This window comes from Stegostoma tigrinum, chromosome 16, assembly GCF_030684315.1.
Source record: "Stegostoma tigrinum isolate sSteTig4 chromosome 16, sSteTig4.hap1, whole genome shotgun sequence".
Classification (NCBI taxonomy): domain Eukaryota; kingdom Metazoa; phylum Chordata; class Chondrichthyes; order Orectolobiformes; family Stegostomatidae; genus Stegostoma; species Stegostoma tigrinum.
This window is the reverse complement of record NC_081369.1, coordinates 29,658,754-29,760,033: the sequence shown is the minus strand read 5'-3', so window position 1 is coordinate 29,760,033 and position 101,280 is coordinate 29,658,754. Positions and strand designations below refer to the sequence as shown.

Genomic DNA, 101,280 nt, shown 5'->3' with positions numbered 1-101,280 from the left:
TGCCAAGACATGTCAGATCATTGACTTCGATACTACCATCACACGTGGGTACGCCACCCACCATATTCATGGCAGATACTTATGTGGCTCAGCCAATGTTGGCGATCTCATATGTGCGGCAAAGGATGCCACGATGCATGGTATATTGGTGAGACCATGCAGCTGCTGCTACAACAGATGAATGGACATCGTGCAGCAATCGCCAGATAGGAATGTTCATTTCCATTAGGGGAACACTTCAATGTTCAAAGCATTCAACCTCTGATCTTCGGATAAGCATCTTCCAAGACAGCCTCCAGGATACAGAGCAAGGCAAAATTGCCAAGCAGAGACTGACAGCTAAGTTTCGTAACCATGAAAGATAGCCTCAACCGTGATATTGGGTTCATCTTGTGGTGCAGGTGGCCACTGCACTGTTATGTATGTGTAAAATCTTCCTTACTTTCCTGTTTTGACAGCATAACCTTGATAAATTGTTGTGATCTCTACACACACACACACACACACACACACACACACATACACACACACACACACACACACACACACACACACACACACACACACACACACACACACACACACACACACACACAATCAATCATTTCATCCAAAGTTTTTGATTGTTTGCAAATATACTCTATTTGGTTCTAAAAGGACACAATTTGTAGTCACAGTCAATCATTATGGCGTCTTATAAATACCAACCTGATTCCAGGCTAAAGCTCTGAGACAGATTCTGAACGAAAGGGCATAACTACAATTCAGCGTCTGACCTGAGATGTCACCTTTTGTATATTCCTATGGCTCTGCCTGATTGTCATGACAGCATGACATTGACTTTATAAACACCTTTGCACACCACCTAGCACACTTGGTGACCTGCAGTGACTTATTATCTGACACTCCACTCACACCAGTTGTACAATATTTTGATGTCTTTGACCTTGATCTCATTGCCTATAATTGCTGTGTCTGTGCAATGTTCTCTCTAATACCCCCCGGTGAAGAGGCTGTGCTCCTCGTGCTTATGTGATTCCAAATAAACCTGCTGGGTTATAACCTGGTGTCGTGTGATTTCTGACTTAACCCTCAGTAGAGTGCACTATTTGCAAGTACAAAGAAAAAGAACAAAGCAAATTACAGCACAGGAACAGGCCCTTCGGCCCTCCAAGCCTGCGCCGATCGAGAACCTCTGTCTACTATGTCATCTATTTTCTAAGGGTCTGTGTCCATTTGCTCCCCGCCTATCCATGTACCTGTCCACATATAGCTTAAAAGACGCTAACGTGTCTGCATCTACCACCTCCGCTGGCAATGCTTTCCATGCACCCACCACCCTCTGCGTAAAAAACTTTCCACGCATGTCAGCCTTTAACTTTCGTTCTCTCACTTTGAACTCATTACCCCTAGTAACTGAGTCCCCCACTCTGGGAAAAAGCTTCTTGCTATCCATCCTGTCTATACCCCTCATGATTTTGTAGATGTCAATCAGGTCCCCCCTCAATCTCCATCTTTCTAATAGGAATAATCCTAATCTGCTCAACCTCTCTTCATAGCTAGCAGCCTCCATACCAGGCAACATCCTGGTGAATTCCCTCTGCACCCTCTCCAAAGCGTTCACATCCTTTTGGTAATGTGGTGACCAGAACTGTGCACAGTACTCTAAATGTGGCCAAACCAAAGTCCTATACAACTGTAACATGACCTGCCAACTCTTGTACTGGATATCCCGTCCGATGAAGGAAAGCATGCCATATGCCTTATTGACCACCCTATTGACATGCGCTGCCGCCTTCAGGGAACAATGGACCTGAACACCCAGATCTCTCTGTTCATCAATTTTCCCTCGGACTTTTCCATTTACTGTATAGTTCGCTCTTGAATTAGATCTTCCAAAATGCATCACCTCGCATTTGCCCGGATTGAACCCCATCTGCCATTTATCTGCCCAACTCTCCAGTCTATCTATATTCTGCTGTAATCTCTGACAGTCCCCTTCACTATCTGCTACTCCACCAATCTTAGTGTCATCTGCAAACTTGCTGATCAGACCACCTACACCTTCCTCCAGATCATTTACATATAATCACAAACAACAGTGGTCCCAGCACAGATCCCTGTGGAACACCACTGGTCACAGGTCTCCAATTTGAGAAACTCCCTTCCATTACTACTCTCTGTCTCCTGTTGCTTAGCCAGTTTTTTCTCCATCTACCTAGCACACCCTGGACCCCATGTGACTTCACTTTCTCCATCCGCCTGCCATGGGGAACCTTGTGAGTTTTGAGAAGATTTGTAGCTCAGGTTGAGGTTCTGGATGTGAGTTTGCTCACTGAGCTGGAAGGTTCGTTTTCAGACGTTTTGTCACCATTCTAGGTAACATCATCAGTGAGCCTCTGGTGAAGCGCTGATGTTATGTCCCACTTTCTATTTATCTGTTTAGGTTTCCTTGGGTTGGTGGTGTCATTTCCTGCGTTGGTGATGTCATTTCCTGTTCTTTTTTCAGATGGTGGTAGATGGGCTCCAAATCAATGTGTTTGTTGATGGTGTTCCGGTTGGAATGCCATGCTTCTGGGAATTCTCGTGCGTGCCTCTGTTTGGCTTTTCCTAGGATGCATGTGTTGTCCAAATCAAAGTGGTGTCCTTCCTCATCTGTGTGTAAGGATACTAGTGATAATGGGTCATGTCTTTTTGTGGCTAGTTGATGTTCATGTATCCTGGTGGCTAGCTTTCTGCCTGTTTGTCCAATGTAGTGTTTGTCACAGTTCTTGCAAGGTATTTTGTAAATGACATTCGAGAAAGAACAGGAAGTGACATCACCAATGCAGGAAATGACATCACCAACCCAAGGAAACCTAAACAGATAAATAGAAAGTGGAACATAACAGCGCTTCACTGGAGGCTTATTGATGATGTTACCTAGAATGCTGATGAAACGTCTGAAAATGATCCTTCCCGCTCAGTGAGCAAACTCACATCCATGGGGAACCTTATCAAACGCCTTACTGAAGTCCATGTATATGACATCTTCAGCCTTTCCCTCAACAATCAACTTTGTCACGCCCTCAAAGAATTCTATTAAGTTGGTAAGACATGACCTTCCCTGCACAAAATCATGTTGCCTATCACTGATAAGCCTATTTTCTTCCCATGGGAATAGATCCTTTCCCTCAGTATCTTCTCCAGTAACTTCTCAACCACTGCTGTCAGGCTCAAGTAGGTTTCTGTACTCAGACTGAGCTCATTATCAAGAATTATTTTTACCTTCAGAAAATGCTAACATGATATTTTGTCTTAGGATAGTAGTATAAGGATATCCGTTGCCATTATCCTAAGCTGATACCTGCCCAGGCAACAGAAAGGAGCTTTAGCCAACAAAACCCCAAAGGACTGCAGATGTTAGAAATCAGAAATGAAACCAGAAGTCGCTGGAAAATGTCAGCAGGTCTAGTAGCATCTCTGGAGATAAAGCACTGTTAACTTTTTAGGTCCAATGACTCTTCTTCAAAACTTCTGCCAAGCTGCCCATTATGTAACAGACCTCTGCTCCATTTTCTACCCTGCCTGCTGAACTAAAAATTAAGTGATAATAAAGGGAAGCTCCAAACTTAAGCCAATAGAAGTGACCTTGTTTATGAAATAATATAAAATAACTTTTTATCTAAAGGAACAAAACAGTTTCTTTTAAATTTAATTCTGCCAAAATGGTAAGTTCATTCTGATGTATTATCAAAGTAATTCTCTGGCAGCAAAGACATCACATTGGAAAATTATGGATCCTTGACCATATTCTGTCCAAAACATTATGTCCTCAATGCCAAGAATTTTCTGGTACCTTTTGGTGACAGGTGAGGTTCCCTTTTGTTAGCCCCTACTGGAAAATGACCTCGATCAAAGTCAAGTAAATGATTTACTTTGAAAAATGTACAAAGTTGAATGAAGCTCTTGCACAACTTCAAAAACAAACACATCAAGATTGATGTTTATAGTTCATCCAAATCATTCTGCTGAAGGGATAAGGTACATATGTCTCACTGGACAACTCAACAGGTTGATCAGTTACAGAATTTATTTCCAATTAGGCCAGGGGTTATAACTGTGCTATGAAAGTATGGTTTGTGGAGATTAGTCACAAAATTACCATTGGATAGTGCAAAATTATAAATTTACAGACCTCAGCCAAAGGTAAAACTGCTTTGTCATTCCCTGTTTTATTCATTGGTGAAGATATGACAAAGATGAATTAATTTTGAAGTTTTGCATATTGTAATCAAACTTTGCAATTGGATGTTCAATTTGAAATCTGGATATTACAGAATGGAATACCTAGCCATGAGCTCCACTTTAGTGAGAATGTCCCTTCATGAAGATTTGCTAAGGTCATGGTGTTGCATGTGTCAGCCCATTGGCTATCAGAACTAGCTCTATACTAATATCTAAATTATACAAAATAAGTTTCGGACAGAACTTCGGATTCATATACAAAGTTCTGCCGATGGCAGCTCTTGCATATAAACTGATAAGTACATAAATTTTTTTGTAGAAGTTGGGGTCTGAAAGTTGGAAGACTCTTTCAGGATTCCTCAGTAGTGTGCTGGAATCCATATACTTCTGCTAGTTTTGGCTAAATCAAAAATGAGTATTGAAAATCAAGGTGTCCTGGCCTACTGCTCCATGGTGCGGCTGAATGATTCACCTCCTGCTCCAGAAATCATTCCTTACTTTCTCCATCCTCTCAATCACTCTAGCTGCCCTCTTTTGTAAACTTTCACTCATTGCAACATCATTTTGTACAGCAGTATTGTCTGAATGGACATCAAAGTCATTGTGAGTAATCAGCATAGACTTCCTACCATAATGCAAGAGGTACAACATTTCAGTGAAGAGATTTATGATTATTAGGACCATTTCTAGGGAAGGAGAGATAGCGAGGAAGAGATGTAAGTTGAGGGTTTTCAAATTACAAAATATTTTATCAGAGAAAGTAAGGAATATATATTTTCATCCAATTCTGGGAACAGTAATAAGAGTTCATTTATTTAAGTGGTCACCAGAAAAGCAAGGACACAGTTTAGAGAATGTATCTTTAGCCAAAATACTGTGGAGCTTGCAATGGTAGTTGAGGCTGAGACCATTGAACTTTCTGTAGACAATTAGATGAACATTTTAAGCAGAAGATGTTATTAGGTTATGGAGGGAGCATGGGGAGATGTCTGAAAACAAATAGCTGACATATGTGTACTAGGATGAACAGCATACATTTTAGATTGCAAGCGTCAATATAGTTTTCTTTAAATAAATATGCATTGTCAGTTAAAGCTGCTAGTCAGAATGAATGGAAAGCATCATCAGAATTTGATATCAAATGCTTTGTCTCCTTTTTACTTTAAATAGCAAAATAAGGACAGAAAGTCTGTACTGAATGTGAATAAACTTAGGGTAAGAAGTCATGGAGATGCTTGGCACTGCTTTAATTAAATTTTGAAGACCGGCATGGCAAAATATTCCAGTTCACTGGTTCTCTGAACAGCACAGTGAAGCATGTCTGAAATAAGCTCAGGACGGCAGGCAGCATTTTCTCTTTTTAATTCAGACTTCCAACATCTACTTTGTGTTCATGTGTATTAGCGAAACAAGTCTGCCCCTTGTGGTTCAAACTGTTCATTGTCAAATGGAGCAAGTAACGCAATCTACCTGTGGTTGTGCATTATCAAATGTAACACTTGAGGTGACTAGCATAGGTATATTTAAGGAAATACTGGATAAACACAAGATTGAACTTAATTCAAGAGTATTGAAATAACTTCTCAGAGGTGGACATCTCATCATCAAGTCACCCTTTATTTACACGTGGACTATGACCAGCTAGCTCAGAGCCAGTCCCTAGAGTGGTGTGGCACTGTGAGCTTCCTGTTTATATCTGTCAGCCAGGGTTCCCTGATTGGCCCAGTGTAACAACCTCAATCAGGGATCTCATACTCAATGAGGTTCACCTGGCCTCCATTCCAATCACTACAGGTATGCCAGACAACCGACAGCTTTTCATGGCCACAAATAGCTCCACAGATTGAAGTTGAGATATGGCTCAAAGTTCTCATTCATTTCTGTCACAATTCCCGCCATAGCCCATGTTGCTCATATCCTGAAAGATTCTGCCCTGAAAGACTTAATGTTCAACATGACATGAAGCTTCAGAATATAAAATACAATTTAAAATATCTTAGCAAATTATTTTTATGCTTGCTAATTAAAACATTTACATCATACTTTTTGTCTAATCAATGAATATTATAATATCAGAAATATTCTTGATTAAAACAAAGGCTTGCTTGTTCTTCTAAGAAACATGCCAATGGATAGATGAAAAAATTTAACAATCCCTCTAATTCTTCTACTTGTCAGTCTGTGCAGCCACTGGACACAACAACTACGATGACTGACCAAAGCAAATTAATTGGTATAATTTAGTGGGCAACAGAACTCAGCGCAATGTGGTGAAGACCCCATCAGTAGACGGCTTTTTGGAACTATAGGTCTGAAATCTTACTGTTTGTCAAATTTCTCATTTTCACCTTTAAAATCAGAACTCAGCTCCTGAGATATGAAAATTACTTCAAAAACTCACCAAAGTCTACAGTTCTCTGGAAGTCAAATAAAAGTGAATTCAAGATTTTTCTCAACACTGAGACAAAATAAGAGCTAGACCATTTCAAATTTCATTAATACATAATACAAGGGATTATGCAGATGAGATTTTGGATATTAATAGAAAAGAGAATACCCAAAATTAAATAAAGATCAGACACATATGAGAGAGGCTGAACTGACTAAAGATTATAGCTTTAGGGAGCATAAAAATATGTGTTTAAAGTTTGTTGGATTACAACATTTTCAGAAAGTGCAGAATTTCACATGCGATTACTCTGCTTTAGTGGTTATTTTTGACAATATGTCAGAAAAGCCCACCCTTGAATCATTCCCAATTCCAGTATGAATAAGCTGCTGATGTTAAATGTCTAATAGTTCTACTAACAAGCTCTCATAATAAGGTATTGGTACAGCAAAGTATCCAAAATGGAACTGGCTTTTTTTCACAATCCTTATAGTACAGAGCAAGTAAATGTAATTCTAAAGCAGATGCTGAATAAGATCGTTTTTACTCCACCATCTAGAAAGAAACAAAAACAAGAAAAAAAGCAGACTCCAGTTCCTCCAAGAGTAGTTAATCTGAATGCACCTGAAACACTGAGAAAACCACAAGGGTCATGATTCATAATAGCTTTAATGTATTCAGAAATCAAAGGTTATGAAGTAAACCAGTTGTCAGTGTTTGCATTTCTGAAGCAACCTGTGTTGGTAAGTTTCTGTTACTTTGCTCATTGTAACTAAGACTGATTGAGGCTGCAGCAAGTAAAAATCTGTTTCAAAGCTATGTTGAAATGTTAATATTTATAATTTAGAAATCAAGGAAGCCAGAGAAATTTATTTTTGTCCCATGGTTTTCATTCATTGATTATTTAAATAAAATCATTTGTTAATTCAGAGTCTCTGCCTAAGTATGCCATGAGTTCATATTCAGGGCACTTTTTAAGACAGAACTGCTTGGTAGCATGTGATACATTCCAATAGCCATTGTAAAAATTAGTTTACATATCATGATCCTTGGAACTTACTAGGTTGGAGGGGGTAAATTGCTTATTTCTGCTCCTAGTTCTTATGTTCTTGTGCTTACCTAAATATTGAGTGCAATGTCTTGATTGTGGGAGCTCACAAGATAAAAAGTTAATACTGAGGTTGAGAAGGTTGTTTTTTGTTTGTCACAAGGCATGTTGCTCGAGGTTCTATTCTTCACAATGGAAAGTTCTTTGTCTTTGCTGTTGGTTGGTGATCTGCAAAAGTTTTCCCTTACCTATGAGGGGCTGCTGTCTGATACTAGTAGATTCCGCAAACTGTTTTTTTTACACAATTGACCTATTACTGTTCTCTATAAATACATCATTCATAGTCTCTTGACAAACACTGTTTGTGTCATTACTGCTTAGTCAAAGAGATAGGTTTTAAGGATGTAAGAGAAATTAAGGATGGAGAGATGGAACAATGATATTGCAGAGTTTGGGATTTAGGCAGAGGAATGCATGGTTATCAATGGTGGAATAATGAAATGTGGCTTTTAAAAGAGCCTACAACTGGAGGAATGTGTGAGAGGGTCATAGGAGGAGGGAGAGTTCTAATGGAGGGATTTGAAAAGCAGAATGGATGGAATTTTCCCATGCCTTAAGCTGTGATGGGAATGGCAGGAAAGTTTGGAAATAGTCAGAATTTTCCAAATTTTACATTAAAATTCAAATTCTGAATCTTGCTAACAAACAACAATGGCTTTATTTCATGTATTTCGATTTGTTTTATTTGATATGGTTAGAGTTATTATTGTCACATGTACCGAGATACTGTGAAAATGTTTGTTTTGCATGCTAACCAGAGAAGCCACACCATACCTTATGTAAATGTGTTAGGATAGTAAAACAGAATGTGGAATATAGTGTTACAGCTACAGAGAAGGTGCAGAGAAGGATCAACTGTAATATATGAGACATCCATTCAAAAGTTTGATAACAGCAGGGACGAGGTTGTTCTTAAATCTGTCTGTATGTATTTTCAAACTTTTCTATCTTCTGCCCGATAGAAGAGGGTGGAAAAAGTATTACTAGATGGGAGGGTTTTTTTGATTATATTGGCTGTTTTTCTGAGGGAAGTGTAGATAGAGCCAATGGAAGGAAGGCAGGTTTTCATCCTAGACTTTCTCGGGCATAGTCTTGGGGAGAATAGTTGCCATTCCAAACTGTTTTGCATCTGAGTATTATCTAATCTCCACTTATTTTTATGCAGCTCCCTATTTCCCCTCCTTTCCCAAGAAACTAGACAGAACCGTTTCACAACATGAAAGTCAGACTGTTACAGCTTACCACTTGCTTCTTGAACCTTCGTACAGCGCCACCGTCACTACCATTTCCCATCAAGCTCCAGGGACAACATCCTGTTCCAATTTTCCTCATACAAGTGTGCAACAACAAACCACAAACCTCAACACATCATCATTGCTGCTTTCAAGCCGATTTAAACACTAGTTCAGCTCTTCAGGATCTCACTTTGGAGCTCACAAACACTCATGCTTTGCATATTTCTGACACGTACACATATGCCACAGACACATTGGTGGATGTGCAGGTGAACCTCTGCTTAATGTGGAATGTCATCTTGGGGCCTGGGATAGGGGTGAGGGAGGAGGTGTGGAGGCAAGTGTAGCATTTCCTGCGATTGCAGGGGAAGGTGCCGGGTGCGGTGGGGTTGGAGGGCAGTGTGAAGCGAACAAGGGAGTCACGGAGAGAGTGGTCTCTCCGGAAAGCAGACAGGGGTGGGGATGGAAAAATGTCTTGGGTGGTGGGGTCGGATTGTAGATGGCGGAAGTGTTGGAGGATGATGCGTTGTATCCGGAGGTTGGTGGGGTGGTGTGTGAGAACGAGGGGGATCCTCTTTGGGTGGTTGTGGCGGGGGTGGGGTGTGAGGGATGTGATGCGGGAAATACGGGAGACGCGGTCAAGGGCGTTCTCGATCACTGTGGGGGGAAAGTTGCGGTCCTTGAAGAACTTGGACATCTGGGATGTGCGGGAGTGGAATGTCTTATCGTGGGAGCAGATGCGGCGGAGGCGGAGGAATTGGGAATAGGGGATGGACTTTTTGCAGGAGGGTGGGTGAGAGGAGGTGTATTCTAGGTAGCTGTGGGAGTCGGTGGGCTTGAAATGGACATCGGTTACAAGCTGGTTGCCTGAGATGGAGACTGAGAGGTCCAGGAAGGTGAGGGATGTGCTGGAGATGGCCCAGGTGAACTGAAGGTTGGGGTGGAAGGTGTTGGTGAAGTGGATGAACTGTTCGAGCTCCTCTGGGGAGCAAGAGGCGGCGCCGATACAGTCATCAATGTACCGGAGGAAGAGGTGGGGTTTGGGGCCTGTGTAGGTGCGGAAGAGGGACTGTTCCACGTAACCTACAAAGAAGCAGGCATAGCTGGGGCCCATGCGGGTGCCCATGGCCACCCCCTTAGTCTGTAGGAAGTGGGAGGAGTCAAAAGAGAAGTTGTTGAGGGTGAGGACGAGTTCGGCTAGGCGGATGAGGGTGTCGGTGGAGGGGGACTGGTCGGGCCTGCGGGACAGGAAGAAGCAGAGGGCCTTGAGGCCATCTGCATGTGGAATGCAGGTGTATAGGGACTGGACGTCTATGGTGAATATGCGGTGTTGGGGGCCAGAGAATTGGAAGTCCTGGAGGAGGTGGAGGGCGTGGGTGGTGTCACGGACGTAGGTGGGGAGTTCCTGGACCAAAGGGGTGAAAATGGAGTCCAGATAGGTGGAGATGAGTTCGGTGGGGCAGGAGCAGGCTGAGACGATGGGTCGACCAGGGCAGGCAGGTTTGTGGATTTTGGGAAGGAGATAGAAACGGGCCGTGCGGGGTTGGGGAACAATGAAGTTGGAGGCTGTGGGTGGGAGGTCCCCTGAGGTGATGAGGTCATGAATGGTGTTGGAGATGATGGTTTGGTGCTCGGGTGTGGGGTCATGATCGAGGGGGTGGTAGGAGGTGGTGTCGGAGAGTTGGCGTCTGGCCTCAAGACAGTTCTTGATCTTGCCTTCTCCTCAACCAATCTGTCTTGAACCCAAACTCTCAGGTATGGTCCTAAAATCACACAGCCAGATAATCTATTTTCTAAGAGATAGCAAGAACTGCAGGTGCTGGAAGTCAGAGTCGATACAGTGTGGAGTTGGAGGAACACATAGGACTCCCGATGAAGGGTCCCAACCCAAAATGTCAACTTTCCTGATCCTCTGATGCTGCCTGTTCTGCTGTTTTCCTCCAGCTCCACACTTATGCAGACATACAAAACAGGAACAGGATTAAGTTCAAAGAAGAAAAATGCAGAAAATAGATTAGCAGGAAAGCCAATGTTTTGAGATGGGACCCTTTATCAGGAGTCCTCATGAAGGTTAAGTGCTTCATCTCCGAAGTGGGACAATTTCCCACAGCATATTGACAGTCACTGTGCCTACTTCATTTTAACATAATTCTCTTCTTACCCTTGCCTTGTCTTTCATAACCACAAAGGGCTTCCCTTCTCACTTCCCATCCCACCAGTTTTTATAATCAATATAGCCATTCATGGTCACTTCCATCTCTTGCAGTGAGTTGCCCTAGCTAAAAATAACATCCTCACTCCCCTTTCAGCATCTTAAAGGGATTCCTCTGCAACACCCTGGGTTCATTCCTCTAACATCCAACACCTTCCCATACAATCGCAGGAGATGCAAAATCCACACTTTTATGTCTCACCTTTTCAATGTTTAAAGGCCAAAATATTCTTTCCTTCTGCTCAAATGCTGAGAACAAATTAATTATGTCCTTTTTCTGGAATTAAATAGTTCTATATATTTCCTGTTTGGCCTCAGAATCATTTATTAAATTCATGCAAAACAAAGAAGACCAGTTTGCATTGGTTGTATTCAAAATGCCAATATGAAATACTTCTACCTTTCTGATATTGTTACTCTACAAGGGAAAACTCATTCACTCTTCTGCATTTTGGTTCTTTTTGTGGCAAAATATTGCCTTGGACATGTCTGCAGCTCATGAAATTAGTGATATTCAAAAACATCTAGTTTAATCTGATTTAATCAGCTATGAGAATTGTGAGATATTGAAATCTAAAATGCTATCTCAGTTTCAAACACAACAAGGGAGAATTTTGTGTTAATGTTGTCATCTTTACCAGGAACTGGATTATTCTGTTCCATTGCTGCACTTCACATGTAAAATTAGGTTTTGAAACAAATGGTGTGTTCTGTTGAAATTCTTAAAAATTGCTCTGTTGAATAAAGGTTCCAAGATGCTTGGTAAATCAACCTCTGAATAAAAAGAATAACCAAATGGATAGTGCAACACATTTTCTACAGATTTAAATAATGAGCAAAAACCTTGAAGGTAGCTGCAAAGCATGGACCAACTTAAACAGATTCAGATTATGGAGTAAGCAGCAGGTCTGACAAGCAATTAGGAAAACAAATTACTACAACTCACTTAAGAGTATAGGAGTAAAGAGGTTTGTAACAATACTTGTAGAGGCCAATAAGCTAGAGACGAGATATGAATTTCTCAAAAACTGGTGGGAAGTATCGCATGGTGATATTTCATTATTTAAGACTTTTTCTGCATCAAACAAGCCAGAATCAACATAGACTACACATTGTTTAACAAACAACTACTGCACAAAATTAAGGAAAAAGTACTTCTTCATTATCTAACTTAACTGAAATACTTTTCGATCCTTTTGTGTGTAATGTCACATTCCTGGCAAAAATGTGGCCAAAAAAGTCCCATATTTTCCTTGGCTTTTCAGCAGATCTTCTTCTCCCTGCCACAGTAGATTATGTCTTGCAAAGTCAATTGAAGATGGTTCTACTCAGTTTTCTGAGTATTTCTGAACTAGCTTGTGTTTAGTTACTGAAATATGTTCTCATAAGACTGCAGACATATCTTGATAACAACATCCTTGAAAGTTGCCACCCAGGTTGACAGGGTTGTTAAGAAGGCATACAGTGTTTTAGCTTTTATCAATAGAGGGATTGAGTTCCGGAACCAGGAGGTTAAGCTGCAGCTGTACAAAACTCTGGCGCGGCCGCACTTGGAGTATTGCTTACAGCTCTGGTCACCGCATTATAAGAAGGATGTGGAAGCTTTGGAAAGGGTGCAGAGGAGATTTACAAGGATGTCGCCTGGTATGGAGGGAAGGTCTTGCGAGAAAAGGCTGAGGGACTTGAGGCTGTTTTCATTAGAGAGAAGAAGGTTGAGAGGTGACTTAATTGAGACATATAAAATAATCAGAGGGTGAGATAGGGTGGATAGGGAGAGCCTTTTTCCTAGGATGGTGACGGCGAGCACAAGGGGGCATAGCTTTAAACTGAGGGGTGAAGGATATAGGACAGATGTCAGAGGTAGTTTCTTTACTCAGAGTGTAGTAAGGGAATGGAACGCTTTGCCTGCAACGGTAGTAGATTCGCCAACTTTAGGTACATTTAAGTCGTCATTGGACAAGCATATAGATGTACATGGAATAGTGTAGGTAAGATGGGCTTCAGATTGGTATGACAGGTCGGCACAACATCAAAGGCCGAAGGGCCTGTACTGTGCTGTAATGTTCTATGTTCTATGTTCTAGCTTGCAAAAGCAAGGCACTCTCCAACAACTCATTGGTTCTTACAACTTCCATCTCTTCATACAGAGAGCTAGCTCTCATCAACATTCTGCTTGGCCGTGAACAAATAACAGTGTAACAAAACACCTCAGTTGTTCACAGCAGTGTCAGTTGCTGACTCCTTTTCCAGGTCTCTGAGTCTGTGTGTATAGAAAATCAATCTGCCATTTTCTGTATAGAGATAATGGGAACTGCAGATGCTGGAGAATCCAAGATAATAAAATATGAGGCTGGATGAACACAGCAGGCCATGGAGCATCTCAGGAGCACAAAAGCTGACGTTTCGGGCCTAGACCCTTCATCAGAGAGGGGGATGGGGTGAGGGTTCTGGAATAAATAGGGAGAGAGGGGGAGGCGGACCGAAGATGGAGAGAAAAGAAGATAGGTGGAGAGAGGATAATAAAATGTGAGGCTGGATGAACACAGCAGGCCAAGTAGCATCTCAGGAGCACAAAAGCTGACGTTTCGGGCCTAGACCCTTCATCAGAGAGGGGGATGGGGAGAGGGAACTGGAATAAATAGGGAGAGAGGGGGAGGCGGACCGAAGATGGAGAGTAAAGAAGATAGGTGGAGAGAGTATAGGTGGGGAGGTAGGGAGGGGATCTGCTTTCCGGAGAGACCACTCTCTCCGTGACTCCCTTGTTCGCTCCACACTGCCCTCCAAACCCACCACACCCGGCACCTTCCCCTGCAACCGCAGGAAATGCTACACTTGTCCCCACACCTCCTCCCTCACCCCTATCCCAGGCCCCAAGATGACATTCCACATTAAGCAGAGGTTCACCTGCACATCTGCCAATGTGGTATACTGCATCCACTGTACCCGGTGCGGCTTCCTCTACATTGGGGAAACCAAGCGAAGGCTTGGGGACCGCTTTGCAGAACACCTCCGCTCAGTTCGCAACAAACAACTGCACCTCCCAGTCGCAAACCATTTCCACTCCCCCTCCCATTCTCTAGATGACATGTCCATCATGTGCCTCCTACACTGCCACAATGATGCCACCCGAAGGTTGCAGGAACAGCAACTCATATTCCGCCTGGGAACCCTGCAGCCATATGGTATCAATGTGGACTTCACCAGTTTCAAAATCTCCCCTTCCCCTACTGCATCCCTAAACCAGCCCAGTTCGTCCCCTCCCCCCACTGCACCACACAACCAGCCCAGCTCTTCCCCTCCACCCACTGCATCCCAAAACCAGTCCAGCCTGTCTCTGCCTCCCTAACCTGTTCTTCCTCTCACCCATCCCTTCCTCCCACCCCAAGCCGCACCCCCATCTACCTACTAACCTCATCCCACCTCCTTGACCTGTCCGTCTTCCCTGGACTGACCTATCCCCTCCCTACCTCCCTACCTATACTCTCTCCACCTATCTTCTTTTCTCTCCATCTTCGGTCCGCCTCCCCCTCTCTCCCTATTTATTCCAGAACCCTCACCCCATCCCCCTCTCTGATGAAGGGTCTAGGCCCGAAACGTCAGCTTTTGTGCTCCTGAGATGCTGCTTGGCCTGCTGTGTTCATCCAGCCTCACATTTTATTATCAAGAACTGTCTTCTTGCTTAGATTCCTGTAAAATTTTATTTATTGCATGATAACACTGTATACAATTATAAATAGTCTGGGAAATACTAGATTCTTGTTGCATTGTTTGGAGACTAATTCCCTGTTCACTCTAATTTAACTCTGTCCCACACTGTTGCTGGTGTCCAGTGGCAAGCAGCTACATAACATGATTGTAAGGTTGCTGAAACTATATTTTTTCCTTTATTCATTCATGGGATGAGAGCATTGCTGATCAGGCAGCAGTTGTTGCCCATCCCTAAAGGCGGTAAGGGGTTTAAGAGTTTAGAATTAACCACATTTGTGTGGGTCTGGAGTCACATGTAGGCCAGACCAGGTAAGGATGGCAGTTTCCTTCTCTAAAGCACATTACTGAACCAGATCAGTTTTTCTGACAATTGACATGGTCTTCGTTAGATTTTTAATTGCAGATATTTTTATTGAACTCAAATTCCACCATCTGCTGTAGTAGGATTGGAACCTGGGTCCCCAGAACGTTGTCTGGGTCTCTGGATTAACAGTCCAACGATAACACCACGAGGCCATTGCCTCCGCTGTGCTGGAACTTCCTAAAGCCCTTAAACGCCACTAGCTGTACACAAATTAGCTCAGTACAACCATGACTGTACCTAAATACTTCACTGGCTGCAAGTGGTTTGGGTTATTCAGAAGTGGGGTTATTTAGATGCAAATTGGCCAGAACGGTACGTGCCATTTGTCAACCCAATATTTCATTCACATTATACTACACTTGAAGTCCATGGAACATAGTAAAATTTTGCGTTGACTGTCACGAATTGGGCAATGATGAGGCCGACCTGCGGGGCGCATGCGCACTGTGCCGTTGGCCCGGACTTGTGACAGCTGCGGGGAGCCGTAGTTGCCTGTTTGACGGTGAATTTGTTTGGAGACCGGGCAGTAGGATTCACCCGGAGCAGACATGGGTTCCAGTGCCATACAGATCCCCAGCCGGCTCCCACTACTCCTGACTAACGAAGGGGTTTTACTGCCCGGCGCCTCGATGCGTATCAGTGTCGAAACTTCTCGAAACATTCAGTTGGTGAAGAGCCGCCTCCTGAGGGGCACTTCGGTAAAAAGCACCATCATCGGGGTCATTCCCAACACCAGGGACCCCGACAGTGAGACCGAGGAGCTGCCACACTTACACAGGTAGGCCCCCCCTTCCTCCTCCTACCATTACAATCCGAGGCAGCACTCAAAGAGGGAGATAGTAAGAACTGCCGATGCTGGAGTCAGAGTTAACAGCTGGATGAACACAGCAGGCCAGGCAGCATCACAGAAGCAGGAAAGTTGATGTTTCGGGACGGGACCCTTCTTCAGAAATGAGAGAGTAGCCCTGACAACATCAGCCCATGACTCGGTGAGGGACAGCCTGGGCACTCTCAGATTTTGGGAGGGGTTTCAGAATGGACACTGGGTGAGGAACATTTGACCATAAAACTGGACACTAGGTGAATGGTTTCATACCAACAGACTGGGCGCTGTGTGAGGGGCTGTGCCCGCCAGGCTGGGCGCTGTGTGAGGGGCTGTGCCCGCCAGGCTGGGCGCTGTGTGAGGGGCTGTGCATGCCAGGCTTGGCGCTGTGTGAGGGGCTGTGCCCACCAGGCTGGGCGCTGTGTGAGGGGCTGTGCCTGCCAGGCTGGGTGTTTCGTGAGGTGCTGTGCCTGCCAGGCTGGGTGTTTCGTGAGGGGCTGTGCCTGCCAGGCTGGGCTCTGTATAAGAGGATGTGCCTGCCAGGCTAGGTGCTGCATGAGGGTTGGCAGACTAGACAATAAATGAGGTGTTGTGACCATTAGAGTGGAAATTGAATGATAGGCTGTTACTGTGACACTGTATGAAGGACTTATGATCACAAAAGATTAAATACTCTTAGAGTTTAGAGCTGGACACCAATGGAGGAATGGCAGATGAAATTTAATTTAGATAAGTGTGAGGTGTTGCATTTTGGTAAGGCAAACCAGATCAGGACTTATACAGTAAATGGTAGGCCCCTGGGGGATGTTGCCAACAAAGAGACCTAAGGGTGCACATTTATAGTTCCTTGAAAGTGGAGTTACAGGTAGAAAGAATGGTGAAGAAGGCTTTTGGTACACTTGCCTTTTCTGGTCAGAGCATTGTGCATAGGAGTTGGGACATCATGGTGCGCTGTACAGGACATTGGTTATGTCCCTTTTGGAATACTGCGTTCAATTCTGGTCTCCCAATATAGGAAAGATGCCGTTAAGCTTGAGAGCATGCAGCACAGATTCATAAAGATATTGCTGGGTTGGAGGATTTAAGCAATAGGGAGAGGCTGAATAGGCTGGGGCCATTTTCCCTCCAGGTTGAAGGGTGACCTAATAGAGGTTTACAAAATCATGAAGGGCATGGATAGGATGAATAGCCAAGGTCATTTTCCTATGATAGGGGAGTTGAAAACTAGAGGGCAGAGATTTAGGTGAGAGGGGAAAGATATAAAAGGGATCTGAGGGGCAGCTTTTTCATGCAGAGGATGGTGCATGTGTGGAATGAGCTGTCAGAGGAAGCAGTGGAGGCTGGTACAATTACAACATTAAAAAGTCATCCTGATGGATACATGAATAGGAGGAGTTTAAAGGGAAATAGGCCAAATGCTGATAAATGGGAGTAAATGAATTCAGGATATATGGCCATCCATGCCGACTCTGTGGCTATAACTCATGATTATGAACTTTAGCTTCAAAGCTTCCAATGATGGAATTTGAATTGACAATTTCTAAGATAATTGTAGTCTGATACTACGCTACCATACCCATAATAAAACCAGCTATTATCTGTAAAATTTGTAATTTATGCACCTGTTATTTTGACAGTCTGAGGATTACAAAGCTGAGCATATTGCTTATAAATTTGGTCAGTCATGGAGATCTTATTTGTCATATGTTCATCTTCGAGTTGGATCTCATGTTTTTATATTAATGTATTAAAGTACATTGGCCAGTACGTACTTACAGTAGAATATAGTATGAGAAGAAAAAAAGCCATTAGAAAGAATTTAACTTTTTTCTTTGGCTGTTGTTGTTCAAGCAGTAGTTTGAAACTTGAAAGTCAGGCTCAGGTGGAGGGTTTTAGGATGAAAGATATTAAAAGTATTTAAAAGCAAGAGTTGGGAAATTACGTACAGTTGCAAGTGTGCAAGTGAGACATGTTGCTTGATGCTTATAGCTGTCTCTCTCTTTTTCCTCTAAGTAGCCTACTCCTTCCTCCAACCTTCATTCGCCTACTGTAAGTAGGTGAGGAGGGGAATGGCTTTTTTTTAATCCGCTACTGGTCGGCCATAACAATTTTTTTTAAAAAACATAGCTATCATAGTTCAATTAGACTTAGTTAACCAGATCAAAAATGGAGGAGAGCCATTTCGTAGACTTTTTTGAGCGAAAGGTAGTGAAGTTTTATTACCAACAGCACATCATTCCCCACCAAAAAAATTACAAAAAACATGCACACAACACATAATGAGCTTACAAAGAGGCTGAGTGTGTAAGTAGTAGAGTCAGGATGATAAAGGCACTTCAATTTTATAGCTTACTAGTGTATTTGAGTTGCAAGAGTGAAACCTGAGTCCCAGTTGCTTGGCTTTTGTCATGTTTCCTTAGAAGAGGTGAGGTTTGCAGGTACCCACAATCAGCCAATAGTGGTTTTTTTCATTTTTTTTGTTGTTGCAGTTTATTAAGATCGAGGGTGAAGAGTTAACAGTGCCTTTGCTCCCCCGTTTAATGAAAGAGGAAGTGAGAGTTGACATTGAAGACGAATAGAACAGGAATTGCTTTGCGGCATTGCAGTCGAGAGAAATGTCTTGCAGAACATTGAGTGAATGCAAGTGCCAGGAATTCTTTTCCTTCCACTTGAGCGTACATTAAAGGCTTATGTTTAACGTCTATTGGAAAGCTAGCACCTGAGACAGTGAAGCTCTCAAAGTGGCACTGATGTCTGTATTTAGGTTTGACCTCATGAATATCTGATGCACGGGAGAGTGCTACAAACTGAGCCAAACCTACATGTAAAGTCCTAGAAATAAGGAAGGCGCCGATGAGAAATGCCAAAGCAGAAGGTGAACAGTTTGAAGCAGCCCAAATAACTGTATAATGGGACATAACAGCCTGCGGGAAAGAAGTAATTGTGATTTTGATTTGATTTATTATTGTCACATTTACCAAGATACAGTGAAAAGTATTGTTTTCTGTGCTTTCCAGGCAGATCATACCTTACATAAGTACATCAGAGCAATAGAACAGAATGCAGAATATTGTGTTACAGCAATGGCGAAGGCGCAGAGAAAGATCAACTTGAATATATGAAATGCCCATTCAAAAACCTGATAACAGGGAAGAAGCTGTTTTTGAAACTGTTAGATATGTTTTGGAACTTCTGAATGTTCTGCGTGATGAAAGAGGGTGGAAGAGAGTATAACTGAGGTGGGAGGGTCATTGATTAATTAGATACTTTCCCGAGGCAGCAGGAAGTATAAACGGAGGAAGGCTGATTATGCAGAATGCACTGGAGTTGGAGCAGCATTCAGAGCTCTCTGTAATTTCACTCTCTCGAGAAGGCCTATCTGACATCTGTAGTGGTGACCGTGGGTAAAGGTGCATCCAAGACAGTTGGGTAGGTGGCATCATTTCACTGACCTTCCGTTCCAAACGTGCATAGAATGCATTGAGCTCATCAGGGAGGGATGCATTTTGCCAGTGATTCTACTCAATTTGGCTTTGTAGTCTGTTGTATTATGTAAGCCTTGCCACAATCAATGTGTGTTCATGTGGTTGGCCTGGGACTTGTGTTTAGTCTGTTGTCTCTTGAGGTCCCTGATGGCTTTTTGAAGGCCATGCCTAGATTTCCTGTATAGGTTTGGGTCACCCGACTTGAATGCATCAGACTTGGACTTCAGTAGGGAGTGGGATCTTGAATTATTTCTGTGACTTCTGGTTGGGGAACACTAAGATTAACTTCTTTGGTGTGCAGTCCTCTACACACTTACTGATGAAGTATTTTACAGTAGTGGCATACTCATTTAGATTGGCTACTGAGCTCATGAATATAGACCAGTCCACTGACTCCAAGCAGTCTTGTAGGAGCATATCCATCACCTCAGCCCAGCATTGTATAACTGTTTAAACCAGATCCTCACGCTTCAGTTTCTGCTTGTAAGCAAGGAAAAGTTACACAGACTGTGGTCTGATTTTCCAAAATGAGGGCAGGGGACAAAGTGGTAAGCATCTTTGTATAGCAATGGTCCAAGTTGTTTGGACCTCTGGTGGGATATGAGATGTGTTGATAGTATCTTGGTAGCACGCTGTTGAGGTTGGAATGGCTGAAGTCACCGGCTACAATGAACAAGGCCTCGGGGTATTCTGTTTTATGGCCCTGTGTGTTTCATCAAGTGCACTCTTCACTTCCACATGGTTTGGGATGTAACTTGCTGTCAGGAAGTGAACTCCCACAGCAGGTAGTAGGGATGGCACTTCACCATTACATTGTCTAGGTCTGGAGAGTCAGGGTTGTCAGATCTGAGCTCCAAGAGGTATTGATCAGGATGTAGACCCCTCTGCCCCTTCTGTTGTCTGAAGACACCATGGAGTCCATCAGGTGAATCAAGGAAGCCCTCAGATTGTAAGACACAGTCAGGTGAAGCAGGAGTAGGCCATGTCTCTGTAAAATAGAACAGACAGTAGCCTCTCAATTCCCTTTGAAGGTGAGTCTAGCTTTAAGTTCGTCCAGCTTGTTTTCAACAGCGTGGACATTTGCCAGGAGTATGCTGGGGAGAAGGGACTTGAAGCAGGGTTGTTTAATTCTCACCTGCAGGCCAACAAGTCTCCCATATTTCCTGGGAAAATGGCTGCTTCTAATCGGACTGGGATGTGTGTGTAGCCTGCCATTCCAGAGGCATGAGGGTGCATCTGGCAGGGTCCAGGAAACAGGTTGTGACTCCAGAGGGCCTTGACCTCAATCAGGTTGGGCCATGATGTCGGGTCTCAACGAGGTTGCGTAGGACCAAAGAATCGGATATCCATTTGGTGTTAAAGTCAGACTTCCAAAACACTGGTAGGTGGCTGGTCTCTCTGTCATGGTCACAGTTTCAGTGTCAGCAATAGTGGCCCCATGTTTCACACAGCTGGGAGGCCCTGGTCTCTGTTGGGTCAGCTCCAGTCAGGTCAGGGATTGGTTGTTCCCAAAGGTTGAAAGATCACCAGACCTGAAAGCAGATTTGAAAGAACATCATTAGTAACTCTGACAGACTTACAGTTGAGATTTAAAAGAGTAAAATGATTATAATGGATGTAAAGAGGTGATCTGCTGGGGACAGCTCTAAAAGAGTTCACACTCGTTTTGTGCCATTTTGGGAAGAAATTGTAATTTCTTTAAAAAATTAGGAATGGGCGATCTGCCAAGTGGCGTAAAACCTAATATTTCAAAATAAACATAACTGTGATTTCAGTCCAGTTGTACAGAGAACAGGTTTCCATGCGCTTCGCCCTGGACAAATGAACTTTGGAAGGAGTTCTTTAAAGCTCTGTCTCCTTAATGCATCATGTGAATACTCCAACTGATACTTTAAGAATATTTTTGATGCACTTTATTGAAAATTGATGCTAAAACTGCCTTTCACGAGTATGCGTTTTCCTTAACTCTTAGACTTATCAGATATTCAATAAGCCAAGAAGATTGATGTGTGAATTTTTTACAGAACATTGGTGTTTTTTTTCCATATTTAGATTTTAACTTTGCTACAGATTCATGTACACATTTTTAGAGTTGTAGAGTTACACTGTACAGAAACACACCCTTTGGTGCAACTCATCCACACCAACCAGATATCACAATCTGACACAATGAGACTTAGTCTCATTAGCCAGCATTTGGATCATATCCCTGTAAACCCTTCCTATTTATATACCCATCAAGATGCCTTTTAAATGTTATTATTGTACCCCTCCTACCGCTCATTGTCTGAATGACAGCTCATTCCATACATGATCCAACCTCTGCCTGAAAATGTTATTCCTCAGGTCCTTTTTAAATCTTTCCTGTCTCATCTTTAACATATGGTCTGTAGTTTTGGACTCCCCACCCTGGGAAAAAGACCTTGGCAATTCACCCTATTCAATAGACAATAGGTGCAGGAGTAGGCCATTCGGCCCTTCGAGTCAGCACCACCATTCATTATGATCATGACTGATCACCCACAATCAGTATCCTGTCCCTGTCTTATCCCAATAACCCTTGATTCCATTATCTTTAAGAGTTCTGTCCATCTCTTTCTTGAAAATATCCAGAGAGTTGGCCTCCACTCCCTTCTGGGGCAGAGCTTTCCATATATCCACCACTCTCTGGGTGAAGAAGTTTTTCCTCAACTCTGTTCTAAATGGCCTACCCCTTATTTTTAAACTGTGTCCTCTGGTTCTCGACCCACCCATCAGCGGAAACATGCTTCCTACCTTCAGAGTGTCCAATCCCTTAATAATCTTACACGTCTCAATCAGATCCCCTCTCATCCTTCTAAACTCAAGAGTATACAAGCCCAGTCGCTCCAATCTTTCAACATATGATAGTCCCACCATTCTGGGAATTGATCTCGTGAACCTACGCTGCACTCCCTGGATAGCAAGAATGTCCTTCCTCAAATTTGGAGATCAAAACTGCACACAATACTCCAGTGCAGTTTCACCAGGGCCCTGTACAGCTGCAGAAGAACCTCTTTGCTCCTATACTCAATCCCTCAATGAAGGCCAGCATGCTATTAGCTTTCTTTACTGCCTGCTGTAACCTGCATGCTTGCTTTCATTGATTGATGTATACCTTGATCTCGTTGTACTTCTCCTTTACCTAACTTGACTCCATTTAGATAGTAATCTGTCTTCCTGTTCTTGCCACCAAAGTGGATAACCACACATTTGTCCACATTAAACTGCATCTGCCATGCATCCGTCCACTCACGTAGCCTATTCAAGTCACCCTGTATTCTCATAACATCCTCCTCACGTTTCACCCTGCCACCCAGCTTTGTGTCATTCGTGCCCCTCATGATTTTATAAACCTCTATAAGGTTCCCCCACTCACTATAATTCACGCCCTCACACTCATTCCTTTGGAAAACTTAATGTTTGTTGATTTTTTTTGAAGAGTAAACTACCTGAATTTATCCTTTTACACTACTATATATCTTCACTTCCCCAAGTATTGTTTTGATTTTTGTTTCTCTTACAATGTTCAACCTATAAACAGGGACCATATTGTTGCACTTAATAATATTGCATCATTGGAATTATATTGTTTCTTAGGATTAAAAAGAAGTTAAATTCATATTTTTTAATTTAGTGAATGCTTTTCTTCTGCTCTTGTAGGATTGGCACAGCTGGTATTGCTGTACAAGTCGTGGGTAGTAATTGGCCGAGGCCACACTATACTCTGTTGATTACAGGCCTCTGTAGGTTTCACATAGTTGAGCTGCTGAAGGAGAAGCCATATGCAGTGGCTGAAGTGGAGCAACTTGATCGGCTGGAGCAATACACAGATGGTGTTGGGGAGCTGAGTGAACTTTCACAGCAGTTCTACAAATATGCGATACAGGTTTGAGCTGTTTCATAAATACAGTCTCCATATCATTTTCCTGAGTCAGTTTCAGTTTGATTAGAGAAGATTGTGTACTTAGCAGAATGTGGAGTAATTCTACATTTTGCTGAGTACATAATCTTCTCTAATAAACTTTGCCCTGACTACATTGATAGTAGAGATTTATTGTGTCGAAAGCTTGTCCAGTGACACAGCCGTCAGGAGTTTCTAGTCAATGTTTCAGAATTTAATCCAATCATCATAAGAGGACAAATCACTCTAATTTTAAAAATTAAGATGATCTCTTCCCTCATATCTAAACTCTTCAAGAAAGAGGAAATTTTAAGTAGAGCCACTGAATTTTTTTTTGTAAAACACAATAATGGACTTGTTGACAAATGAGACCTGTAGTGTTATGCCATATATTTTGTAATAAGTTTCTTTCCCACTCTTTAATCCTCCTGAGTGTAGAATTTTTCTCCCTGTAGCTTTTCCCATCTATGTGATAGAGGAAATTCACAACAGTGATAGTGAGCTAGAACACTAAAGTTTTATGCTACTTGAAATACTGATAGGAGTTGGTTGAATCATTAGTTAAAACTAATCACCTTCCAGAGGATAGTTGGGGTTGGGCTTGAGGTGCTTGGGAAAGTAAAAACATTTTAAATTCTCTAACTGTACTCAATCTTAGAATAGTGCGGGCAACTAATCTGCTCTTAGGATATAGTGTGGGTGTGAAGTCATCCAAGCCTTTTAAGGAGGTTGTTTGCTTGCAATTTGAATGCAATTTGTATTTTTAATATATTAAATCCTTGGAGATAAAACATGAGATGAACTGGGTCCACGACCCATACAGTCCCTTCAGCCTACCGTCTTGACCATAATGCCATTACAAACTAATCCCATCTGCCTGCACAAGGTCTGTATCCCTATATTCCCTTCCTGTTAATGTGTCTGTCTCAATGCCTTTTTGCTATTATATCTGCTTCTACCATCTTCCTTGGCAGTGTCTTCTAGTGACCTACCATATTTTGTGTAAAAAAACACTTACTTACCTCACACATCTCACTTAAACGTTTCCTGTATCACCTTAAAACTATGCCCCTAAGTATTTGGTGTTTCCACCCTGGGAAGAAGACTCTGACCATTCACCCTATCTATGTCTCTCATAATTTTATATACTCCTATCATGTTGCCCCTCAGTTTCTGACGGTCTAGCGAAAACAATCTATGTTTGTCCAAACTCTGCTTGTAGCTAATAATGGTTGAGTGCAGCTTCAACAACGTTCAGAAAGTTTGAAACGGTCCAGGGCAAAGCAGCCCTGATTCGATTCACTCCACGTGATATTAAGAAACAGTTGGAGACACTGGATGCTGCAAACGCTATGGGCCGTGACAACATTCCGGCAATAGTACTGAAGACTTGTGCTCCAGAACTTGCCATTCCCCTAGCTAAGCTGGTCTAGCACAGTTACAACACTGGTATCCACCTGACAATGTGGAAAATTTCCCAACTATGTCCTAGTTGTACGTAAGCAGGACAAATCTAACCTGGCCATTTACCACCCCATCAGTCTACCCTCGACCATCAGTAAAATGATGAAAGGTGTCATCAACAGTACTATCAAGCAGCACCTGCTCAGAAATAACCTGCCCAGTGATGCTCGGTTTTAGTTCCGCCAGGGCCACTCGGTTCTTGATCTCATTACAGCTTTGGTTCAATAATGGTCAAAAGAGCTGAATTCCAGAGGTGAGGTGAGAGTGATAGCCCTTGATATCAAGGCTGCATTTGACCAAGTGTGACATCTAGGAGCCCTAGCAAAACTGGAATCAATGGATATCGGGGGCAAACACTCTGCTGGTTAGAGTCATAACAGTCACGTAGGAAGAAGGTCATGGTTATGGGAGGCCAATCATCTCAGCTCCAGGACATCTCTGCAGGAGTTCCTCAGGTAGTGTCCTAGGCCCAACTATCTTTAGCTGCTTCATCAATGACCATCCCTCCATCATTAGGTCAGAAGTGGAGATGCTCGCCAACAATTACACAGTGGTCAGTACCATTCATGACTCCCCAGACACTGAAGCACCCCATGTTCACATGCAACAAGATCTGGATAATGTCCAGGCTTGAGCTGACAAGTGACAAGTGACATTCGTGCCACACAAATGCCAGGCTATGACCATCACCAATAAGAGACAATCTAATCACTGCCCCTTGACATTCAATGGTGTTACCATCACTGAATCCCCCACTATCAATGTCCTGGGGGTTGTCATTGACCAGAAACTCAACTGGACTCACCACATTAACAGAATGGCTACAAGAGCAGGCCAGAAGCTAGGAATACTACGGCGAGTAATTCACCTCCTGATTCCTCACAGCCTGTCTGCCATCTACAAGGTACAGGTCAGGAATGTGATGGAATACTCCCACTTGCCTGGATGAGTGCAGCTCCAACAATACTCAAGCTTGATACCATCCAGGACAAAGCAGCCTGCTTGATTGGCACTACATCCACAAGCATTCACTCCCTCCACTGACACTCAGAAGCAGCAGTGTGTACTATCTACAAGATGCACTGCAGAAATTCACCAAAGATCCTCCAACAGCACCTTGCAAACCCATGACCTCTTCTATCTAGGAGAACAAGGGCATCAGACATATGGGAGCACCACCACCTCCAAGTCAATCACCATTCTGACTTTGAAATACTGTTGCTGGGTCAAAATCCTGGAATTTCCTCCCTAATAGCATTGTGGGTCAACCCACAGCAGGAGGACTGCAGCAATTCAAGAAGGCAGCTCGCCACCACCTTCTCAAGGGCAACTAGGGATGGGCAAGAAATACTGGCCAGCCAGTGACGCCCACATCTCATAAATGAATAGAAAACAAAAAGCCAACTTGATTGTTCTCATATCCACAAACATCCACTCTCTCAACCACCAATGGTCAGTAGCAGCAATGTGTGCTAGCTACAGATGCACTGCAGAAACCCATCAAAGATCCTGAGGCAGTACCTTCTAAATCCACAACCACTTCCATATCAAAAGACAAGGGAACAGACACATGGGGACACCACCTGTAAGTTCCCTGCAAAGGCACTTACCAACTTCGCTTAGAAATACATTGCCATTTCTTTACTGTTGCTGGGTCAGAACTTTGGATTTCCCTTGCTCAGCACATTGTGGATCAACCTACAGCATGTGGATTACAGCAGTTCAAGATGGCAGTACACCACCACCTTCTCAAAGGAAAGTAGGGATTCACACGAAATGTTGGTGAGCCAGTGATGCCCATATCCCACGAGTAAATTTTTAAAGCAGTCTTGTGCATTTTGTAATGTGACTTGTCAACCAATGAAGGCAAACATGCCATACCTTCTTTACCACCTTGTCCATTTGTGTTGCAAGTTTCAGGGACCTATGGACTTGGACCCCGAGATCCCTCTGTATATCATTGCTCCTAAGGGTCTTGCCATTTACTGTATATTTGCTTCCTGCCATATTGTATATTTCCAAAAATGCATTACTCATACCTGGCCAGATTAAACTCCATCTGCTGTTTCTGTGCCCAACTTTTCAACTGATCTGCATCCTACTGTATCCTTTGATAACCTTCAACACTATCCACAACTTTACCAATTTTCATGTTGTCAGCGAACTTACTATCAAACCACCTACAGTTTCATCTACATTGATTTATATATATTACAAACCACAGAGGTCCCAGTTCTGATCTTTTTGGAGTGCCACTCATCACAGACCTCCAGACAGAATAACACTTCTCTGCAAATGAAACACACAACCAGCTTAACCCCACCAGTAATTGGCCAGCCAGCATTCTCTCACTACCTCCAGCATTTTTGAAAAATGCAAATTTCTCTGTAACGCCAGAGTTGTTTACTCACTCACATTCCCCGCAAACCCCCAACCAACCCTCTTTTATTCCAGCCCAACATTGACAAGTCAGTCAATCTGATGGGTGGCCAGGGTATAAACCTGAAAATATCTATAAGATGCCCAGTCAGTAAATTCTGAGATAAGTACAGGAAATCTGTAGTTCTGGTTTGCTGCTTCATGAAAATTATTAGCCCTCTCTCTTCCCAGTTTATAATTTGCATTGGTACTAATACATTTGAAAAATTTTGAAACCTGAAATGGTGTTTACAAAAAAGGCAGCAGAAAGATAATTGTGTGATTTTTAACAAATAAATCTTTGATCTTGAAAAAGCTTTTCTGAATCAAAAAGTACGTGACCTATCTCTCTCATTACAAGTTTACGAAGTAACAGATAATTTCTCGACATTTGCAGTTGGTGGAGATGTTGGATATGTCAGTACCGGTGGTTGCCAAACTAAGAAATTTGTTGGATAGCCTTCCTAAAGAAACGTTGCCTGATATCTTGGCATCAATTATCCGCACAAGTACAAATGAAAAGCTGCAGGTATGACTGGTTAAACCTCATACTAAGTTTTAAGTATGCTTTTGCATTGTAGAACAGTTGTAATTTTAAAAATTAATACCATTTTCTCACTCCAAAATTTGTACTGTTTCTGTTATTAATCATATTATGTCTACAGTAAGGAAAGAGACCATTTGGTGCGCACCAACCCTCCAAAGATCATCTCTCCTACACACCACCCACACACCCCGTTACCCAGCATTATTATGACTAACCCAAGTAGCCTGCACATCTCTGGACACTTAGCATGGCCATTCCTCTTAACCTGCACATCTTTGGACTATGGGAGGAACTGAATGCAGACACACAGATAGTTGCCTGAGGCTGGAATCAAACTCTGGTTTAAAATCTCTTTTTTTTTCTGTCACCATGGCCATAATCGATAGCAAAGAGTAGCACTGCCAAAATTTAAATTCATTTTAAATATTAGTATCTTTATAGCTTCTTTAGTAGTAGGTTTAGTATTTTCATGTTGACTCAACGTGATATACATTTTAATTTGTATTTGTTAGAGCTTTGCTGCTAGAAATTGTGGTTTTGGGAGTGTGTATGTAATGTTTTAGAGCTCTTCAATATTATCTTAATTTTCTTTCTGTATTCATCCTATCTCATACACAGATACTCGATGCTGTTAGTTTAGAAGAGAGATTTAAAAAATCCATACCATTGCTTGTTCGGCAAATTGAAGGACTAAAATTACTTCAGAAAACTCGAAAGTCTAAGCCAAATGATGAGAAAAGGGTAGGAATGTCTTGCTGTATAACATTGTATTCAGATATGTAATCCAGTTCTATAGTTAGGTGTGAATAATGAAATCATTTGCTGATGGAGGCTATATGATCACAAGTTAGACTTTTGCTTAAACAAAAGTGCTGCATAATTAACTAATAGATAATGTAAAAACCCTATTCATGTTGGCTATAGCTTGATTAAGAATCTTGTAGCTCTGGATCCTAAGAGCATTCAATGCCCCACTCTATTCCTTGAACAACAACATCCCTCAACATTAAAACAGAAGTAAAGAGGTAATCCTGTAGCATGCTTAAGTATTATATTATGCTCCAGTAATTGTATACGATATTCTGTATAGAGTATCTGTTGCCTTTAGGTGACCACTGACCACCTAGCTATATGCAGGTGGCAGTGGTGATATCACACAACTGAAACAGACCCTTCTGGCTACACCCCTCATGACATGGGGTTTATAGGGCTTACCATTTTGCTCAGAAAATGGAGCAACAAATGAGGCAGTGTGTGAGATACTGAGGGCTCTTTCTGTGTACACCTCTGGCTCAATGGTTTTTGAACTCATTTCAGAGGTCCGGCTTAAAGGATACATTAACAGTTTGGTGCTGCAAATTTAATAAAACCACTCGCTGACTGGTCAATTCTGTCATGTCCTTTGATTTCATTGAGCGGATACTTAGGAGTTTCACGACAAGGCTGTGTTCTCAAAAATACACCATTACTGTACCAAACGTATTGGTGGCATTTACTATAAACACAGCCATTTCTGTGTCATACTGAGTTTTATTGTGGGCCACCTGTTTAGTTGGGGCTACTTGTTATAGACCCTATACATGTATTGATATTTTTATTCCTATATCTGTTGCCGAGAGTACATTAGTACACTCAGGAATCCATTTCAGAATTATCCTGTTTGTTTTTTTCATTTTAAATTTTAAACAAATGGACAATGTCTTTGAATAGATTTGTAGCTTGGGCAGTGGATGCTGTGGTTGGGTCATTAGTTTGCAGACGTTTCATTACCCTGCTGGATAACCTCATCAGTGCAGCCTCCAACAAAGTGTTGTTGTGTTTTCTTGTTATTTAAACTGTGGTGTCTGTTGGAGTTGATTACCTCATTTCCAGTTTTTCTTTGCTGCATTGTGTATATAGTGTCTAATTCTATGTGTTTATTGATAGCCTTCTTGGTGGAGAACCAGGCCTCTAGAAATTCCCGTGCTTATCTCAGTTTGGCTTGTCCTAGAATCCTGACATTGTCCCAATTGAACTGGTGGTTCTCCACGTCTGTGTGTATGGAGACTAGTTAGTATTGGGACAAAGAGATAAGCACAGGAATTTCTAGAGGCATGGTTGTCCACCAAGAAGGCTATCAATAAGCAGATAATATTAGATCCGATGTACACACTACTGCGAAGAAAATCTGGAAATGAGGTTATCAACTCCAATGGATCCCAGAGTTTAAATGACTAGTGGGAAAACACAATAACGCTTCATCAGAGGCTGCACTGATGATGCTACCCAGCAGGGTAATGAAACGTCCGCAGACTAACAAACCAGCTCAGTTAGCATACCAACCACAACAAATGGATAAAAATGGGGAAAAAAAAACTCAAGATTATCACAAATAGGAAGCAATTGCAATGCTTGAAAATCAGTCTAATTGGAGTGAATATGGGACGAGTCTATAAATTCCTTCTCAATTTTTTTTCTGATAATAAAAACAGAATGTCATCCATTGTCTTGCACACTTTGCTGACTATGTAATTTCTACAGAGGTTGTGTTCTCTGTTGTGGTGTCTGTATTTTAGCACATTGCCTGTTTTTCTGTTTGCTATCAATTGGCCCCTGTTTTCTATCAATTGATCCTCTTAGGATCCTCTTTTATGAATACTATTTGACCAAACTTTTAGTCATCTATTTAAAGGTCTCCTGCTATGGTCCAGTGCCATTTGTTTTCTTTCTGAAAATGATTTTTATATTTTTTATAATGATATTTCAAAAGCATGAAACAGTTGGGAATATTTCTGGTGAAAACAGGAATTCTCCCGTCTTTATTAAAAAGCATGGCATTCTTTATCTCAGAGACAATTATGTATCAAACCGTAGTAATGATCTCTGTTTCAAAGATCCACATATGTACGTTTTGGGGTCAACATTTGAAAATCAATTTACCTGGTTACATTGCCTGAAGAATTGCTAATTTAGTTACTGATGCTACAGAATCCATATTTGCACAAAGTAATGAATGTTTCTGAATTCTAAATGTTACTTATACCATTGTGATGTTCCTTGAGTTGGTTAAAATAAGTTGCTAAACCAGATGTTAGAGATTTTGTTATACTTTTCAGAAGTATTATGTAATTACTAGATTGTGGCCATCCGACCTATTCGGAGAAACAATCAAGTTCTTGGAAGACCATTGCATTTGGATGCCGTTGAGGAGGAGGATGACGATGATGATAGTGATGATATTGTCATGTTGGAGAAGAAGATTAAAAATTCAAATATACCAGAGCAGGCAATGAAAGTTTGTATGAAGGAGATCAAAAGGTGCATGGTGATGGTTAACAAAAAGCAGAAACCTTTTTGCTCTTCCAAGAGTAGCCACAAATACACACCACTAGCTTGTTGCAATTTTTTTATGGTAACTTTCAGAAAGGAATTTATTACATTTAATGAATTTTGATTTATTCTCTAAAAAAGGTACACAATAGTTTAGATTATCCTTTTAAATTTTTATGCTGTTGCCATTACATCATTTCAAAATGTGTGACAGTGCAGCATATACTGTCAAGGTTGAATGTATTCGTAGTCTGTTGGTGTTGTTGCTCTGTTTCTGTAAAACTAAATTAATGTTTCAAAACAATATTCTGATTTGGAGGCCTTTGACAGGTATCATCAGCATCAACAGTACAGTTAATTAATGGACTGTTTTCAGATTCCATTGTGGGACTCTCACATGTCTTTTTATGTTTTGTTTAAATTTAGTGATTTTTTTTGGTTATCATTGCCCATCACGGTTCTAAATTCCTTCCCAGGGATATTCAAATATTTGCTAGTTGGAGATAACAAAGTGTGGAGCTGGATGAACACAACAGGCCAAGCAGCATCTCAGGAACACAAAAGCTGACGTTTCGGGCCTAGACCCTTCATCAGAGAGGGGGATGGGGAGAGGATTCTGAAATAAATAGGGAGAGAGGGGGAGGCGGACCGATGACGGAGAGAGGAGAAGATAGGTGGGGAGCTAGCAGGAGCGGGGTGGGCGGCAGCAGCAGCGGTGATGGTGGTGTTGGTGGTATAAGTAGTAGACGTGGAGGCGGTGGCCACAGCAGTGGTCGTGTTCGCGATCCCGGAAGTGGTGTGCCTGGCAGTGGCAGATGTGACATCATCAGTGGGTTGACCGGCTGTGGCCTCATGGTAGATAATGTCTACAGTAAGGAAAGAGACCATTTGGCGCACAGCAACCCTCCAAAAATCATCTCTCCCAGACCCAAACCACCCCACACACACACCCCACACACAGCCATGGCGGCGGGTGCATTGTTGGGGAGGTGCAGGGTCAGGCTGGGGATTTGGGAGGTGGAGGAATCCTGTTTAAGGTGGCAGGAACCAGTGAGTTTGTTGTACTTACGGCTTTTGGTGTCCAGTAAAGCTGGGTAGAACTGTGTGTTTAGTCAGTGGATCCTGCGGAGGATAAAAAACAGGAGAGGTCCTTCGCAGGTCTGGGAGAGGGAGGCTCTGAGCTGGGGCAGGCGGAATTGCACTGCCTGGAGATGCCGGCGCATGGTTGCGAGTGTGTGTTTCAGGACTCGCAGGGAGAAACACTTTTGAAGAGTCTCAGTGTTCTGGATGTAGATACGGTCACGGTTGGGACCAAATTGAGAAGGCTTGAATGTGGACTGTAGTCCATTGGGGATGATTTGGTTCCATAGGCAGGTGCTGAGGAAGGTGATGTGGCTGTGGTACCTGGTTTGCTTCAGGACATGGTCGAGCAGTTTCAAGAAGAGACGACAAGAGTGCTGCAGTGGGAGAGAGATCCCCTGAGGTGGGTCTGGAGGGAGGAGGGTAACTTCTTCAGGTTAGGCATCCTGGAAGAGGCTTCGCAGTGAAGACATCAATCACCTCAACCTCTCCACCCCTCTAACCCACTCCAACCTCTCCCCTGCAGAATGTGCAGGCCTCTGCTCCCTCCGCTCCAATCCACCTCACCATCAAATCCGCAGACAAAGGAGGCGCAATTGTAGTATGGCGCACTGACCCTTACATTGCTGAGGCGAGATGCCAACTTTCCAACACCACCACCTGCCGCCCCCTTGATCATGACCCCATCCCTGAGCACCAAACCATCCATGACCTCATCACCTCAGGTGACCTCCAACCTCATTGTTCCCCAACGCCGCACAGCCCGCTTCTATCTCCTTCCCAAAATCCACAAACTGGCCTTCCCTGGTCGACCTATTGTCTCCGCCTGCTCCTGCTCCACTGAACTCATCGCCACCTATCTGGACTCCATTTTTTTTCCCCTTGGTCCAGAAACTCCCTACCTACATCCGTGACACCACCCAAACCCTCCACTTCCTCCAGAACTTCCAATTCCCCAGCCCCCAACACTTCATTTTCACCATGGATGTCCAGTCCCTATACGACTGCATTCCCCATGCAGATGGCCTAAAGGCCCTCCGCTTCTTCCTGTCCCGCAGACCCGACCGGTCCCCCTCCACTGACACCCTCATCTGCCTAGCCGAACTCATCCTCACCCTCAACAATTTCTCTTTCGATTCCTCCCACTTCCTACAGACAAAGGGGTGGCCGTGGGTACTCGCATGGGCCCAAGCTATGCCTGCCTCTTTGTAGGTTATGTGGTACAGTCCCTCTTTCGCACCTACACTGGCCCTAAACCCCATCTCTTCCTCCATTACATTGATGACTGTATTGGCGCTGCCTCATGCTCCCAAGAGGAGCTCGAACAGTTCATCCACTTCACCAACACCTTCCACCCCAATCTTAAGTTCACCTGGACCATCTCCAACACATGCCTCACCTTCCTGGACCCCTCTGTCTCCATCTCAGGCTACCACCTACAAACCGATGTCCATTTCAAGCCCACCGACTCCCACAACTACTTAGAGTGCACCTCCTCCCACCCACCTTCCTGCAAAAATTCCATCCCCTATTCCCAATTTCTTCACCTCCGCCGCATCTGCTCCCAGGATGACGCATTCCACTCTCGTACATCCCAGCGATCCTCGTTCCTCGAGGATCGCAACATCCCCCCCCACCACAGTGGTCGAGAATCCCCTCTACTGTGTCTCCCACATTTCCCGCACCTCATCCCTCACACCCCGTCCCAGCAATAACCGCCAAAAGAGAATCCCTCTAGTCCTCGCATACCACCCCACCAACTTCCGGATACAACACATCATCCTCCGACATTTCTGCCATTTACAATCTGACCCCACGACTGGAGACATTTTTCCAACCCCACCCTTGCCTGCCTTCCGGAGAGACCACCCTTTCTGCGACTCCCTTATCTGCTCCACACTCCTCTCTAACCCCACCACACCCGGCACTTTTCCGTACAACCGCAGTAAGTGCTACACCTGCCCCCACACCACCTCTCTCACCCCCATCCCAGGCCCCAAGATGACTTTCCACATCAAGCAGATGTTCACCTGCATGGTATACTGCATCCGCTGTACCTGGTGTAGCTCCCTCTACGTTGGGGAACCCAAGCAGAGTCTTGGGGATCGCTTTGCTGAACACCTACACTTGGTTTGCAAAAAACAACTGCCCCTCCCAGCTGCGAACCATTTCAACTGCGCCCCCCCCCCCCCCCCCCCCCACCATTCCTTAGATGACATGTCCATCCTGGGCCTCCTGCAGTGCCATAATGATGCCACCCGTAGGTTGCAGAAACAGCAACTCATATTCCGCGTGGGAACCCTGCAGCCCAATGGTATCAACGTGGATTTCACCAGCTTCAAAATCTCCCCTCCCCCTACTACATTCCCAAAAACAGCCCAGATGGTCCCCGCCTGCTTAACCTGTTCTTCCTCTCACCTATCCCCTCCTCCCACCTCAAGCCACACCTCCATTTCCTACGTACTGACCTCATCCTGCCCCCTTGACCTGTCCGTCCTCTCCAGACTGACCAATCTCCTCCCCACCTATCTTCTCCTCTATCCATCTTTGGTCCACCTCCGCTTCTCCCCCTATTTATTTCAGAATCCCCTCCCCATCGCCCTTTTCTGATGAAGGGTCTAGGCCCGAAACGTCAGCTTTTGTGTTCCTAAGATGCTGCTTGGCCTGCTGTGTTCATCCAGCTCTACACCTTGTTACCTCGGATTCTCCAGCATCTGCAGTTCCCATTACCTTTGTTAGTTGAAAATGTTTTCTGGCTGTTTTTTGTCGGTTTGAATCAATTCTGCAGTCACAAAAGTGACCTTAAAACTTCACATCCAAGTTATTTACATTTTATTTTCAATGACGTTTGCCATTTACAGGTTAAAGAAAATGCCTCAGTCAATGCCAGAGTTTGCTTTGACCAGGAATTATCTGGAACTAATGGTGGAACTGCCCTGGAATAAAAGCACAACAGGTCAGAAGCAAATCTGAGTAATCCAGAAGCAAAAGAAAAGTGCATTAACAAATGATCATGGAGCTCAAGTGATATGCTTTGTTAAAAGGGATCAGTATATTTCGTAATGAACATGGCAGTGTCTACTGAAGTCAGCAACTGTGGGGAAATTCTGTATGCACACTAGCCCAGGAACACACGTGCACACAATTCCAGACCCAGTATGCTGTTGTGTAAAAATATGATGATGATGTCATGATTAGATTAGATTAGATTCCCTACAGTGTGGAAACAGGCCCTTCAGCCCAACAAGTCCACACCACCCCTTGGATCATCCCACCCAGACCCATCCCCCTATAACCCACACACCCTTGAACACTACGGGCAATTTAGCATGGCCGATCCACCTCGCCTGCACATCTTTGGACTTGGGAGGAAAGCGGAGCACCCGGAGGAAACCCATGCAGACACGGGGAGAATGTGCAAACTCCACATAGACAGTTACCCAAGGCTGGAATCGAACCTGGGTCCCTGGCACTGTGAAGCTGCAGTGCTAACCACTGAGCCACCGTGCCGCCCCTACACAATGGAGAGTGCTAATGTCAGCAGACACAGCCTAGAAATTATTTGCTTAATGTTAAAGATTGCTTTAAATCCCAATCCTCGCATCTCAAGGTGTCTCTTTTCTGAAAAAGGAGTTCTGTGATGTTTTTCAGTGTTAGAGGGCTTTATATTTGCCCTCCAGCTTTGAGATGCAGCCTGCTGTCCAAATGGATAGCAAGCTCCCTTTTGAGGAATGTCATTGCCAGGTCATTGTACTCTACACAGGGCAAGATTTTGGTCCCCATTTGGCCCCAACTGTGGAGTTCCAAAGGCACCACTTGGCTAATTGTTCAGCCCCAAAAATAGCAAATGAACAAATGACCTGACATTTTTTGTTCTTGGTAGTGTTGTTCGAGTACAATATAATATTGACTATGAAACCAGGCGGATTTTCTGGTTTTCATTAGATTTCTGAAACACATACCTGTACTGGAAAACAGCATCAAAGCTTTCATCCAAAACATGGCACCACCCTCTGTACAACACTCCTTACAATAGTACAGAATTTGTCCATCTAGGTTATATATTCTAATTTGTAGTTGTCTTAGCCTTCAAATCAAACTGGCTATTTATTTATAACTTCATGCAAAGTCAAACTTTAAATTACTGAGCAAGTCTATCTGAGGAAAGGATTTTGTGTTGAGAGATTTTGTGTTGTTTTGATGATAAGAGGCTTGGCATATGCAGGGATAGAGATCCCTTAATATTTTCTTTTCACTTTATCGTCTGTCCAATTCTAGCAATAATTCCATCCGGCTGTGATAATGTATTTTCTATTTTTCCATTTTCAATCACTTTGGCTCAGAGCTCTGCAGTATGGTTTGGTTAGACCACAAGGAATTGGGAGTTGTAGTGCATATAGCATGTCTTTTATTTGAAGAAGAGACATGCTAGAGGAGGTCCTTGAAGAGGAACAAACCTAGAGGTTGTCCATTCCTTGGTTTTGCCCATCTGCTTGAAGCTCTGCAAGTATTCCTTTGAAAATATAAGCCATTGGTATGGGATGAGGGAGGACAATGTTTCTTCTTTGGTCAAAAGCATTTTCTCTCTCATCTCACTCTCACCCCCTATGATTTCTTTTGCATTGTCTATTGTTCACTGCATGTTTAACCTCCTTTTGGAATAGAAAGGATGCTTCTGTGCTGGTGACAGGGTAAATGATAGTCCATGTGACAGTATGGCAGCTTGTTTGGAAGCAGAGAGGCTTTGTAAATCTTCTTCCTGTTATTATGCTGTGCTGCATCCTAAGACAGTCTAGACTATGTTTCTTGAGGCAAAAATTCACGTGTTTCGGTGTATAAAGTTACACGAAGATTTTCTAATCTATTTTACTCATCTCAAATGCAGGATAAAATAAAATCTTGAATGAAAAGGAGCAAAATGTCAAGACTAAGTTATCCTACAAATGTGCTCTGCCCTCCCCGTATTGGGTTGGAGAAATGTGTATCGCCTTTGGCTAATGTCTTTAGTAAAGCCTTTTCTTTATTTTGAGGAAGAATGCAAAATGTCAGTATCGTTCAGTTTCCACGACCAGGTGCTTATCAGCTGTCAAACCATAATGGTGATGCAGGAAGCAAGCAATCATGTAGTAGGAGGCTTTTCCTGTGCATTAGTGAAGGAAGACTTGCAGGTGGAAGCAAGTAGTTCCTTCAGAGCAATAATAGTGAACTATTGAACTACTTCTAAAATTAATGGGAAGAGAGCTGTAAATTTGAAGTGTTCTTTGTCCTGTGAAATTCAGGACCTAACTTTTCAAAATGCACGGAAATTGGTATGGAGCATTAAGCAGCCCCTCGATATGATTCTGCCTTTCAGCAACCTTGCCAGGGCTGGGGCTTGACTGCCACCAGCTACCTTCCTTGCAGAAGTGGATTGCTGATTGAGTGTCCACTTGTAGGCGAATTGCTGTTGCCACTGAATTTTCAGTGGTGCATTCACCGCCCGACTACAGCTAAAATCTTGCTGTTGTCTGGAGGCACTTTCCAAGTTGCATGACCAGGTAGGCCTTCTTTACTTCTGCACTAACCACAATGGTGGTTTGACAACTTCCATTTTTTTGTATGATTTTATAATTCATCAGAATGTGACTCTTCTTTAAAGTGCCCTCCATTTCTTCTTTCATCAGCTGCTTTCATCAGTCCTACAGAGCTGTTGCCAGTCAGTTTCCAGGTTTATCAGTTGTCCTTAAATTGGATGGGGCTTCTGGAGCGAACTTGTTAATTAACAGCCTCCAGCAGATTACATCCCTTCACATCCAGTTCGGTTGTTGACTTGGAATTAGGGTCGATGTCTGTTCCTGGTGATTTATGAACCTAGGAAAGTGTGCTTGACTTACTTCACTTTAGATATTATGTGGTCTTGAGTTGTGGAATGAAATTGACAGCTCTAGTCCTTTTTGTCAGCATCTGAGCACTTTCTTTTGGATTCTTTGCTTGTTCCTGAAGAACACCTCCTCTCTGCCTTACTTTACCCAAAAGAAAATTTAGTGTGTGAAAATATGGGGCTCTATACACAGCAGCAGATTGCTATGGCATTCACAAAAGTGATCATGCCTGGGCTTCTAAGCTTCTGCAGATGTTTAAATCCAACAGCAGCTGCTACTTCCCCTTCCTAAATGTCAAACTTCAACTCAGATGGGTTGTTAGTGCCAGGAGTTCATGGCAATATTAAAACTGGGTTCATTGCTGGGCAGCTCTTGGGCCTGAATCCTAACACACTACGTCTGTGGCATCATTATAACGGGAAAATCCAAAATAGTATTCCCTGTAAGAAGTAAAGAATGGCATTTTCTAGGAAGAACAGGACTTTTTTATTCCCTTTCTGTCCATTTTTGAGATCACTTCCACCTCCTGTAAGTAATTAAATTACTAATTAAGATTGCTGTCATCTGTACTTCATATAGAATGTTAGAAACCCTGTGGAAACAGGCCACTTAACCCATCAGGTCCACACCAACCCTCTGAAGAGCATCCCACCCAGACTTCTTGTTCTACCCTATCCCAATAACTCTGTATTTCCCATGGACAACCCACCTTACCTGCACATCCCTGAACACTGTGGGGATATTTAACATGACCTATCCACCTAACTTGCACACTTTTGGACTGTGGGAGGAAAGCAGAGCACCCAGAGGAAATTTTCACATACTTGGGGAGACATGCAAACTCCACGGCAGGGCAGTCACCTGAGGCTGGAATTGAACCTGGGTTCTTGACACTGTGAGGCAGCAGTGTTAACCACTCAGTCACCATGCCACACATATATCAATAGTATAGATATTCAATTTCCAAAAACTCATAAGTATGGAAAGCAACTCCTTAGGGCCATATTTTGCCTGATAGATTGAGAACTAATTCAGGCTTGTTATTTCTCCTTCCTTTCTGCTTCAATTTTATTATTTAATCACTTGTTCTTAATTATATATAAGTTTCATACGTCACCCAGACATGAGTATACTTTTCTTGAATAGTTGTGATGCCAAGATAATATGGGCCCAATTACCTGAAAGACCTCTTGCTCACTTTCTCAATCTGTCCTCCCTATTTGTAACCATTTGAATGCAGGTTGGCACTTCAGTTATATCATCAGAGCACAGGTCTGGTAGGCAGTTCTGTGCACAGAAAAAAATTGTTAGTATTTTCTGCATTGGTATGTTTTTTAACAAACTATGGCTTTTGACATTTTATATTCTCAACCAACCTTCAGTATTTTGTCTTTTTCTGGTTCAGACTTCTCCCATGCTTTTCAACATCTTGGCTATTTGCACATTCTTATATCCTTTGCCTTTGTGCCACTGGTTAAACTTTTATGATAACAGATGCTTGCTTCTCAATTAAACATGTTTCAAGGTATTCTAAATTGAAAGGATTAAACTTGCATAAAGCCTGTCATAAAAATCATCATGATTCAAGTTGTTCCTTTAAATCACCTTGGGGATTTGCTATAAATACATGGAAGAAATGTGTTGATTCTCGTAGTTGGAGTCTTCTGAAAAATCTTTTGACATATTTATAATTTGTACTAGATTGGTGCAATTGCATTCATATTTGCTGGAATGTAACTAATTAAGTGGCTATAATTGTTTAATTGTTGATGGGTAATGTGGGACATGGCATTAAATTATTTGTGTAATGAAGTGTAAAGTTGCTGTTAATTGTTGCTTTGTGTTACAGTATTTATGGGTGACAATTTGTCAATAATTCTCATTGCTTTGTTTACTACATGTAATTTATTGGCTTTAGAGTAAAGTAGTTTATAATGTATTTTCTAGATCATGAAAAATGCATTGAACATTATAGATATATTTGTGTGAAATGTAATAGCTTATGTAATGCTTCTGATGTTTCAGTGTAGTCACTTTCTTTGGTCCGTTTGATCCGGATCTATTGTTTTTTTTCAGTATTCCTGCCTTATACACAGTTGTTGCCGTTGTTTATAGTCTGTTTACCAAAGTTAACATTTAACATTAAATGTAGACCCCTTCATTAAATTTACTTAAGAATGATGAATATTGCAGTTTATATTACTTGAGAACCAAGTAACTTTATTTATAAGTCTGTAGATGCAAAATAATAATTGGTAAATATTAAAAGGAGCACATCCTATGGCATAACCCCGAGGAATGTACAGAATTGTTTAATTGTACAGCATCAATGATGTTGGGTTTTTTAAAGACTGTAGCATTATCACATATCTATTGACGATGTGATTTATAATTGGTTTACAGATCGCTTGGATCTTCGTGCTGCAAGACTTTTACTTGACAGTGACCATTATGCAATGCAAAAGCTCAAACAAAGGGTGTTAGAGTATCTTGCAGTCAGACAACTTAAAAACAACCTGAAAGGACCTATCCTCTGCTTTGTGGGACCTCCTGGTGTGGGCAAGACCAGTGTGGGCAGATCAATCGCCAAGACTCTTGGCAGAGAGTTTTACAGGATAGCACTGGGTGGAGTGTGTGATCAGTCTGACATTCGTGGCCACAGGTATTTATACTATAGATATTTGAATGTCTGTCTTGTTTGAAGTAATACTTAGAAATTTGGACTTGTACATCTTAAACCCCTTTGGTGAAATTCCGATGAAATATTCATATTCAATGACATTAGCACGTTAACATTGCTGTTTCTTTTTTGTAAATTTGTCAGTTGTTATATTTGGATCCCTTTTACTATTTAAAATATTTTCGTTTTACGACAATAAAACATAAGGCCTTTGCTTAGAATGACAGACTTCCAAAATTCCAACAACTTGCTTTGAATCTTGCTAGTTGTGTTTCGTGGCTGGAAAAGAAACAGTCAAAAAGATTTTTCAAGAAAATATGGTAAAATCGACTCCAGAATTCTTTCACACCTTAAAGAAGTAAACATTGCTTTGACTTACATTGACAGAATCCTAGATATATAATTGAAACAGAGTAACCAGGTGAGGGCATTCAGCCCCATGAGCTTGTTCTGTCATTTAGTTAGATAGCCCTTGCCTAACTAGTATCTATCAATTCCGGTTTTGGAAATTTCAACTGACCTTGTATCTAGAACATTTCTGAAGAGTTCCAGATGTCTGTTATGCTTTGTGTGAAAGTCCTTTCTGATTTAGTTTCTAAATGGCTTTGCTGTAATTTTAAGATTTATGCCCCTTTGCCCTGGATTTTTCAACCAGAAGAAATCCTTATCTGTTGAATAACTATACTATTTTTAAAGATGCCAATTAGATCACCCCATCGCCAAGTGAATTCAGAGAATGTACAAATCAAAATTATACCAGCCATCCTCAGAAAATTTTATTTAGAGACTTGGCACTCTTGTGAATCTTTACTGTGTATGTTTAAGGCTACTTTTACATTTCAAAAATGAATACAGTGTGAAATAACTCCAAAAGAGGCTGGTATTCTGTCAACAAGTCACCCTGTAATTTCACGTGGAGAGTCCTTGATGCTGATCCAGCTCCCCGAGAGCTAGCGCTCAGTGAACAGAAACTCTGACACTCCTGTCAGCCAGGGCGCTCTTATTTTTGTTTTCTTAATTCATTCATGGGATGAAGGCATCACTGGCCAGATATCATTTATTGCCCATCCCTAATTGCCCAGAGGGCAGTTGAGAGTCAACCACATATTGGATCTGGAGTCACATGTAGGCCAGACCAGGAAAGGATGGCAGTTTCCATCCCTAAAGGACATTAGTGAACCATACGGGTTTTTCCAACAATCAACAATGGATTCATAGTCATCATTAGATTCTTAATTCCAGATATTTTATTGAATTCAAATCCTACCATCTGCTATGGTGGGATTCAAACCTGTTCCCCTGAACACTGTCTGGGTCTCTGGATTAATAGTCCAGTAAAATACCACTAGGCCATCACTTTCCTATAATGGGGTTGTTAATCTGGTCCAGTCAGGGAACTCATATTCTGAGAGGTCCACATGGCTGATCTCATTACAGACACTACACAGTGTTCTCAATAGGATCTGTTGAAATCTCTGTGCATTTGAAGCCTCACACCCTCACCATTTCTATTCTTGCCTTTTTCAGATAAAAACCAAGCTTCCATTTTCCTTTTTATTTGCCCTTCATATCTGTAAACTTGTGTTTAGTGAAATGTATATTTTCATAACTCCATAAACCATCTTGTTTCTCCAGATTTCGAAGTCTTACCATTTAAGAATATAGTATGATTTTCCTTTTTTCGATCTACAATGGATGAGTTCACACTGCTCCAAAATGAACTGTAATTTGTGCCTTAATATAATTTCCTGGTCCAGTATACATACGCTGATCCTGCAGAATCTCAGTGAATTTAACAAATTGGTAGCTGTTAAGTTAAATGTAATCATGAAGCCCACACTTTTGGTTTTTCTCATTTTGGTGTTGCTCTTAATAGTTAGAGAGAACCCTACTTTATATTGCGCGATGTATAACTTCCTAACCAGACCTTTGAATTATGATCATCAATTATTCAGATTATTAGGAAATTCTAGTGGTATTCCTGAGTTTAATTATATAATTATGTGAACCAGTAGTTTTTATTTTCAACAGCAGACATTTTAATAATGCCCTTTTAACATAGTAAAATGTACTAGGATATTTCACAAGATGGTTATCGAGCAAAATTTGATACTAAGCCACAAATGAATGTTGGGAATGTTGCAGGCAGGGAAGATGGCGGTCGAGTGAGGGAGCCTTGGTTCTCAAGAGAAGTTGAATGACTAGTTAAGAGGAAGAAGGATGCTTATATAAGGTTTAGGAAACAGGGATCGGAAAAGGCTTGAGAGGGATACAGGTTAACCAGGAAGGAGCTGAAGAAAGGGCTCAGGAGAGCAATAAAGGGGCATGAGAAACCTTGGCAGATAGGATCAAGGAAAACCCCAAGGCTTTTCATACGTAGGTGAGGAATAAGAGAATGCCCAGAGAAAGGGTAGGGCCGATCAAGGATTGTAAAGGATTGTGCACGGAACCTAAAGAGATAGGAGAGGTCCTTAATGAATACTTTTCTTCGATTTTCATAACTGAGAGGGACCTGGTTGTAGGGGAGGACAGTGTGAAACAGGCTGGTAGGCTAGAGGAGGTGGATGTTAGTGAGGAAAATCTACTACGAATTTTGAGGAACTTGAAGATAGTATCTCCCCCGCACCTGATGGGATTTATCCAAGGATTCTTTGGGAAGTGAGGGAAGAAATCGCAAGGCATTGGCAATGATCCTCACTGTCCGCTGGTATAATGCCAGAAGATTGGAGAGTGGCAAATGTCATTCCCTTCTTCAAAAAAGGGAATTACAGGCCCGTTAGTCTTATTTCAGTGGTGGGTAAATTATTGGAAAGGGCTCTGAGAGATAGGATTTATGATCACTTCGATAGGCCCAGTTTGATTCATGATAGCACGGATTTGTGAGGGGTAGATCATGCCACACAAACCTTATTGAATTCTTTGAAGAGATAGCCAAACACGTGGATGAAGGTGGAACGGTAGATGTGGTATACATGGATTTAAGTAAGGCGTTTGATAAGGTTTCCCATGGTAGGCTTATGCAGAAAGTAAGGAAGCATGGGATAGGGGAAAATGTGGCAGATTGGATTCAGAATTGGCTGACCCCTAGAAGACAAAGGGTGGTAGTGGACAGACAGTATTCTACATGGTGCTCAGTTACGAGTTGTGTACCAGAAGGATCTGTTCTGGGTCCTTTTTCTATTTGTGATTTTTGTAAATGATTTGGATATAGGAGTGGAAGGGTGGATTAATAAGTTTGCGGATGATACGAAGGTGGGTCGAGTTGTGAATAGTGCAGAGGGCTGTTATAGTTTACAAAGGGACATTGATAGGATGAACCGAGAAGTGGCAGATAGAGTTTAGTCTTAAAGTGTGAGGTGATTCATTTTGGAGGGGCAAATTTGAAAGCAGAATACAGGGTTAATGAAAAGATTCTTGGTAGTGTGGAGGAGCAGAGGGATCTTGGGGTTCATGTCCACAGTTCCCTGAAAGCTGACACCCAGATGGTTAGAGTTGTTAAAAAGGTTTATGGTGTGTTGGCTTTCATTAACAGAAGGATTGAGTTCGAGAGCCACAAAGTTTTGCTCCAGCTGTACAAAACCCTAGTTCTGCCACATCTGGAGTATTCTGTCCAGTTCTGGTCACCTCATTACATGAAAGATGCGGAAGCATTGGGAAAGATGCAGAGGAGATTTACCAGGATGTTGCCTGGAACAGAGGGAAGGTCTTACAAGGAAAGATTGAGAGAGCTAGGGCTTTTCTCTTCAGAACGACGAAGGGTGAGAGGTGACTTGGTAGAGGTGTACAAAATGATCAGAGATATAGATAGAGTAGACAGCCAGAGACTTTTTTCCTAGGGTGGAGGTAGTTATTATGAGGGGGCATAGTTTTAAATTGAGTGGAGGTAGACACAGGGGAGATGTCAGAGGTAAGTTCTTTACTCAGAGTGGCTGGGGCGTGGAATGCGTTGCCAGAGAGGGTAGTGGAGTCAGCCTCATTAGGGGCATTTAAGTGGCATGTGGATGATAGTATAAGGTAGAGATGGAGGTTAGATAGACCTTACATTTAGGGTAAAAGTTCGGCACAACATCGTGGGCCGAAGGGCCTGTACTGTGCTGTACTGTTCTATGTCCTATTGATAAAACCTTAATAAATTTACCCGGATAGTCTCAGTATATTTGCATTGTTCTGGGAGGGTATTGTTTTCTACGTTCAGAAATAATCTGACCCATCCCATGCATTTTCTAGTTAGTAATGTACCACAGCTGAGTATACTAATGCACAGCCCCAAATTGGGTGAATGGAAGTATGAGGATAGCGCATAAACTTTCATTTTTCTTCTCTTTTCAGTTTAGCTAGTGCCTTTTCATTATTGAGCTTAACACTCCCTCATTAAAAGAAAACAGAGTCTTTACACTATTTTCTAAAGATTTGAATATGATGTCTTTCAGACGAACATATGTGGGCAGCATGCCTGGCAGAATCATCAATGGTTTAAGAACTGTTGGCATGAATAATCCGGTGTTCCTCCTGGATGAAGTAGATAAATTAGGAAAAAGTCTCCAGGGGGATCCTGCAGCAGCTCTCTTGGAGGTACAAATATTCCAAAATTTAAATTGCTTAATGGCTGAATTGGGCAAGCTTGACCTGGTAGTCTGCATTGAAAAATCCTAAGGGTAATAAGAAGTAAATCTCTAGCAAAGGAATATTTACTCATTTTATTGTTTTCCTCCCTCGGCTTGGGTGCAAACACTCAATTCCACTCAAGTTTCAAAATAAAAGATCTTGTGTTTTAGTCTCTTTTTATGCCTAGTCTTTTTCTACCACCAGTTTGCTGTTTATAGATCTGTAATGTATCTCATAAAAATGTCATAGTATCATGTATAGCCAACTGGAAGCTATTGGTCGAACTTATAATGTGAAATGTTCTAAATTCTTAGCATTCTTTTCACCATTGCCGAGTTTTTCTTTTAACTTGTGTCAAATTTCTATAACATTAGTGAGCCTTATTTGAGTGGTTTTTTACTTCAAGTTTTATAATTAGTCTGAGGGTTTACATCAGAATGCGTTCAGTTTTGTATTGCACCTTGTATCTCAACTATTAAGACATTTGTAGATAATAAAATGTGAGGCTGGATGAACACAGCAGACCAAGCAGCATCTCAGGAGCACAAAAGCTGATGTTTTGGGCCTAGACCCTTCATCAGAGAGGGGGATGGGGAGAGGGAACTGGAATAAATAGGGAGAGAGGGGGAGCCGGACCGAAGATGGAGAGTAAAGAAGATAGGTGGAGAGAGTATAGGCGTGGAGGTAGGGAGGGGATAGGTCAGTCCAGGGACGACGGAAAGGTCAAGTAGGTGGGATGAGGTTAGTAGGTAGATGGGGGTGCGGCTTGGGGTGGGAGGAAGGGATGGGTGAGAGGAAGAACCGGTTAGGGAGGCAGAGACAGGTTGGACTGGTTTTGGGATGCAGTGGGTGGGGGGGAAGAGCTGGGCTGGTTGTGTGGTGCAGTGGGGGGAGGGGACGAACTGGGCTGGTTTAGGGATGCAGTAGGGGAAGGGGAGATTTTGAAACTGGTGAAGTCCACATTGATACCATATGGCTGCAGGGTTCCCAGGCGGAATATGAGTTGCTGTTCCTGCAACCTTCGGGTGGCATCATTGTGGCAGTGCAGGAGGCCCATGATGGACATGTCATCTAGAGAATGGGAGGGGGAGTGGAAATGGTTTGCGACTGGGAGGTGCAGTTGTTTGTTGTGAACTGAGCGGAGGTGTTCTGCAAAGCGGTCCCCAAGCCTCCGCTTGGTTTCCCCAATGTAGAGGAAGCCGCACCGGGGACAGTGGATGCAGTATACCACATTGGCAGATGTGCAGGTGAACCTCTGCTTAATGTGGAATGTCATCTTGGGGCCTGGGATAGGGGTGAGGGAGGAGGTGTGGGGACAAGTGTAGCATTACCGTTTCTTCCTCTCACCCATCCCTTCCTCCCACCCCAAGCCGCACCCCCACCTACCTACTAACCTCATCCCACCTCCTTGACCTGTCCGTCTTCCCTGGACTGACCTATCCCCTCCCTACCTCCCCACCTATACTCTCTCCACCTATCTTCTTTACTCTCCATCTTCGGTCCGCCTCCCCCTCTCTCCCTATTTATTCCAGTTCCCTCTCCCCATCCCCCTCTCTGATGAAGGGTCTAGGCCCGAAACGTCAGCTTTTGTGCTCCTGAGATGCTGCTTGGCCTGCTGTGTTCATCCAGCCTCACATTTTATTATCTTGGAATTCTCCAGCATCTGCAGTTCCCATTATCTCGGATACTATTAAGACATTTGTATTTTGTTGACCATAGTACTCACCAAAAAAGAAATACGGTAATGTGTACAAATTCCTTATCTGTACCCTAGTAGCCGTATAGAACCCAGCAAACTACCTGGGATGTAATTTATAGGTAATGTTCTAATATTCCTGTTTAGCTTTAATCTTTTTGTGTTGTTCTGACTACTTCTATTTGAAAACAAACCCAGCACGCTGGGTATACATTTTCCTCATGAGGAAGTGTTAATAGTAGAAGTGTCCACCACCTTTCTTTTGGCTTCAATTGCAAACAATTTACTGATTTATAGATCAATTGTAGGGTGTCTGTTGAAAAGTCTTTCCCCTGCTAGTTGTTCTAGCATGAAGTCTAGTAATTGTTAGCATTTTAAAAATGAATCAACATTAGTTTTCTAGTACCATTAGGATATTGTTGTTATGTTTCAGTTAATACACACTGTTCTTTGAATGCTATACAAAATATTAGCTACATTTTATCTGAACTTATGGTTAATTTATCTTCAGGTGTTGGATCCTGAACAGAATCATAGTTTCACTGACCACTACTTAAATGTCTCCTTTGACCTGTCCCAAGTGCTTTTTATAGCTACAGCCAACACTACTGCTACCATTCCTCCAGCCTTACTCGATAGGATGGAACTCATCCAAGTGCCAGGTAAACACACCCTAAAGTATTACTTGTTTGAACCCAGAATTGAAAACTTGAAAAAAAATCATTTTATAAACCAAATTCCTTAACATTTAAGTAAAGTTATACTTTGAGAGATTTGTTTATGGAATGACACTGCTTTGTAGAAACTACTAGGGCACAGCAGAATTTCAAAGATTTTCTGTGATCCTTGGATAGCTGGAACTTAATTTTAAAGAGGAGTCTTACTAAGAATTTGACTGTGCTATGAACTCTCTTCTCAGAGGTCTGTATCCATGCTGTCAACTGGGGATGGTGCAAGGAATTAAAAGTTAGAGCCCAATGCCTGCTGTTTGAATTCATTACAATTTTCCATCTATTTGTTTTAGACTGTTATTATTTCTCCTCATGATGCATAAAACTGACCCTGTAGATTTAACTGACTTTCAGAAGCTGATGGATGGGGATGATCTGCTTTTAGTGTCCAAATGTTTTTAGCTTTATATTCCAAGGCTTGAGGAAGATGCGAGAGTCGATAAATGCCTGTCTATTTAATCTTTCCCCACACCTGCACTTCTAGTCCTGACTATAAACTAACAGCTTCCTAAATCTCCTTTGCACCCTTTCGAGTGTAGTTACATCATTTTTATAATGAGATGACTTGAACTGCACTCCACAGATGAATTGCAGTGTAAATAGTGATTTAAACAGTTCCAAAGTAACCTTTCTGCTCTTAACCACCTTTAATCGACCTAACCAACTATGTTGAGCGACCTATGGACATTCACTCTGAAACCCCTCACTTCCTTTCACACCTCTCTGTACTTTCCCCATTAATTGTGTACTCCTTTGACTTGTTCAGCTTCCCCAAATGCACCACTTCATGGTTTGAATTCAATTTTGCCACTTTTCTGCCCACCTAATCGGTCATCCTTACTATCAACTGTGCAGCTACTTGTGTCATCTAAAGACTTCATGATCCCTACATTAACAAAGAAATTGTTAATTTCTTTGTTAATGTTTTTGATTTTTAACTAGTCTGCCGTGTAGGACTTAGTAGCCTTTGCGGGTTTTAATAAGACTTTTTTGACAATGAGAATTGCACTGCCCTGATCAGTTCTCCTTGTTACTTCCTCAAAACAATTCAGTCATGTATCAGAGATATATAGCATGGAAACAGACCCTTTGGTCCAACTTGTCTGTGCCAACCGTGTATCCTATTCTGATTTGCCAGTATTTGGCTTATGATTCCTCTAAACCCTTATTATTCATGTACCATCCAGTGGTCTTTTAAATGTGGTGATTATACCTGCCTCCACCAGTTGCTCTGGCAGCTTGTTCATACATGTACCACCCTCTGTGTGAAAAGGTCACCTCTCAGGTCCCTTTTAAATCTTTTTCCCCTCATCTTAAATCTATGCCCTCTAGTTTTGGATTCCCCTACCGTGGGGAAAAAGGTCCAGGGTATTAATCCTATCCATGCCCTTCATGATTTTATAAATATCCATAAGGTTACCCTCAGCCTCAGATGCGTGAGGGGAAAACACCCAGTCTATTCAGCCTCTCTATTGCTGAAACACCCCAATCCTGGTAACATTCTCGTTAGTCTTTTTTGAACCGTTTCAAAAGTTAACATCTCTCCGATAACAGGGAGACCAAAGTTGAATGCGGCATTTCCAGAAGTAGCCTAACAGTGTCCTGTACAGCCACAAGATGAACTCCTAACTCCTATACCCAAATGCATTGATCAATGAAGCAAGCATATCCAACATATATCATCTCCACCCTGTCTACCTGCGACTCCACTTTCAAGGAATTATGCACCTGGCCCATTTGTTCAGCGACAGTACCTAGGGCCCAACCATTAATTGTACAAGCCTTGCCCTGATTTACCTTACCAAATGCAGCACCTCACATTTATCTAAATTAAACTCTATCTACCCATTCCTCAGCCCACTGGCCTGTCTGATCAAGATCCCACTGTACTGCAGTAATTCTCTTCATTGTCATCTGCAAACTTCCTAACCATACCTTCTTTATTCACACCTAGATCATTTATAGAAATGTTAAAAGCAGTGGAACCAGCACCAATCCTTGTGACACACCACTAGTCACAGGCCTCCAGTCTGAAAAATAACCCTCCAACACTACTCCGCCTCCTATCTCCAAGCCAATTTTGTATGCAACGGTCTACCTCCCTCAGATTCCATGTGATCTAAATCTTGCTAACCAGTCTGCAGAACCTTGAACACCTTGCTGAAGTCCATGTAGACAGCATCTACTGCTCTGCCTTCATCGTTGTCACTTGTTGAAATAACTCAAGTTAGTGAGACAGTTTCCCATGCATAAAGCCATGTTGACTCTCCCTAAATCAATTTCCCTTGCCTTTCCAAATCCCCTCCAATAACATACCACCAGACAGGTTCACCGGTCTATTATTCCATGGCTTTTCCTTAACACCTTTCTAAAATGATGGCACCGCTGTAGTAAACCTCCAGTCTTCCAACATCTTACCTGTGGCAATTAATGATACAAATATCTCCCTACGGAATCCAGCAATCTCTTCCCTAGCTGCCCACAAAGTTTGTGGAAAAACCTGATCAGGTCCCAGGGATTGAAAATGCTGTACCAAGGAAACTTTGTACCTAAAATGGCACCGTAAGTGGCAACTTGCCTACTTTTCATTGTACTCAAATGAGTACATGATAATAAAGCTGATTCTAATACTAATGCTGTAATATGGATGCTTCAAAATATCACTGTCTATTTCCCCAAGTTCTCTAGCTTCCATATTCTACTCCACAGTACAATCCCCGTAGGTAATTGTTCCTTTCCCAGTGGTCAGTCCCACCCATATAACGTCAATAGATGTTTGCCCAGGAGTATATTCCTAAAATAAAGCTGTAATATTATCCTAAACCAAAAACACCTCTTCCCATCTTTCCTATAGCATCTATGCCCTAGAACATTAAAGCTGTCAATCCTGCCCCACCCTGAGTCATTTCAGTCTTGGCTATCATATCATTGTCCCATATTCCTAAATGTGATTAGAGTTCATCTGCCTTACCTATCAGGCCTCTTGCATGGAAATAATTGTAGTTTATTCACCTTACTGCCTTGACTTTTTAAACTTGCTCCTCTTCTCTACTGTACCAGCCTCAGATTTCTCCTTGGGTCCCCACCTGCGGCCACCACCTTTAGTAGTTTAAAACCTCCTGAAGTAGCACAAGCAAATCTCCCTGCCAGGATATTCGTCACCTTCCAGTTCAGGTTGAAATAACTGCACAGTACATAGACCTGGCTGGCTACAGCCAGAGTCCATTCCCTGAACTCAGGAGATTAAAAATCTCCTGTTAAAATTGGTCAGATGGGGCTTTCCTGATTTGGGTTGTTATCCTAGGCCAATCAGGGATCTCATAGTCAACAAGATTCATCTGGCTCTGATCACTACATCACTCCCCTCCTATGGGGAGGTTTGGCATTTCTCTTGTAGTTTCCCTGCAGTGTTTTCACCCCAGATTTGGCTCCTCTCGCTCAGACTCTGACAGTGGCGGTGTGTACTGGACTGTAGTTCATCTTTGGTGTCCAAAGAATTTTGGGAGAGCTTCCACCTCTTCTCCTGGTGGTAACGGTATATAGACTGCACCCATCCATGGGATGGCGTGGTGGCTCACAGGGCCAGGGACCTGGGTTTGATTCCACCCTCTGGCAACAGTATGGAGTTTGCACATTCTCCCCATGTCTGAGTGGGTTTCCTCCCACTGTCCAAGGATGTGCAGGTTAGGTGGATTGGCCACGCTAAAATTGTCCATACTGTCCAGGGATGTGCAAGCTAGGTGGATTAGCTATGGGCAATACAGGGATAGGGTGGTGGGAGGTTTGGGGATTGGGTCTGGGTGGAATGCTCTTCAGAGGGTCTGTGTGGACTTCATGGGCTGAATGATCTGCTTCCACACTGTAGGGATTCTATGAAAAAATAATCATCACAGACTCCAAAGGTTCCCTGAAACTAGATGAGGGGTGGGCCTGCAAACCTACAGTTTCTGACAGACCTTCTGGCTGTTATGGAGGGGCAAGGTATGTTTTGTTCCTGCCCCATTTGTGAAGCAACAGCTTTAAAAAGGTGATACAAGTTTGTTCAGGACTACCTCCTCTACTCAGACTTTTAAGTCAGGAGACCTGACCTCTCATCAACCTCATACAGGGTCATTCCCATGGCTCTGGCATCAAACTACATCCTGAATTAAATTGTCTCTCTGGCTTAGAGGAGAGATATGGCCTATATTGACGTTCCTATTGCTGTTTCACACCCACCCCTGCCCCGTCCCCTTTGGAAATATCATCTTTAACCTGGTGTGCGGTCTTTTCCCCATCGACAACTCTGCTGGAGCTATCCCTGTTGTTGCCTGCTGGGTGGTCTTATAATCGAACAGGAACTGGGACTATTTGGCATCAAGCAACGCTGTAGGCTGCTTCTTCAAGTCTGCTTTCAATGTTTGGACGGCTCTTTCAGCTAGGCCATTGGATGATAGATGCTTTGGAGCTGTTCTTATGTGCTAAATGCTATTTGACTTTAGGAAATATTTGAATTCCCTGCTGTTAAATAATATCCCGTTATCCATGGCCAGTACTTTCATGATTCCATGTATCGCAAACAATGGTCGCAGCTTCTCAGTTTTCATCTCGGAGTTTGCCAAGTGAATTCTGTGCATGTCCAACCACTTTGAATGGATGTCCATATTGACCAGGAATATTGAGCCCATGACAGGACCACCATAATCAACAGGAGTCCAGGGTTTATCCGGCCATTGCTACAAATGTGTTGGCACCACCGGTGTAACTTTTTGTCCTTGTTGGCAGTCTGGGCACTACTCCACCAATGCAGCTATGTCGGCATCCAACCATGGCCACTAGACAAAGCTTCTTGCTAGCATCTTCACCTTGGAAACCCTTGGATGAACCTGGTGGAGTTCAGCTGGTATCTGACGATGACAGTTACTCGGGACAGTCACCCTTGTTCCTACAGTAATATGCTATCCTCTATGGTGATCTGGTCTCACTGGGCCCAGGAAGGATTCAGTCCTGGTTGCGATGGCCCTTCTGCTCCCCCCCCATTAGCACCAGCTGTTTCAGTCTCACTGAGACAGGATCTTTGTGGATATTGTTAGCGGTGACTGGAAGTGTGTCCAAGATGTTTAAAACCAAAACTGATTCTTCTGGTGGCGGGGCGGGGCGGGGGGGATGTGGGTGGGGTGCGGGTGGGGTGCATGGGGGCATCACCAGTGGAGTACGTACAAGTGGGAGGTGGCCCCTTGCACCAAAGATGACTGCCAAACCTTCCTTCTGAGTATATGTGGGCTCGACATCACCCAAAATGTGGAAAGCACGTGCTATTGGGCATTCTTCTCCATTGGGCCAATGGTGAGCCAGTGCTGCCCTGATACCATATGGGGAGGCATTGCATGTCAGCAGTAACTCTTGCTTTGGATATCATCTAAGATAACAGTAACTGCTTTTTCACTTCCCTGAAGGCTACGTGACCATTCCTAGTCTGACCCTTTTTCAGTAGCAGGGTGCCAAGGTGGAGGCCAGATTATGAATGAATTTTCTATAGTGAATAATTCGCTAACCCAAGGAAAGACCTAAACTCCATACAGCTGTGGGAACCAGGGCTGTTTTACTTCATCTTCCAACATGTGTAACCCATTTTTGTTGATTCCATAATCCAAGTAGGTCACTTGGGTGCCTGGAACACACCTTCCCCCCGCCCCCCCCCGCCCCCCTTCTTAGGTGTATGCCTGCCTAGAAGAGACATTTGAACTCTACATCCAAATTCTCAGAGTGCTGTTTATTTGTCTTCCCTGCTATATATAACTAGCAACCTGGGGTAGACTTTTAAAATGTTCTCCACAGCCTGCTGGTACCTCAAATGGCAGTCGTGTATATTAATACCCTAATGGGTATTAATTGCAGTGTACTTCTGGGACTCTCCATCCAGTCAAGTTGCAGGTAGGTGTGGCTCATGTCCAGTTCGGTAAAGGACAGCCCCCACCCCCACCCCCACCTTTGTGTATAAGTCCTCTCTGCAAGGGAATCGGTACTTTATCGAAGTGTGTGAGAAGTGTTTTACTGCTTGCTTAAAATCTCCACAAAGGGACACTGAGCTGTCAGGCTTCATTATCTCTACGATCAGTGCTGCTGATTCTGCAAACTGCACTTCTGTGGTGATTCCTTTGATCTCCAGCCTCCTGATTCCCAACTGTACTTTTGCCTGCAAGGCAAATGGCACTGGGCAGGCGTTGCAAGCTCTCAGAATTGCTTCCTTGTCAACATGCAACGTAGCTTTGGCCCCTTTGATATTCCCAAGCTCTTCCTGAAAAAGTTCTGGCTATTTCACTAGGCCTTCACTGAAGCAGCCATTTTCTAACCAAAAAAAAATGTTGAGCCAATCTAGGTGAATCATCCTCAACCAATTCCACCCCAATAGGCTTGGGTCTGAGCATTTTGCTACCATCGGTGGTAATTGCAGCAACTGCATCTCATTGAAGACCAAAACCAGTGTCATACCCTTATTCTGCAAAGGTTCCCCACTGCAAGCTCTCTGTCTGGTTGGAGGCCTTGTGCAAACTTAAGGGTTGGAGTCCCAAGTGAATCTTGTTAAAGACAGATTCTGCAAACACAGAGACAGCTGCTCCAGCATTAGCCTCCATGGAAACTGGGTGACCATTTATGCAAGCATTAATTTTAAAATCTGTTCTGATTTTGATGTCACAAAGTAATTTCATTTTTCCAACCCACGCATAAAGGGAATTTCCAGGGTGTGCACTCTCCTGGGTACTAGCCTACAAGTTTTCTTACTCATGTCAGGCCTGATAGGACTTCTTTGCTGTCTGGAGCCCGCTCACCAGTGGTAACAACAGTGGCTTGTCGGCTCAGATCCTAAAGAATTTAGCCACTTGGCTGAGGCTTGGCTTTATGGTGGGGTTCTGCTGTGGACTGGCCTAGGTTCCCTCTGCTCATGGTGTGCCCTACATTCAAATGGTGTTTCCCAAGCTTGGTCGGACAGGAGAGGGAGGCCTCTTCCATTGGGAGGACCTGTAGCTCTCATCTTCCACTTTGGTGTATTTTCTCATGACAGAGCTGGTTGTAGAGCCTGTTTGAAGTCCAGTTGTGCTTCAACTCGTAGGTGCTACAGCATGGTTACGTAATTAATCCCACATACCAAACAGTGTCTCACCATTTCATTCAGGGTTAACCCTGAATCACATGCCTCTGCCAGTCAGCTCAACCTCAAAAATCCTGATAGAGATTCCCCCCTCCGTTCTTTAACTGCCGAATAAAACCAATGGCATCTTAGAATATGAGGTGGTTTGGGGTCATAACATTCCTTAGCCAAATCCATTAACTCTTGGAAGGAGTAGTGTCTAGTGCGTCCGGGAAAGTTACGCTCCTTATAACCAAAAATGCTGCAGGTCCAAAAGCAGTCAGAAGGATTACTTGCTGCTTTTCATCTGCTCCAATGTCGTTGGTCCAGAAAAAAAAAACATTCTTTCTACATACTGGGCCCAGTCTTTGATAGGAGAATGAAACAAGTCAAGCCATCCCCAAAAATAGCATGATGCCAGAAATGCTTACCCAAATTCCAAGGTGACTGTTACAAGTAAATATTCTGTTTTCTCCAACCACTAAAATCACTGCACAAATTTTGGTGTCCCATCACCAAGTACCCTTTATTTACTTGTGCAAGTCCACTGGCTATAGCCAGCCAGGTCAGAGTCTGAATTGAGAAGATGCGAAATTTCCTGTTAATATTGGTCAGCCAGGGCATTCCTGATTTGGACCCAGGTTAACAGCCCCAGTGAAGGAACTCTTAGTCAACAAGGTCCACCTGTTCCAATCACTACACAGGTGCAACCCATCCTCCTTATACAGGTCACCGCTGCCCCAGAAAAGATCACAGTGATTCAGAAATGTAAACCCCTGCACCCTGTACCATCTCCTGACCCATATATTTGGCTGCCGTATTCTCCTATTTCTACTCTCACTAGCACATCGCTCTGGGAGTAATCCAGGTATTACTACCCTCAAGAATCTACTTTTTAACATCCTGCCTAATTTGCTATGTTCTCTCTGCCGAACCTCATCCCTTTCTCTTCGTATGTCATTGGTACCAATGTGTACAACGACCTTCTACTGGTCACTGTCCCTTTTCAGAATATTCTGCATCCTCTCCATGACGTCCTTGATCCTGGCACCAGGAAGGCAACACAGCATTCTGATGCCTTGCTGTAGGCCGCAGAAATGTCTATCTGTGTCTCTGACTAGAGAGTCCCCTATCACAATTGATTGTTTGGAGCCCAACATATTCCTCATTACAGTAGAGCCAGTCTCAGTACCAGCAACTTGCAATGCTATATTCTCCTGAGGGGCCATCACCCCCAACATTATCCAAAACAGCATACATGTTTGAGATGGGGATACCCACAGGAGACTCTTGCACTACCTGCCTACACCTCCTACCTTTCCTACCAGTCACCCGCCTCCCTGACTGTATCTGCGATCTTTCTATCTTCCTGAAGCTGCCATCTATCACACCTTTGGCTCATTCCTCATTGTCTGTAACTGCCACTCCAAACAATCGATGAGATCTGATATGATTTGCATCCAAACACCCATTCCTGCAGACAAAATCTCCAGAAACATTGAAATTCTCCCTAATCTCCCTCATCCGACAGGAAGAGCGCATCACTCTATTCAAAGACATCTCTGCACCTTAAACAATCCACAGGCCCAAAATATACCCAAAAGAAAATCCACAACACTTTCTCAAAAACGCAGAATGAGCACAGTCTTACTGGTTTAAAACAATGCTCTAGAATAACTTAATATCTATCTTTTATATTAAAAATGTCGATCAAGAAACAGATTGCTGTAAAACATAAAAAAAACTTCACCCTACTCACTGTTACAGTTTTTTTAAAAAAATTAAGATTTATGTTTTATAAGTCTTAAACACTTAGCCGATCAGGCTCTGAAATCACTAATCACTCCTGGCTGCTGTGTGTATTTCCGATAATGAGGCCTCCCAAGGTTAACTGTGAAACTGCATGGCACTATTTGGTTTTTCTTTGACCTATCTGCAGAGATGTTGTAATTTCACAGTCAGTCAGCTGTGAACATTCACTGCTTGATTTTTTAATGTATTTTTGTTGCTCTCTAATACCGTTCTCCAATCTCACCACATGGTCACTCTTGAAACTTAATTTCCTGCTCTGTCGCTGTTTCCTTCTGCTTAAAGTACCATTGTTTTTGATTTTTTAAAGTGCCAAAAATAATGCAAAACTTATGAAAATAGTAATTAATTGCTGCAGGAAAGTGAGGAAATCAGTTTCAGCACTGAAAAACCTTAAAAACAAAGGAGCAGCACTTACAGCCAGGATCTTTTCTGGTCCACCATTTTGCCCATTTTTCCCTCAAGTTATTTCAGATCAAATCATCTCTTAACATATCTAAGTTGACTATTCAAATCAGTTTCTGCCTGGCTAAGTGATTGTTGTCCTGCTTCTCAGAATTGATTCCAAGTCAAATTCCAGTATTGATTTGTATATTAGCTGTAGGAAGTTGCTACCTTAAATACATTTTTGAAATGTGACTTGATATAATAAATGGGTTATAAGAGCTGTCAGTGTTTTGTCAAATTTGATGTTTGTGCTGATGTGATTGTGATTGTTTATTAAATTGAACTAAATTTTGGTCTATGACATTACCTATCTAAATTTTAATATCTGTTAGTTAATAACATCAAATTATTACAGCATTAGTATACACCTAGGACGTCCTTTTACCCTGGGGATTGTTTTTCAATGTTGTTATTTCCTCATCCAAATCTTTCACAATCACTTGTATTCCTGCTGTAGGCAAAGGATCAACAGAAAAAAACCACTACTGAGCTTAAAAAACATTAACAGCGCAGCAGAAACTTTCCTAAAATAGCACCTTTAATGCCAATAAAGACCTTAAAGTACTTCAAAGAAGATAAAAATGAACAGTGCCTTAAAAAAGTTACTGGGCCATATTAAACGTGCACAAGATAGAAGCTTACGGTATTGAGGTAATGTATTAGTATGAATTGAGGATTGGTTAACACACAGGCAATAGAGAGTCAAGATTAATGAGTCTTTTTTCAGGTTGGAAAGATGCAACATATGGAGTGCCACGAGGTTCAGACCTGGGCCCCAATTATTTACTATCTACTTAAGTGAGAGGGCACATTGTTGTGAGGACGTAAGGCATCTGCAACAGATTACAGATAAGTTAAGAAAGTGGGCAAAAACTTAGCTGTTGGAATATAATGTGGGTAAATGAGATCATGCAGTTTAGTAGGAGAAATGGAGAGAGATTCTTAAACAAAAATGTGCAACTCGGAAGGCTGTTGGTGTTCTTGTACTTAAAACAAATAAGGTTGTCATGCTGGTGCAGTGTGTAATTAGGAAGCAAGTTGAATTTTGGCCTTTATTGCTAGATGTTGGTGAGACTCTACCTGTGGCACTGTGTAAAGTTTTGGGCTCTGTATATAAAAAAGGAGGCAGTTCCAAAGATATTGACTAGGATGGTTTCCAGTCTGTAGGGAATAATTTATAAAGAACATCTAAACAGATTGCACCTTTGTTAGAGTGCTGAAGAATGAGAGTGTGATCTGATTGAAACATATTAGATTCTGGGGCTTGACAAGTTGGATGTTGAGAAGATATTTCCACTAGGGGGTGTCATTCAAACTATGGGACATAGTTACAGAATAAAATGAAATTCATTTAAAAGTTGTGGTGTGAAGAAGTTTCTTCTCCCAGAGTAGTAAGTATCTGGAATTCTCCAACCCAGAGAGTTGTATAGCCTAGATCACTGGTAGATTTTTGAAACATCAAGGAGTTGAGTGCTATGAGGAGCAGGGACGAAAGTGAATTGAGGTCTGAAGCAGATCGGAAATTATTTATTGAATGATTGAACAGGCTTGAGGTGTCAAATGGCTTACTGCTGCACCCCTTTCATATATTCTTTATGTAGAAGCAGGTATCAATAGTGTGATCAAAAGGTTGATTTAAGAGATGACCTTGAATGAGAGATATTAAATAGGAGAGGCGAGAGACCAGGGTACCTGGCCTTCAGTTCTGGCATAATGCACAAAATTTTAGGGACCAAAATAGAGATCTGTTGTGGGGATAGAAGGCATAACTGAAGCTCTAAATAAGTACATGCACCGGTGTCTACCAAAGAAGAGGACATTACCGAAGCTTTGGTAAATGGAGAGGTTGCTGGGATACTGGACAAGATAAAAGTACATATACAGGAGGGAACTAAAATTGCTGGCAGTACTTATAGTTGACAAGTCATCCTATTCACATTAAATGCATTCTAAATTGCTGAGTGGTGCAAGGGTAGAAATTGTGAAGGCTTTGACCATCCGTTCTCCTTGGATATTTGGGAGGTACTAGACTAGAGGATTGGAGAATTACCAATGTTACATCCTTATTTAAAATAAGTTGAGCAAAAAGAAATTATAAGCCAGTTCATTGAGCGTCATTGGTGGCCAGACTTTTAAAAGAATAATTCCAGAGAAACTTAATAGCCATGTGGACAAATATGTGGTAATTAAGGGGAATCTGTGTGGACCTGTTAAGGGCAAGACATGTTTGACTAACTTGACTTATTGTGAAAGGGTTAGGGACGTTACTGTTTATGGATTTTCTAAAAATGTCTGATGAATTACTGCAAATGAGGCCTAACAAATTTGAATTCCGAGGATGCAAGGGGTAATCTGAACATGTACAAAATGGGCAATTGCATAGAAAGGTTGGTTCTGTTAAATGGTTGCATCCCAGACTAGACTGGGACATAGTGAACTTTCTCATTGTTCAGTTTTGGGACCACCCCTACTTCTGATTTGTATATTAATGACTTGAATTTCCTGGGCACATGTTCAAAATTTGCATTTGATCCAAAACTTTGGAATGCAGTAATGACGTCTGTATAGATTTTTTAACGGAATGAGCATGCAGACCACAGATTGCAGAAAAGTTTGAGGTGGTCTATTGTAATAGGAGGAAAAAGGAGAGAGAGTACAATTTTTAATGTAATACAAGAGAGATCTGGGTTTGGTTCTGCATCGGCTTTTTTTAGTATATGACAAGACAATCGAACAAAACTGTTAATAAAGCAAATGTGACCCTGGGCTTTGTTCAAAGCGACATAGAGAATGAAAGACAGGAAATTGTGCAAAACTATGTGAAATCCACTAGTTCGGTCCCACGTAATGTATTGTGTTCAAATCTGGGCTTTGCATGTTAGGAAGGATGTGAAGTCTTTGAAATGGGCACCGAAAAATTTACTTGAATTGTTCCAATGAAAAGGGATTACAGTGTGGTGAATAGACTGGAAAAGTTGGAGCTGTTTTTCACAGTGCAGAGAAGTTTAAGAGGAGATTTGACAATTATTTAAAATAAGGTTTAGAAACTGTAAAGGAACAAGCTGGAAAAACTCAGCAGGTCTGGCAGCATCTGTGGAGATAAACCAAACATTTCCAGTGACCCTATTTCAGATTTCTGTTCATGTTTCAGATCTTCAGCATCGGCATTTCTTTGTTTAATTAAAGAAAGAGGCTGTTTCCAGTTGCTGAAGAATTGATATCTAGAAAATGGAGATGAATATATTTTTAATCTATCTATTCAGGCATGTTGTGGCATATCTCTGCAGGAGGTGGGATTTGAACCTGGGCCTTCTGACTCAGTGGCATGGATACTGCACTACAAGGGCTGTCAAAATGAAAATTTAAGGTGATAGACAAAAGATAGGCTGAACATAGAATAGCAATTTTATTCAATGAGCATTTAGGGATTGGAAAGCACTGTGTAATATGCTGTGGGGTACCAATTCAGTAGCACCCTTCATTAGAATTTAATAAGTTATTGAGTAAGGAAAGAAGGAATTGAAGAAAGAGAAGGGAGTGTGCATAACTAGATTGCTGTTGTGCACAGGGGAGTGTCCTCTTGTGTTGTGCTGTTCTATGATTTTAGAAGTTCAGATCAGTGAAATGAATAGTTGGTACAGGTTGGGGAGTGGTGAGAGAGAGCGAAGGGAAGAAGTACCTTTGGAGTGATTTCACTGCAAGTTTGAGAATTTTAAAATTGAGGCTTTATGTGTGCCATCATAGATTAGTGAGGGCAAGGGTGATGTCTGGGCATGACTTTGCATGTGATGGGACATTGCGGATTTTTCAATGCGCTGAAATTTGGAGTAGAGAATATGTGGATGGCCTGGAGAACATTTGTGCTGAACAACATCCTTTTGAGCAATGTTTGTGACTGTTGAAAGCTGTTGAAGACCATATTGCTTACACATATCTTCAAAGCCCACATTTTGTGTTGTAAATTGTTAGAAAGGTGCCCAGAATTGTTAAATTGCAGACGGAAGCAATTAATCATGCCCCATAAGATGAGTTTTGGTGAATGGCTAGGAAAGAATGATATTCTTTAAAAAAAATTTCAATTCATGATGAAAAGATATGATTTCCGTACTTTATTTATTGTGATACTAAAACCTTGATTTTTTTATTTGCCAGTGCTTTTATGCTTTTTGACTAATAAGCAGACAGGTGTGATTCGTTGTGTAAAAACTTTATCCCATACTAAAAATTATCAGTCATTCATAAAATTTGTGAACTATAGATCAATGTTTGATACGTTATTCTGACCTTTTGTGGGCCACAATGACTAATTTTTCTGTTTCAATTCATAATTAGGAAGTAATGCTGTTGTGCCATTTAATGATGTGTAAGATTGAGAATTTGTTGTAATTTGAGTGTATCAGTTCCATACTCATGGATGTTAAACTGGGAGAACGGACTGTAGAGATGCACTGTTGAACAATTTTAAAATTCATGTATCCAATTATTCGCTTTGTAAAAAGTGTGAACCAAATATAGTTGATCAAAAGATACCCGATCACTGTTACCAACCACCAAAATAATTTCTAATGCCCACCTCTGATCATTTAATTTATCACCATGATCCACAGCCACATGTGAACCATGGCCTGCCCCTGGGAAAATTAGGTATGACCCAAAGGCAGGATTTAGGATTTTGGAGTCTTCAGTTATTTCTGCCATTTCAGAGAGGGTCTCCATTGAAAATCTGGGCCCAGGCGTTGCATTTCCATCTTCAAGGAATGGTAGATGACATGGGAATGGAAAGTGTGTTAAGGAAAGAACCGCCCCTCAGAGTGCATTATATGAGCTTTTTGTGGTTGTTTTTGAATGCAACTGCTTGATATAATGGGTGTTAATTCTCATGCATCTTTTAGGAGTGTGTTCTACTAACAGTTTAAGTGCTGCTTAAGTACTTTCACTACAATGATACGTTACAAATTAATGTGGAATCGAGAGTTTGCATTACATGTAAGAGCAATGGGAATTTTGAGGTAAACTGGACAAGCATCATTGTTTTATATGCGGATACATGTTATAAATTGCTATCACAGGCATCTGTTGTATTATTTTAATTGGTGGATTCTTCAAATATTAGGTTATATTCAGGAGGAGAAGATTGAAATTGCTCACAGACACTTGATCCCTAAACAGTTAGAACTGCACGGGCTAACGCCCCAACAGATCCAAATTCCAAAAGAGGCAACCGAAGATATCATCAGCAGGTCAGTGTGTTTTATTGCAGAAGTAGTCTTTCCGACGCATTTTGTTGTTTATGGTATGATTTAACTTATTCAGTTTCAGGACTGGATTTCTTAATAGCCACCTAAGACTAGAGCAAGGGAGGGAGCTGCATATTACTTCTTGACATTAAATTTATTTCTTGAGCGATTCTTAAAGAAGCTGAGAAAGTAGTTAGAGATGTTGCTTAACTAGACATCGTTGTGATTGATAAGTGTAAGAGCAAAATCAATTTTTGTTTTGTGTAATTGATGAATGTGTATTGAAGCAAGTTATGGTGTCAAAAAGTAAACAATAGGAATGGAATTGTGAAAAGCATATGGAAAATATTTGAGATATTGTATAGAAATAGACTGTGATGTTAGTAGTCAGGTATCTCAGTTTGCAGAATTTATTTTACTTGCAATTATACCAGGAAGTGATAAAGAGAATTAATTGAAACATATTAAATACTTCAAATATTGGTAAAATGAGATTAAAAGTAATGCAATATAGCAAAGATAGAAGGAACTGCAGATCCTGGAGAATCTGAGACAACAATGTGCAGAGCTGGATGAACACAGCAGCCCAAGCAGCATCAGAGGAGCAGGAAGGCTGACGTTTCGGGCCTGGACCCTTCAAGAAGGAGCAGGTCAGGAAGGGTCTAGACCCGAAACGTCAGCCTTCCTGCTCCTCTGCTGCTGCTGCTTGGCCTGCTGTGTTCATCCAGCTCCGGACTTTATTGTCCTACAATATAACAAACTTTGCTTTAGCCAGTCCTCCAGATAAACCGGCAAAATCTTATACCTCAAATTCCATGATCTAGCATGATGTCTGAATATTTATGTTGTAAACACATTGTAACAGTGATGTATATACCCATGCATTGTGTTCTTGTTGCTTAATATGTGTTTTTACATTGATTTTAGAAGGTGTTAATGATTTGCGTGGAATTTTTGAGGCATGTTGATGTCTTGAAACTTCAATTGGTCATTGTTTATTGCAGTTATACATACCTCTTGATTATCCAGAGTATTAGATCAACCGGAACACTCCTGGTCCCATAGGTTCCAATTAATAAAACATTTGCTGTAATATAATTAGTGTAAGGAGGCTTAACATTTTGGATTTGTTGGATCATGGAATGCCACAGAATAGAAATAGGCTATTTAGCTCATAAAATCTGTGCTGATTCACAAAGAAAAAGTATATTGCAAACACGTGCACTGTAAAGACATTTCTTCTAATCTTCACTTCCAACTATTTTGATTATCTCAAATTTGTCTTTTGTGATCATTTCACTGTTGTTCAAGCCTCACTTCATATTTGAATTTCCTAATGCCCGTTAACATCCTGGTCGATCAATATTGCAACTTTTCTGTTGTTTTCATATCCTTCATGTGAAGAAGTTCCCAAAAACTGACTTGACAAATAGTACTAATTCAACAGAATCTGTTATTCCTTTTGAATATAAAACCAAATTTGTTTTCTTTCTGTACAGCCTGTATAAACTTCTACCTTTTAGTAACCTGACTATCAGTATATCAAAATCCTATGCTCCTGTACTCATGATTTTCATTGTTCTGACAGTCATGAAGGAAAAGAGTGAAAAAGTGGATAAAATATTGGAATACATAACCATAATTGTGAATGACAATTCCACAAAACCCATGATAAGGCAGTAGTCAAACCACATTTGGCATGATCTTGCTTCAACATGGGCATATTACCTATGTATAAAAGTATGACCTACATGCAAGATACTGAGATAAAAACAAAACTCTGGAGACACTAAGCAGGTCAGCTAGCATCTCTAGAAACAGAAACAGAACTAACATTTCAGGTCTTATTCATTTTGTCAGAATTGGGAGATGTTAGAAATGCAATATGAGCAATTGAAAGAAGAGTGGTTCAGAGGAAGAACAAAAGGAAAGATCTGTGAAGAGGTGGGAAGGCAGGAAGGATTAAATGACAAAAGTTTTATGGTATGTGTCAAAAGGAGTAAAGTAGATAGCCATGGAAACGGAAAAAGCATTTCTAGATAAAATACAAGCAAATGGCAGGATCTTAAAAGCTGTCACCAGGCAAGAAGGAAAGGATTTTTTAAAATTCCTGTTTGTTCATGGAATGTAGGTTCACTGATTAGCTAGAACATATTGCCCATTTCTAAATGGAGGTACCCATGGAGTGCTTGGGGAAAAAAAGTTTGAAGAGGGCCATGCAGTCATGCACTCCAGTTCTGAGGTTTCTACAGCCTACAGCATTTTGGCTGCTCCACTCAGGTGGTGTTTTTTTTGAGTGCCGGCAGTAGTCTTTAGCAGCTGGCAAAATGTAACTAACCCTGTACGTAACTTCCAACTGGGGCTGTAAATTTCTTGAAAAACATCTTGAATCCAGACCAAGACAATTTTCCTGATTCATTCCCACACTGAGGATGTTTCTTGCTGTGGACAATTGATATGCAATCCTGCCTGCACCCTGAAGACTTCCCTGGCACATGTCAGAGAACCATTTTAATCCAGTTCTGTACTGTTTTCCTGACTTTCCACACTCAATTAATGCCAAGCTGGGAGTGATAAAATTCTGCCCAGGGCAGTCAATATAGCACAGAAAGATGCCATATGGCTCAGTGAGACCATTCTGATTCTTGGTAGAGCAGTCTAGTCCATTGCATTGCTGTGCTCTATCCTATGGCCTTGCAAATTTATTTTGCTCATGTGTCCACCCAATTACGCTTCAAAATAGTTGATCCATTTCCTCTTTGGCCACCCTTATAGTCGGTCATTTTTGGATTGTTCACACTTGCTGTGTGAACAGAAATGGTCTTTTACATTAACCCCACTGTGTCTTTTGCCTTGTATAACTGGCAAATGAAAACAGCTTTTCTTTGTCTACTTTACCCAAACCTGCCATCGTCCTATCCACCTCTATCAAATCATCTAGTCTCAGGTGAAAACAACCCTAGCTTCTCCTTGTACCTAAGTTTCTTCAGCTGCGAGACCGTCCTGATAACTTTCCTCTGTCCCACCGACCCCCGCCACAAATATGTCCACAACAGTCCTAAGTAATGGTCACCAGAATTGGACTTAGACTTTATACTCTAGTTGTTGCCTACCCAGAGTTTTATGAAAATTCTATATAACTTCCCTGCTTTTGTTCTCAATGTCTCTATTACACAGCTCAAAATCCCATCTGCTTTTCCAGCTGCTCTGTCAATATGCCTTGCCACCTTCAAAAGTTCTATGCATATGAAACCCCCAGATCCATCTGTTTCTGCTGACTTTTGTAACTGTATCATTGCATGTATATATTGCCAATCACTATTCCTCCTTCCAAAATGCATCACACTCTCGCTTCTCTGCATTAAATTCTATGTTACTAGTTTGCCTATTTTGTATATATGTCCTGTTGTAGTCAGTTGGCATCACTTTACTTTTGGCCACACCTTCAAATTAGTATTACTGGCAAATTTTGAAATTTTACACTGTATCCTAATATCTGAATTATTTAAATATATCAAAAAAGAAGAATGAAAGTGGAATGAAAGTGCTGGATTCCCCAGCATCAACTCAGACAACCTGAATCAAAAACATCAAACACCCCGCTGTTGCCCCTGCAATATTCTCCTGACTAACATCTGGAAGTTTGTGGGAGAACGTTTCCAGAGATGGGTTCAGTCACATCCTGACAGTCATATTCTTGGACTTACAGACAATACCTGAGACACCTCTCACCAACCAAAGGGCTGTATTGTCCCATCGGCAAGACAAACCCATCAGAGGTGATGGAATAGTGGTATAATGTGCGGAGGGAGTGCCCTTTGGATTCATCAACAAGTGATTCTTCATGCTCTCCCACCCACCCGTGCCTCCAGAAAATCTGATTATCAGTACTCCTTCATGTTGAAGACCTGAGGATGGCAATGGCGCAGAATGTACTCTGGGTGGGGGACTTGAATGTTCATCAAAAATGGCACTGAAGCATCACAACTGACCGAGTTGGCTGACTCCTAAAGAACATGGCGGCTAGACTGCACCTGCAGCAGGTGAAGAGGTAGTCACTGAGGGTAAACCTACTTGACCTTGCACTCGCCATTCTACCCATCACAGATACAACTGTCCAAGTTGTGGAGATTATGCCATGTTCCAATTAAGGATAACCTCCATTCAGCTTTGTGGCACCAGCAGCAGAATAGGACCAACTTCTAACAGACCCAGGAATTCAAAACTGGGCATTCATGAGATATTATGGACCACCAGCAGCAGAATTGTATTTGACCACAAACTGTAACTTCATGTTCTACATGTACTCCATTCTGTCAAGCCAAGATATCAACCTTAGTTCAATGAAAAGTGCAGGAGGGCATGTCAAGTGCATCACATGATGTACCTAAAAAATAAGCTGTCAGCTGAAGCTACAACAGAGCACTACTTGTATGTTAAACAGCAGGCAAAAGTTGGCTCAGCAATCCAATAACCTATGGATCTGAACTAACTATCTTTCACATCCAGTTGTGAATGGTACTGTTAGGAGAAGAAGATTGATTATTTGGATTCAGTGGCACTGATAGAACGGCAATGTAGTTCCATGTCAGAATAGTGTGTGGCTTGGAGGATAACTTACATGGGATGTGATGGCCTAGTGGTAGTATTGCTGGACTGTTAATCCAGAGACCCAGATAATGTTCTGGGGACCTGGGTTTGAATCCCACCATTGCAGATAGTGGAATATGAATTCAATAAATATCTAGAATTAATCGTCTAAGAATGACTGTGAATCCATTGCCGATTGTTGGAAAAACTCTTCTGGTTAACTAATGTCCCTACCTGGTCTGGCCTACATGTGACTCCAGACCCACAGCAATGTGGTTGACTCTTAACTGCCCTCCCGGCAATTAGGGATGGGAAATAAATTCTGCCTAGCCAGCAAAGCCCCTCATCCCGTGAATGAATTTTTTAAAAAAGGTGATGCTTCCAGATCTCTGCTGCCCGATGTCCTTGAAGCCACTCCAGAATTCTTTTGTTTTATTTTGTGAGGATCAAATCTTAATTTTACATTGTTGTCAATGGGGCCATTTAAATATAGGCTTTCTCATTCTGATCACTACTTTCATGCTTATAAATTTCTTATGCAAGGTGGAGATGAGCTAATTGTGCATTAGTTTGATCAGGAGTAAAGACCAAATGACAGTTGTATAATATTTGGAATAGTTTTACCTATGTTAATGAGCCACATAATATCTTTTGTCCTCAGTTCGTAATTTATAATGAATGGTTTTGAGTATGCTGTTTCAAAAATATTATATATTTAAAAGATTTTGTGTTTTCCAGATATACCAGGGAGGCAGGTGTTCGCTCTCTTGAGAGAAAGATCGGAGCTGTTTGTCGTGCAGTGGCTGTAAAAGTGGCCGAGTGTCAACCTAAAGTTACAAATTCAAACCAAACACATGTGACTGAGAAGGAAGGTGAACTGACTTTAATTATATTGAACGTTTGGAAAAAAATGTTTTTAGCAAATAAAAATTGTAGAAACAAATCATTCTAAGGCAATAAATTTCAGGAGACAACAGAGTTTGGGCACGTGGTAGTTTATTCAAGCATTCAACAGTGACATACTGGGATTGGCCAGAAACTACCCTGAATCTGGCCTTGATGTGAGGGCTCAATAACCTCCTTAGTCTTTGGCTCAGATCAGGAGAGAAGTCAGTGATGCTCCAATTTTCCTAGTGGCATACAGTATTTTTATATGTTTCATGTTACAGTAATTACAAGCAATGTTGTCATTGTTCCTTCTCCCTCATCTATAATACAATCTTTTGAAATACCTAATCAATAATGGACACCACTGTGGTCAGCCCTAGGCTCCCCATCATCTCTCAATGTTTACCAGAGACTGTAATCATCAGGCCTTGGGATCTTACAATGCAGCCCATTAATTCACATTGCATAGTCAACAGTTATACTGCCTCGGACATGTCCCAGTCTTGCTTATCTCTAAGGTCTGCTCAAATTCTGTTATTCGTCTTATATTTCCCAATACCTTAATCACAGGAGATATAAAAGAAGCTAGTTCTTACTAACTGCTATCAGACTCAAAAATTAATTCTATTATAAAGTTTTATGTGTACATGAACTGTTAGCACTCTTTAGCTAATGAGTTGTGGACAATTTATTTCTTACTGGTTTTACTACGCATCTGTATGTTTATCCTTGAAAGTCTTACAATATGTCCATTCAACCCACATTCCAACATCTGCTAGTCTTTGTACCTATGATTCATTTCTCGCTTTAATGATACGGGGGCTGCTTTAACTACCTGAGACTGGCTTTCCCTTATAATTTTATTTGAATATTTTCCTATGACAGTTTTAGTGGTTTTTGTATGCATGTGCATCTATAACTACTTTGAAATCTATCTCAGTGATTATCTGAAGAATCTTCAACTGGAACCTACTTTAAATATTGTAAATAATTCAAGAAAAAACAACTAATTATTGTGAAATATTCTTATCTGCTGTTGGCATTTGCAGCTGTACTTTGTATCGTATTTAACACAGACTGGCTATTGTTTTACTTGCTGAGACTACATTAGGCAGGGTTTCCCCACACTCTCCAACTTCTGTCGGCCATGTTCTGCAAAGCTTGTGAAGAACAGTGTCAGCTACTTTATGCTGTTCGGTCATGGGGATCCCTAACAAAAATATTCTATGATACTTCAGATATAAAGAGAACAAAAAAAAGGTGCTGCTCCATATAACAGAATAACTGACTATGTTCATGCCTACAGAATAGACAATGATGTGGGTGAACGGCAAAGAGCAAATGTACATTCATGTTAGTGTCAGAGTGGAAACTAGAGGCCAGTTTTAGGACCTCCATAAACTATAAATCACAACTTTTTGAAATGTATTTAGAAGCAAGTGTATTGTCCAATGTATGCAAGATACCAAATGATGCCAAACTAGTTGACGCTAATTAATATGCAACCATCTGAAGGAATATGGACAAGCTAAGTCAAAGCGGTGAGAAAGGCAAAATGCAGTTTGTTGCAAATGGAGCTGTCTGATTTTAGTAGAAGAAACAAATTATGGATTACTTATTAAAAAGCAGCATACTAGAGAGGATAAAGTATCAATGAGGTCTGAGCATTTCGTTGGATAAAATTGCAAGTTCATTATCTTGGGCAGTAACAACAGCAAATAAAACATTCTGACATCTAACTGAATATGTGACTTATTGGTCCAAAGATGTGACATAAATTATATATGTTGTGTTGGTGAGGAAGAGGCATATTGCTGTGTAAATGTTGGCTTCACTTCACTTACAGTATCCTGTATTCCCTTCCTCCTCTTGTATGTGACCAGGTGCTTCTTGAATGCTGCTATCTTCCAACACCACCTATGGCAGCACGTTCCAGGCACCTGTCACACTTTGTGTGGAAAAGCTTGTCTTGCACATCTCTTTTAAATCGCCCCCTACCCTGCACATTGAACCCACGTCCTGTAGTAATTGACCCATCCACCCTGGGGGAAAACCGCGTACTTTCCATGTAATCTGTACCATTCACAACCTTATAAACTTCTACAAGGTCACCCCTCCACCCCCTATGTTCTAGTGAAAACAAACACCGTCCATCCAACCTTTCTTCATAGCCAATTGTGAAGAAGCAGCAGGCTTTCAAAGAGAATGAAACAGGTAGGCAAGGCTGGAAAGGATGTAATGCAGGAGGGGTTATTGTCCACAGCCAAAAGCATTCTTGCATCTAATGCGGGGAGGAAGCTGTGAATGACCACTTTAGATGTGTGATTTTTTTTCTAGATTCTGGTTGAGAATGGTAGGCAGATATAGGTGAATGTAGATGGGCAGGGTGGGGACATTAAAAAGTGTGAATTCATGGAGTGGTAGGATGGGCTGTTAGGATAGAGGTGTGTATACTTGGCAATTCACTGACTGGCTTGTGACAAGGCTTGAAGCTGTTGGCAGAGGGGTGCACAGGTTTTCTTCCCATTGAGCTAGAATCAAAAATGCACATGGAAGAAAATGGCTGTAACCACACTCAATGTGAATGGGATAAATGACTCAACATTGAGCGGGGTGGGGGGGGCGCGGTGCTGTACCAATAACTGCTCATAGGGCTTTCAAAGGAGACCAACATAGCTCACAGGGCCATGAAAGGGATAGCCTACAGGTATGGAAGCTGCACCCTAGCCATCCTAGGAGCAATTATCCTCTGTCTACGTGGCACCTTCCTGGCTACAGCCATTGCTGGACAGATTTTTGACAGTTATATCTTTGCACGTAGAGGAAGCTGAGCATTAGGGATGTTGAGGCGGGGAGTGCGAAAGGTTTCAGGACATCCAGTGCCATGCATTTGTAATGTTCCCCTGGCTTGCAGATGCCTATATAGACCTCCACTCATTAATGCTCATGTGTGGAAATACCTTACACATATGAAGTTCTGTTTTTAATACAAGCCATTTTCACCTGTGCAACCAAAGTGCCCTGAATATATTTTCTTGTTTCTCTCCCTCCCACTGCCATCTCATAACAGACTCCCTGGTTCTGCTGCTGTGGTGGAGGGAATCTGCTCTGATGTGGAGTCTATTGATGCTGAGGATAGTCTTACCAGATGCAAGTTGAATTTTAATGGGGGAGAAAGGGGGAAGGAAGAATGGGGTGGAGGGCTCAGCCATCTCTTCAGCGTTCTAAGTGTTTGGTTCCATCTCCAGCTCAGTGCCTTCTGGCACTGCCCTATCTCCTGTGAGGACAGGGTGCCTACACGGGGGTCAAGTTGCCATACCTTTGGTCCTGGGAGCCAATGATTGAGATGATCAAGTGCAAGTGAGCCCCCTTTCAGCACTCCTGAGGGTCCTGGACGTGGCTTTCCATGGCAGTCACCAATTTGTCCATGGAGCCAGACAGATGATCACAATACACTGCACCACTGGACCTTCTGGGTATTGAGGGCCATTATGCCCTGTACGTCTGTATGCCTCTGCTGCTTCTCCTTGTGCATTTGGATGAAGTTCCTGATTGTCATGACCACAGAGTCATCTCTTGCTATTTAAGTATCTGGTCTCTGGCAGTTCTCTGAAGCCACATGCTTTGGCTATATCTTCCCCAACTAGTTACCAAGCTTTCGATCAGATTGTGAGCTTATCGGAGTGTGAGCCCCCACTTCCTTTGCCTATGGCTCCAACCAAGATTACTTTAAGATGACCTTAAAAATGTGTATCCTGCTAATTCAGAATGCCAGAAATAAAGAGAAAATTCAAGGGTACACCATTTTAATGCAAATTAATCTAGTATAGTATGCTAAGAAAGAATTTTTATTTAAATGCTAAATTTTGGATCTCCAGAATTTTCTTTAGTAATGGTAACAGTAGATTAATCGTAACATTTATTCTTTGCTGCCAGGATTTTTTTAAAGAGGATACATATGACCAGCATGAACAGAATAAGGTGTAAGAGAAACAAAATGTATGTAACTGGTATAGAAGTCTCAAATTGAATGCAAAGTATTATTTGCTGTAATATTTTCCAAAATAATTCTCTAAAGAGTTTGTATATATATATTTCATCCTTGTTTATAAAATAAAATGTTCAAAGTGCCTTTTTTACAACATGCTCAACCGGTCCCTGCTCGTGTTTATGATCCAGGCAAGCTTCACTTTGGGCATTTATTTTTACTTCAACTTTCTAATCTTTAAATAATCCCTTTAGGGTTCTAACCAAACATTTTTGGTCTGGGACTTTCAAATAAAACTCCTTATACTGAATTAATCTGTTTCCTAACCACGTTAACTTGTCTCTTTTTTTCTTTAATCTTTTGTGGCAAAGTGAGCATTTGTTGCCTATCTATAACTGAGTGGCTAACTAGGCCATTTCAGAGGACAGATAAGAGTTAACCATATCACTGTGGATCTGAAGTCACACAGGCCAGTGAATCTAAAGGAACTCATTGCTGCAGAAGGCTGTAGAGGCCATGCCACTGAGTGTCTTTAAGACAGAGATAGATAGGTTCTTGATTACTAAGGGGAACAAGGATTATGAGGAGAAGGCAGGAGAAACATATCAGTCATGATCGAATGACAGAACAGACTCGATGGGCCAAATGGCCTGATTCTGCACCTATATCTTATGGTCTTAGGTGAAGATGACAGATTTCCCTTCTGAAAGACCATGAGTGAATCAGATGGGTTTTTCTGACAGCTGGTGGCACTATAACTGATATTAGATTTGTATTCAAAATTTATTAGTTGAATTTAAATAACACCAGTTTGCCATGTTGGAATTTAAACTTGTGTACCCAGTGCATTAGCCTAGGTCTCTGGAATCCTAGACCAATAACATTACCACTATGCTATTGTCTCCCCTTAAATTGCACTTTCAACCTGATATCTGACATCCATAACCCTTTTTCGATTTGTTTTATTGTCTCCTTCATTATCCTGTGAACTCTGGCTTTGGGTTACCTGAAACATCTCCTTTTCTAAAGAAGCTTATTGTTTAATTAGTGTTTGACCTGCTAATCTTTGATTCCACTTTTTCTGTGACACAGAATCTGTGTCACAAATCTGTTTTTACCTCTTTGGAGTTAGAAAGTAGGATCAAGGAAGAAGAATAGGTCATTTAGTTATTCAAACCTGTTGAGCCATTCTTTGGCTGATCTTTGTGTTTTTGCTGTTGTTGTTCTTTGTAGTTTTGTTGGTAGGTACTGAGACAGCATGATGATTTAAAGTTTCTTTAATTTTGCTGTAATTAATTGTGAACTTTTTCATGTGTATCTTTTTCGTGCATAATTCCTAACCTAAATTTCTTTTGCTTGCAGAATGCGACACTGTTTCTTTTTATATTTATTGATTTAATTCCTCTTCAGTTCCTCTTTGCCTTCCTAATTGTTTAATTTACTTATTTCCAAATCTTTTCATATTCCTTCTTGTCAACCATTCCTTGGGGCCCAATGTACTTGGTGTATGCCTTCTCCTTTAATTTCAATGTATTTGATTTCTTTACTCATCCATGGTATTCCATTAATGACAAGTTATTCATGCTTTTTAGTGGAATATATTTCTCTGTTGAGCTTCATTTTAAATGTTTCCCATTGCTGTTCTATTTCCTTGGTCAGTTATCTTTTCTAATTTATTTTTAGTAGATTCATTTTCATACCCTTAAAATCAGCTTCCTCCACACCTTTGCAATTTACTACTTTGAGCTTTGTCTTACTATGTCCTTCTCAAACTTCACCTTAATCTTACCAAGCATGAATGTTTCCCTAAACTTACTTCTCTTATCTAAGATAACAAATGGTGAAGCTGGATGAACACAGCAGGCCAAGCAGCATCTCAGGAGCACAGGTTTTTATCCTTCTCTTATCTGTTTGATTTCTGTCCCATTACTAGATTCACCAGCACTTCCTCCCTTGGTGGTTTCCTTACATATTAGGTAAGAAAGGGATCTTGCATAGATTAATTTTAATTCCTAATTACTGGTTTAAAACTAGAAGTATTAAATAAGGCTTATGTAGCATAGGTGTTGTATGGTACTGGAAGATGTCTAATGATAAACTAATCAGCTAAATTGCCCAAGTATGGAAGAATCTTATTAGAGTGATGCAAGTTATTGTGCTATTAATATTCCATGATTGTGCATTTTAATGTTGAAGGGATTGATTTGGAATGAAGCAAAGACAAAAATTAAAGCAAATCCTGTCATGCTAAAACTTAGGTGAAACTTACCTTTTGAATGCATTATCTAGTTAGGATAAGGTGAGGTGATGTAGCTCCTTTTTTTTTCTGTTGTTAGGATTCACTTGACCACCACATCATTAATATAGAACAGAGACTTCATCACCTGAAACTCTTTTGGAACAATGGACAGTTTTGCTCAGTTGATAACACTGTCTTTCATCTAATTCCAAGTACGGTGAATCAAACTAGGCTGACCTTCCCATGTAGCATCTAAGGAGTGCTGTGCTATTAGAAATGTAATTTTACAATTAACCTCTAAGCTGAGGCCTCAACTGCTTGCTAGAGTGGTGTCAATGAATATGAAACCCTATACCCTAACTGTTTACTAATTTAAAAACTAGAAAACCCAATTGTATGAATTGAATAAGGAAAGAGAGCTAGATATGATTGTGAATTGTGAAAACATCAAGTTTTTGTCGGTTACCTTTGGTATCTAGGAACCTGTTCTAAATTTTACCAAAAATCAGCTAAATATCAATTTCAAGGAGTTTCATTGGGGGATTCTCTCCATAAGCTCTAGCAGGTTCTCACAATTCTCTGCTGTTCACCACGTATGTATGCACACACCTCTATGATGCCACCTGTGATACCTTGTGTTTAGCAGCAGCAGCAGGAATACTTGCTGCTGTTGAAACTTACTGGGATTCATGCCACCGACAGCAAGTTTAAATTCCTATTGTGCATTAGGTCAAATTCTATAAGCTACGAACTGTCATATGAAACTGCAGTGTGAGAAAAATTGCCCTGGATATGTGGCCAACGGATATTCACATATCACCTTGCTGATAGGCACGTTAAAGGTCCTTGTGAACAGGGTTGATGGAGAGTAGGGCTGTCCTCTTCCCTCAGAACTGTGAGTTGAGACCACTACACCAGATCTTGTAGCCTGGTCTGAAGTTGCCACCGTGGTCAGTTTGGTGTCCATGGTTCAAAGGAATGGTTAATGACCTTCTGTCTGGTGCCAGAGTAAGTGCCATTATCTTCTCTCAGTAACTTCACACTCACTGCAACTCTGCTATTGCACCCACCAAGGCTCATGGTCTACCACTCACAAATGCATACAGTATCTTACCTCAGTCACTATCCTTTACCCATCCATCCCTACCCTGAACTTTAACCTGCAGCATCACCAACAGCTGTTCCGCCACTTTCACCTTACTCAATTTTTCTGTTAGTCTGATTATAAGAGAAACAGTCCACAATAGGTCAGAGAGAGCCATGGTGAATGGTGAGATAGTCAATATTTGGCAACTCACCCCCTGTGAGGAGGGAAACCTTGCCTTCCTGGGAGAGATCAGTGACCGCTCAAGTGATGATGCCAAGACCTCCATATCCCAGCAAACAAGAAAATTTAATTAAATGCTGTGCTGCTGTCTCATAACCTGCACTGTGAACGTGTCTTCAGCATGCCTAAACGTCAACGCTTATTTTGCAACTCATTCTTTCTCGTTCGAGTGAGTTGGGTAGGCTAGCTAGATTAGATTTGGGTATGCATTCTTGTGAGCACATCACTGCCACCATGTCAAAATAATTCAAGTTTGGTCAACATGCATAGAATGTAGAAAGCTAGGAGGGAAAGGTGGTACTAAGATGTTTGGAAGCCCATTGGAATTGGTGCTTATTTACTCAAAAACTGGAAAAGATCCAAAGTGACACTTATATGAGACTTTTGAGAAAAAGTTTCATGTCACTGGAATGACACGGGAGCAAGTCAGTCGCTTGTCCTGGTTGATGATGCTATTTGTCTTCCAGAGGCATTGATTGATGAGAAAGGAAATATTAATTGGAGGCATTCATGGAGGTTGAAATCTAGTCTCATAATACAGAGTTGGATTAAAAATTGACTTGGTATATGGAGAAGTGATGGTTGGCTTAGTGAAACAAATTCCTATCAAAGAAATCTATTTTATTCTGGGAAATGGCCTGGCAGGTTTGAGAATACTGGCTTCACCAAGTATGATGGAATAACCAGGAGAGGTTTTTAAAAAATTGAAATGTTACAAAAAAATGTTCTGGATTGTTTCCTGATTCTGTCATAACTAGATCTCAGATCCTTGAAATTAGATAGAAAGGAAACAAGCCTGTGAAATAGATTGTGGAGGACCCCTATCTAAAATCATGAATAGAAGACAGTATTTTTTTAGTGATAATGGATGTTTCCATCAACTTTAAGGAAATTTACAGAAAAACTGATCATGGAAAGCATAGTTCACTTTTTTTTAGTAGATACAGGATTACCCAAAGAAATACATTTGGATCAGAAATAAAATTTCATGTCTCAGATATTTAAGCATTTGATGACTAGTTTGGGAATTAAACAATTCACATCTTTTATATAATTCTGACAACTTCAAGACATTTTGAAAAGATGACATCAGAGTTTGAAGACAAGAGGAACAGAGGAACCAGAATGGGTGATTCAGCTCCACAAGCCTACTCTGCCATTCAGTAAGATCATGGCAGATTTGTGAACTAATACCAGATGCCTGCTTTGAGCCCATAGTCCTTGATATCATTGCTCAACAGAAATTTGTCTATCTCAGATTTAAATTTAACAGTTGAATTAGCATTGGCTGCCATTTGACAAAGAGCAATCCAAACCTCCAACATTCTTTGCATGCAGAAGTGCTTTCTAACATCTCTTCTGAGTGGCCTGGCCCTAATTCTTAGGCTACACCCCATGGTTCTAGAATCTTCAATCAGCAGAAATAGTTTATCTACCCTGTCTTTTCCTGTTAATGTCTTGAAGACCTCAAACAGATCAGTTTTAACCTTCTAAATTCTAGAGAATTTCGGATTGAGTCCTTTTAAGCACATATATTGACATGAAGTAATAGAACTTTTTAGATTGATTAATGTTAATAAACCAAAGCAAAGAAACAGAGTTTTCGATCAATGTCCTATATTTCCAAGAGAAACTAACCAACGTATATGAGTTGGCTAAGAAATAATTGAAGTTCAATAAGCAATGAAAACTAGAGCAGGTATAAAGGCAAAAGTTTGAATTTTTGTTGAAGGCGACATGGTGTCAGTGTTGTTGCCTGTCTCTGGGAATCATTAAAAGCAAGAACTACTGGACCTTTTCAAATCATAAGGAAATTCAGTGATGTAAATTATGTAGTGGGTTCCCCAGAGAGGAGAAAGAGTCAGCAACTGCATCATCTTAACACGTTGAAATGATGCGAATGATACGAAAACAGAAATTGATGAAAGAAGTCAAGATAATAAAGTGGTGAAGCTGGATGAACACAGCAGGCCAAGCAGCATCTCAGGAGCACAAAAGCTGACGTTTCGGGCCTAGACCTTTCATCAGAGAGGGGTATGGGGTGAGGGTTCTGGAACAAATAGGGAGGGGGGGGCGCAGACCGAAGATGAAGAGAAAAGAAGATAGGTGGAGAGGAGAGTATAGGTGGGGAGGTAGTCCTAGTGCCACAATGATGCCACCCGAAGGTTGCAGGAACAGCAACTCATATTCCACTTGGGAACCCTGCAGCCCAATGGTATCAATGTGGACTTCACCAGCTTCAAAATCTCCCCTTCCCCCACCGCATCCCAAAACCAGCCCAGTTCGTCCTGTCCCCCCACTGCATCACACAGCCAGCCCAGCTCTTCCCCTGCCCCCATTGCATCCCAAAACCAGCCCAGCCTGTCTCTGCCTCCCTAACCTGTTCTTCATCTCACCCATCCCTTCCTCCCACCCCAAGCCGCACCTCCACTTCCTACCTACTAACCTCATCCCACCTCCTTGACCTGTCCTCCTTCCCTGGACTGACCTATCCCCTCCCTACCTCCCCACCTATACTCTCCTCTCCACCTATCTTCTTTTCTCTCCATCTTTGGTCCGCCTCCCCCTCACTCCCTATTTATTCCAGAACCCTCACCCCATCCCCCTCTCTGAAGGGTCTAGGCCCGAAATGTCAGCTTTTGTGCTCCTGAGATGCTGCTTGGCCTGCTGTGTTCATCCAGCTTCACAATTTATTATCTTGGATTCTCCAGCATCTGCAGTTCCCATTATCTTTAATGAAAGAAGTCAACGGGTCTTGCAGCATCTGTGTAGAGAAAGCAGAGGTAATGTTCTGAGTCTAGTGGCCCTTCTACTTTTTCTATTTTTTACTACCTGAGTAAATAACTGAGGGCCAGACACTGATCCGTCTGACGTTTCACAAGTTGCAGTTTACCACAATGAAAATACTGGATGTGAGTTTGCTCGCTGAGCTGGAAGGTTAGTTTTCAGACGTTTCGTCACCATTCTAGGTAACATCATCAGTGAGCCTCCGACGAAGCGCTGATGTTATGTCCCGCTTTCTATTTGTCTGTTTAGGTTTCCTTGCGTTGGCGATGTCATTTCCTGCATTGGTGATGTCATTTCCTGTTCTTTTTCTCAGAGGATGGTAGATTGGCTCCAAATCAATGTGTTCGTTGATGGAGTTCTGATTGGAATGCCATGCTTCTAGGAATTCTCGTGCGTGTCTCTGTTTGGCCTGTCCTAGGATGGATGTGTTGTCCCAATCAAAGTGGTGTCCTTCCTCATCTGTCTGTAAGGATACGAGTGATAGTGGGTCATGTCGTATACAGACAGATGAGGAAGGACACCACTTTGATTGGGACAACACATCCATCCTAGGACAGGCCAAACAGAGACACGCACGAGAATTCCTAGAAGCATGGCATTCCAACCGGAACTCCATCAACGAACACATTGATTTGGAGCCAATCTACCATCCTCTGAGAAAAAGAACAGGAAATGACATCACCAATGCAGGAAATGACATCACCAACCCAAGGAAACCTAAACAGACAAATAGAAAGCGGGACATAACACCAGCGCTTCGTCGGAGGCTCACTGATGTTACCTAGAGTGGTGACGAAACGTCTGAAAACTAACCTTCCAGCTCAGCGAGCAAAGTCACATCCAGAACCTCAACATGAGCTACAAATCTTCTCTAAACTCGCTAACAATGAAAATACTTCCCTTATTTCTACTCTCTGCTGTCTGTCTGTCTCTGAACCAATCTTCTATTCATGTTGATAAATTAACCCCAACTCCTCGAGTCCCTACCTTGCATTTCAGCATTTTTAAGACTATGAATGTTTTATGGAAATCCTAGTATATTACACCAACTACCTTTCTCTACCTACCTGTTACATCATTAAAAAATGCTGACTCTCCAATCCACTCTTCAGTTATTTACAATCCTGATTGATGACTTTGTTAAAGAGACTTAGAGTAATGCTTCCATGTGTGCAGGCGATACAAAGCTAGGTGAGAATGTAAGCTGTTTGGAGGACACAAAGCTGCTGAAAAGAGATGTAGATAGCTTAAAGAAAAGATAATAAGACGTCATATACTGACAGATTATTCACTTAGGTAGTAAAAATAGAAAAACAGAATTTTAAAGAGGTGTGAAACTTAAGAGACTTTGGTGTACTCATACAAGAAATGTAACGTCAGCAGACTGATACATCAAGCAATCAGAAAAGCAGATAACAAAATACCATTCATTGCAAGCGTATTGGAATATAACAATAAAGAAGTCATGCTATATTGTATATAGTGTTTTGGTGAGACCACATCTAAAGTACTATATGCAGTTTAGATCTACCTATTTAAAGAATAACATGTGTATTGTAGATTCACTACTTTGGGTGCCTGGGATGAAAAAGCTGTGCTATATTGAGAGGATAAAGTAAATTAGACCATGGCTGTCTGGAGTTTAGAAGAAAGCTTGTCTCATTGAGAAGTGCAAGATTGTGAAAAGGCTTGACAGGGTAGACATTGAGCAGCTGTTTTCTGTGCCTTGGAATTTAGAATAAGGAGAAGAAGCCACTATTTTGGAATTATGATAAAATATGTTTTCACTGCAAGTGTGAATCTTTGGTGTTGCTATTCCAGAGGATTGTGGATGTTCTATCATTGAGTGTATTTCAGGGTAAGATAATGTTTAGTTTCTCAAGGAGTTGAGGCTAATGGCAACCTCATGTTGAAGTTGTAAGATTGTTTATGATTGTACTGAGTGGTGGAGAAGGCCCCAGAGGCTGGATAGATGACAGCTGCATTCCTATTTCCTATGTTTTTATGTAGCTCCGTTGATGCACCAAGTATTTAATCATGCATATCCATGTAGCGTGATCTTTGGGCCATCCCATCATTGCCCTGATTTGTGTCCTCTGCAATAGAGTTTCTGTGCAACCTTGTTGTTCAGTAAATTTGGACTCTACATGACCATTTACCTTTGCTGTAGCTGCAGGTCCCATATGCCCAGTGACTCTGTGCAGATCCCACCTCTACAGTACTCACTCTAAAGAATGCATAGTGGCTGTATCTAAGTTTGTGGATATGAATGTCAGATTGAATTTTAGTGTTTCATCATTATCTGTCATCTTCTAATGGAACTTTATACTACTGCACCACTGCATGAACAAGATAGCAGTCTTTAGATGCCTGAAAGGAGAAGGGCACAAGAATAGGATTGAAGTGGGTATGAGAAGCCCACCCCTTCAAACCCCACAACCTCAGCCAACATTGGGAAGCTACTGTCTCCTTTATCAGAATGAAGTCAAACAACCATGCTATCTTTATGTACTACTTGTCTTGCAAGGAAAATGTCAGTCAATGGGTATGATGCAATGTGATGAAGGTGAGTATGAGGCTTCCAAATATACACTGTTTGAGAGTTTACTGAATGCGAGATATAAATATGAATGGAGATTGTTGGTTATTGAAAGATAGTTGTGAGATGTACTGAACAGTGTTTGAAATTATTAGTTCAATTGGTGGATTGTGGCATTTGAAAGGTACTTTCACTAGTCTTGTCTATTTGTGTAAAATACTTGAATTTCTTTCAATGCTGAGTCTTACGGGCAATATTCCTGCACTGACCTTCATATCTATCTGCTGTATTTCATACTCAGAGGCTGTTCAAATGGCCTCCCAGCCTGCTATAAATAGAGACTCCTGAAATCCACTTCCTCCATCAAGACCTCCAGGTTGCAAGAGAAAGAGCCTTGAAATCAGTTGTGCCATGTTGTGTCATTCCTTTGTTTTTCTCAAGTGACTTTTGCAACCATTTGCTGCTCTTGTTCTAGGCATGTGTCTACTTCTACGATGTGAAGAAATGCATGTTTACAGCAAGATGGTCAAGGTGATGCTTTTATAGAAGTACTAATTTTCTCCTTTTATTACAGGAAAAGAGGGTGTCCATGAGGTGACCAAGTCAGAATCCATCACTGATACAACTGATCTCGCATTGCCTCCTGAAATGCCAATTGTGATTGATCGGCACGCATTAAAAGATATTCTAGGACCCCCCATCTATGAAATGGAGGTAAGGTTGAATTTATAGTTTTATTATTTCAGTAAGTGGAAAATATGTTTAAAGCAAATACCAGTAAATTGTGTATTGCAAAAAATCAGCAACAAACTTACATGGTATGAATTACACTGGTTTTACAGTTTTCAAAAATATATTGTCTATTGAACTCTGTGTGCCACATTTGTCGCATATACCTAGTTATCTTTAAACTGAGTGGCTCGATAGGCCAATTTAGAGGACAATTGAGTTATCCACATTGATGTGGTTTACAAGTCGTAAAAAGGGGCAACCACGTAAAGATGGGCGATTACTATGAACCAAATGTATTTTTACGATGATTGATGACAATAACGGCGACCATGAAACTGAGACTTAACTTTCAATTCCACATTTTGTTTATTAAATGAATTTAAATTCCACTGGCTGCCTTGTGATATTTGAACTCGAGTTTTCAGAGTATTAGCCTGGGCCATGAAATTACTAGTCCTGTGACATTTTAGAGACATTAGCACCATCTCTCTCTCTCTCTCTCTCGACTAACTAAATGAGATCGATACTGCAAATGTGCACTGTCGGTAAAGATTTTTTTCTCGACTCTGATAATCCTCATTTCCATCACAGTATTGTGTTCAGATTTACTACTGCAGCTGATAAGCCATGTGATATAGTATGCACATTTGGACTGCATACTAAGACTTTCAGATACTTCAGCAATGAATCTTTCTGATGCATTTTAACAGAATGATCACTGAGAACAGTCCGGTTATTTGATCCACGTTACATTTTTGACTTTTGAGAAATTTGGAATTTAGTTAACTATGTTTATTGACTCTTTTCCCAAAGAACTGAAAACAAAACAATTCAAGATCATCTGTTTTCATTACGTATTATTCAACCTAATTTCCACTCCTGGGTTTTAAGTTCCTATAATCATTTGCCCTTGAGAAGATGGCAATGAGCTGCTTTCTTGAACTTCTGTAGTCCATTTGGTAAAAGGGAGGTGGTTAAATTGTCTCTTGTTGAAGATGGTCATTACCCGGCACTTGTCAGCCCAAGCCTGGATATTGTCCTGGTCTTGCAGCATAAGGACATGGACTGCTGCAGTATCTGAGGAGTTGTGAATGGTGCTGAACATTGTGCTAGCTTCAGTGAATATTCCCACATCTGACCTCATGAAGATGAGTGTAGTTCATTGATGATGGTAAGCTAGGACACTATCCAAAGGAACTCTAGCAGCAAAGTTCTGGCACCAAGTTGTCTGACCATCAACAATCAACACTGTCTTCTGTTGTGCCAGGTATGACTTCAACCACCAAAGAGTTTTCTTCATGATTCCCATTGATTCCTGTTCTGCTAGTGACTTTTAATGACATTCTCAGTGAAAGTACATTCAGGATACATTTCTGTGTTGCTATCACTGATGGTACTTCTTCCAGTTGGTGTTCAACATGCAGGAGAATGAGCTGCGGAGCGGGGTACTGTAGGTGACAGTCAGCTGCATGTTTGCTTATCCATGTTTTACTTGATGCTGTGAGACTTCATGAAGACTGCACTCAGTGTTAAGGACTCTGAAGGCAACTGCGTGTGTGCCACTGTGCTGCCACCTCTGGTGAGTCTATCCTGCTGGTGGGATCAGAATATCTAAGGATGATAATGGTGGTATCTAGGACATTGTGCATAACTGTGAGACTTTACATGGATATAAGGGCTGTTCTTAAGGATCTAACTCAAAGAATACTCGTTACACACTAATGATGTTGGATTCAAGTTTATTTGAGAAGAGGTGATGGTTCATGTTATTAATCTAGTTTAGGATGATGGCCACGTCCTATATCACATAATTTAAAAACTTACAGTAGACCTTTTCCCATGTTCTAAATTGTGACATGTCCTCCTTTCTGACATGACTAGTGAAGGGCAGAGCTAATAGCATGATCAGACATCCCAACCTGCCTTAAAGTGGTCAGTTAACAGCCCCTTGAGGGCCTTAATGCGCCATCAGCTGTCTTCATAACTGGGAAACCAGAGTGACCTGCCTGCCAGATTGAGGGGTAGCCTTTGCTTGACCTAATCCGTGCAAACACAAATGGAGGTATGGGGCAGTTTGTGATGCCTTGTTATTTCTGGTTTTATAAAAACAATTCCCCAAGAATTCTCCAATCTATGTGTCTTTTAGGCACGGGGTGACAAAAAGCATGGACCAGGTTTCTGAACTTACAAAGGACTTCAATTTACTATAGAGTCTAGCTACAGAAGATTATGAATGTCGAACATATAACTCATGTAGAAATGATAAAGAAATATAAATTTGGGATCCCAAGAGACAGATTAAAAAATGTTTTATAAATGGAGAGAGACTGAGATGGCAGTTCACTGGTCCTTGTGAACAGTTTGCTGAGATGTTCCTTTTGGTTTGTCAAGATGTGCTGCTCCTTGATTCTTCTTCTCCAGATACTTTGTGTTTGCAGTACAAACCTGGTGTTTTTCAGCCATAAGTCCAAAAACTAAAGATCTTAAAACCTAAGGTCCCTTCAAAAACTGATCCAAACAGGCTTGTAGTCATGTGGAGTTGGTTCAGTGGACCCAAAAGCAGATTTTCTTTTTGGCCTGAACTCGGCATGTATGCAGGTCTGTCTGGGTATGTTTGGGCTCTATTGGGGGGAAAAAAGAATGGTTAAGTGCATCTGAAAACCAAAAATATCCTTTAATCGAAAACCATTTGTTCCTGAAATTTTTAAACAAAGTATTCCAATCTGTGCAGTGCTGGTTTGTGCTGATGGGGTGGAATTACTAAATGAATCACTTGACACTCAGGTCCCTTCAAGCATCAAAGTGCTTCCTGTTTTACACCGGTAGGGGGAAGAGCTTGTGGCAATTGAGGGACTTCTCCACTGATCAAAGGCAAACATACACCTTTTATACATTTAGTCTTAGCCCACCTTGGCTGTTACAAAATCAATCCTATTACTGATTACATACATATCCAATCACACTAATCATGGACAGCTTTACGTCACCCCATGATCAAATTATGTTTGCCTGATCCCCTTATCATTATCCTTAAGTCTTCACAATATACCTCATTCAACCACATCCCAGATTTAGCTCCAGCACCAGTTATACAGCACTCTTCTGCTAATTGGTAGAGGCCTTTTTATGGCTTAGACTGAATATCCACAGGAATGCAGTTAATTGTCTCTACACAAACAGCTACATCTGTTTTTCTACCACAGGGCCCATTTTATACATTTTACAAGACTCTTTCTCTGTTATCTTAATCTAATTACTTGGGTATGCTCCTTCTATGAAGATAGCTAACTAACCTAGTTTATAGTTTAATTTCAAAAGCAGACGATGGAAGCTGCTGTTTCAGCTCGCAATCTTCATTAGCCATTTTATTTCAACTGAAAACCACTTTCAGCCATTTTATAATGCATCAGCCATGGGGCAGCTCTCAGAATACTTAGGAAATTTTTGGCTTACTGATTAAGAGCCACAGTTTATAGCAACTGATAAATAAAAAAATAAGGTGGCTTTCTTTAGGCTTAAATTTGTGCTTTTTGGAGAGAAAAGAAACAGTTCCTGCATCTGCAGTGATCAGAAGGCTTCTTCCAAACATTCACAGCCCCCAAGCTGTTCAGCCACCTTAAAAAAAAATGTCATGTAATAGTTTGCAGGCAGGAGGCCTTTGTCATCAATAACTGGTCATTAGCCCACATACCAATCTGCTACTTGTTGCTAGCCAAATCTTTACTTGAACACAGCCACTAGGTTCTACTCCATCTGTAAGCAGACTTCCACTACTGTTTGAACAAGCATTTTTGTAAACAGCATTACAGTGAATGTCAGGTTATTTTTTAAAAAGCGTAGCAATCTTTCAGCCACCTTGCTTTTTAAACCAGTTCTTTTTCCCATTTCATTCTATGATCAAAAAATACAGGAAAGAAATGGCCGTTACAACCCACTAAAGACAATCTCCTTCCCTTTCCTTCAAGTCACCTACACCCTCCCCCAACTCAGCTTTTACTGACAGCCAAATCCTATGATTTATCTTTCCCCCCCCCCCCCACCCTCTTTAAAAAGTCACTAACCATTTTGTTGGTCCCAGTTTTCATTGTTGTTGTTCAGCCAGCAGCCTAGCCTGCCATGCTACTGCGCATAGTAGTTGTCAGCCTCTGATTCAGGTGCAACGGGAGATTTCTGTCACCACATCTCTTGGTTGAGTAGCCTGCCAGGTCACCACTTAAGTGCCTGATTTTCATTTGATCCATCAAGCTTTCTTAACAGTGTGGATAGGGGTTTCCCTAAGGATGTCCTCCCCCACACTTTATCAAAAAAGAAGGAAAATCTAGGCCCAAGAGGGACATTATTCCCTTGCAATAGATTTTATTGCCAGATAAAATTTCTATAATTTGAGTGTCAAATCAAAGAGAAAAACAGTTACAAATTTGGAATTATACTATTCTTAAATATCTAGAGAACACTTGCAACAATTTTGAAGTTTTGTTTCTTTGTTATTGTTTAGAAGACACAAGTTTAACCATTCATTTAGGAGAATGTGTTGCCTGTGTTAGCAATCTGAATATTCAGACAGTGGGAGCAAACGTTTGGGACAGTGGGAGGGGCCAATTGGATGTAGAAAAATGTCTGTTGAAGCACTGATGAACTGTTCTTTCAATGTGTAATCCAGAAAGTAAAAACGAGCAATGTTAACTGTTTTATGTTAATTCAAGTAAGACTTTTCCGAATTGAAATCCCATTCACTGTGTATCTTTTATGCTAAAACACACTATGGCCAGATTATTGGCACTTTGGCAAACTGGTCCATCTTGGCAAAAATTTCAGAAGTAGTCTGAAGTCACTGTTGCTGCCAATGAAACCAGCATTTCCTATCTCCTTGGCTGTGAGAGTGGAGTTTGGACTTGAGTGTCACACTTGCACGATTTCCAGAGGCAGCTGGCAACTTGAATGGTCAGCTGTCTCTATTTAAGTGCCATTTTGAGAAAATGGTTGCATCAGATTACACATGTTTGGGGGTAGGGGCAGGTACCTTTGGGGAATTGGTGATATTTAGCTTACATGGACACTTGTGAATATTAGATGAGTTGGCATAGTATGTGATGGGGAAAGGGTGGTGTGTGAAAGTAGGCATTAATTGGGGGAGGGTCATGTGAGAGCATGGAAGTTGGGTAAAGGGGCAAATGGTTGCACTAGCATTAAGATCCATGCAGATATGCAGAGGACCTTAGGTGGCATGGGTTGGCATTAATCGGGCATGGGAGTCTGAAGGTTGAAGAGTGGAGGTATATTTTATGTATAGTTCTTTTTTATTTTAATTCTTGGGCACAATTAACTTCCTCAGCTCATCTTACATTGCCTCACCCAACTTCCAATCCATTCTGCCTCCTCCTGACCAAAATTGGGTATTTTGGGTGGCAACTTTTAAAGGTCGGGTTCACGGAGCTGGGATTCATCTGCATCTGCACCCTGAAACTGGGAATTAAAAACAGGGCTCATATTCTGTAATATTTTCGTTAAAGGTTTAAATTTAACTTCCTGAAATTCCAGTGAACATTTCTTGATAGATAATGTAATCCATTTTGGCCAATAAGTGGAGATCATAAATAGTGATTTTGGCTGATATTCTTTTTTCCTGCTTTCTCAAGGGGCACTGAAAAAAATATTGTAGTCCCTTACCATATCTTCAGCAGTACCGATCAGAGAATAGTCATAGAGTCAGAGTCATACAGTATGGAAACAGACCCTTCAGTCCCACCAGTCCATGTCAAATGTAACCCAAACTAAACTAATCCCACCTGCCTGCTCCTGGGCCATATCCCTTGAAACCTCTCCTATTCATGTACCTATCCAAATGCCTTTTAAATACTACATCCACTACTTCCTCACGAAGCTCATTCCACACACAAACCACCTCTGTGTAAAAAAAAATTGCCTCATCTCTTTTTTTTAAATCTCTGTCTTCTCACTTTAAGCATGTGCCTCCGAGTCTTGAAATCCCCATCCTAGGGAAAAGACAACTACCATTAACTCTATTTATACCTCTCATTATTTTATAAACTTCTGTCAGATTGCCTGTCAACCACCTAAGCTCCAGTGAAAAATGTTCCAGCCTATCCAGCCTTTCTTTATAATTCAAACCTTCCATCCCGGCAACTTCCTGGTAAATCTCTTCTGAACCCTCTCCAGTTTAATAATATCCTTCCTATAAGTGGGTGACCAGAACTGGACACAGTATTCCAGAAGAAGCCTCACCACTGTCCTGTACAACCTCAACATGACTTCCCAACTCAGGTACTCAAAGGACTGAGCGATGAATACTAGGGTGCCAAACACCTTTTCAACTGCCCTGTCTATATGTGATGCAAACTTCAAAGAATTAAGCACCTGCACCCCTGGGTCCCTCTGTTTTACAATACTACCCAAGGTCTTACCATTAATTGTATAAGCCCTACACTTGTTTGTTTTACCAAAATGCAAAACCTATCAGTTATCCAGATTGAACTGCCATTTTTCAGCCCATTGACCCATTTGATCAAGATCCTTTTGTATTCTTAGGAAACCTTCTCCACTGCCTACTATGCCACCAATTTTGGTGTCATCTGCAAACTTTCTAACCGTGCCTTCTATGTCCTCATCCACATCATTTATGTAAATAACGAACAAAAGAGGACCCAGAACCAATCCCTGTGAAATACCGTTGGTGATAGGTCTTCAGTCGGAAAAGCAACCCTCCTCCACCGCGCTTTGTCTCCTGCCATTAAGTCAATTATGTATCCAATTTGCAGGCTAATCTGGAATCCCATGTGACTTAACTTTAATAAATAGTCTACCATTTGGAACCTTGTCAAAGGCTTTACTTAAAATCCAAATAAACAATGTCTGCTGCTCTGCTGTTGTCAGTCTTTTTGGTAATTTCCTTAAAAAAAATCCATAAAGTTTGAGAGACACTATTGCCTTTGCACAAAACTATGCTGACAATCCCTAATCAATTTCTGCCTCTCTATATGTCCACAAGTCCAATCTTTTAAATTACCTCCAAAAATTTACTCATAACCGAAGTCGGACTTGCATGTCTATAGTTACTTCCTGATACCTTCTAGCCTGCATGGCACTATTCCACACAAGGCAGTGTCATTACCAACTGAAGCATCAGAAGGCTACTTAAATAGATTTTTGAACTGCTTTCTGGAAATAAGAAAATCAATTTATAAAACTTTGCATGTGTTCCTTTTTTGTCATACAGGTATCTCAACGCCTGAGCCAACCTGGTGTGGCAATAGGCTTGGCTTGGACACCATTAGGTGGTGAGATTATGTTTGTGGAAGCAAGTCGAATGGAAGGAGAGGGTCAGTTGACTCTAACAGGACAATTAGGGGATGTTATGAAGGAATCGGCCCACCTTGCAATAAGTTGGCTACGCAGCAATGCAAGGAAATATCACTTAACGAATGGTATGCAAAATGTGTTCTCGTGAGAATAACTACAATGTAATAATTCCAGCAGTGTCTGTTAACAACTAAAGCCTTAACCCATGAAGCATTCTTTTTATAAGTTTAGAAAAGACAGAATTTTTTTTCCAAAATAAAGAGCACAAGTACTGGCTTGAAGAGCAAATCAGAGAGTGGGAATTCTCTGGTGAGTAAACTCACCTCCTGACCTGCCAAAGCCTGTCCACCATCCACAAGGCACAAGTCAGGAGTGCAATGGAATGTGCTCCACTTACAGGATGAGTGCAACTCCAACAACACTCAAGGAGCACAGTGCCACCCAGGACAAATCAAACTGCTTGACTGGCACCCTGTCCACCATCTTCAGCATTCATTCTGTCTACTTTTGGCAGTCGTTGGTTGTGGACCATCTATATGATTCACAAAGCAACCTTTGACAACATCTACCAAGCCTGTGACCCCCACATTCTGGAAAGACAAAGGCAAACAATGCATGAAAACACACCACTTGCAAGTTCCCTCAAAGCCAAATAGCATCCTGACTTGGAATTATATTGCTGTTCGTTCACTGTCTCTGGAACAATATTCTGGATCTTTCTTATGAACAGCTGTGTGCATGTCCATACACCAGATTGACTGCCTTGGTTGGAGGTGGCTCACCAGCACCTTCTCGAGGGCAATTCAGGGTGGACAGCAATAGTCACAACCAGTGAAAAGATAGAAGCAGATTCTTCAAAGTTTACCAGCAATATTTAGCACTTAGAGACCTATTAATATACTGTGTTGGCATAAAAAGAAGTGCCTCCATTGCCAAATTGACCCGCTCTAGCCTGGATGAAACAGTGTTCTTTATGGTTGTCGGAAATGTTATTCAGTTTTATTATTGTTGGAAAAAGAAGAAACCTAGATCTTGTACGTTTTTCTAGTGAGCAGATTTCTCCAATTTATAATTACAGTGTTGTATGTAACTGTATATGCTGAAAGTATTTAGAACATAAGAACTAGGAGCAGGAGGAGGCCATCTGGCCCCTTTGAGCCTGCCCCGCCATTTAATAAGATCATGGCTGATCTTTTTGAGACTCGGCTCCACTTACCTGCCCACTCACCATAATCCTTAATTCCTTTACTGTTCAAACATTTATCTAGCCTTGCCTTAAAAACATTCAGTGAGGTTGCTTCAACTGTTTCACTGAACAGGGAATTCCACAGATTCAGAGCCCTTTGGGTGAAGAAGTTTCTCTTGACCGCAATCTCACATCTGCCTCCCTTTATTTTGAGGTGATGCCCTCTAGTCCTAGTTTCACCTGCTAGCGGAAACAACCTCCCTGCCTCCACTTACCCTTCATAATCTTTTATGTTTCTATAAGATCTCCCCTCATTTTTCTGAATTCCAATGAGTAGAATCCCAGTCTACTCAGTCTCTCCTCAGAATCCAACCCCCTCAACTCTGGAATCAACCAAGTGAATCTCCTCTACACCCCCTCCAGAGCTAGTATATCTCTTCTCAAGTAAGGAGACCAAAACTGTACACAGTACTCCAGATGTAGCCTCACCAGGACCCTATACAGCTGCAGCATAGCCTCTCTGTTTTTAAACTCCATCCCTCTAGCAGTGGTAGACAAAACTCCATTAGCCTTTTTAATCACCGGCTGCACCAGCAATCCTACTTTTAGAAATTCATACACAAGGACACCCAAGTCTCTCTGCACAGCAGCGTGCTGCGATTTTTCACCATTTAAAACATAGTCCATTTTGCTGTTATTCCTACCAAAATGGATGACCTCACACTTAGCAACATTTCATTTATAACTGCTTGTCAGGATTACAGAAAGTGGTATTCACCAAGAATCCTTATCTTAAACAAAATTAACTCAAATCAAGGCACACCACCATTAACTATTGGGGAGTACCAGTAAAAATGTATGCATATTACTGAAGTACAGTCAATTCTGCATGCTTATGACCAGCAAAATTTGTAATGCTTTAACTTCTTGTCCACTATGGTTTTTGCCTGGTATCATTTATTTTTATTACATTCCATTTGACCATTTGGTCTTTGCATTACAGAATGTGGAGTCAGTTTAATTTTTTTAGCAACTTCACTTTCTTATCATTTTCTTCATGTCAAGAGAGATCTACTGAATATTACATTTCTAAACAAAAGATTTGTTTGAAATTAACATTTCAGATGAAAATACTTCTATAACTATTGCTCTGAGAGGTTTAGGAGGGCAAATAGCAGATTCTTCTTCTAGCGGAATTGTTTCTTTGAACCTTTGTCAATCATAAGATTAACTGAGTAGCATTTTAACTTTTTATGTTCTGCATCAAGCTACAAAGGAAATGAAAGAAACATAGAAAATAGATACAAGAAGTTGCAACACCATTCAGCCCCAACAGCCTGCTTTGACTTTCACTATGAGTATTGTGGATCATCTACCTCAATGCCATACTGTTATCGTTGGCCCAGTGCAGTCCTGACAGAATTTTGTTTTAGTGAGATCCTGTTTCTTCCATTTAAATTCAAGTGACCACAGGCCTAGTGACACAATTGGCCTGATGAACCTTTGCTGAATGCCCTTTATAACAAGTACATCTTTGCTAAGCAAAACTGCACCTACTACTTCAGTTGTAGTTTTGTCAATGTCTTTCACAGTTGCAGCAGACAATCCTTGTTCCTGAACTCAAATTTTCTTGCAATGAAGGCCAACATACCATTCGCCTTCCTAAATGCTTACTGTACCTGGATGCGTGCTTTCAGATAAGGACACTCATGTCTCTTTGTACATCAACAGTTCCCAATTTATCACCATTTAAATAATAGTCCACTATTTTGTTTTTTTCTGACAAAAGTGGATAACTTCATACTTGCACAAGCACTGATCCCTGTGGTACTGTACCAGCCCCTGCCTTCCATTCTGGAAAAGACTCTTATTTCTACTCTCTTCCTGTCTGCTCACAATTCTCAATCCATGCCAGTATTTTATCCCCCAATCTCATAACTTCTTTTTAATGGGCTTTATCAAAAGATCTCCGAAAATCCAAATATACCACACCCATTGATTTCAAACTTATTAGTTTGTCAAACATGATTTCCTTTTTGGAAATCCATGTTGAATTTTTCTAGTCACATTGATACATTCTAGATTTCCTGTTATTGTATCCTTTATTATGAACTCTAGCATTTTACCTACCACTGATTTTATACTCACTGCTCTATAATTCCATTTTTTCTCTCCCTCCTTTTTTTTAAATTGTAGGGTTACACTTGCCATCCTCCAATTTGCTAAGAATAATTCAAAATTTGCGGAATTTTGGAAGATGGCAACCAAGCAGTTTCTAAGGCCATACCCTTTAGAATGCAGGGCTTTAGACTTTCCGTTTTCTGTCCTGTTAATTTTTAAAGCTTTTTTTTTACTGATATCAATTCATTCCATTCTTCCCATGCATTAGACTCTTTCTTCCCTATCATTTCTTTGAAGACAGAACTAAAGTAGTTGTTTAATTGCTCTGCTATTTCTTTGTTCTCCAATATGGGGCCCATATTTGTCTTGCCTAATCTTTTATTTTTACATACAAATGGGAACTTTTACAGTCTTTTTTTTTGATCCTTGCATGTTTACTCGCATATTTTATAATCTCATGGTCCCTCTTGGTTGAATTCTAAACCGAAGGAATTATATTTATGTACTATTTCTGTGAAATGTTTGTGAAGTTACAATATTATTGTGGCAGGCAATTAATGAACAGAGAAGAGCACAAACAAGAAGATATTGACCAGATGGTTTGTTTCAGTCACGTCAATTGAGTGTTGCCAAATCTTTGTGGGTTCATTTAATTAGTGTTTTACTAGAGAAATTGTTTTTTTTCGTAAGATAAAATGGTGCACTGAGATTTGTCGTACTGTTTCCAAGGGCCCCCATTCAGAGGATTATGGAAACAATGGCTATGTGATTATGATTTGAAATTAATTTCTAATTTATGTGCAAAAATATGTTACAAAAACTTCGGCCTATGGTTTAATATGGAAATACGTTGTTTTTGGTAATTACAACAATGGATATCTTTCTTTTTCCCCCATTTAGCTGCCGGTAGTTTTGATCTGCTTGACAACACAGATATACATCTACATTTTCCAGCTGGAGCTGTTACAAAAGATGGACCATCTGCTGGTGTCACTATAGTAACTTGCCTTGCCTCTTTGTTTAGTGGGCATTTGGTGCGTTCTGATGTAGCAATGACAGGTGAAATAACATTGCGAGGCCTAGTTCTGCCAGTAAGTATTTAAATTTCTGAAGAACATTACCCTTGCCTCTCATTCACTTTGTATTATGCACAATATTGAGAAATTTGACCAGTTTTTACTTCATAAACTAAATGACCTTTAAAAATGCAGACATTCATTTTCCTTTATTCAAATATTAACCATCTCATTAATTAAATTCTTCTTGGCTTCAATTCAATCTGATTATTCACATTGCAGTTTTATTTATCTCCTGAATGTGTATTGTGTTAAATGCTGGTTATGGAAGTTATTCTTAAATCAAATTACCCCATTTATGTCTTTGTTGCCAAAGAATATTTTAGAATTGTTTAAGTTTTTATTGAAGTATTTACTGGATATGCACTCTGGCAACATTTTGTCTATTAGTGAAATCTCACACCTGGCAATGTTCATCACCACCTAATGTGCCAAACTGCCATGTTGGTGGTGTGGCCCTTATTACATCTTTATCTCGTTTGCCAAATCCTGGTACCTTCTGACAATTCAGTATATTCCACCTTTCCCTACTTTCTTACACAACCATACCCACCCCCCACCACCTAGTCTCAGTTGAATATCATCTCTGTAAGATCCAGTCTAAATTTCTGACATAAATATCCTCCCTTAGTCACTGCTCATTCTTACTACTCATCTTGGTGATTGCGGTCTCCATTTCAAATCGCATCATCTTTGCGATGATTTAATCTCACCTGTCATTTTTTAAATGTTCCCTCCATATAAGCCCTCCTGCCTGTTCACAGCTGTTCTCTCAACCTTGCCAACTTACAATGCCTCTGTGCTGTTATCACTTTCTTGTATTCCTCAGAGCCCCTATCAACCCCACTTTTCTCTGTGCCTGAGCCTGGGATAAACTGTCCCTTAGGTTATGTACAACAGCATCTGTTTAACCTTTGGTTCTTTATTCAAAATACTACTTCTGCAGCTGTGACTCTGCATTTAATACAAAGAACAGAAAGTAAAGAGCCAAGGGAGGCATGATAAGACAAAATGTCATGGCATCAGCTGTTAAATTGTGTGAAAGGATAGGCATATGTTTGACTTCCTGGTTAGTTGCCACATTTTGATCTGTGGCTTTGGAAAACCACAGACTTTGAATGCCAGTATTGTTTTTTTTCTAATAGCTCATGCTTTCTACCTAATAGAAATATAAATTAATTTCTGTTAATTTCAGTTGCTATGGGAAAGCACATCACTTTTGCTGAAATTTACAAGCGAATTGCCATCAAATTTGAACATAAAGTCAGCACCATGTTATTACACATCCTCACTATACTAGTTGTGCAACTATTGTTACCTCACTCAACAGCCCAGTCGTTGTTCACCTTTTTGCCTCATTGTCCACTCCTTTTCCCATTCTCTATTCCCTTTGCCGACACATTTTCCAATCCCCTCATTGTCGTGCCCATAGTTCTGTTCTCCACTCCATTCACCGCCACACTTGCTGTACTATTCACCAATCTACTGGCAACCCCTTTGCTGGTGCACTTCAGTGCCCAATTTGCCACATCCTTCAGGGGGTTGGCACATGAGGCACTGAGAATTCTTTGAGTGCCCTTTGGGTCATTGACTTGGCAGTTCATTTCAGGCCACCACAATAAGTATACTTAAAGTATGAAGCCATGACCCAAGTCCATGAGATCACTAGCAGTGAAACCACAAGCACTACACTTGCAAGGACTATAAGTGTGTCCCCTGCAGTTAGGATTGTAACAAAAGGAGTCTTTGACATTTGCTAATCTTGCTATCTGTATTTTTAATCTAACACTTACCTGTTTATTTTCAATTAATTCATGAAATGTGATCATTTTAAGGTTTTAGCAAAGATTTATAGCTCGGGTTGTGGATGAGGTTGCTGATTTGCTTGCTGAGCTGGTTTGTTTTTGTTCAGGCATTTTGTCACCACACTAGGGAACATCATTAGTGAGGCCTCCAATGAAGCTTCATGATGTTACTTAGCATGGTGACGAAACATCTGAGTAAAAACAAACCAGCTCAGCGAGCAAGTCAGCAACTTGTGAGCATCCTTGACAAGGAATTTATTGCCCATCCTTAATTGCCGTTGAGTGTGGTCATTAACTGTCACCTTGAACAGTGAAAGTCTATGCAATGTTGTTAAGGGGAATTTGGAAGGTACAGAGAGATAGTTTCAAGTCAAAATGATGTGTACCTTGGAAAAGAGCAAGTGCATCTGCTCCATGCATCTGCTACTCTTGTTTTTGTCTGTGGTAGAAGTCATGAATTTGGAAGTAGGAGGCTTGCAGGGTTGCTGCAGTTGCATCTGATTGATGGTAGACACTGCTGTCACTCTGTATTGGTTGTGGAAGATGTGAGTCCTTAAAATGGTGGATCTGGTGCCTGTCACCCTGGCTGCTTTGAGCCACTGGTCAAATGCTGTTTTTCAATTGCATGGTAGTCATGTTGATACTTTTTACAACAGTGAATAACCACAGATCTCAAATTTATATGGCCCAGGCCAGAATTATCATTTTTTGTCCAGAAGCCAGAATCTTAGCCAGTGTTGAGTGTTTATATATGTCTGTATAATGAGCATGGGACGTTGTCCTTATAAAACATTTTTACAGTAGAGGCTGTTTTGAAGGTATCTAAAGATCAATGTGAGAATGACAAAGTGATCAGTTTCAACGAAACTGAAGGATTTTGCAAATTTGACACATGACCTAACACTGGGAAAAACAGTGAGGCATAGCAGTTTGCCAGATCTTCCTTTAGTCTAGTTAAAATCTCTGAAGATTATATTTAATCTCTAAATTGATGTGAATGTAATTTTGTTTGGGCTGTTCAGTTAAAGGAAAACAGGAAGAGGTTGCATTAAGGTTCAGCATTTTCTAATTTAGGGTTTAACTTCTTCAGCCAACAGCTCTGTATCTTTATCACTAACCCTGTCATTACTAGGAATGTTTCTCACTGTTTCCATGTGGTTATTCCTGCTTCAGCGACATCATTTTCTGTTGGAATCTCAGATTATCTAGTTTAAGTATCCTCCTCCATGCTACAAATAAACTATTCAGCCTGTAACGGGAGTAGTACCTCATCAAACTGCTCCGGTTTCTTATCCTTGAGCACCACTGTTTGTAAGACTTTACATTATTTATACCTGGTAGATACAGTCTGAAAAACTTAGTGTGAAACGTTTATTCTAAAACTTTGAAATGTACTATTAAGTCTTCTATTGAGGAAGTGTTATGATCTGTGCTTCTCATTTCAATAGATTAAGAATGGTATGGGAATTATTTTTTAAATACTCAATTGTTTTTTGAAGGACCTGGAATCAACATTTCTTGTACACTATGCTGCTGAATACATCTAATTCTTTTCTCCCAGGTGGGTGGAATAAAGGACAAAGTTCTGGCTGCACACAGAGCTGGACTGAAGAGAGTTATTCTACCAAAACGAAATGAGAAAGACCTAGATGAAATTCCTACCAACATGAGAGAGGACCTTGATTTTATAACTGCATTTTGCTTAGATGATGTACTTAATGCTGCATTTGATGGAGGATTTCCAGCTGAGTCAAGACCTAGTATTTTAAATAGTAAACTCTAAAATGTTTGCTACTTAAATCTGATTCTTGTCGGCTTAACTTTAATGCAACAAACACACTTTCTGGAGAAGTTATTGTACTTTGTGATGTTTTAGAGAATGATAGAATGCAGGTTTGCACCCACAGGTTACTGACTGAACTGTGCTATTTTCTCAAAGGAAGGTAAATTCTGAAGGCAAAACACTTGCCTTGTGCAAAGAGGGGAGATTACCTAGGGCTGTAATGCATACCTTCCAGCAGCTAAATTTTGAGCAGATTGACTGAGGCATTTTCAACAAGGGAAGGCATATAGCCTGGTGAAAGAGAATAATATAAAACAAAAATTGTTATAAACCCATTAAATCTGTTTTGCTAAAATTCTTTCAAAAAGACTTAACAATATTCCTATTACATTGTGATGCTTATCATGCACTGAAAATTGTACAATCAATTTATTTTGATTTGGGCCTAGCAACAATGATAATGGATCTGTTATTAAAGACTTAGCAAATAATGAAGTGATGGTCTTTAACTGTCAATGCTGATAGTTGTAATTTTGGAATAAAATAATCTAATCTAAACTAGTTAAAATTTATTTCTTTTCAAGCAATTTCATACTAAAATATCTACCTTTGTTTTAGGCTGCATATTATTTTCAGTTACGTGGGAACTATGGAAAGCCTATCCAGATTTATTTCCAATTATTTCCTTAGGTTGCAGAATTTCAAGCCAAGGTGGCTTCGTGGTTAACACTGCTGTCTCACAGCACCAGGGACACAAGCTTGGTTCCAATTCAGCTGACTGTGGAGTTTGCACATTCTCCCTGTGTCTGCTCCAGTTTCCTCCCACAGTCCAAAGATGTGCAGGTTAGTAGGTGGATTGGCCATGCTAAATTGCCCTGTTGTGTCCGGGGATGTGCAGGCTAGGTGGATTAGCCAGGGGAAATGCACGTTATATGGATAGGGTAGAGGAGTGGTCTGGGTGGGATGCTCTTCGGAGGATCGGTGTAGATCCGATGGGCTAAATGGCCTGCTTCCACACTGTAGCAATTCTATGATACATCTTAAACAAAAAAGGCTATTATTGCCAAAGCGAAAATCATGGATAAAATAGCAGGTGATAGGAATTGCCTGGTCACGTTAAATATGAGGATCCACATGCCTCCCTTTTGGTCCTCCCAGTGTGGGTCTGCTCTTGTTGGGAGTGAAAAATCCAGCACATAACTGAATAAATATAGCTGTTGGTTTTCCACAATTCTGAAAACAGTTACTTACAGTAACCTTGTACTTATTGCTGCTGCTATCTCAGCTATACCAAATACAGTAATTGGGTAGTTTTGTTTCAGCGCAAAGCACTAACAAACAGCGAGAATTTCAAACATTAAAAAAACTCTGAGATATTTGTTGCCAGTTTCCTGTTGGATAGTATTTGCAAACTATATTCTTTGAACTCCACATGTTGAATTTCATGAAATATCAGAAAGCTGTGAGGAGCTAACAGCAGTTCCCAGTATACAGGCCTTGTGAATGAGGTTTCATCCCAAGAGCATGTATTCATCGCATGGTAAGTATAGACCAGCTTAAAAATTCTCAGAAACCATATGTTGACTATGTCCAAAAAGTTATATTACGAGATTACAGACTTCCAAAAACATACTAAAATGACTAAATTTGCACTGACAGATGCTCCTCCCTGGTAATCCCCATATAATCCCTGTATGCTTGTATTGGCTTAATTCCAGTACTCCATATTTACATTGGGCACTCTTACAAATATCTGCAACTGCCTTAGGAGAAGAAATCAAGATCTGGACCCTTTGCCATACAATATAGTGCTGAACCACACACAGCCAACTATGTTTGGGATAACTTGGTTAATAATTTGTTGTAGTAAAAGAAAAGTCATGATCACAGCTACAGCTGAGAAACTATAAGAAAGACTATACAAAAGCAGGGATCTGGAAATGGTGGAAATCTGAAATAATACAAGAATGCTGAAAATAATTTGTAGATCTGCCAACATTTAGGGAGAGACAACCAGTTATTGAGTTGAATTTTCCACACTGAATGCAAGTAAACATACATTGGAAGGACCGATAAGGAGATAGACAGGACTGCGAGTTTAAAATGACCACGCCATTTCTGCGATCTGCTACATTCCTCATCTTGGTAGGTCATGACGCAACACACATTTAAATCAACATTAAATTTGCTACTTAGATACCACCTCCAAATATAATTTGTCCTATTTTATAAAGTCAGTTGGTTCCAGCACACCCTGTGAACAAGGCAGGTAAATCAATTAGGGATAGCTTGCTATGGAGTCAGGAGCTTTTTAACAAGTTTTAAAGCACTTGCCATCTAATTGGCATAAATAGACATTGCTTGAAAAGTTAGATTTTTTTGTGAATGCAATGATTTATAATAGAACCCAGTCATTAAAAGTAAGAAACCATTAAATTGACCAGAACTGTTAAGGATTTAGATATGTTAGAGTACATTATCCAGTGGGTAAATTCCTATGTATTCAACAGAGTGGAGAATCAAATATTAATGTATTTAGGGGACCGTGTAGTTTGATTTTCACATTAATGTGATATCCTGATGCCAACTGAGCCTTTAAAGGATATCTGGTACACACTAAATTCAGAACCAGTAACTATATAATAGTTTTTTGAAATACTTATGAAAGTTAGAAAAATACAACCATTCTAAATCCCCTTTTAAAAAAAGTTATAAGCTTGTAAAATTGTCAAATCAAATGCAATCATTCATACTCCATATACAAAAGGCTGTATTCCACTTACTCCACTTATTCCACTATTCACCTAACCTTGCCCAAATGAACAGAATGATATTGAAAAACCACTTTAACAAGATAAGAATGTAAAAATTTGTAATAGTTTTAACTATCAATCAAACAACGCGAGCAGTCTCACAGCAATGTGAACGCATCTCACAGGGCTAAATTCATTGTTGAGTCTTGGTGACTCTGTCTTTCAATCTGTTCAGCCTGCTTCTGTGATACCATTGCAAGAGGAATATAACTGGTTCAATATCCCTGTGGATGGATGCAGAGCTTTCTATATTGCTGGCTTTGTCATCCGCCGCCTACTGTGGCTGCCTTGGGAGGCTATAGTTAGTATTCCAGTCCTTAATCAACTTTGAAAGACCATAATTCAAGTGAATGGCTGTCTTTGTGAAGTTGGGAATGAGACCCAACTCTCACTTCCCAGTCAGAAGAGGAAATTCAGTCCAATGCTCCAGGTTTATGACCTTCAATAGAGCTGAGAATAGATTTTGGAGTAGATTTGTAGCTCGGGTCGTGGGTGTTGAGGTTGGTTGGTTCGCCAAACTAAAAAAAATTTCTGAAGAAGGATCTTGACCCAAAATGTCAGCTTTCCTGCTGTCTGATGCTGCTTGGCCTGCTGTGTTCATCCAGCTCTACACCTTGTTATCTCAGATTCTCGGGCATCGGCAGTTCCTACTATCTCCATCCAGACTTACATGACTTACAAATACAGCTGGATCACTGGAGCATCTTGTGACAAAAGTCAAGAGAATTTCATGAAAACTAGAATTGTGATGGAGAATTCTTTGCTGTGGGTCAAATTAGGTGAAATTTCATCCCCTTATTTTTATGAACTTCAATAAGATGAGGAATGGTTTTTGTGACGTATTATGGATCCCATCTATTGCTTCTATAATTGAATGACATTTTAATGCTTCCACTTCAGATTCATTGTCAAATGGATGAATTTCCAGGTTTCCAAAAAATTGCATCACTGAATTTGTAATTAAAAGATCTGTTGGAATGGTACTTACACAGATCGCCGTTGCAAACTGAAATGAGCCAGTAGCATAAAGATACTGAATACAGAATTTGGTTGCAAAAGCAGAAATTGCTGGAAAAGCTCAGCAGCTCTGGCAGCATCTGTGGAGAAAAATCAAGAGTTAATGTTTCAGGTCAAGTGACCCTTCTTCAGAACCTGTTCCAAAACATTAACTCTGATTTCTCTTCACAGATGCTGCCAGAGCTGCTGAGCTAATCTAGCAATTTCTGTTGCTGTTTCTAATTTAAAGCATCCTCTGTTTTTTTCAGATTTTACTCAGAATTTGGTTGCTACTGGCATAACATTTCAAGGGCCACATATGGGGTAGAGGCTGGCATGTGGAAATTGGCACATTTATTCAGGATTTTTTTCTGAAGCTAAGTCTGTGGCAGCATTTTTTATTTGTTCTGGGGATGATACTGTATGTCACTGTCAAGTCCAGCCTATACCAAACATTCCCTGAATGCCCTGGGGAGGTGGTGGTGATCTGCCAAATTGAACCATTGCAGTGCTCCTGGAGAAAGTAAACCAACAGTCCTTTTTAAATGCTTAGTATCTTTTGGGTCTGTGGAGACATTTGGATTGTAGTGTGCACTCCTTTTGTATCTCCAAAGCTTTCACATCTCCT

At 41.2% G+C, this 101,280-nt stretch overlaps 1 protein-coding gene across 1 annotated transcript; it reads left to right on the top strand.

Moving 5' to 3' along the window:
* The first annotated feature begins 15,700 nt into the window (after positions 1–15,700).
* Positions 15,701–97,401, top strand: lonp2 (lon peptidase 2, peroxisomal). Its single transcript, XM_048546281.2, has 15 exons — positions 15,701–16,021; positions 23,233–23,458; positions 27,753–27,884; positions 28,521–28,643; positions 31,018–31,199; positions 35,153–35,247; positions 40,556–40,814; positions 45,263–45,404; positions 47,645–47,795; positions 62,342–62,468; positions 67,794–67,927; positions 81,398–81,537; positions 88,790–88,997; positions 93,080–93,270; positions 96,622–97,401. Exons 1-15 carry the CDS (start codon positions 15,792–15,794, stop codon positions 96,841–96,843), a joined length of 2,562 nt encoding a protein of 853 aa, XP_048402238.2. The 5' UTR covers positions 15,701–15,791; the 3' UTR covers positions 96,844–97,401.
* Positions 97,402–101,280: the final 3,879 nt, after the last annotated feature.

Bases quoted from the DNA above. Each gene is read 5' to 3' on its own strand.
- lonp2 (XM_048546281.2), top strand. From the start codon at position 15,792: ATGGGTTCCAGTGCCATACAGATCCCCAGCCGGCTCCCACTACTCCTG. The intron at 28,644-31,017 runs GTAGGAATGTCT...TGTAATTACTAG, and splicing joins AGCCAAATGATGAGAAAAGG to ATTGTGGCCATCCGACCTAT. The intron at 31,200-35,152 runs GTGCATGGTGAT...TGCCATTTACAG, and splicing joins TGTATGAAGGAGATCAAAAG to GTTAAAGAAAATGCCTCAGT.